At 42.7% G+C, this 144179-nt stretch overlaps 2 protein-coding genes across 5 annotated transcripts; one reads left to right on the forward strand and one right to left on the reverse strand.

Moving 5' to 3' along the window:
• Window positions 1-10089: 10089 nt before the first annotated feature.
• On the reverse strand, window positions 10090-60695 carry LOC117267131 (nardilysin-like). Its single transcript, XM_078175166.1, has 32 exons — window positions 60648-60695; window positions 59798-60041; window positions 57047-57293; window positions 55174-55255; window positions 54143-54296; window positions 51232-51305; window positions 50952-51047; window positions 50633-50755; window positions 44292-44349; window positions 43463-43536; window positions 41711-41780; window positions 41337-41414; window positions 36323-36443; window positions 27421-27479; window positions 27042-27096; window positions 26830-26934; window positions 26265-26388; window positions 25818-25904; window positions 23053-23172; window positions 22882-22933; window positions 22306-22456; window positions 18596-18723; window positions 18251-18413; window positions 18012-18043; window positions 17601-17739; window positions 16799-16846; window positions 16666-16718; window positions 14038-14121; window positions 13704-13794; window positions 13332-13448; window positions 11036-11125; window positions 10090-10946 (listed from the first exon to the last, which is right to left on the reverse strand). The coding sequence occupies exons 2-32, from the start codon at window positions 60004-60006 to the stop codon at window positions 10725-10727; spliced, it is 3306 nt and encodes a 1101-aa protein (XP_078031292.1). The 5' UTR covers window positions 60007-60041; window positions 60648-60695; the 3' UTR covers window positions 10090-10724.
• A 104-nt stretch (window positions 60696-60799) lies between these two features.
• Window positions 60800-93950, forward strand: LOC117267615 (SLIT and NTRK-like protein 3). 4 transcript variants are annotated; one of them, XM_033643627.2, is made up of 8 exons: window positions 60822-60944; window positions 66389-66429; window positions 72350-72630; window positions 72811-73062; window positions 73319-73434; window positions 73717-74646; window positions 77315-77534; window positions 91338-93950. In XM_033643627.2, the coding sequence occupies exons 3-8, from the start codon at window positions 72415-72417 to the stop codon at window positions 92466-92468; spliced, it is 2865 nt and encodes a 954-aa protein (XP_033499518.2). In that variant the 5' UTR covers window positions 60822-60944; window positions 66389-66429; window positions 72350-72414; the 3' UTR covers window positions 92469-93950. The 4 variants fall into 4 exon arrangements, with proteins under 4 accessions (XP_033499519.2, XP_033499518.2, XP_033499517.2 ...); XM_033643628.2 differs by lacking the exon at window positions 66389-66429 and having other exon boundaries at window positions 60800-60944; XM_033643626.2 differs by lacking the exons at window positions 60822-60944; window positions 66389-66429 and adding an exon at window positions 69337-69452.
• The last annotated feature ends 50229 nt before the right edge of the window (window positions 93951-144179 follow it).

Raw genomic sequence — 144179 nt, forward strand, 5'->3', positions numbered from 1 at the left:
CTGTGGCACCGCCAAGAACGATTGTGATTGGTTGAAAGAAATAAAAAAAGCCGGGGCATTTTTTCCTCCAATCTTAAATTGAGAGTCGGCGCAGCCAGACCCTTCTTTTCTTGAGAAAGGTCTGGTGAGCGAGACTAATTTCACAATCAATCAGAGAGTAAACTACGTAAGAATGACACTGAAAAGATGTCAGGGTCTCTCAAAGATACGCAAAAAGGTTACACAAAGTTCGTGCTACAGAGCTGCTAGGAAGTCCCTCCTTTATATCACCTTTGCATTATTACACAGGATAGGGTTGTGGCAACATACCGGCTTCAAGGTATACCATGATATGAAAACTGACAGTTATCATACAGTGTACATTTGCTTAACTACAATATACAAAAGGGAGATTTTTCACACACACACACACACACACACACATATACTTCCATTAAAAAAATTATTTCAAGTTTCAATAAAAGTAATACCAATTTTGTTCAACCATGAATAATCCTTCCTTTTCAGGATCATTCTTACTGATAATAATATTTCTGTAATACCGTGACACCACGAAACCGCAATATTTCCTGAGACAATTATGGTACCCTGAAAATCTCACACCGTTGCAACCCTACCTGTAACACAACAGCGTTGGCCTCTAGTGTGACATATAACATATGCATCGGCACCACTTTATAATAAAATAATGATGATATAACATGGCAATAACGATAATTTACCATCCCTGTTGTATGGCGGCTGATCTGGTCCTCTTCTCAGAGGGTAAGGAGCTCCCAGGCCTCATTGCTTTTCCATTTGCGGACATTTTCGGCCGCTGTTCTTTTTCTTTTGAGTTAGCTGCTAACAGCTACTTTTTAAAACTCCCTCACACATAACAGGTCATTATGCTCACACCTGTGCTGCCCATGATCCCGTCCTACTGGCTGTCCCTTTCACACAGAAGTTGTTTTGGCACTGTTCCTACCTCCAATGCCAGCCTGAAGTTGAGACCACTCTGTCCCCCTAATCTGCGATTGTACCTATTATACAGAATGGCGAGGTGGCTTAACAGTGTGAAGTTCCCTCCTTGAAGAGGCAGAATAAAAGGGGCTAAAGTCAAACAGTCTGGTTGAGTGCAAGCTGCTGTCCATGGTGCTGAAGTTCACAATGAGAGAAGGGCAAACACAAGGGCACTCATCACCTCTCATACATGTAACCAAAGGCTTACTTTACAAATCTGGGTTACACTGTCTCCCTCTTTCTAATTCCTTAAAGCAGCTGGAGCCAACCATCTTACTGCTCCCGCAAACAAGATCCATCTTGACCATAATGCCCATATAATGAGGAGATTTATCCTGGCTACATTTGTTTAAGTATAATCTTGATCCAGAAAAAAAAGGGCTCATCTGTTTAGCATTTCTCTACCTCCACGTGTCTCTGGCTAAGTTAAGCTAGCTTTATAGTGGGGGGCTGATGAAGGCAGGCCAGTGGGGAGTTCTAAGATTACTGCTCAAATTGAATAAAGGAGTCGACACATTACAGCGGCTTAGATGATACACCCCACTGCACTGGTTAATTTAAAACCAGCACAATGTTATACACGGCACACAGAAACACACACACACACACACACAAACAACACGCGTAAACCTGGCCAGCCCCTCTCTTTAACACCGTCTTTTCCTCCATTTACCTTCCCTCTCATTTTCTCCCTGCTACACACAAACACGCACACATGCACGCACACACAAAACAACTCACAACCACTCAGCATGGACCCTGCCTCATGACTTGAGTTCATTATTGCCTTGGCAGGGTTCCTCAGATGAAATTAGAATGACAACAGGAATGACACAGAGTGTAGCAGTGGAAAGTTTACACAGGGTGAAGTTGAGAGCGTGTGTGTCTATGTGTGTACGCTGAACAAATCTAATCTTCTCTGATTCATGGGCAAGCTTGTCTGCATGCATTTGTGATACACTTCCTCTTTGCATATGTACTCAGTGTAAGAGATGGAGACAGAGAGCGAATGAGAAAGAATGGCTTCTGACAGTAGGACACAGCATGAGCACAACTCTCCGGGACAAAGTCACAAAGCCTTTCTTAGCGGGACCACCAGTTAGTGTTGACAGCGCAGGCTGAGTTCATTTGCTGGCAATACTACTTGTGACACAGTTACATACCCCAAAGACTGAATTATGACTTCCCGGTCCAAAGAGTGCTGAGACACTGCTGCTCTTTGCTGCACAGGCAGTCAATGGGGAGAGGCAAATTCTCATTTTCCTCAAAAGCACAGTTAACAGCGGGGAATGGATGGATGAGCTCCCTCAGCTTTTTGTATTTATTCATACTATGCATTGTTTTCCCTATTTATGGGGATTATTTAAAAAACTTAAAAAAAAATATGGTGATAAAGGAATGATACATCTTTTTTTTTAGCCAGTGTGAAATATCTCACCAAGACTTGGATGGATTGCCATGACATTTTGTACAGGCATTCATGTGTCCAAGAGGATAAATCATACTGACTGACTGTGACATTTTCTTGAGCCACCATGATGTTGTTATTCATTAAAGGGGCTCTATGCAGAATTCACAGTGTATGGGCTGATTAGATACGGTTCTCAACATGGAGATGGTTGAGCTGGCGGCTAGCAGCTAATGCCATAAACAGCACTGAACAATGGTAACAGTGCTGACAGAGCTAACATTGTTTACTTGGGGAAACCTGTAATTTGGGTGCTATGCTTCCACAACGCTGCCTTCTTGATATCAGCATAACTGCTGTATAAGTACAGTGCAAAGTGGCGGCAGCGAGCCAGCCAGTAGGATACACACATGCACTAACATGCTTGCCCAGCCAGACCAACTTACCACAACAAACCACAGAGAAACTCGGATTACAACACACATACAGAGGTGGTGTGACATAATACTTTGCTCAGGACGCTGGTACTCCATTATATCTTTACATACAGTAGAAAATAGTATTTTTCTTCTATATTAATGCTCTGAATATCACATACGTAGGTTAAATTAAAATTTCAGTAGAGCATTCCTCTCTTAGGGCAACTTTAAAAAATCATAAATTTAAGACTTTTTTAATGCCACTCAGAATGAAATTTAAGACCAATTTTACAATAATCCAATATGAAAAATTAAATAAATATTATCATGAACCAAAATTTGTTACTCAGGGTTAGGGAACCAAAGACATTTAGGAAATTATTTTAAAAAAGATTATATGTTATCAATTATTTTGAGATTTTACAATATGTAAGGGAAAAAAAATAAAATAAAATCCTACTTTCCACTTCTTAGCATTTTTAAGACTTTTGAAAGATTGGTTTCAGACATTTTAATACCAAATAAGGCCGTACTTTAGATTAATAAATTCAGTGCCTAGTGTTAATGATCCAAGGAAACCCTGTCAATTTCTCTTTGTTTTTGATCAACTACATGCATATCTATTGATCATTCATCCACCACTGTACTTTGCCCATCCATCCATCCATCTTCAACCACTTATCCAAAGAAGGGTCGCAGATGCAGCAGGCTGAGCAAAGTATTCCAGATGTCCCTCTCCCCAGCAAACTTTCCAGCTCCTCCTGGGGAATCCCAAGACGTTCCCAGGACCAACAAGATATGTAGTCCCTCGTACGTGTTCTGGGTCTGACACGAGGCCACCTACCAGTTGGAGGACCCTGGAGCACCTCTAACAGGAACAAGAACCTCCAAGAATCTTCAACTTAACATGGTGGAGGGGTTTGGGTGTCACTGTGATCCTGGGAGCTGTGTTGTCCGTGGCTAAGAGCCCCTGGTAGGGTCAAAGTGGTCCCAAGGAAGGGGCCAGACTAAGAGCGGTTCAAGAAGACCATAATGACATGGTACATTGGTATGGGGACACCTGGACCCCCCTCTGGAGCTAGATTTGGGAGGGACGGAGCTTGCCAGAAAGCGCCTGGTGTCGGGCTCAGCGCAAATGAATAACATGGAGCCGCCTATCTGTGGGCCCACCACCTGCAGGGACTGGCATCAGGGCTGGTTGCATTGTTTGCCAGGGGGCAGGCAGGTGGGGAACCAGGCGTGCTGAGCCCTAGTATCGCAGACTGTATTTTGTGGTAATTAAACTAGCTACTGATGCTAAACATCGGCGTGTTAGCATTGTCATTGTGAGCATTGTGAGCAACAGCAACACTGTTATCCCAAAGTACAGCCACACAGAGATGTTAGCATGGCCACCAATGACTTTTGTTTCTTTGCAAATGTAGAAAGGGTAATGAAATCTGATATGCAAGTAATAAATTATCTGTGGCTACAGTTTTACAAAGGAAACGTATTCAGTAAAAAGCTGAATGTGATGTATTCCTTAAAAGAGAAGGTGGTCAAAATGTCTCACTGAAAGCTCAAGATGAGCCATGAAATCTTTCATTGCCAGCGACAGGTAAAATTGTCTGCAGCAATCCAGTGAGGTACAGCAACGGGGAGAATATAGCTCCAGTAAATCTTGTTATACCAGTAAAAACACACGCTGATTTATTTAACAATAAACCCTTTCTTATATACAGCACCTTTACAGAAGAAGGATTAAACTAATGGAAACATCACATAAAAAAAGACTTTAACTCCAAACTACGCTGAAGATGTTAGGCTGAATGCCAGGCGGCATTACACCAAGTTTAAAGGAGCTCAACACTCACCGCTCCTTCAAAAGACCAGAGAGTACTCAAAATGTTTTCATGAAAACCTTCTATGGCCTCTGAGCTCACCAGATTGAGACATCACTACACCTTTATGGGGAATCCTAGAGTGTGAAAACATCTTCTTCAACCTTCAAATAACTGCAGGCATTTCCTCTCTTTAAGGATGTTTTTGAATGGTAGTACACACACTTCAGGTGATGTGTAGAGGCAGAGCAAGGTCTGAGGCTTTCCTGAACCTGAGACGTGTCTCTACTCCTTCATATTCTGCAGTATCTCAGTGTACTGTAGGCCGAGTGTCCAACTCTTAATATCCTGTACGCACCACAGAGGAGACAAAGGCAGCTGATCAACCAGGGAGGCACGGCTCAGATCACAATAAACTGAGCTAATTAAATCGGTTTGTCATCGCCAAGAATGCTCGGTGGGACTGTACAGAGCTGCGAATTGCTACCATATACCCAGAACTTGTCAAGTGAATTCCTCGTTGTATCATTAAGGAGTCTAACACCACCACCATCTATCCCACAGGTAGACTATTACTTTTTAACTGGGCCCCCTTAAAAGTTTCTCTTAAACTTTTTTACTCTGTTATTAAGGCCAAAAGCACATTATAAGTTCTCTTCTTTTAATTTTACAATGCACTAATAACCTACTGCTCCTTTCCTACAGAACTGTATATATGTATATATCTAAGCCAAATAACTAATAAATAATCTTTTCCTTTTTAGTGTCAATTTCATTTGACACATGATATTTGGCCAAAACATTTATTTTATTTGGTATAGAGGCTTCACATCTTTACAACTGGAGAATGTGGGAGTTTCTTTAGGCCTACAACACTGATGTTTAAAATTCAAATGTTCAAAAAAAACAACAACCATTATTTGTTTCCATATGATCTTTTGGTCAAAGCCACGAGGAGCCACTGGAGAGGGGCTAAAGAGCCACAGTGGCTCCAGAGCTTAAGGGTGCCTACCCCTGCCCTAGATTCAACCAGTTATCTCTGCTGACGTTACTCCTCAATATAACCTGATCTAAGCCCTCAGCGATACTTGCCAATCTTCAGTACTAAAAATAGGGATTTCGAAATCAAGGCCTGGGGTATGAGGGGCCTCACCCAGAAAAGTCTGAGTTTCATGCATTCTGGTGACGTTTAAATGATGAAAATAAAAAACTAAGTACACTGCATCAGCACTTTTATGTTAAATACATTTAATTTTGTTTAGTTTTTGTTTAGTTTTGGTTCCTGGTACTCCCACAGAGTGCCAAGACGAGGAGGGAGGCCAGGCTGTACGATTGGCCCACACCAAGGACCCACAGCTGGCTGTCCAACCTCGCCCAAAAACCCAGGGTTTTAGATGCCTAAGCGACAGGTAAGGTGAGACTCACATATTTTTGAAGACAGCTATGAACCGCATTGCAGCGGAGGAGGGCCCCCTGAGCCACGTGGCACCCATTGAACCTCTGCGTCCCGTTACAGAGACAAGGGCCCAATTCCAATCCGGCCCCTAAAGACTCAAGCCCTGAACCCTCACTGACTTAACTGACGTCAGCTGTAAGTGATTGAGTGTGAGAGTCTGAAAGGGCTCCGGATGCTACAAATAGGAATGGGACAGCACTTATCCCCCTCTCTACAAAATGTTGTTGACACTGGCGGCTCTGGGCGTGATCATTTATCGGTTATTGTCAGCATATATTCCACACACAAAGAATATAGGCTATATATATATATATATATATATATATAGACAGATAGATCGATAGATAGATAGATAGATAGTTTTTTTTATAACACTTCCGGTGTTCCGAGGGCAACCCCTGTATTTGACGTCACAACGCTATGAACTGTGGGTAAGTCCGCATTGATGCTGACCTACGGTAAGGGGGCATAAAGGGCTCACTCACTGACTCACTCACTTGACGATTTGACAATGGGACAGCCCTCACACACTCATGCACTTAACATGAACGCGCCTCTAAGTCAGTGAGTCTGTAAGGGATCGGATTGGAACTGGGCCAAGGTGTCCACCGGCAGAGGCGCCCGATTCATGTGGGGCCTAGGGACACTCCTCGCCATCCCTGGCGAATCAGGGAATGAAGGAGATATGAGGTAGCACCAATGGGGAGGGAATAGTATCGTTAGACTTTTAGAGTCGTGGGGATCATTTTACATATAGCGTACAGTGTCAGAAACAAGGTGTGACAACGAAAAGGGAAAAAAATATATTAAAATTTGCAGTAAACTGGGTGAAATATGGAAGCATTGTGGCTCCCTGTGGCTTAGACAAAAAATAAAATTACATGGAAATGAATAGTTTTTTTTTTTGTTTTTTACATTTTAATATTTATGTATCAGCGTTGCAGGCCTAAAGGCCTAAATTCTCACATTCTCCAATTGTAAAAATGTGAAGCCTCTATACCCAATAAAAACATGTTTTGACATTTCAACAACTAAACTATCTTCCTAGCTGGTTAGCTGTTGATGCCAAATGCAAATTAGTAAAAGTGTCAGAATAAAATAGAGAATTTAGTAGAGCATGGACAGATTTGTTTGCTTTCACAGCTCTGCAAAGATAAAGTACCAAATAACGTTAGTGCCCTGCGGAGTAGCCACATGTGGTGAAACATGAATGAATGCTCATTTAGACTATTAGTATACCTTAGGCTAATTTAGTATTAATAGGCTGTGTTACCTTCATTAAAAGCCTCAAGTATGTTTTATGGCCCCACACAGTTTTTTTGTTTTTACCATTATTTTTAGTTTTGATAGTAAAGGTTGCTGTCCACTGTGACCCCGGAAAAAATGGGGGGAGGGCATTGTAAACTTCAGTCTCCCGGAAAGATAACGAGAGGGTAGTGAAGTACGCCCTCACCCCAACCACGACGGGATACATTATTTTAACGGCAGGGAGACAGGGAACTTTGACACGGCCCCGTTATCGTTACTTGCCGTTTACTGTTGGTTCACTCTCAAGTTTTCCAAGAAAAGTCATCAAAAACTGATTATATGCTAGCTAACGATACTAGCTCAGAACCAACCGGAAGTTAGCAACTAACGCTCGTTAACATTAGCAAACACGGTTTAGCATTTGGATTAGCGTTAGCTAAAACGCCAGATATTCTCAGTAGTTGGTAGTAGAGACCAAAAACAGAGCTAAAAGATAAGTGAATATTGGACTTACATTTGCGAGGATGCCAGAAACAAGACTTAAAATGAATGCTAATGTTGCTTTGTGTCTTCTGGACTGGTTACTTCACATTATTAGCTTAATAGGTGATATCAGGGTGATATAATGGATGTCAGGTGCACAGCTTGTTTCTGCTGCCCCCACATGGCCAGAATGTGTAACTGCAGGTTTAAGGTGAGACACCCCTGGTGAAGATGAATAACATAAATATCACCATGAAACTTCCTCAGTTGCTTACTTACATTAGAAAGTATTTTTTTGTATTTAAAGTTTTTTGAAAAGTTATGTATTTATTTGCAAATAATGCATTAGCTTATTAAATATGCGGGGAGACTTCCAGATGCCATCAAGGATTATTATGTAGCCAGCAAGTTAAATTAAAACGGTGAACACTCGGTTTCACATGAACTACGTAGTAGGTGTACATTATCAGCTGTTAACGGACACCCTGCAGCCAATCAGGATCAAATATTCACCCAGACCATGGAGTAAATATAAATAAACCCCTCTGTAAAAACCTTCAGAGTAAAGACAGCACTAAAACTGGAACGTTTGGTGTGTGTGGGTGCTTCTGATGTAGAGATTTCTGGCTCAGAGTATAGGAAAAAACTCATTTTGAGAAAATGGCCTTTAAAGATATATATTGTAAAATTACATACATTCTCAAGCAAAAAATAAGACCCTACAGATGAATAGGGTAAAACTTTAACTAATAGATATCACCATGAAACGTCACCAGTTGATTACTTACACTGGACAATTTTTTTTTGTTACAAGTTTTCTGAAATTCTATGTTAAAATATGCAAGTGGAACACTGTCAATTAAATTTGCACTTTTTTTGTACATTTCTAGAACAGAAATCTGATCTACATCAAACACCTAAATGTATATTTTGGATGTTTCTTTACACTAGTCTAAAAGAATGATGATGTTATGGAGGCAAAATTGCCAAAAATATCAAAATGTTTCACCTGTAGTGTCTCGCCTTAAGGGAAATATTATTGCTGCTGCTGGTTACAGTGATATTTTAGGCCAGGGGTCAGCAACCTTTACTATCATAAGAGCCATTTGTTGACCAAAAATAATTGTAAGAAATCTGTGTGGAGCTACAAAACATATTTGAGGCTTTTAATGAGGGTAAAACAGCCTATGAAGACTAAATTAGCCTACACTAATCGTCTAAATGATCGTTCATGCGTTACCACAAGGTAGCGACTCTACAGGGCATTATTTATGATTATTTGGTATTTTATCTTTGCAGAGCTGGTGGTGAAAGCAAACAAATCTGTCCAAACACTACTTAATTCTCTGTTTTATTCTGACACCTTTACTTTTGTGGATTTGGCATCCATAGCTAACCAGCTAGGAGGACTCAAGACGAGCCTCTGCTGTGGAGGTTTGGCAAAATTTCAAGGCAAAGGTTCCAGGCAGTAGATGTGTTAGTTATTTTCCTTTGGTTTGGAGGCTTCACAGTTTTACAACTGGAGAATGCAGGAGTTTCTTTAGGCCTACAACACTGATATATAAAAAATAAAATGTTAAAAAACATAACCATTATTCATTTCCATGTAATTTTTTTGTTGTCAAGGAGCCACTGGAGAGGTGCTAAAGAGCCACATGTGGCTCCGGAGCATCAGGTTACCTACCCCTGCCCTGTTTTAGACAACAGTGAGCTTCCATTTTTGCCCTTTCTTTCCAGATTCAATTCTACTGTGCACAAAGTGAGGGAATTGTATAACAAACAAATGGTTTGCCACCCATCACACAGGTTGCACAGGTATCATAATACGTGAGGCAACTGCAGGTGAAGACTTTGCTACAGTATGACGCTTCCCTGTGGGCATATTAGTCAATTCTGTTAACACACTCTGCTGTGCTGGGCTCAGGATTAGTTTTTAATTACATTCAACAGTGCAGAGTGTCACCAGCCACAAGCCCGACACAATATCGCCCGGAACAACCTTTCCCTCTGGGAGGAGGAGGCTGAGAGTCTGTGAGTAATGTACGATTTGCACATAAATTAAACCTGTGTAAATTAAACAGCTGACGCCACACTGAGTCACCAGCATGCAAACACTTCTGACTTTAAAAAGACCTTGCTGTTTATCACGCGCTGGATTCAATAACAGTCTCAACATTTCACAGGGTTGAGTGTACCTTTTTTTCTGCTTAATAGATTCAAGTGTTTTCTGAAGTGAGCACATTGCTTCATTCATTCACTCATTGATTTATTCTCTTTGCAGTTTCATACCAGAGCATGATCCAGGTCAGCTAATAACAGTAGTACACAGCAGAGCTCGAAATCCAGCACACGATCACCCAAACACACACATCTGGAGTTCAAAGCGTTCGGCATTTCTGCAGTTTCCACAGTTGATTAGTGTTTTTAAACGGTATTAAACTGAGCCTGGACTCCAACACAAACAGTGGAGAAGACAGGGATTTGGGGTTGTAATAGCAGCAGAGCTCAGAGAACCAAATAAATTAAAATTTGATTCAAAAGATTTTCAGTCAGTGTGGGATAGAGGAAAAGATAGAGTGCTCCCACACTACCGGTGTCTGAGGATATAAAATAATTGAGTGTGAGAAAGCTGAATAGATTATCACTTAGCTAAAAGAAAAACTCTATCATCACTTCCAGGCTTTCTGCCGATGCACACAGTATGGGTAAAAACTACAGCTGGGCCCCCGGAGGCACAAACCAGGTCCAGAGAGGAGCTGAAGCTGTTTCAACCTTCCCTCACCTCCACATATTAAGTGCCTGCATCCCTAATGAGGCAGAGTCCCTGAACGTGGCTCAGTGAGAGGCAAAGCACAGCCATCTGTCTATCTCGCAGTCTGAGCAGCGGATTATTCGAGGATCTTGTGGTAGGGGAAGAGAGGCAGCTCTTTGGTGAAAGCAGGGATGTCCATGACGGCTACGACGCCCGCCATCTTGGGCGAGGGCGGCAGGAAGGTAAGCTTAGACACCTCTCCGTAGGTAGAGCCACACAGATCCTCCTCTTTGCCCTCTTCTCCTTCTTTCTTCCCGCCACCCTCCTCGTCGTTCTCCTCAGCACCAAATCCCACCACCTTCAGGAGACAGGGATGATTAGTGTGTTGCTACATGTGCACTCTTTCTCCGTCAAACATGCACTAACACATACAAACATGAAGCTTACATGAACGCTGAGTTTGCGGCTGCTCTGTCCTCTGTGTTCTTTGAACCAGGAGACCAGCTCAGCCCGGGTCATCTGCTTCAGAGCTTCGATCTAAACACACAAGCACAGATGAGGGCTGAATGAGAGGTTCCCTTCATTGTGAGTTTAGCCTCTTTTAGATTATTGTTACAGCTTTATAGCTCATTTAGTGGATGTTCAGTCTCACTACTTCTGTCAAAGCCCATCTGCAGCAGCAGCAGCAGCAGCAGCAGCAGCAGCAGCGGCAGCAGCAGCTCAGATAAACCCACTGTGCAGCAGAGACAGACACAATTTGTCACTGGTGGGGAAAGTAGAGCATCTAGCAGATAAAGAGTCACATATTTCCCTCAGGAGCTGGTGGAGTTCACTCCAAAGGTAAAGGGTGAGAAAATATTGGACTCACATTCGTAGGGTGGCGATGCTGCTTTGTGTGCTGCATGTGTGTGAATTAGCAGCACCACAGTGACAGTACATGTTAAAAACATGCTATGTTCATGTTGCCTGTGTGCTCTTTTGCCCCCTAGTGGGCAAATTAAAATTAATGGCGCTTCACTCAGTCTAGCAGTGTTAGGAGTGAGATTTGGTGTGAAATGTGGCATGTGCAGTTTGCATTTGTACAACTCTATGTGGTAGGGTTCAGGGTTGTTTTGTGTGTGATATGAAAAAGGGACGAACTGTAAAGAACAAGACACATGTGGCCAACAAATAGTGGATTAAGTTGTCAGAGAATGCAGTGATAATTTAACAGTAATAGAATATCCCCACATGTAAACGTTCCTGTTAATTTAAACGTGGTAAAGATCAGTGGTAAAGACTGCGGACAGGATTGGAGGTAAGGGAATTAATTAAAGGGTCACTCTATTATTCTTTAAAGTTTTTATATCATTCTGTAGCTTCCCAGTAGTCTTCCTTGTGTATTCAAATTTTGGTCAAAGTATGTATAATTTAGAGTCCAAATGTTTTTTTCCAAAGCCGTCCTAAAAACTGTTTCCCATGTGATCTGACGTAGGTCTCTGCATGACACTGCGACTAATGAATCCACGTATAAATAAATATATAAACTCACATACTGCCCATATAAACCCATGATGCCACATTAGTTCAGTCCTGAAAGTCACATTGACACAAACAATCTCAACAACCGAGGCAGCGGAAGTGAAGCAACTCCTGTGTGCTGTGAGGTAAAATTACTGTTTCTGTTAATTGAGTCTGGTGTCTTTGAAGAGGGCAATGTAACAGCATCACTTCCCTTTCAGAAAAGGCTGTCTGACGGCAAAGTAAAGCCGTGAAAATAATCTAAATATAGCAGACACTTCAACTGATGCTGTTTTTTTTTGGGGGTGGTCTTTGTTTTTTGGAGGCTAAAATATGATTTGCTGCTGCCCCCGTCCGTAGCCACCAAACTCCTTTGACAGAAACAGTCATTTTAACTTGCAGAATACGAGGAGTTGTTGGTCTACTGCTGCCTCGTGTTATTGTGTGACTTTCAGAACAAACAAATGTTATGACAGTAACTTCTGTTCCCTGACGGAGAGGAACAAGATACAACACTGCATTGCCCTGCTGTGCAGCTGGGTTCAGTGACAAGCGGCCATCAAACTGAGGGATGACTGTGGTGATGGGTGTATATGTACATATGTGTCACCACAGGTCATCTGCCTTAAAAGGCGTGAACAGACGTGTCTTCTGGTAGGCCATGAAGGGCGTGATGTCTGATAGTATATGTGCTGTACCGAGTGAATCAACTGAAAGAGAACTAATGTGGTGTCCTTAGCTGTATGCTGATAAGCTTCTGTGCCCTAGTACTCGTATTTGCCTCTCCAAACGTGGATCATGCTGAAATCCATCTACTGTAGGTGATATATTGACTATGAATCTATCAGTGTGTTTTAAAGGTACAAATGTAGCATCACTGAATCTTAGTGTGTTTTCACCTGGTTAAATAAAGGCACCATGTTCTACCTAAAAGCTCATATCTTCCAAGCTAACATTATCTTCATTTTCCATGTTTTCACTGTTGGTGAACGGTGTGTGGGGGGTTGAGGGAGGGGAAGGCATCAGCTGTATTATACGTCACCACTTTTGCTAACAGCTGAGTGGAGTTTCCGTTTGAAAAGCACGGAAAAGAATACAGATGGACCCGCCCTTTTAGAGTCAATACATAGTCCCCAAAAGCATGAAGAGGATGTAACCATTCATTTATCTATTTGGCTGACGATGTGTGTGTGTGTGTGTGTGTGTGTGTGTGTGTGTGTTTGTGTGTGTGTGTTGTCCTCACCTCTCTGTGGAGCCTGTCAAACACATACTGCTGTGTAACCACCTCGGCCCAGTTCCTATCCACCTCCTCCCCGAGGTGCGTGTCCTCACACTCCTTCAGCTTCACTAACGCAGTCACCTGTGCAAAACACACACACATACACACACGCGGTTTTGATATCCATGAGTACTTGAAAGAGCGACAGCAGACCTGACTGCGCAGCTGGGTTTTACATGGTTAGGAGATGTGTTATAATCCACCAGAGTAACTTGAAAAGAAACTTCTGACTCTTCTAAAACTTCTTGTATCATTTGCTGTAACTTTCCTGCTCTTGCATAACAATGAGGGGGAACTCACAAATACACAAAATATTACACACACACAGACACAAACCTGAGTATTAAAGGCCTCTTCAGTCAGCGAATCGAGCGTCTCCCCAAATGAAGCCAAAAACTCTTCAATCTTTAACTCCACCAGCTCGGTACTGAGAGAAGAAAAAGTTGGTGAGAGGTAAGAGATGTATTATGGGCTATAGGGTGTATTTGATTCCTTCAGTCATTTATCAGTTCCACTCGCTCCTCTCTTTGCAGGGCCGGATAGATAAATCGTAGCTTGGGTTTGGGTGAACAGTAAGATAAATGGTACCTTGGTTTTGGGAAAAGTGGTTAAGATAAATCGGATCTTGCTTTTGGGCAAATGAAAGGTTACAATTGTGTTGCAGACTCACTTGAACTTCGTGGCTTGTGTTTCCACAGTGACAGAGAAGCCTAGAACGCCTGAGGTGTTTCTGCAGGTGGGGTAGACGTGGTACCTGCAGAAGGGGACATGAAACGACAGCTTGGATGACAGATGAGCACATGAACAGAGACAGATCAAAATGACTTCATGAGAGAGTGCGTTATATTTGCCATAAGTTAATGCCCCACTTGTCCTGACGTTCTTCACTTTGCACTCTATTCTTTACCTGTATTTGTTCAGCATTGTTGTCCTTGTTTATAACTGCTTTGTCTATTTCTGAGTTCAGTTCATTGATAGCAATGCAAAAAAACTAAGTCCTTGTATGTCTATGATTCATGGTAATAGTCTGAAAATCAGGAAACTGGAATTTAAATACGTAGTAATTAATAGGATTCAAAGGCCAGATGAATATGAAAAACATTGTCCCAATTAAACTAGAGCAGTTTAAAGGGACAGTTCACCCCAAAATGAAAAATACATATTTTTTCTCTTACCTGTAGAGCTATTCATCAGTCTAGATGGTTTTGGTGTGAGTTGCAGAGTGTTGGAGATATCGGCTGTAGAGATGTCTGCCTTCTCTCGATTATAGTGGAACTAGATGGCACTCGGCTTGTGGTGCTCAAAGCAGCAAAAAAATACATTTGAAAAACTCAACAGCAATGTCTCTTTCCAGAAATCATGACCTGGTTACACAAGATAATCCACAGACCTTGTTGTGAGCAGTTTCATGTAGGAACTATTTTCTTTCTACCGAGCTACACCCACCAACTGTATCACTGCGAAGAAGGAAGCGTTAATCTACTGCTAGCTCACCTAGCCATACTGAAGCATGAGCCTCTTGTCCATGAGCATATGCACACAAAAAGAGGAGTACCTTGGCAGATAGCACCCACCCTCTCTTCAGCTACTTTGAGGTCTTGAGCTCCGGGAGGCGCTACAGAGTCCCTCTGGCGATCAAAAATGTAGTTAAGAAATCCTTCATCCCAAGTGCCTCAGTATTCTTAACTCAACAACGTGACTGATGAATTTTAAACTACAGACAGACAATGACATGATTTAATGATTTAATGTGTTAAGTGTTTTGTAATGACTTTGTATGTTTGTTGTACTGACTGTTCGTCTGCTTTTTACAATGTTGTCTTTTGTGTTTTGGTGAGCCGAAGACAAAGTTCCACCCATGGTGGACAATAAAAATATATTCTATTCTGTTCTTCCCTCTGCGTGGTGAAACATTCGGTTGATGTAGTTCGATATAGAGAAAATAGCTCCTACATGAAACTGCTCACAACAAGGTCTGTGGATTATCTTGGGTCATGATTTCTGGAAAGAGACATTGCTGTTGAGTGTTTTTTAGCACCAGTGTTCAGTGTTTTTGAGCACCACAAGCTGAGTGCCATCTAGTTCCATTATATTTGAGAGAAAGTAGACAACTCTACGGCTGACATCTCCATCAATCTCACACCAAAATAATCTATGCAAATAACCAGCACTACAGGTAAGAGGAAAAATACATATTTAAGATTTTGGGGTGAACTGTCCCTTTAAGTACAGGCTTCAACATTACTACAGTTTCTGAACATGATAAGTACGTTTGTTCTTCTGGGAAGCACAAAAATAGCAATCCAAATTAGAGACAGAGACAGAGACATCGAAACAGAAGAAAAGAAATACATTTCCATTCCTGTCTTCAATTTGCACATAAAATAACTTAGAAAGAACTAAAAACAAGTTTCAGAAAATGCTTTAATAAAGAAGGAAAGCTATCACACTAACAAGCAACCATGAAATGGCACCTGTATCAGAGCTGCTAGTGCTTTATTAATTAAATGTATCCTTGGGTTGAATTTGCCTAAAAGAAATTAGTCACTGTGAAAACACAAGGTGCTTTACAAAATATAATACATAAATAAATATTCAAGAAATACTAATATTTAAAACATGGCAAAGGGATATTTTTTAAAAAGACAAATAAAAGTGATTCATCAAACAAAATGAACAGTAGAGAAATGACTCTTAACTACAGTAGAACAACAGGGCAGACTCCTTAGAGGAGGACTCGCTCTGCATGTAGATATACAGTTACAAAAACAACAATTCTTTTTTTCAGGTGATTATGAACTAATGAAAATGTAGTTATGAATGTTATATCCTCCTGAGACCCTGTGTCCTCATATGAGGACATCACATTTTGGGTGAACATGACCTTGTACTTCATCCTACTTAACTCAGACCTGTTGTCCTCGTTCATGGGCACTTTTTTGTGCCATCTAGTGGCAGTAAGAGCACAGTACAGTAATCCATGTAAAAACAAGATGGCAGCCATCTCGGCCAAGTCAGTCTGCAGCCAACCCTGACACAAAAGTGGACAAGGTCCAAAACCTGATCACATTTTATGGTTGAAACTTGTTTATTTATCATCAATAATGTTTGTAGTTTGATGTGGCAACAAATTTGACCAATATAAGCAACAGGGTCTCAGGAGGATATTCCATGTCTGTCAATCCTATACATTCAACCTTTTAAAGGAAGACACTAGTTCATGTTCTATTTTGCCTAAATTTAATAAAATTCCTTTTTAAAAAGTAAATATTTTTATTGAAAACATAACTACACTCACCCGAGAGTCTCTTTGGTGCGGAGGAAGTCAAAGCAGGGTTCCTCCATGTGCATCTGAAAGAAGACAACAATTTAGTCCAGCGTGGAGGGATGACACAATAAAAATGCAAACTGATACAGAAAAATAAACGTACCACCAACAGTTCCATCAGTGTGTGTTCCCTCAAGAGCTTGGGGCCAGACTACATTAAACAAAGAGAGAAAGAAAACAGTGTGCACTAAATAAAAAGAATTATATTGGAATATATTTGAATAAGAATATTATAGATATCCTCCTGAGACCTCAGCTTCTGTTCGGTATACATTTTTAATGTCTCCGAGCTGTCTGGGATCAGTAGAACTTGATAAGTATAACTTAACGTTGTCTTTGGACAGGAAGTACTTTTAGAAATGAAAGATGTCTGAACGTTGTTGTGCAAAAATAAATTACAAATAATGCAACAAATGTAAAAGTCTTGTGATTTGCTCATTTTGTAAATCTGGATGCATTGTCCTTATTTCTTTCTCAAAGCAAGGAATGTCCTTTTGTCTGTATAGACAGAGTGTCACACCTAATTGGTCCAAACATCCTCAAACGAGACGACAATAAAGTCCCGATGTCCTAAGACGAGTACCTCCTAATTAACAGTGTCATAGCTTGTTACTGATGCTAAAATTGGTCAAATTTGTTGCCATATCAAACTACAAACACTATTAATCATACATAAACTTAATTTCAACCATAAAATGTGATCAAGTTTTGGATCTTGGCCACTTTTGCGTCGGGATCGGCTGCAGACTGACTTGGCAGAGATGGCTGCCATCTTGTTTTGATGAGGACAACAGGTCTAAGTTAAGCAGAGTGAAGTATAAGGTGCAGGACACCCAAAATGTGATGTCCTCATATGAGAACAAAGGGTCTCAGGAGGATATGAAAGATGCTGATGTTGGTTGTACCTGGTAGTAAACAGTGACCTCAGAGTTGGCGTCTCCCTTATTGAGTGATTTGACCTTACAGATGTGGTGCTTAAGAGGGAGCTCAACGACTCTGAACATCACCGGCACCTCTGCTGGCAGCTTGGAGAACTGCAACTTTCTGCCAGAGGAAAAACAAAAGAGGACAAAACAGGAGGATTAAAAAAAAAGAGAACAAAATAGGTAAATAGGTGAGGAAAGGAAGCAAGGAGGAAGGCAGTTTGAAAGGAGGGCATAAAGGAAAAAGCACCAGTGAAGAAGATGAAAGGGGAATCATGGAGTCAACAACTACAGCTAATGCAAATTATTGTGCACGGCGGCAAACAAATCCATTTGATTGTATAGTATTGGTGTTCTCATTAGAGAGTGCATTCAGTGTAATAGCTGACTTACTCTATGACATACTGCAGGAACTGCTTTGACTCCTGTGGAGAAAACACAATAAAGGATAATGAACAGGTAGAAGCAAGAGAGTGAGAAGAAGAGAGCAGCAGAGACACGAGAACGTCAAGTACACTGAGAATCAATTGATGCAAGTGCAGACATGAACATTAACCCATCCATTAGATATAATCAGTTAATTTTATTGTTAATTAAACGTCATGTCTGCATGCCGCCTGCCGTCGACTCACAGAGCTGCTGAAGTTGCCCTGCACCAGTCCCTCTGCGTACAGCTCAGCCCTGAATTTACGGCTGAAGTCCATGAGTTCATCGCTGGTCAGACCGGCTGTCAGAGCCTGACACTTCTCCACCATGGACCAGCGGGAGTGCTCCAAGATCAGCAAACGCACATCCCTGAGAAAGAGGAGAGGGAGGAGGGAGGGAGATACACAGAGAGGTGAAAGGAGGACAACAAGAGCAGGAGGTTTTTCCCTTTCAGGGCTGTCACACATTTCACCACTAGAAGGCATCATAGACTTGAAGATGAGTCCGACAGCGAGCTGGAAATGTCAGGAGACAGAAGGTAAACAACTCACTTGCCGAGTTTCTCGGGTTTAATGAGGATGTTGAAGTACGTTTTCTTGAGCTGCTCTGTGAACATGCTGAAGACATCAGGGGAGGCAGAGAAATCAGCCAGGTGGTCAATGATCAGGTGGAACAGCAGCTGAGGAGAGACACGGAGAGACAGACAGACAGACAGGATGAAGAATCGCTATCATTAACATGCATGATGACAAACACATTTATGTGTGCATGCCGTCTGTCTGTTAAAAAGTAGCTTCAAAATTAAGCCGCAGGAGTAATTGTGTATAAATCATTTCAGGAGTAGTTTGACATTTTTGGAAATATGCTCAGAGCTTTCCTGCCAAGACTTAAATGAGGAGACTGATGCGGGTCTGAAGACACAGAGTGGTATCAATCTTCTCATTGAACTCTCAGAAAGGAAGTAAATAAGTGTATTTCCAAAAATGTGGAACCCTACCTTTAATGATTTATTGATCCCTGTAAAGCCAATAATAAGACCAACTATTTGGTTGCCAGGGTGTGACAAATATCACCCAAAATGTCCAATATTTCTTATTAAGGGCAAATTATGATGGTCTGTGTCTATTATGATGATTTATAAAGCTTTAAAGCTACAGTAGGTAACTTCTATAACTTTGTCATATGTAATGAAGCTCTCACTACATCCTGACAGTAGGACATGAGACTAATAATCTGTGAAAAGAATCATATTCCTCCTCGTCATGCGGCCTGTAATGGAATTTGCAAAATCCACCACTGCTAAAGAAAAACAACCAATCAGAGCTGAGGAGTCTCTAACACAGCTGTCAATCATGTCAATCACTGGTCGTGCACCAACTGTCAAACTAGACAGCGCTGATCAAATATGAATCAAGATTTCGTTACTACGTTGCCTATTTGTCACCTTAAATGTTTTCAGAAACATATTTTAGTGTACCGTTTAGCTATAAAATGAGAAAGTTAGTCTGGCTGGTAGGCGGTACTTCGTTTCAGCACAACTTTTTCCAATATGATGATCAGGTCACAAAGTTATTGATGCTGGCTCTGTTCTGTTCCCAGGGGTCTTTGCTCTCTCTGTCTCACGCTTTCCTCATTTACACGTGGAAGGACAGAGAGGCATGCTCTCTCTCTTCTGCCTTAAGGCTTTCCACATACGTGCATGGAAGGACAGGGAGGTTTGCTCTCTCTGCCTCAGGCTTTCCTCATTTGCACGTGGAAGGGCAGAGAGGTGTGCTCTCTCTCTTCTGCCTTAAGGCTTTCCACATAAGTGCATGGAAGGACAGGGAGGTTTGCTCTCTCTGCCTCAGGCTTTCCTCATTTACATGTGGAAGGGTAGAGAGGTGTGCTTTCTCTCTCTTCTGCCTTAAGGCTTTCCACGTAAGTGCATGGTAGGGCAGGGAGGTGTGCTCTCTCTCTGCCTCAGGCTTTCCTCTTTTACACGTGGAAGGGTAGAGAGGTGTGCTTTCTCTCTTCTGCCTTAAGGCTTTCCACATAAGTGCATGGTAGGGCAGGGAGGTGTGCTCTCTCTCTGCCTCAGGCTTTCCTCATTTACACGTGGAAGGGCAGGGAGGTGTGCTCTCTCTCTGCCTCAGGCTTTCCTCATTTACATGTGGAAGGGTACAGAGGTGTGCTCTCTCTCTCTTCTGTCTTAAGGCTTTCCACATAAGTGCATGGAAGGGCAGGGAGGTGTGCTCTCTCTCTGCCTCAGGCTTTCCTCTTTTACACGTGGAAGGGCAGAGGTGTGCTCTCTCTCTTCTGCCTTAAGGCTTTCCACATAAGTGCATGGAAGAGCAGGGAGGAGTGCTCTCTCTGCCATAAGGCTTTTCACGAGGCGCATGGAAGGGCAGGGAGGTGTACCCTATCTGCCGTAGGCTTTCCATGTAGACACGTGGAAGAGGCTTTCTGCGTAGACCAAGGAAAAGCAGAGAGATCCCAGAACAGAGCCATACCGCCAAATATAATACTGCAAATGGAAATAAAGTTTTCTTTGACTTAACTGGTCCTGACAGAAATGAAAAAGTCAGTCTTGCTGGTGGGCTGTGCTTTGTTTCATTTTGGCTGTTTCCAACGTGGTGGCCCGGTTACAAACTTTCTCATTTTACAGCTTAACAGTACACTAAAATTTGTCTCTGAAAACATCTGAGGTGACAAATGGGCAATGCAGACACAGAAAATTGATTCATATTTGATCAGCACTACCTAGTTTGATAGTTTGACCCACAGACTGTATATAGATGGGCGACATGTCAGCTCCACAAAAGTGAAGCCGAAACATCTCCCCCTGGTGGCTGGTTGCAGTATAAGTCATAAATCCTACCCCCTCCATGTGGGCAGACTGGACATGGGGCAAACTAAAAGATCAAAGTACATGTCAAATAATTTTCCCTCCCGAAATGGTTTCTGTCACTTTAGGTAGTACTTCTAATGCCGCTGTTTGTTTTTCTGATCAGGTGTAGTTGGTTATTTAATGTAAAAAAATGGGGTTTGACATCATAAATAACAGCTGTGTGAACAATGGTGCTGCTCACGATTGGTCAGATGGCGGGAACTTGATACTGCAGCGATCCACGTATCCAGGATATTGTGGCTTTTTTCAACACATTCTCACTCCAACCTCGTCACATATTGGCATTTGGTCATGGACTTTTCACATTCAAATAGGACGTGCAAGGTACCCTGGGTGTGTTGGTTGTTGACGCTCTGCGTTATGTCAAGTTCTGCCAGTTACATGCACTGTCTTCTTTCTAGGTACACTTCTGTTTTCACAGGAAATTTACTGTTTACATACATTCTCTTTCAAAATAAACATACTACGGCAGTACAACAACTCGAATTGACGTTTTTTTCCTTCAACAACAAAAACACGTGGTTAGGTTTAGGAAAAAAGGACAGGGTTTGGCTTTAGAATCTTACGGGACATGAACACCGCTCTCCCGGGTGAAATCGTTGTTTGTTGGACTCATCTACCACCACTTGGACTTTCGCTGCTTTGACTTTCTTTCTTGTCTTGCCACATTTCCCCCTGACGCCACCGGGCGCCATTAAACTATAATGGCGATTGACCGTGTATCATGCTGACGCTGAAGGACAGCTTTTTTCATCTGTGCCTGATGCCGCAAGTCACTTCCGAGCGAGACTGTGTTGCTTTTTGACCACCTTTATATATGATTGACAGCTGCTTTAGAGACTCCTTGGCTCTCATTGGTTGCTTTCTTTTAACTGCAATGGATTCCTAAAAATGCCCTGAGGAGCACTACGAGGAATGTGCTTTCGTACATAGATTATCTGTCTCCTGTACTGATGTCAGATGACAAAACTTTTTAATAATTTAGTAAAAGTTTCCAACTGTAGCTTTAATGAATGATTTATTACCATTGATAAAGGTGTTATTACCACTTACAGACAAATAGTGCTCATACCTCATTAGGAAATGGTATCAAACACCTACTTTAGCTATCTGAAATAAATTATATACATGTAACCAACAATCACACAGGAAGAAGAGTCTGTATGGGCTGTGGAGCAAATGAGAAAATAAGGATTTATATTATACATAGTGAGTCATCTGGTGCATACAAGAATATGTACAACTGTGAAACAGTATATTTATCGCATAATGTAAAGTGAAACTGAGACTGTTATTAATCAGTGTGTGGTTTAATGCATGTAATCGTATCTGTTTCTGTTTGTGTGCGGGGGTTCTCGAGAGGCATTCACTCACAGGCAGTTTGTGGTTAAATCCTTTAACCTTGATGACCAGGCCGTGTTCACCGGCCACCAGTTTATACTCCAGCTGGGCCACTTCGGCTTCATAGGCCGGCTCAGCGAGGTTGTGGCCAAGGATGTTGACCAGCAGGTCAAACAAGACAATGCTGGAGGAAAGGGCAGACGGGGGTAAAGGTGGACAGAGTGAGAAAAGATGGAGAGGAAGGTAGGGAATAAGAAGTAAAGAAAAAAGAGAGGGCAGAGAAATAAAGCAAGGAAGGGAAAGGTAGAGGAGAGGAGGTAAGAAGGTTGAGATGCAGGGGAAGGAGGGGGATGGGAGTGAGAGGTAGGGATGGAGGAAGGAGTGAAAAAGGATTAAAGCAAGGTAAAAGAAGCAGCAGAAGAAGGGAAGGACAGGAGATGAGGTAATAGGGAAGTATAAAGGAGGATTGAAGCAATGAAAAGGCCAAGAAGATATATTTGGAGGAGGAGAGAGAACAAACGATGGCAGAAAAGAAAGAGATGTTAATTAGTGCTACAGCTAACAAAACAAACACTATTTTCACAGGGCCATATTTGAGCCTGAACTTACTTCTTAGCAGATTGCTGGATTACAGGAGAGATTAGATGAAATCTGATGTAGGCTGCAGCAGGAAAAAAGGACAAACGAGTGTCAACACCTCTCTAATGATATCAAAAGTCTTTGTGGAAACATCTCTGGGTGCTAAATGATGCACAAGGCACAGGCAAACACACATTTTACCTTTAGGGATTTTGAATTTGTTGTCCATCCTGTACCACAGGCAGCCCCTGTCGCTGTCGGCTATCCGGACAGGAAACTCAGTGTCTGGGCAGTCAGACGGCTTCAGGGTGAAGTCAGTGGCTGAACAAATGCACATAAAGAATAAAACATCATAATTCCACTTGGTGCAATCTCATAAATAATGTGTGAGTTTCAGCAAATCAATATGTCCAGTTTGGGACAAACATGCAGCTGGTTGTCAAAAAACTCCCCCCCCTCCCAATAAATGATTCAGTAACCCTTGGGCCAATAAGTGAAGATGCATCATTCTTCCACATTTTTATCAGAATTGGCAATGTGCTGCTGTGGCCGTCCAAAATGTATAAGCACAATGCCAAAAACGCGTCGCCCCTGAAAGCTTGGTCAGGACTGGACCAGAGGTGTCTTGTTGGGAGTTAAAATCTTGACCTTTAATTAATGTACTCCATTTATCCCAATCAATGCCATCTGCAGAGGCTGCTGGATTTGCATGACATGTCAGAGTGATGGTGAAGGATTTGTGGCGTTTTAAAGTTGGACATGGTGAACCTTGACTCCTGCACATCAATTTATTGAGCACGAAAATGCATCCTTATCAAGGTTTGAACACAGTGTTGTCTAAGCCCCATTCAGACAGGATTAATATAATACAGGTTTTGTTCCGGACGGGATTTTAGCCACTGGCACATTACAGGAGCTGGTTCTGTGATAAGCAATGATACACTACACAGCAGGAAAACCATGTCACCTTCATCTCTGGTGATTATTATTTCAAAAGGGGGTGTGTGCCAATTTTACACATCAAAGTCTGTTTACAGGTCTTGGGGAGTACTACTGCATACGTGGAAAGAAGTTGTATAAAGCCTTGTGTGGCTCCTGAGGGAGCTGCGTTAAGTCTGATAAACTGCCTCAAGAGATGACGAGTTCAAAATGGAAAAAAACCTAAATGTGTCTGGTAAGAATATTGATGCTCAAAGCGCGGCCCATGGGCCAGTGGCGGCCCTCAGAAACATTTTGTGCGGCCCCTGAACATGACATGAAATGCATGTTTATATTTTAATCATTTCATTCAAATACTGTCATTTTCAATAGCTTGCATTTAATACACTACCAGGAGACTGCATCGCACTGCGCCACCTCAAGACCGTGCCCTAACAGCAATTGCATGACTATCTCGCTGCATCACGTTACATTGGACGCTCTCTGTCCACACTGAATCCATTACGTATGAAACTCTACTACATCATGTTAATAAACCACTCACCTATCAGCTTTGTGCGACATAATCACCAGGGCTTTAAGTGTTAAAGCATTCATTGGGATGTGATTAAGGTCTGAACATAACACGTTAATAATCACGTTAATTATGTGCTGCTACTCTCGCCACCACCGGGCTTCAGACACTATAGACGGCTAAGGTTTAAAGCCAGAGTAACGATACTGCTATCATATGAAACTAAAAGATCTAAGGAATCCATGTTATGCTAGCTTCTCAGGAAGGACGCTAAATAACACTCCAAATTTGGGACAAAATTTGATGAGGAAAAAGAGCATGGCCATTTTCACAGAGTCCCTTGACCTCTCAACTCAAGATATCTGAATAAAAATGGGTTCTGTGGGTATTCATGAGTCTCCCCTTTACCGACATGTCCACTTTATGTTAGTCCCAGACAGTTTTGGGCACAAATTCTGCACGTTTTTGCTGGCAACGTTTGTTATGGATTATGACTAGAAAATAAATCACGGTGCTGAGCTGCATCTTAAATTATTCCTCAGGTTTCCAGCTTTCAAGTAATAGAAACCACTTCTACGTGGCATATACTGTTCACCTGCTATCTCCCCAAAAAGATCCCTTCTCCCCCCCAAAAAAGGACAAAAATGGGTCTACAGTAAATCGGTCTCAGTGTGTTAATTGCGTGCTGCTGTTCTGTCTCTTGGAACAGCACTGTTGTACTAGTGCAGCACTGATTTTAAAGGAATCAATCTAAAAGTCATGACAGTAAAGGACACTTCTTTTCTTCATTTGATTCCCAATCAAAACACTCTGGTAAGAATCGCTTCACCTTGTCAATATAGATTTCAAAACACACCTTAGAAATGCAAATTTATGACATTTTAAACCTGTGATAAAAAAAGCGCAATCAATTGCGATAGGAATAAGGAATAAGTCTTGTTCATGATCATCTTACTGAACTCATTTCAGATTTGACTTATCAATTGGAAACCCCTCAGTCGACTGAGATTCTTCAAGTCAAGCAGTCTTTTTTTTTTTTTTGTCAGTGTAGTTCTGGGGACATTGCTCCCGAGATGTGACTGCAGAGTGAGCGCTCCCCACTTTCACGCTGCCTTTCTGTACAGGCAGCTGCAGACCCAGAGCCAGGTGGGTCTAAGTGAAATGGAGGCAGCTGGGGGAAGAGAGGCTTTGCCTGGTCAGGCTCCAAGATAACGTTATCCTCTGCCTTTTGCAGAGAAGTCATCGTGAATTTACAGCTCACAGCAACTTAGTACGATACAGTATCTGGCTTTTGTTTGATATCTAAGTTGTCGTTAGCATAGGTGGCCCACACTAACTTGTAGCGTATAAACCGTGAATGTCTCCGCCACACTAAACATCCCGTCGAACCCTGTCAAACTCAAACTTCCGGGGGGGAAAAAGGAACAAACAGTCGAAAATTCAAGCTGAACGGCCAAATCCAATTCGACTGACATAATTCTGAGACAGTTACAGTACTTGTTTATTCACCCACCAATGAACTTGTTTTCAGCAGGAAGTGTGAGCTCACTGTTGAGCTCCAGGTTTCCTGTCCACTGCTCCATCCACTCCTGCCGAATGTCTGTGTGAAGAGCATACATCTATCAGCTCACAAGAAATATCTGCAGTTCAGATTCATGTTTGGAATAGAGTGACCTGAAGACGTCATTCCGACGAAAATGAAATATTGGTTTTGTACTTTTTTTCCTTATTTTTTTTTTTTTTTTAATGCTATTCCAACACTATTGTTCGCCTGCTAAAAGACAGAGATAAATGCTGACATTTCTGCTGCCGGCTGGCTGCATTGTATATCAGGCTGAATATCACCACACAAGGGGAAAAAGACAATGTATTCACTGAATGCCTGTATTGTGGGAAGGAGCTGTTACACTGACAGTAAACAAACACACGCACACACACGCACACACACACAGAAACACACCTTCCATGCTGTATTGAGTGCCAAACCACTTCTCCCTGAGGGGACACTGGCCCTCATGTTCTGGTGACAACAGCATCAGGTTGGCTTTCTCAGGGGTGAGGAGGGACAAAGCTCCGCTGATCACCTACACACACACACACACACACACACACGCAAGAAAATAAAGTTTCAGCAAAGGGGGAGAGTTGTTGTTTTTTTGCTGGGTCTCAATTACTTGTTTATGTGAAAACAACTTTGGCTGTCAATCACAATAAGAGGCAGCAAAACAGAACATAAGTTACTGTCATCACAGAAAATATGCAAAGACACAATTAGACTGTAACGTTTGATGCAAAACAACACCCACCAATCAAAGACAGCACTAACAACTCTAGAAAAATATATTTCTGGCACATAAAAGGTGCTGGCTATAAAAATCATTAACATATCAGACGGGAGAAAATGTCTATATTTTCCCACTTTTGAGTGACCCGTTTCATTAACATCTTTCTCTAAAAAAAGGAAATATAGGATTTTAGAATAAAACGTTGAACTGGTTCACTCCCCGAACTACTGAACTACTTACTTCTGGGCTGAACTCAAACATCAACTGATCTCCTGTCAGGAAGTCTTCTTTAGGGAACAGCTGCATGTTCTCACAAATGTCCTCCACGTACTCTATAGGGTCAATCTGACAAAGAGGAAATCATTCTCACTGGTGGAAAAAACAACACCACACAAAACAAAAAAAAAGAAGAAGCATCAAATACAGCAGCACATAAATATCTGAATTCTTACTTGCTCCTGATAGTGAAACTCGTTGGCTTCAATCTTCTGAATCTCTTCATATATTCTGAATGCACGAACAAACAGACTGAAATATTACCTTTATGCATCGCAGACGGGAGCTCAGATGTCACAACATCAGAGCTCCTTAAAACAGATTAGGGAACATAACAAAAACAAAAAATGCTATAAATTTATAAATGAGAAAACAAACAAATGCACCCAGCACATAAACCTGTCCAGTATAATGCAGTATTAACTAGCTCCTGCGCTACAACACACCCAAAAGACAAAATATTGAAGTTTTCTTTGAGTATAAGGGTTGTTTTCTTTTTACAAGTACGTCTCTGTTGTGTTTAATGAGACTGTGTGTGTGTGTGTGAGAGAGTGCCTTTGCTGGGGTCCGAGCGTCTGCAGCATCTTCAGGTACTGGAACACCAGGTGGGTCACCTGTGAAAGACACACACAAATTAGATGTCATAACTTTAAAGGGGACCTATCGCTTTTCCTTATCTTCTGTCGTGGCCAATAGGGCTGCCCTCTAATGGTCGACCAGAAGGGTCATTAGTCGGCAGATTTCATTGGTCGCTTAGTCTCAGAAAAAAAAAGTGAAACTCTATTAGGAGCTGCACCATGTCAAAATAAATCAAAACCTATATGACTGGAGCATTTTGGAATTTAATTTGAAAGGACAGACACAGGAAGTGGCCACGCTCAGCAGTCAGACAGGAGTCACGTTACAAACCAATCACAGCCGACAAATATCTTTCCCTTCTTCTGTAAATATTCAGTCTGATAAATACGGAAAAGTTGATCATGTTAGTGCAGGGCTACCCAGAGCTTTACATCTGGCCCACAGACGACAGGCCTACATGCCTACACAACGCCATGCTCTTGAAAGCTGGCACAAAAAAGGCACAAGAGTAGCACCCAGCGCCCGACCTCATGTTTTCCAGGCGGTTAAAGATGCTGCATGTGTTCGGCCCCTAATTTCCAGGGCTGGTACCTGCGGTTATTCCACAGGCTAGTTAATAACATGTCGGGCAGGAAATCCAAAGTGTGGGATCATTTTGAGAAGGTGAAGGACGAACCCAAGGTGATATGTAAACTCATCTTCATTGGTCGACTACAAACATGACGTATCATCTGAAACATGGAAGTAGCTACATGCCCATTAGGCCACAGCGTCATTAACAGGCGGCTCGCTCAGTGTGTGACGTGCACTTGTAGATAAAATATAGGCCTATATTAATGAAGGTTCATTAGTACGGTTTTGTATTTCTCTGTAATGTAGCACAGTGTTAACAATGTTACTGATACTATTCTTTCTCACACCTTCAACTCAAACCATTGCGTTGCCCCGCCCAAAATATATCATTTAATACTGAAATTAATATCATAAACATGTGGGCAACTAATGGCCCTGAATGACGACCACTGGTCGACGAGGAAAAGTCTTAGTCAGGGGGCAGCTCTAGAGGCTAAAGTTTCAAATAAGGAGTTTAATATATGTAAAAATAATCCCTGTGAGGCTTCAGAGCGTTCTAAATATACTGTTTATATTTTTTTCTACCTTTGCAACAAGACGACATTTGCTCGTGACCTATTTCTTTATATGGTCATCTGCTCCAGGCGCACTACTGCAAATGTTTACATCCTATATGCTGCAACATGTAGCTACACGCAAATGTCAGGGAAACATGTAATGTTGGTTGCTGATGTTTATTTCTCCATGATATTGGATTATTTTCCTGCTGGAACATGTCCGGTTGTGTTTGCAAGCTTATATTGGTGATTTTTCATGGTACAAAGTGCCGTTACTCTCTGTTACAGTCACTCCTCGGCTGTAGTGACAATGCAGGGAGCACATGTGAGACGTCTGCCTTCAGTGTCGTTGCATCCTGCGTCCCTGATGCATTCAAATCTGAAAGGTAAATGTACTCTCAGTGCATACTCTATTATTTTCCCAGATAATGTGACATTGTGAAGCACATATCTATTTAAAAACAGTGGCTTCACATGACTTTACTTATTTCAAAAGTATTTCTCATGTCACAGAAACCACTGAGCATGAAACGGGTGTTTGGGATGTTATTGTCACACTGTCAGTGATGTGTCGGTGTTTTTGTTCCGGTGCTCTGCACAGACACCTGCCCGCCCGTCACATTTGCCATCACACAGAAGATTTAGAGTCCCACAGGCTCGATTGAACAGGTTGAGGAACTCATTTGTTCTTCAGTCTGTCAACCTACTAAATCAGAGTGTGGCTTCTAAGAAGCCTGGGTCAAACACTGAGTGTAATAGGTAACGGGTGAAATGCTGCACTGCAGCCTTTTTGTGTTATGTCTGTGGTGATTAGCAGCTTTTGTGTATGATTTTGTTGTTTGGTTAAATGCTCTTTGTATTTTTGTATTTATGTGAAACAACTGACATCCTGGGACACTTTTTTTTGACAATAAAGCGAAATTAGTCAATCAGTCAATCAATCACCCGCCTGCCTGCTCGTATTCCCGGCTGTCTGAAGCTCCGTGTGCTGCCATTTCCTGGAAAAGGTAACAGGGCAGCACAGAAGTCACCGAGAATCGCAAGCAGACCATTACCTTTTATTTTTAGGTTCGTAAAATATACCTGAACTAGTCCATACCCATTGAGTGCACAGTTGCCCACGTACAGTTTCACATGGTGTGTGTTTGGGATACAGGTCATAGGAAATTGCAGATTAAATAGTCAACTGAACCCATTAAGAAGAGCAATGTATTCAGACAGAGTTTTTGTGAATTTGATAGTACGATTGCTTTATTGAAAGTACAGTAGTACCATTGCCAATAGTGGGATAGTTAGTGGGCTAAAACTGTACATTAGTAGTTGAGGTAGCACATTGAAAGACAGATAGTTAAAGTCATTGCCTTATAGAAGCTCAGTTTTAGTAAGTTTTCCAACTTTTGCCAAGAGGGAACTTCAGATATTGGTCCCTAGATTATTTTCACCCAGTTTCATGCAGATCGGTCAAACTTCCTAGGAAGAGATCGATTTGAAGTGTTTTTCAAAACAATTCAAAATGGCGGAAAATCTATATAACCGGAAGTTATGGGTTGTTCAGGCAAATTTGTTCCTCATGAGGACAGGCATCTCTGTGCAAAGTTTCATGTCTCTACGACATACGGGGCATGAGATATGCACATTCAAAGTTTGCAATTTCAATCGGTTGCTATAGCGCCCCCCTTTGGCCAATTGATGTAGTATTGCTTCATTCGCATCCTCCCATGACCCTCTACCACTGTGCCAAATTTCACATGGATTGACCAAGTCAGTGAGGAGAAAAATGTGGAACACACAGACAGAGTTTTCGTCATTATATAGTAAGATTCACCAATGTAGGATCTTACTACGGATGATGAAAGTAAATTTTGCATTTCATTTAGAAATTAAAGCCCCAGAGTCTGGAGGGCGAGTGGAGAGGCACAGAATCCAACTTGCTTAAAGTCCAGTGTAAAGTTTCCACAGTCAGTGATGATTTGTGGTGCCATGTCATCTGCTAGTTGGTCCACCGTGTTTTATCAAGTCCAAAGTCAACGCAGCCGTCTACCAGGAGCTCTTAGAGCACTTCATGCTTCTGTCTGCTGACAAGCTTTATGGAGATGCTGATTTCCTTTTCCAGCAGGACTTGGCACCTGCCTACAGTGCCAAAACTACCAGTAACTGGTTTGCTGGCCATGGTATTACTGCACTTGATTGGCCAGCCAACTCGCCTGACCTGAACCCCATAGAGAATCTATGGCGTATTGTCAAGAGGAAGATGAGAGGCACCAGACCCAACAATACAGACAAGCTGAAGGTCGCTAGTGAAGCAACCTGGGCTTCCATAACACCTCAGCAATGCCACAGGCTGATGGCCTCCATGCCACGCCACATTGATGCAGCAATTCGTGCAAAAGGAGCCTCGACCAAGTATTGAGTGCATTAATGAACATACTTTTCAGAAGGTCGACATTTCTGTATTATAAATTATTTTTTTGACTGGTCTTATGTCATATTCTAATATTTTGAGATACTGGATTTTCTATTTTCATGAGCTGTAAGCCGTAATCATTGAAATTGGAAAAAAAAAAGACTAGAAATATTTCACTTTCTATTTAATGAATCTAGAATGTAAAAAAGTTTCACTTTTTTAATAAAAAATAATGGGAAAAATATACTTTTCCATGATATTCTAATGTTTTGAGATGCACCTGTATATTCAGATACATATACACAACCATAATTACAACCACAAGTTTAACACTACAGTTTGTCAGTTAACACACATTTTATTGGGAATCCACTCAAATGACCACCTGTGGGTCCCGGGGACTCGCTGCACTAAACCTGTCAACATCACTGTGCTTTATTCTGGTAGAGAGCTATTCATTTTAACCCAAACCATGATTTATTTTTTTCCTAAACCTAACCGAGAGAAGGCTTTTTAGCAGATAGCCCTGAAGGCAAACTTCTTCCAACAGCGTGCAGAGACACCGAGATCAAGGAGGTTAAAAAGAGAAGTCACAGCGTCGTATCGTTGGGGTACAACACATGCACAGTAAAATCTGTTCTGCACATGCCGAAAGCCTCAATAGCTGCTGCACTATCATAGAGCATGGGATGTTTGATTCGCTTCACTGAGGCGTCCACAGTCGGCCTTGAGTCTGAATATATTTTATATAGAAAGGTAAAGATATGGGTGAGAATTACATTCTGCAATAACTGAAAGATTCTTAGCAGCACACCCAAAGAGCACCCGAGGGGACACCATCCCTTCATTTCTAGCGCCGTCCAACATCACAGCTCCAGTTACACTGCACATCTGTAAGGCCCCATATCTCCACTGGGGTCAGAGAGCATGTGTCAGTGTTCATTTTATAGCCTTGAACGGACATCATCGATAAACCCAGACGGCTCACTTGAGATTCATTTCCTGAATCTGTTAATGTTGGTTTCACCACTGCCCCGCCCCTTTAGGAGACTGGCAGTGGTCCTTGGTCTAATTCCTTTGGCCCAATGAATTATTTTTCTACAGCTACAGCTGCTGCTGGAGGCAGCAAAACATCTTTCATTTTTTAGTTACAGTATATTAATATATATGTAAACCTCTCCACTATATGAACAGAGGTTACATGAGCCTCAAAACCAGCCACAACTCAGCCCTGAGCAGAGTGACCGTCCTCTATTGACCAATCAGACTATAGTGTTCACAGCTCCACGTTTTAGTACCAGATGTGTGTGCTAGGTACCCCAACAGAGGGGGGACCAAAAATGGGGACTGTACAGAACAGTTCCATTGGTACCATCCACAACTTTTCACAGTGGAAACGGAAAAAATGTGTATTCGAAATGAACTGAACCATACTGCTCGGTGGAAACAGGGCTATAGTCACCAAAGTTAATACTGGACCCAGATAACACAAGCCAAATATTTTCAGAATAGTTAACACTAAAATGACATTTTTCAGAGAGACGAATCAGGAGACAAATTATTTTGTTCGAGACATGTCTCTGTCTCAGCAACACGCTCTCCCGAGATCTGGCAACAAAGTCTCTTATTAGTACTGAACCATTGGTCTAATTTCACTACAGTGCTGCTGATGTAGCCTTTTAACTGGATAAACAGAAATTTAAATAGACTAACACGTGAAAACTACAAGTTAAAAGTTAAAACATAAAATAAAACTGTGTTTTGTTGTGTTATTATAGTATTATTGTTATTATTTAACTGTTTTTGGAGGAGGAAAAGAGAATGCTATTAGACTGATATGATCTTGTACTCGGGTTGATATCAGATATTAGGATAAAAACAAGCGACAAAACAAGAAGCAAAGATTAAATCTGTACTGTACATATTGTTGTATTATATATTGGTTAGCATTGTCGCCTCACAGCAGGAGGGTTCCTGGTGCGAACCCAGGGTGGGGGAGCCCTTCTTTGCAGAGTTTGCATGTTCTCCCTGTGTCAGTGTGGGTTTTCTCTGGGTACTCCAGCTTCCTCCCACAGTCCAAAGACATGTACAGTACAGGCCAAAAGTTTGGACACACCTTCTCATTCAATGCGTTTTCTTTATTTTCATGACTATTTACATTGTAGATTCTCACTGAAGGCATCAAAACTATGAATGAACACATGTGGAGTTATGTACTTAACAAAAAAAGGTGAAATAACTGAAAACATGTTTTATATTCTAGTTTCTTCAAAATAGCCACCCTTTGCTCTGATTACTGCTTTGCACACTCTTGGCATTCTCTCCATAAGCTTCAAGAGGTAGTCACCTGAAATGGTTTTCCAACAGTCTTGAAGGAGTTCCCAGAGGTGTTTAGCACTTGTTGGCCCCTTTGCCTTCACTCTGCGGTCCAGCTCACCCCAAACCATCTCGACTGGGTTCAGGTCCGGTGACTGTGGAGGCCAGGTCATCTGCCGCAGCGCTCCATCACTCTCCTTCTTGGTCAAATAGCCCTTACACAGCCTGGAGGTGTGTTTGGGGTCATTGTCCTGTTGAAAAATAAATGATTGTCCAACTAAACACAAACCGGATGGGATGGCATGTCGCTGCAGGATGCTGTGGTAGCCATGCTGGTTCAGTGTGCCTTCAATTTTGAATAAATCCCCAACAGTGTCACCAGCAAAACACCCCCACACCATCACACCTCCTCCTCCATGCTTCACAGTGGGAACCAGGCATGTGGAATCCATCCGTTCACCTTTTCTGCGTCTCACAAAGACACGGCGGTTGGAACCAAAGATCTCAAATTTGGACTCATCAGACCAAAGCACAGATTTCCACTGGTCTAATGTCCATTCCTTGTGTTTCTTGGCCCAAACAAATCTCTTCTGCTTGTTGCCTCTCCTTAGCAGTGGTTTCCTAGCAGCTATTTGACCATGAAGGCCTGATTGGCGCAGTCTCCTCTTAACAGTTGTTCTAGAGATGGGTCTGCTGCTAGAACTCTGTGTGGCATTCATCTGGTCTCTGATCTGAGCTGCTGTTAACTTGCGATTTCTGAGGCTGGTGACTCGGATGAACTTATCCTCAGAAGCAGAGGTGACTCTTGGTCTTCCTTTCCTGGGTCGGTCCTCATGTGTGCCAGTTTCGTTGTAGCGCTTGATGGTTTTTGCGACTCCACTTGGGGACACATTTAAAGTTTTTGCAATTTTCCGGACTGACTGACCTTCATTTCTTAAAGTTATGATGGCCACTCGTTTTTCTTTAGTTAGCTGATTGGTTCTTGCCATAATATGAATTTTAACAGTTGTCCAATAGGGCTGTCGGCTGTGTATTAACCTGACTTCTGCACAACACAACTGATGGTCCCAACCCCATTGATAAAGCAAGAAATTCCACTAATTAACCCTGATAAGGCACACCTGTGAAGTGAAAACCATTTCAGGTGACTACCTCTTGAAGCTCATGGAGAGAATGCCAAGAGTGTGCAAAGCAGTAATCAGAGCAAAGGGTGGCTATTTTGAAGAAACTAGAATATAAAACATGTTTTCAGTTATTTCACCTTTTTTTGTTAAGTACATAACTCCACATGTGTTCATTCATAGTTTTGATGCCTTCAGTGAGAATCTACAATGTAAATAGTCATGAAAATAAAGAAAACGCATTGAATGAGAAGGTGTGTCCAAACTTTTGGCCTGTACTGTAGGTTAACTGGTGACTCTAAATTGTCCGTAGGTGTGAATGTGAGTGAATGGTTGTCTGTCTATATGTGTCAGCCCTGTGATAGTCTGGTGACCTGTCCAGGGTGTACCCTGCCTCTCGCCCAGTGTCAGCTGGGATAGGCTCCAGCCCCCCCTACTTTCCTTCATCCACACAACATTTACAACACTTCAAAATGAAGTGGGGGGATGTGAGGGAAGAGGAGACCACACCCACTAAGGAGACCAGCAGTGTATACCATTTCATACCACTGGCGCAGCTTGTAATGTGTTATCTTTTGTTATATAGCACCTTTGCCTTGACCCAGATGCGTAAGAACCCGACACGCAGACCAATCAGAGCTGATTAGGCTTTTCCAGAGAGGGCTTAAAGAGACAGGCGCTAAAACAGAGCGTTTCAGGCAGAGGGTGAACACAGGTATCGCAGCACAGACAGTATGAGGAATATGTTTTTATGAACACTGAAGCATGTAAACATGTTCTAGTAGAATCCCTAAATACAAGCATGACCCTGAAAATGAGCATAATAGGTCCCCTTCAATGTCCTTCCACTTTAATGAATCATAACCACATTCAATTTGTCGGTATAATTACTATAAAATTCCTCTTTTCCTCCATTAATGATGAAGGTTAAGTGAAAGCTACTGTTAAGCTTTATAAACGTGAACATTCAAGCCGAGGCTGCCAGTTTTGATTTGATTACAGTCATTAGAACAAGCTACGACAATCATTTCAAAAAGGTGTCTTCATTTAAATAGTAAATGTGAAAGTAATGTGTGTCTTTATTCACCTTTATTCCCCTTTTAGAGATTCTAACATGTAAGTGAAAATGTCACCTCCACCTTTGTGAATTAAGAGTAATAATTACTGACTGTGTACAACACTTCTCAGTCAGTCAGAGGAGAATACAGGAAGACATGCATGCTGTAATAATTGCTACAGATGCAATGGGTGCATGTCACAGAGTGTGCAGTAGGAACTGTAATTGTAAAGACATGTGAGTGGTGTCAACGTTCTCCTCCAACTCTTGGCAGGAAAGCAAATCAAAACTATTCCTTTGGAGTGCTTCAGAAAAAACTACTCAGAAATATTATTCAGTAAAGTAGCTCGCTGTGACCCAGACAACTGCAGGTTCATCCTCTCTGAATGAAAGAGTGGGTGATGAAGAGCTCTTGATCACAATAAACAGCATCCTCAAGGCTGCTGTAGCATTTATACAGTTATCAATGCAAGTTTGTTGATGGAAATGTTTGTTTTTTTTCATTAATTATTAGAAAACAGTACTCCTGTTGAACAATCGCCAACTGCCTCCCTGTTTTACGCATTGTCATAGCAACTGATAACACTGCTTCCTTGAAGTCCATGACAAACAAGACAAACGGGCCAGCTGGGTCCGTGCAGGGCACATCTAACGCACACGTCCACCAGTCTCTGCTGAATGGATGATGAATGATTCTCTGTGATCTGACAACAAATGACTTGGATGGTGCTTGTTTTTGCCCGACTTCCTCTGCTCAGGCCAGAGTCACAGAGTCTCCATGTATGCAGAGGATGAAAGAATAATGACCAGAAGAAGAGTTGGAAACAAAAAAGCGAAAGATTTTCTTTACCTCGTAGAAGTTTTGGAAACCTTCATCAGTGAGGGTGATGGAGATGGAGAAGATAGAGTAGGTGGTGTTTTGGTCAAAGCCGGTCTCACTGTTTCCTCCAAACAAAGCCAGGGCCCAGCACCTACACACACACACACACACACACACACACACACACACACACACACACACAAAAACACACATACGCCCTCTTAGTGACTTAATTTCTAAAAAGCAAATAGCAACAAAATTAGCGGCTTAATCAGACCATCACGGAGAAAGAGAGAAATATTTTTAGAGCTGCCCCCTAATAGTCGACCAAACGTTAGCCAACCAGAAAGGTCATTAGTTGGCACGCTTTCATTGGTCGCTTAGTCACAGAAAAAAACAAACAATCAAATGTGAAACTCTATTAGCATTAACATGTCGGGCAGGAAATCCAAAGTGTGGGATCATTTTGAGAAGGTGAAGGACGAACCCAAGGTGATATGTAAACTCATCTTCATTGGTCGACTACAAACGTGACGTATCATCTGAAACATGGAAGTAGCTACATGCCCATTAGCCCACAGCGTCATTAACAGGCGGCTCGCTCAGTGTGTGACGTGCACTTGTAGATAAAATATAGCCCTATATTAATGAAGGTTCATTAGTACGGTTTTGTATTTCTCTGTAATGTAGCACAGTGTTAACAATGTTACTGATACTATTCTTTCTCACACCTTCAACTCAAACCATTGTGTTGCCCCGCCCAAAATATATCATTTAATAATTAGATTAAATATCATAAACATGCGGGCGACTAGTCGACTAATGGCCCTGAATGATGACTATTGGTCGACTAGGAAGATTTGGGGGCAGCCCTAAATATTTTGTAATTCATTCCCATGCATGCTGCTCAGAGTAATGGCAGTCCACAGCTCTCCCCCTGTCTCCTCTTACACAGTGCAGTAGGTGTTGGACAGGCAGGAGGAGAGGAGACACAGCACGCCATGGGAGTAGTGACAGTCTAAGGACGCTGTCTGGATTGGAAGCATGAGAATGTGGTGCACTATAGAATAAGCAGCCATAGCTCTCATGCCATTCAAATGTTTAGTTGAGGGTTTTTCGATTGGATGTAATTCAGCAAAGTTTTAATGTTACATTAATGCGCGATGATGTCACCATGGACTATGCAAATAAGCCTAAGACATCATCTGGCTACTTTTAGTGACTTTTGGAGCTAGTGCTTGCTACTTTAATTGGCAACACTGCTAGCGGCTAACAGAGCTAACTGTTTTTAACTCACTCATGTGTATGGGTGGGTGATATGGCCCATAGTTAATGTCACAATATTTCAGGGTATTTTTGCGATAACAATATTCTTGACGATGTGACAAATGAGTAAAACAAAAGTATTATAAAGATAAGAACATAGAATTGCAGCAAAATAATATCACAAATTACACATTCAAACAGCTCCCAAATACAAAAAATGTCCCCTGGGATCTATATATATATATATACAGTACAGGCCAAAAGTTTGGACACACCTTCTCATTCAATGCGTTTTCTTTATTTTCATGACTATTTACATTGTAGATTCTCACTGAAGGCATCAAAACTATGAATGAACACATGTGGAGTTATGTACTTAACAAAAAAAGGTGAAATAACTGAAAACATGTTTTATATTCTAGTTTCTTCAAAATAGCCACCCTTTGCTCTGATTACTGCTTTGCACACTCTTGGCATTCTCTCCATGAGCTTCAAGAGGTAGTCACCTGAAATGGTTTTCCAACAGTCTTGAAGGAGTTCCCAGAGGTGTTTAGCACTTGTTGGCCCCTTTGCCTTCACTCTGCGGTCCAGCTCACCCCAAACCATCTCGATTGGGTTCAGGTCCGGTGACTGTGGAGGCCAGGTCATCTGCCGCAGCACTCCATCACTCTCCTTCTTGGTCAAATAGCCCTTACACAGCCTGGAGGTGTTGTTGAAAAATAAATGATCGTCCAACTAAACGCAAACCGGATGGGATGGCATGTCGCTGCAGGATGCTGTGGTAGCCATGCTGGTTCAGTGTGCCTTCAATTTTGAATAAATCCCCAACAGTGTCACCAGCAAAACACCCCCACACCATCACACCTCCTCCTCCATGCTTCACAGTGGGAACCAGGCATGTGGAATCCATCCGTTCACCTTTTCTGCGTCTCACAAAGACACGGCGGTTGGAACCAAAGATCTCAAATTTGGACTCATCAGACCAAAGCACAGATTTCCACTGGTCTGATGTCCATTCCTTGTGTTTCTTGGCCCAAACAAATCTCTTCTGCTTGTTGCCTCTCCTTAGCAGTGGTTTCCTAGCAGCTATTTGACCATGAAGGCCTGATTCGCGCAGTCTCCTCTTAACAGTTGTTCTAGAGATGGGTCTGCTGCTAGAACTCTGTGTGGCATTCATCTGGTCTCTGATCTGAGCTGCTGTTAACTTGCGATTTCTGAGGCTGGTGACTCGGATGAACTTATCCTCAGAAGCAGAGGTGACTCTTGGTCTTCCTTTCCTGGGTCGGTTCTCATGTGTGCCAGTTTCGTTGTAGCGCTTGATGGTTTTTGCGACTCCACTTGGGGACACATTTAAAGTTTTTGCAATTTTCCGGACTGACTGACCTTCATTTCTTAAAGTAATGATGGCCACTCGTTTTTCTTTAGTTAGCTGATTGGTTCTTGCCATAATATGAATTTTAACAGTTGTCCAATAGGGCTGTCGGCTGTGTATTAACCTGACTTCTGCACAACACAACTGATGGTCCCAACCCCATTGATAAAGCAAGAAATTCCACTAATTAACCCTGATAAGGCACACCTGTGAAGTGGAAACCATTTCAGGTGACTACCTCTTGAAGCTCATGGAGAGAATGCCAAGAGTGTGCAAAGCAGTAATCAGAGCAAAGGGTGGCTATTTTGAAGAAACTAGAATATAAAACATGTTTTCAGTTATTTCACCTTTTTTTGTTAAGTACATAACTCCACGTGTTCATTCATAGTTTTGATGCCTTCAGTGAGAATCTACAATGTAAATAGTCATGAAAATAAAGAAAACGCATTGAATGAGAAGGTGTGTCCAAACTTTTGGCCTGTACTGTATATATAAATCAAAAGGTGATTTCCTTCTTTTAGTAAAATCCTAAATGATTGAGTTGTTTTTTTCCCACCTGGACCTTTATGCTCTGCCATTTCTCCTCTAATCATCACGCTGTAACTTGTGACAGGCTGTTATGATACCACAACTATCACACATTCACATATATGTCGTTCTTTTTGTCGACGTAGGTTTACATTACCAAAGGTTGATGACAAAATCACTTGACGACACCGACTCCTGTGTGCGTACAGCGAGAGAGGAGAGGGAGAGACGCTGTGCTGTTGCCAGAGGAGCCGCTGAATGAGTTCCCTCTGAGCGGTAAGCTGCTTAAAGAGTCTGAGACGTCCGGGGCTGTTCATAAAACATTCAGGACGCCATAGTTTATTCCACACTACTGAAGCTGCTCCTCTTTTTGGAACCACTGCAGAGTCGGTAATAATTTCCACATGAATTTTTCACCTGTATTATCCTGAACGAGATGATATAGCACACCTCTACTCACGTGCACCAACACGCACACACTGCCAAACTGTCCTCCACAGCAACTATCAGTGAAGCTTGCATTACAGCACACACACGGGGAGCCTGACTTCCTTCTCTGCTCAGGACGCCATACCGCCACTATATCTGTATACAGCTGATCGTTGTTTGCTGCTATATTAATGCTTTGAATGTCGGTTTTAGGTCCTTTAATTAACACTGGTTTTAAAAATGGTTCCACCGGTAAAGATTGACTCACTGTTATAAAGTTTAGACAGAATGCACATTGAGTGTTGAAATAAGTGAAGGAGAGTAAGCAGAAAATATGTCACTTTACGCCTCTTTATTGCAGACGATTTACAGACGCATTTGTTGTCCCTTTGGGGCAGTCAGCGCTGCTTTAAAAATCCCAGAATAAAGAAACAACACACCATATCGTTCTAAAATGCATCATGCAGGGGCAGCCTCTCATTCATTTAAAAACATAAAAAACAACTTTAAGAGATGTGAAATTTATTAGTGCTGGGTGATTCATCCCATCATGTCTGCTTTTATCTGCATGAAGACATGTTCTATCTAGTGGTATGATGATGCACTTAACAGCAAAGGTTGGTTTGAAAAGTCTGCACTGCATTGCCAAACAAGTAGGAATGATGTTGGCGAGTTTTTATATCTGAAAGTTCTCAAACTGCACTGAAATGAAGTGACACCAGTGGAGGGAAAGATGCATGAGAAACACTGTGTATAGTGTGCTTTTTAAAATGGCCTGCAGTAATGTGGAGTACACATCTTTATTCTACAACCTCCGAAAACTCTGGCACAGCCCTTTAAACTTTAAGGCATCTGATCAGTGGTGTTCCCGACAGTGTGCGTGATGGACACACATATAGACAGACCATTCCCCAGTTTCACTGCGGGGGACAGCGATGGCGCGATTTCAAACCAGCCTCTCGGCCCTTGACGTTGTGATTGTCTGAACTCAATAAAAACAACCACTCCACTGCCTCGGCAGTTTGGTTCGGCTGGGAATTGAGACCGAGTACACTCAAATTTCACTGTTGTCATTTATCAACAATTGAAAACAGCACACACAGTAAATAGGAATATTCTATCAAACGCTCCGAGTGTTGCTGATGGGAGAGGGACTATTGGATGGGCTCTTGGTATTGTGGGACTACAGAGGGTTTGTCGCATCACTTTGCCACTTAGCAACAAGAGGCTGAAATGCTCTTGTACAACCACATCCAGGGATGAGAATGTATGAATCACATCGTCAAGTGGGCTGGCAAAGTGTATAGTTTGAAGATTGGGCTCCGACACTCGGGCCACGCTCGGAGCTGGAAAAAGCTCATGTATACCCAGTAAATTGAAGACCTTTTAATTGGGTTTTGGAGGGCCCTCAAATCAGAAAAACAAACAGACAGAGGCAATAACACTCACTTCTTCCTGAGCACTGAGAGGATGCTTCCTGTGCCTTCATGGCCAATCAGCCATGAGATGTAGTGGAGAGGCTTCACTCTGAAAAGAGGAGGGAAGAACATGAAAAGGAGAAACAAAAAACATTGATGCAATCCCTCTACAATCAGGGAAAAGGCATGGCATCTTTTGGCTGGTCTAATTCTATGTTTATATGAAGAGGCGCCACTCTGGAGGAAGGAGACAGGGACATGAGGAAAAAAAAACAGAGAAACAAACACTGTTGATGCAACTTATTCCAAGTCAGGGGAAAGTGTGGTCTGTTGTTGGTCGTCTAGCTCTGCATGTATGCGCCCTGTACCATGAACTGTACATCTACTGCAATGTAAGTAGCTCACCTGTAGTGTTTCTCCTGAGGGGGGAGGGCCCAGGTGATATTCAAAGCATGAACTTTCCTCACAGGGACAACTGCAAACACACACACAGTTACAGAAAACACCATGACAGAACGATAACTTCTGCCTACATATATAGGCTAAATGTGTTTGTAGCCACCTGGGTTCAATTCCATGCTGTGGCCCTTTGCTGCGTCATTCCCCCTCCCTTTACCCACTTTCCTGCACTATTATAGCTGCACTACAATAAAGTCAAAAAGCCCAAAAAATAATCTTTAAAAACGTGAGCACACATTTGCAGGTGCTGGGCAAACTGCCTGTCTCCAACAAGCCGAACAGCATCAGAGAAACACTGACTCTTCTATTCAGTGTTTTAACCAGTTTAAATCACTGGGTCCACTTGTTTTGGAGAGGCAGAGACCTCTGCGGATAATTTGGCTCCCAGTAAAAACCTCTAAATGTTGGATCAAAAATAAGGTCAGCTCACATCAGAGAGAAAATGTGAGCACACATTAGCGGGTGCTGGGCTAGCAGCCTGTCTGCAATGGGCCGAACAGTGTAGAAATAACACCAAGTTGTAACATGAAACTGCTTTAGTCAATGTTTTTACCAGTTTTAATCACCGTGTTGGTTTGTTTTGGATACAAAGAGACATCTGTGGATAATTCAGCTCCCTGTATTAACCTCCTGAGCAATGAACACTGAGGGAATGCTAACCGGGAACAGTTTCAGCTAGTTTCAATCTGCAATCTACACTGCTGGATACCACTAAATCCCCCAAAATCTCACACACTGTTCATCTAAGAACAGGTTAAAATAAAAAGGTTTTGAGATGATAGCCTTTCTTGTTTCTCCATTATTATTATTATATTATTGTTATTATTACTAATGTTATTTTTCATTCTGTGAAACTGGTTTTGCTAGGATCATTTTTCTAACTTGCTTCTTATTAATGGGAGATTAGCACAGATTAAAATACATTTTCTAGCCAGAAGGACATAACAGTAGTGTAAGATAACTTGACGCTGAGACACTGCTTTGAGTCCTGGATTAGTGGTGCACTCCAGCCTGTTGTGGCCAAAATGAGTTTTACAACAACAAAAACTCAGAATTTTTTTGTTTTCACCAGCTCAAAGGCTGGTTTTTTTTGCCTGTTTTTGAAGGTGAGAAAAGTTACTTAGAAACTTGGCAAAACTTTTGTTCCAACTGTTTCTCAGATGAAAAATAAGGAACTGATGAAGTCAGTCCTTGCAGAACTTGCAGAAAAGTCTTCTGAGGTCATAAAAACAGGAGAGAAAACAACTTAGATCAGACATTTTTTTTCTCACTTCCCAATCAAGGCTTCCGTACATGAACCATCTCCTGGCTGAACACATGTATTAAGAGCAGTGGTTCCCAACTGGTGCAGCCATAGAGTCCAGATCTCTCCTTAGTCATTAGTTCAAGGTCCACACAGTTGAATACATTCAGCATCATACTTGCGTTTGGTCATGCCATCGAGCTAGTTCGCTGTCTCTGCCAATTAGATGTCCATTAGTTATTCACTCTACAGTAGGAAACAGCACTTCAAAATAAAACATCTGTGCCGGAAATTGACTATACTTCAAAATAAAGCATGTTTTCTTTCAACCTTGAGATGTTTGCTAGCCATTCAGAACTGACCCAGTTTTGGACCAGGACCCACCAGTTGGGAACCACTGCTCTACAGAACCAGAGCTCACCAGCTGTCATCAGTATTTACTGAGTGATCAGTACCTCTGTAGAGCTGGTTAAAGGCTGGTGTGTCAAAGGGATCCAGCATCTCGGAAAAATCTGGTTTGGACAGACCACTGTGGACACAAAAAAATGATTATCGGAAGCAACAGGTGACTGTGCTGTATCACTTACCATCAATTAAACAATGTTGATATGTCACTAAACAGGTCTTAAACACACTGTAATGCTTTTCCTAATTGTAAAAATCTAATGTCTTATTTAAAAAAACAACAGAGAGAACACTTGTTCTAGTATAATTTCTTTACAAGCGATTAAATATGCTGATTGAAGACGTTTGAAGATGTCAGAGATCACAAAAATAGCATCTTGTTTCTGCCAAATTCCAAAAAAATGTTAATTTTCCATATGTTTTCAGCAAATGAATTTAGTTGATCTGAGGGAGATCAGGCTTGAGAATGTTTTATGAGCTCAATAACAAGAGATATTTCATCAGCCCATACAGGAGCATGAAATCCTTTAATTGAAATCAAAGCATTAAAAACTGGAGGTTATGCGGTTTCACATCAGTGATATGTACGACGATTCTCTGAGAAAAACCTGCCGCGGTGACTCACAAAGCAAACAGAAGCGAAGGTCTTTAAGAAAAACATAAATTCAGTTTGACTTTAGGGAGAAATTATCCCTTTCAGCATGTACGATGACAAAAATAAAAAAAACCCGAGGTGAAGCGATGTAAAGAGAGCCGAGAAAGAGACGGAGGGAGGCTTGACATTTACATTTGAGAAAAGTCTCAAAGGATGTTCTGACTCAATCTATATCACACCAGCACCTCATCACAGTGACTGAGAGCCTCTTCTCCAATACTCACTTGTTAGGCACCTTGCTGAAGATCTCTCTCACCCACTCCTCCAGAGTGTCCAGCTTCTCTAAAGGACAGGCCAAGTGAAGGAGGATAAATTAGAGTTCGAGTGTGTCTCAATAATTCTGGCTGAAAAAAAAAACCCCTCATAATTCTAGGTTTGGGAGTTTGGGAGTGTTGAGTGCAATACAGTTTGCTTCAAAGCAACTGCAGAGTTGACTACATTTAACCCATAAAAGGCTCGTTTAAATGCATTACTTACTAAACATCACAGCTCTAAGCACATGGATACTGAGGTCACCTGTTTCTAACCTAGTGATACTTGATATCAGGGTGTCTACAGGCATCAGACAGTTAAATTTAATGGTTTTCACGACACGTTCAAGACACCTTTTAACCAAATTTAGGACCGATTTTTGGACAAATCATCAATCAATCAATCACCAGAACTGGCCCACCAAAGGATCCAGTCCGGCCCACTAGACAACTAGACTGTTCAATTATTTTGTTAAAGGATGAACATCTACAGAATGTACCTGTAATTCTTAAAACAAAAAAGGTAAACTATTGAAGCTCATGATACTTATAGGTTATTGGACGAAGGTTTTACTGGTCCGGCCCATCTGGGCTGTATGAGGCTCATGAACTAAAATGCGTTTGACACCCCTGATCTACATTTTGCCAACAGGTCAGTGCAAGTTTGAAGTAAAACGACAGTATTATAGTTTTTTAAAGATTTGTAACATTAGAATTGTGGACTTTTAGAAAGACAGGCTTCACTCATTTTCACAAAGATAAATTAAAAATGGATAAATGAAATTAGATCAAATGTTTTTAGCAGTTAGGAGCTCACAAATTCAAATTTAAGACTATTAAATGACTTTTAAGGACCTGTAGACACCCTGGATATACACCTGCTTTATTGTTGTTTTCACATTACATATGAAAAAAGTAGTAACATTTTTTAAGAACCAATAAAAGTGTAATTTAGTGTTTTATAAACATCCATCCATTTTCAGCCACTTATTCGGGGCCAGGTCGCTCGGGCAGCAGGCCAAGCAAAGCACCCCAAATGCCCCTCTCCCCAGCAATGCTTTCCAGCTCCTCCTGTGGGACCCCAAGGCGTTCCCAGACCAGATGAGATATGTAATCCCTCCAGCAGGTTCTGGGTCTACCCTGGGGTCTCCTACCAGTGGGATGTGCCCGGAACACCACTACCTGGAGGCGCCCAGGAGGCATCCTGATCAGATGCCCGAACCACCTCAACTGACCCCTTTCGCTGTGAAGGAGCAGCGGCTCTACTCCGAGCTCCGTCTGGATGTCTGAGTTCCTCGCTATCTCTAAGCCTGAGCCCAGCCACACCACAGAGGAAACTAATTTTTGCCACCTCTTTCCGCGATCTTTTTCTTTTGGTCACTACCCAGAGCTCATGACCATTGGTCAGCTGCAGGGACAGGAAACAGGGTTTGGTGCATTGTGTACCGGGCGGCAGGCAAGGGCGGGGCCCTGGCTCTGGGGACATTATACAAACACTGAACAAAAATATAGATGCTTTTGTTTATTCTCCCATTTTTCATGAATTTAAGTTAAAGATCTAAGACTATTTCTGTGGACACAAACTTGTTCAAATCTATGTCAGTGAGTTCTTTCCCTTCTCCAAGATAATCCATCCACCTGACACGTGTGGCATATCAAGATGCTGATTAAACAGCGTAATTACTACACATTGGCCTCGGGCTGGTCTCAGTAAAAGGCCACACTAAAGTGTGCAGTTTTATCTTGGAAAAAAAGACATTTATTAGACACTCTGGAGTATTGATTTCACATAACTAGGGCTACAGATATTCGTTTTTGGTCACACGGGACTCATCTGTAAAGAGAACACTTCTCCAAAGTGCCAGACGCCGTCGGAGGTGAGCAGTTGGCCACTCAAGTGTGTGACGACGACAGACTGCAGTCAGGTCAAGACCCCTTCTGAAGATGACGAGCATGCAGATGAGCTTCCCGCAGACAGTTTTCTGACAGTTGGTGCAGGAATTCTTTGGTTGCGGATCAGCTGTCCAAGTGGCTGGTGTCAGACACTGGACGTGGAGGTCCTGACCTGGTGCGGTTACATGCAGTCTGTGGTTGTGAGGATGGTTGGACGTGTTGCCAAACTCACAGCAACAACAGTGGAGACTTGGAGATTGGCGGTGAGATTAACATTCATTTCAGAGGCAGCAGCTCTGGTGGACGTTCCTGCAGTCAGCATGCCGATGGCACGCTCCCTCAAAACTTGTGACATCTGTGGTGTTGTGTTGTGTGATCAAAATGCACATTTTAGAGTGACCATCCCAAGGCTTTTTAATCAGTATCTTGACGTGCCACACCTGACAGGTGGATGGATTATCTTGGAAAAGAAAAGTGCTCACTGACACATTCATTCATTTCTGTAACCGCTTATTATCCTGTTGGGAGTTGCGGGGGGGCTGGAGCCTTTCCCAGCTGACATTGGGCAAGAGGCAGGGTACAACCTGGACAGGTCACCAGACTATCACAGGGCTGACACATAGAGACAGACAACCATTCACACTCACATTCACCTACGGACAATTAAGAGTCACCAATTAACTTGCATGTCTTTGGACTGTGAGAGGAAGCTGGAGTAGCCAGAGAAAACAGCCCCCCACCCTGGGGTGCAAACCCGGGGGGTTGCATTTATATTTTTGTTTATCATATAAATAAACTTTTTGGGGAGTAATAGGAGTCCAGTTCCAGTCCCGTTTTTATTGTGGTGGTGGAAGAACCCTTTTTATTAACACTAATTTGAATAGTATTTATGGCCAGCATTTTTTCTGCCACAACCAATTAATCCATTACTGTACATTACATTCTGTAATTTTGTTTAGTAGTTTCACTGTAACTGGCAAAGTCCCTTTTTGCTGTGTGGGATTCATATCACACACACCAGAGATTCACAGAAAAATAAGCATTCACGTTTTTCTCATTGACAAAACCCTCCCTGTTTACCGAGCGCTCTCCTCCAGTAGGGATATCCACAGTATCAATATGGAGTTAGGATCCGCCTCATGTAAGGTCACGATTTGAACACATGAACACTCTTCTTTGTGTAAGCATTCTTTGCTTGAGAAAACAATCCCGCCCTGCACACAGCGTGAGCTCAGATCGTGATCGAATGCTCACAGCGTGATGGAAAAAGACCAGTTATTGGCTTTATTCTTTAATAAAACAATGCAACACCATGAATCGTGTCAGTCTGGTTTATTTGGCTGTGCTGTAAATGGAAGTTGCTTCTCTTCAGCATCTCTGACACAGAGGCTGCTCAAGCAGAGATTCTCTGCGTACGCTAACAGATACTCAGCTCATTCGGATGGAACAACTTGGACTGAAACCTTAAAGATAACTTAAAGCTGCTGTAATCAGTTTTTCTGTATCTTATATACTACATGATTATAGAGGAGCATTTAGCAGCTAAAGAGCCAGATTTTTATCTCAGGAGTTGCTGGAGACCAAAGTTAAGCTAGAGGTAGAGTGGTCTTTCATAGCCAGACCTATCCCCACACTTTGTTTTAGTGCTGGAGAAAAGTCTGGCTGAACCCATCATAATCCTGCATCATAAAAAAAAAGCCCTGTCTTGTTTGTATTTCTTTAAACCAATCACAATCTCACAATCAATGGGGTGGCACCCAGGATGCAGCAAGATGTGCTAAATAAACCCTTTTGTGTGGAGTTTGCATGTTCTCCCCGTGTCAGCATGGGTTTTCTCTGGCTACTCCAGCTTCCTCCCACAGTCCAAAGACATGCAGGTTAACTGGTGACTCTAAATTGTCCGTAGATGTGAATGTGAGTGTGAATGGTTGTCTGTCTCTATGTGTCAGCCCTGTGATAGTCTGGTGACCTGTCCAGGGTGTACCCCATCTCTCGCCCAATGTCAGCTGGGAAAGGCTCCAGCTCCCCCACGACAGGATAAGTGGTTACAGAAAATGAATGATGAATTAATTATTTTACAGGACATTTGCACCTAGTGATAGCTTTATGACTCTGTCACGCTCTGATCTGATGTCAGTGACCAGCAGTCCAGCACTACTGAAACTGGGACAGTTTGACCAAACATGAAGGGCTTACAGATGTGCCAGCAAGGTATCTGAAAAAGTCAAGTGTCCGGAATAGTTTCAGAATTTATGAAGATGACACCCAAATGTTAAGCACCAGATATGCCAAAGGAAACTTCGACGAGCTCACCTTGAAACTTTGAGTAACAGCTGACTTGTAAAGTATTCTTGTTTCTAGCGATTATGGCTAATGTGTGACCTGCATGCTAAAAAAGAAGCTAAATGCCACGTTATTTTAGCTGCAGCCGCTGATGTCCTCGTCTCTCAATTAACACCCCATAAAAGACACGCATCGAAGCTTCATGAATATTTATCACTGGTATTGGGGGCAGCCCTATAAATCAGCAACAGTTTGCCAACAACTTCATGAAATTAAAGCAGCTGTGCAGAACTTCACGTTTTCGTTGATTATAGTGCCCCCTTTGGTCGAAGCAGTATGACACCCACAGCCTGGTGTTGTAAAATTCCGACTGCAGCCGGCATTCGGCTTCATTTGTAAAATCTTGACTGCAACCGGCAATTACCGCATGCATTTGTTTTGGAGAGCGAGAGGAAAATCATAAATGTTCTGGTGTCTCTCTGAATTTCTTATAAACTGAGGACAACTGCCTGCTGTATATTTGTGTTCACGGTCACAGTCACAGATAATTTTGTGGCGTTTGTTGTAACGTTACTAGACACAAGCAGTTCACATCGGCTAACGTTACATTTAGCTTGCTTATAACTTCCATGTCATCATATATTGACCGAGGTTTACACGTGTTTGGGCTCGAGGCCTATCACTGTCCCGTTTAGCCTTCTTCTGTTCTTTTTCTTTCAGATGACATCGAAAGGACAACCAAGCCCTTATAGATAAATCTGGTAAAACTGTTATGTGTTCAGCAATGCCCATTGCGTACCGCTTACTCGAAGAACACTCTCTGTAAACACGGCTCCTTCTTCTTCTGTGGTTTAATGGCTGCGGGCCACTGCGGGCGTGCAGACTTACTTCTGCCTCTGGGTGCCGTATTCTGGTTTGCTGACTCTAAATAGCCATATAGAGAAAGGCTTTTTTGTCGCTGTTGGGTTCAAATAAATATGCGGCTTTTCGGGGGGGGGGGGGGGTGATACGAACTAGGGACAGCTTTATTAATGGTAAAAAGTTCCGCACAGCTGCTTTAAATTTATAAAGTGGTAATATGTGTGTGTGTTTACAGCTCCATGCACTGGCTGAACGTAACCAAAATTAATGATTGCTGTTTTCATGTGGCATTTCCTTTAATATTTAGTAGGGGTGGGAATCACGATATGGGTCAATGATACAATATTATCACGACACTTAAGTCACAATACAATTTTATTGAGATTTTTAATATGCAATGTAATGCTGAGTAATGCGATAAAATAACTCGTGATTTGTTAGCTTTTTTAAACAGTAAATTATGTCCAGAGAGGAAAACTTTGTCAACATCTGTTTCAGGTTCAGTCTGTTCATCTCACCGCAGCCATTTTTTTGCAGCAGTAAAATGTATCTACTGGACTGAAAAAGCAACTGATTATATTACTCTAGTTTGTATTTGTCACATATGTCATTAATTTAATTAAAAAAGTCAATACTTGGCACTGTGTTATTGCCACACTGTTATTGCTAACCCTAACCCAGCCCTAATATTTAGACGATCGTAGTTAAATCTCATGTCGGGAGGCAAATTTAAACTTTATCAGTCTTCATATGACCTCATTAATAGTTAAATGCCATATTATTTTCCCAGTGAAATGCTGGTTGTATATAAACTTCGTCTTTTTAGTATCCAGAAATCATCCTGACACCTTTGCATCACTTTACAGTAGCTGTTTTTCTCAGTGAAGACAGTTTTTAAATAGCACTGGAGGATTTAACAAGAATACAGAAGGCAAACAGTTCAGCAGTTTTTATGGGAGATGATTTTTTTTTTCTCAGCACAAATGTCAACACTCGTCATCATTTTACTTTCATGCAGTGAGTTAATTAGCCGTGCGATATTTTCTGTGAAACCCTGAAAACACGTGTAAGATATTCTGTATCTGACTCCAGTCGGCTGAACATGGATGAATCCTTATGAGAGCTGCGGCTAATTATTGTTCTAATTGTCCATTTATCTCTACAGATTGCTTTTTCAATTACTTCATTTGTTGTATGAAATTACTGAAAACAATCCTGTCAATCTCCTAATAAGGACAGCTCTTGATGTATATTAAACGGGAATAGATTTTCCTGACCTTTTGACTGCACAGCCAGAGTCATGTAGTGGGCAGAGTAGTGCTTCTTCCAGAAGGCGCGCAGCCGCTTATAGACATTGATCTTCTTCTTCTTTGGCTCCTGCTTCAGCGTCTGGGCATTCCCTGGTGTTGTCACAAGTGAGCAATCAATTCAGCACAACTATAAAACACTGTAGAAAAACGGTTTATAAATGCAGGGATATCAGCAAGAAAGAAAAACTTGGTGTCTGTCTCAGCACTCCTGTTTGTTATTCCTGAACATACCCCAAGGAGGCCCTGTGTGTATTACGTGTCCCAGCGGTTGTGTTTACCAACTCACCCCAGCAGAACTTGCCCATAGGGTGTCCAGGTTTGGCCAAACTGCCAAACAGCATTTCCTTCCTGTGGGAGTCCGACGGCTTAGCCAGCTGGTACTCTGACAGACAGAAGGAGAGACAGAAAAACTTGAGACGACAGAGAAAGACGGTGATCAATGGTGTGCAAGAGCTGCCTGAGGAGAACTCAGCAATGCGGCTGATGAAAAGCTTAAGTCCAAGTAAGACAGCTGAAATTTAACTTCTCAGCACGGAGGGGCGATGCACAGAGGCACCTTGACTCACCGCTGTCGACGGCCTCCACCTCCCTGTCAATGGCGTCTCGGATCATCAGGGGGCAGATGAAGAACTGGGCCCACCTGAGAGGGTGACGGGACAGAGAGGCTATAATCAGAGGCCACGTACCAGCCAGGGAGAGCGCACACAGGTCAGACAGAGACAATCAGATGTAGACAGATGCACACAACAGACAACAGCAGGACAGCGGGCGGCTGATTGAGCCTGTAATGTTTGTCCGACTCTGTTAGTTCAAATCAAGAGCTGGTGTTGCATCATATCCTGTGTGACTCATCAGATTCTGGGACATGAAGAAGAGTTTCAGCTGTTTTACCAAAGTTAACATTTTTTTGTTATCATACTTCTATCTGTCTATCAAATACTTTATTTTGGTTTAACAACTCCTTTTCGAAACTCATGTCATGGATTTTCTCCATAAATAAATACATAAATAAATAATATAAACACTTCTATCAAATTCATGGGACCTTGCAAAATTCTACAGCTCGACTCCCACGACTGAATACTTTTTTTAGTTATGAATTTTTGAAGTTTGGCCCTTGGAGCTAAATTTCGTCATTCTTGCGGACATAATCTGAGCCTCATCGAGTGCTTATTTTTCATTGGATTGGGTTGAAATTTGTATCCAACATCCAAGAAACCAGAAGGATAATTTGCAACATGTTTTCTTGTAAATAGTTGCTGCTGAATGTTTTACATAAATCAAATAAAAACACATCACCTGTCGAAAAATCTTCGACAAAGTATACCCAATATATTCAGAACATTCTCCTGGGTGCTCTCAGTATCATCTAGAGCAGGGGTGTCAAATTCATTTTAGTTCATGGGCCACATACAGCCCAATTTGATCTCAAGTGGGCCAGACCAGTAAAACCACTACATAATACCCTATAAATAAACCCCCCCTCAAAATGTTCCTTTTTTTAGTGTAAAGAAATACGTTCTGAAAATGTTCATCCATTTACAAATCAAAATGATGAACAGACTGCGATATCCTAAGAAAAATATGTGCAAATTCAACAGTATATTTCAGTCTCACTTTCATTACATGGGCATTTTTGTCATCATTTTCAACTCCTACTAAAGTGGAAGCCGATGAAGAAGCAGGTTAAGTCGTCCCCTGCCTTACAAACCATGTACAATCTGAAGTTTTGTCAGTTTTGTCATCAATATCAGGTGTGCAAAGTCATCTAGTGGGCTGGATTGGACCTTTTGGTGGGCCGGTTCTTGCCCCTGGGATGTATGTTTGACGCCCCTGATCTAGAGTGGTTCCCAACTGGTGTGTCACGGTCCAAAAGTTGGTTGCAGGTCCATTCTGAATGAACTGCAAGTGGCTCATGAACATGTCAAGTTTGTGAAAAACAGACTTTATTTCAGATTACACAGAATATTATTCTTAATTGTGTGTGTAATTCTGAAATGGTAACATCTAATCACAACACTACTCAGGTTAAATGGAACATATGGCTTCTGAATCATCTATAGGGTAAAATATGAAGCTATGGTTAGCAGTTGGTTAGCTTAGTTTAGCTACGGCTAGCAGTTGGTAAGCTTTGTAAAGCTACGGCTAGCAGTGGGTTAGTTTAGTTTAGCTATGGCTAGCAGTTGGTAAGCTTTGTTCAGCCATGGCTAGCAGTGGGTTAGTTTAGTTTAGCTATGGCTAGCAGTGGGTTAGTTTAGTTTAGCTATGGCTAGCAGTTGGTAAGCTTTGTTTAGCCATGGCTAGCAGTGGGTTAGTTTAGTTTAGCTATGGCTAGCAGTTGGTAAGCTTTGTTCAGCCATGGCTAGCAGTGGGTTAGTTTAGTTTAGCTATGGCTAGCAATTGGTTAGCTTTGTTTAGCCATGGCTAGCAGTGGGTTAGTTTAGTTTAGCTATGGCTAGCAATTGGTTAGCATTGTTTAGCTATGGCTAGCAGTGGGTTAGTTTAGTTTAGCTATGGCTAGCAATTGGTTAGCTTTGTTTAGCATAAAGACTTGAAACAGCTTGCCTGGCTGTGTCCAAAAGTAAAAAAAACAAATTTCAAAAAAATCTGCCAACTCGAATATCTAAAGCTCACTCATAAGATTTTATTTTGAAGTGCCATTTCCACTGTAGAGTGAGTGACTAACGGACAGCTACTTGACAGAGACAGCAAACTAGCCTGAAGACATGGCCAAATGCAAGTATGATGCTGAACATATTAAACAGTGTGGACTTTGAACTGATGACAAAGAGAAATCTGGAACCCGTGGCTGGACCAGTTGCTGAAGCAGCTCCTGAGCCCCAGACTTTATATCCTGTGACCTCAATTTCTACAATGGTAAAAATATGGGTCCCTCAAGAAAAAGGTTGGGAACCACTGCTTTACGTTACTCCAGCAACCAACTCAACCACATTAAAACATTTATTCAGTTTTATTGTTGCAACTTTTACGTTACATGTCACATTCACCCATTCATACACTCACACACTCACACACTGATGGAACAGCTAGCGGGAGCAATTTGGGTTCAGTATCTTGCCCAAGGATACTTCGTCATGCCGCCAATCTTCTGATTAGTGGATGACCCGCTCTACCTCTGAGCCACAGCTTTATTAAGAACATCAGAAGCATTTTACACACAAACTTATTTTTGGATTTATAAAAAGCTGTTGCAACTGGAACCTGACCCCACCTGTCCGTGTCCTACAGAGTGAAAGTTATGTACAGCAACACCAGAAAGAGTCTTGCCTCAAAGTTTTGAAGGAGCTATCATCTTCTAGTTGGTATGTAATAACATGTCTTAAGTGTTTTTTCGAGTTTACTTTCTCCTTCTCTTAGTCCTGTGTTTATCATGTGATGGTTTTCAAGGAGTCCACTTCTTAAGAGCGACTGATCTAAAAACAAAAACAAAAAAAGCCTCCTCTGATCCTCCCTCACCTGTCAAGAGCTTCTTTGAAGCTTTTCCTCTGGACGTCAAACTGGAAGATGGTCCTCTCGCAGTCGGTGGAGGCATTGTCGCTCCCACCATGCTTCTTCAGGAAAGCATCAAAGCCATTTTCTGAGGGGTACTTCTCGCTGCCCATGAACACCACTGGGACACAACGGAAAAACAGTAGGGAAGAGAGAAGAGTTATAAATAAAAAAATAAAGGAGTTTAAAAGGGAAGGAAAAAAATCCACCACCGCTACTTGGTGTGCCTTGCATTTGTGGTTTTCTTATTTATGTGGAGAGCTGGCCAAACAGACAGCGTGGCATTATATCTCCTGCTGAGCCACAATAGAATTGATAGCTTTTTTAACATTTGGTGACAGGTTTGATGACAGACTATAAGAATGAGCGAGGCTTTCATTTCAGAAAAGAACATTTAGGAACAATGTTCGACAATCACAACGGTGGAGGAGACAGATACAACAATTTCTCCACTGACAGGAGCATCAGTAGACTCGAATGCAATTCAGAAGATATGTTGCGTTTCAAAAAAAAAGAAATAAAGAAAGCGAGCACCTCTTGCTTTTTTGGACCGGAATAAAAACTTAATGCAACAAGTTTCTTAACCACTCTTTGTTGCTTGATGGAGGGTATTCTGGGAGATGTCAGAAATTATTAACTGAAGTAGAAGTAGACAAAACAGGTTAAGGAAAAGAGGGTACACTGAATAATTTAAAATAACAAAACAACTCCTGGAATGCATTAAATATGGTTGCTCTTCCTGAGGTTTCTCCTTTTTCCCCCCACATTAAAGTGCAGTTTTTCTTTGTCCAAATCCAGAGAGTGTAAGGATATGGGGTGCTGCACGTTGTACAGACTCAGAGGGAAATTTTTGATTTGCGATTTCGAGCTATATAAACAACACTGACATGACTTGACTTGATAGATGATACCGTACATAAGGGCGAATTAACCCTCGACCGAGGAGAGATGAGAAATGACTCGACCCTCTCTGGTTCCCTCTCTGGTTGATTACTCACTGTGTTCCAGAAAGTGAGCGAGGCCGGGGAGGTCACTGGGGTCGCTGAAGCTGCCCACTCCAACACACAGAGCTGCTGCGGACTGACACACACAAACACACAGACACAGAGGACGTCTATGAGTCAGGTTTGAGTCTGGCAATGCACTTGAACAATAAGTTTGTTATTCTTCTGGTCCACAAATCCCCCAGCTATAGCCTAATATATTCTTCTGTTTCATTTGCCTTGTTTAACAATGAAACCAGATATTCCTGAGTGGTTTTTAAAGGTTTATGTCTTCTAGAGGAATGATTGAGAGGTGAGCTAAGGGCAGCAGACAGGGCAGGGGAGTCAGAAGAGTAGTGAGATGCAAGCTAATAAATTATTGGTTTGTTCTTTTTGTGGTATTTGTTAACACTGAGTGGCTCAAGCCCTGTATGCGTCGACGTTTTAGGCACAGGTGTGATTTACAAGTGTGTGTATTTAACAGCAGAGGTGTGGACTCAAGTCACATGCCTCAGACTATAGTCACAAAATTGCTAACTTTTGATTCAACTTGACAAAATCAAAAAAGACTTGCAATTTGATTTGGAATTTCACACCAATGACTCGACACTTCACTTGGACTTGAGTCTCTCCAAGCCCAAGGACGCATAATTCCCCAGATCTGTTCTTGGTTTTCGAATGTCTCTTTTGTTTAATCTGAACGACTGTGTTGAAATTATGATCGAAAATTACCGATGTGCATCGTAATATCTTCCTTTATGCTCAGCACCAAAATTTCAAGACTGTTTTCAGCCTTCGTCTCCATCCTTGCCATTGTGTTTGTAATTTGCTTGTTGCACTCATCCCTTGATATTTGTAGGTTTCAGCTCTTGAGTGACTGCTCTCAAGGGCATGTTCATGCTCTGTTTATCCAAAATGAATCCAGCTAATTAAAAATCTATGTATTTTGGACTTGCTGTCTAAAACTGATGTCTAGAATAGAGCATGAGATGGATCAGTGGCGTTGCACCGGACTGTCGTGGTGAAGAGGGAGCTGAGCCGGAAGGCAAAGCTTTCGATTTACTGGTCCGTCTATGTCCCAACCCTCACCTATGGTCATGAGCTTTGGGTAGTGACCGAAAGAATGAGATCGCAGATACAAGCGGCCAAAATGAGTTTCCTCTGTGGGGTAGCTGGGCTCAGCCTTAGAGACAGGGTAAGGAGCTTGGACATGCGGAGTGAGCTCGGAGTAGAGCCGCTGCTCCTTCGCATCAAAAAGGTTCAATTGAGGTGATTCGGGCATCTGATCAGGATGCCTCCTGGGCGCCTCCTGTTAGAGGTGTTTCGGGCACATCCCACTGGTAGGAGGCCCCGGGGCAGACCCAGAACACACTGGAGGGATTCCATATCTCATCTGGCCTGGGAACACCTCAGGATGCCCGAGGAGGAGCAAGAAAAGTGTTGCTGGAAAGCGGGATGTCTGGGGTGCTTTGCTTGGCCTGCTGCCCCCAAGACCCGGCCCCGAATAAGCGGATGAAAATGAATGGATGGATGGATGTCTAAAATTACATGTTTAGGGGGTACTTTGGAGAACAACTCAGTGTCTCCTGCATCACTTCAACCAGACATGGTACTTGCCTGTCTTGACTTGGGACATGAGTGGGAAAACTTGAGACTTACTTGTGACTTGCCAAACAATAGCTCGGTCCCACCTCTGTTTAACGGCACTATAAATAGCTTACAGTTTGTGCTGACAACTCTTTTGCATAAATCTGCATATCTGATTTCAACACATATTTCTTTGGTTTCAGCATGACTCATGTTTTTCCTCCTCCTCTGAGTCATTTAACATATGTCTAGTCTGCTAAAAAATTAATGTGGCTCTCCATTTAACACTTCCCAGTGGTACCTGTTTCTCTGCGTTTCCTTTCTTCTTTTTCCCCTCGTTGTCATCTTCTTCATCATCACTGCCCCTCTCATCATCGTCATCACCTTCCTCCTCCTCAGAATCATCCCCCGTTTCATCTCCAGATTCCTCCTCCTCCTCCTCCTCCTCCTCTTCCTCTTCTCCATCTGAGTCCTCATCGTCGGACGCCGCTGGGCCGCTGTAGTCTGAGATGAGCAGAGCTCGCAGGCCGTTGTCCAGCACAATGTATCTGCAGGGAGTGAAGTCAAAGGTGAAACAGCACAGAGAGTTTTTGTGTGGGGAAAGTGTTGTTTTGTTGAGTTTTGCAGCATTCATTGTTTTTTTCTTCTTATTTTGAGCTGGTTGTTAAATCAAATGTCTCTTTGCAGACTGCATCTCATACCCTCTGAGACTCTCTCTTCCTCTAAGCTTTTTTCACAGCAAATTTCTCTGTGTATGCCCTACAGAGGCCCGAGGCACTGGCGTGTGCTCATAGCATGAAATCGTCCCATCAAACTACAATAATACTGTACTGATCCAGCTGGAAGAGAGGCGCGATATCATTTTTGGATCTGGGTTAGTGGATCTGGGTCATTTTACCCAGCACTTTCATGTTCATGAATATGACAAAATAGTAACTTCATATGTGTATCATTGCACCTAAAATCATTTCGATAACAGTTACTTGGAGTAAAGTACAAAATAGAGGTGATACATCATGTAACAGGGCTGCAGTACCAGAGGTGTAATGAAACAAAGTAATAGTACTTTGTTACAGTACTTATATGGTACAGATACTTGATTTTATATTTCTGCCATCTTTAGCTGTTACTCCACTATATTTCCCCCAGGAATCTTCCTTCCTTACTGCTCCAGACTGAAAACAAAAGGTGATCGTGCCTTTAAAGCAGTGGCTCCAACACTATGTAAATCTCCTCCATTAGGTTTACGGTCTGCGGTCTCTTTAGACATTTTTAAAAACAACTTAAGACCTTAAAAATGGCCTTTGTCCCACCCTAAATCTTCTAGCGCTTGTTCCACATTCGTACATAAAACCTTCCTCCGCATGGGATCACATACGGTGCTTACTTATCTTTATGCTTGTTTGCAATGCTTGAATGAGACAAAGATGATTTGTCTAAAAATTTAGTCTTAAATTTGGTAAAAGATGATCTTCAAACAGTCTTCAAAGTCGTGATTAGTGTCTGATACCAGTAGACAGCTGGTTAAGCTGCTCTACTGGGACATCAAGGTAAGACAGGTGCAAAATAAGACCAAAAGAAAGCTGTAGTTTGACAAAAATCGAGCAAAAGCAGAGAAATAAATGGCTAAACCTCATGTGAGTAAACAAAAAAAAGTAAAGCAGGGAATTGCTTAATTAGACAATGGGGCACTATGGGACTCTCTTCCATTAAGTTTACGGCCTGTGGTTTCTTTAGACATTTCTAAAAACAACTCAAGACCCATTTCTTCAAAATGGCCTTTGTCCCACCCTAAATTGTCCAGTGCTTGTTCCCTGGTATGTTTCTGTTAGAGGCCTCAGCAGCCTGTATTTGCTCTGTGTTTTACTTTCTTTTGTTGCATTGTTTTATTTGTTATATTCATTTTCTGTAACCGCTTATCCTGTTAGGGGTCACGGGCAGGCTGGAGCCTATCCCAGCTGACATTGTGCAAGAGGCAGGGTACACCCTGGACAGGTTGCCAGACTATCACAGGGCTGACACATAGAGACAGACAACCATTCACACTCACATTCACACCTACGGACAATTTAGAGTCACCAGTTAACCTGCATGTCTTTGGACTGTGGGAGGAAGCCGGAGTACCCGGAGAAAACCCACGGTGACACAGGGAGAACATACAAACTCCGCACAGAAGGGCTCTCCCACCCTGGGTTCAAACCCTCTTGCTGTGAGGCGGCAGTGTTAACCACTTTACCACATTGACTGCATGTTTAATTGTTTGATTGCTTACCTGTATTTTGTGAAGCAAATACATTTTATTATAATTATTATTATTATTACAAAATAAGGAAGGGATGGACGAACGAGTGAAGGAATGGGACTGAAGAAAAAAATGGATTTTCGAGTTGTGAACAAGGCCGCATTCTTGTTGCAGGCTCCATTTTTAAGGTGCTGTACATGTTACAAAGAAATAAACTTTACAATTCTCAAAATTCTGACCACATTTACTTGTAATTTTACTTCCAATACTTAATTGTATTTAATATCAGACTTTAGTACAGTAAATATCTGATACTTCAAGACTTTTAACTTCTACTAAAGTCATTTTCTGGTCAGATACCTGTACTTTAACCCAAGTGTGGCGTTCAGGTACTTCATCCACCACTGTGCATTGCAGTGTATGATTGAAATAGAAGAAGTGCCACGTGTATGACAGCTTGAATCTGGGTGTAACTTCCTTTAACAGTACTCTTTGGGGTCACTGGATGACTTGACGATCTCGCTGTCTCCAATTCTCAAAATTCTGACTGCTTGCTTAATTATTAACAACAGCTACTTGTACTTTTACTTTCTATACTATATTTCATTTAATATCACACTTGAGTACATTAAATATCAGATACTTAAAGACTTTTACTCAAGTAAAAGGTGACTTTAACTTCTACCAAAGTCATTTTCTGGTCAGATATCTGTATTTGTACTCAAGTGAGGCGTTCAGGTGCTTCATCCACCTCTGTACAGTACAGTGACACATATATGAAAGCTTGAATCTGGGTTTAACCTCCTTTACCTGTACTCTTTGGGGTCACTAGGAGACTTGATGATCTCTCTGTCTCCCACATTGTCCTCTCCTCCTCCTCCTCCTCCTCCTGCGTCCCCTGCAGCCTGGCACTCCTCCCGGGACACCGGCTCTGCATCCTCTGCTGAGGCTCCACCTTGGACGGAGCTTGAGGAGTCAGAAGAAACTGGGGCGTTCCTGAACTTGTTTGTCTGCGGCATCTTCGGCAGAGATGATGAAAGTTTGGCACTGCGGGCTGACAGCAAGGCGCGACCATAAACAACAGGACAGGTCGCTGTCACCGGTAATTTACTCCTCAGCACGGCGACACACCGTGTCAGCCTGAACACAGCTATGATGATGAAAGCCCTGCCTTACAGACGAGTATCGCCAAATGAAAGCTCAGACACCAATAGGTCCGCAACAACACACACTAACAAGACCCTCCTCTGTGGAAGAGGCCTATAGGTCTGAACCTGAACTGTCACACACACCAGCCAGCGCCCACAATACAGCTATTCACACAGGCTGTCTGGTGGTTTCGCCCTATTCAGCGAGGTGTCAGCTAAAATACAACCCCGGCAGACCACCCTTAACTAAACCTGAACCTCTCATATGCTCTGTAAGACTCAAAACAGCGACAACAGCCACATTGAAACTGCCAAGAAGTCTCTTTTACACACGCAGGAATATAAACATAAATGAATGCTACCGGCTAACACAAGAATTTAGTGTTTAAAATGTACAAATATTACTTAAAATAAGCTTTAACGGCTTCCGTTAACAGTCTGTTTCAAAGCAGAGCCGAAGAGAAACTTTAAAAGTACTTCATGCAGCCGGTGCGACAGAAATACATCCGTACCTTCCTCCCTGTTGACAGAAGGGCCTCTGTATGAGTGAATAAGAGCCTCTCCTCAACAAGACGCGCTCTGATTCGCTGAGAAGAATCAGCGCTTCACTACGCCGCCGTCTGATTGGCTCTGGCGGAAAGGAGGCGCGGCTAGAATGCTAACACGTGCAGTCAGGAGTGGTTATGATAGCTGCGGGGAGAAGGGGACAGCGGCAGCGACAAGTAGCCACCTGGATGTAACTGGCAGCTGGCAGCCATCTGGTTATGATTATGGCTGCTAGATTGAGAACCGACCACTTGTCACAGCCGGTAAATGTCATTCTTTTTAATCTCTTTAGCCAATATAGCCGACCAGGAGTGGATTGGATGTGAATTGTCTTGTCAGCTAGCCACATGACAGCCACGGTGCTCCATTGAAATTGTACCCCCCACTTCTCCTAATGCACCTGTACAAGGCTTCAAACTGGGATGATTGGTTTAGGGGGGCCGCTAGGTGGCAGGCATAGGCCACGAGGGATGCTGGGCAAATTGAACACCTGACTTTTTTTTTTCTTTTTTTTTTGTGTAAGGACGGTCTGAGATTTAGATGCCTCCAAGGCTCCTATTAAAAGGCCACCAATCTGTGTATTTCACAGAAATTCAAGGGCTTTAAAAATGCTTGTGTGCATTAATCAGAGTCTCTGCATGTTTTAAAATATCTTAAATTCAATTTTAATAAGCATTAGGCCTTAAAATTCATTATATGGTCTTAAATTTGAATTTGAGAGGTATTAATTGCCGCAAACATTGCATCCTGTCCATCTTTTAATTTCATTTTGTCAATTTGTGTAGAGCTCTTCTGCATGAAAGTCCACATGTCACACATATGTCCTCATACATCACTCTACAGGGTCACATAATCACAGTGCAAGTTCATAATCATGTAGGCCTATCCTCCATTTTGATACTCCTTAGATACTCCTTTCTCCTTTCGCCATTTATTCTACTGAGCATACGTTCATAAGATGCTATTTCCACCATTGCATTAACCCAGTTTGCACCTCTGGAACCTTTGTTGTCTTCCTGTGTCTTAGACTAACGCGACAGACAGTTATTAGACTCACAATGATAACAGAAAATGCATGCTTGGATACGTTTCGTGTTTCGTTTCCCCCCCAGTAAACACAACTTTGGACTTAAAGGGATTTCTGAAGCAAACCAGCAACTTATAATTTCTAAAACTCTAATCCAGAGTGGTCTGACCAACCTACGTTCACCTATTTAATATGTCCAACAGCGATTGTTATTTAACACCTTTAAAGGTCCTTAAAACACCTACCTCTCCATGAGACCACATACAGTATTTACTTGCCTTTATACTTGCATGCTATGCTTGAATAGGACAAGGATGATTTGTCTGAAAAATTCATCTTAAATTTGGTTGAAAATGATCTTAAAACAGTCTTAAAAGTCATGAATTTTAGTGTCTGATACCTGAAGACAGCCTGTTAATGCTCTTAAAATATTCTTAAGTGGTCTACAGGGACATCAAGATGTAAGGGAGTGAGTTTATGTTCACCAGCAGAGAGCGGTATTTATGTTTCTGTCCTTTTTGGCCCACTGTAGTTTTGAGTCTTTTTGACCCTCCGCAGCCACTGTAGTTCACAGTTTGTTTTGCGTCTCGTAAGGTAAGGAGGGTTTCCAAACACTGTACTAATGAAACCACTTTATTTAAGTCATTAACATAACTGTCTGTTATAATTGTATTAAACACGCCAGTCCCAAGAGTGGTTATGTTAAAGATGGGACAATTCCTGTAATTTTTATGTTGAAATGTGTTTATACTGATGTACTAACCGTGTGGAGCTAGTTGTGTTGTATCTGGCTAATCAGTAACTGTAACAGAGGCAGCTGAAGTTTATTTTATTCTGTATTTGATATTTAGTTTAATTCAAGTGTTAATATGTGCCTTGGAAACTGAAGACAGTTTGTTTTGTGTCTCGTAAGGCCAATAAATGAGGGAAGTTTGCTCCGCCTCAACCACCAGTTTGAGTCCTGTTTCCCTGTCTCCCCTGCCGCCCCGGTATACTTCACCTAACACAACGCAGAGACCTCGCTGGGGTTTGCTGCCTGAAAGATAGGGTTACAAAGATAAGACAGGTGCAAAAAAAAAGACACAAAATAAAACTGTAGTTTCACAAAAATCGAGCACAAGCAGAGAAAAAAATGTCTAAACCTCATGTGAGTAAACAAAAGAGATCTAAAGCAGGGATTTGCTTAATTAGACTGATTAATATCACCGCACCTCAAACCTCAAACCAGAGTCAAATGGCTAGAAAACAAAATCTTATCATGAATAAGCCACATTGACATTTGTCCAGTGCCCTTCCTCAGTCTCCCCTCTGCAGCGTGTTGGCATTTCACCCCTCCACTGTGCCAATATGTCCTCCCCCTCACTCACCAGCTCTCTCTCTGTCTGAAGCCAATCTGATTTGCCCCTGGGCCTCTGTCGGCAGAAAGAGGTGATAAACACCGCAACCATGACAACCGGCGAGCCAGACACACGCCCGAGTTCCTTTATCCTAATGGCTTTACTTGGCATCCTTTCCTCCTTTTAATTCATCAAGTCCAGTCTTCACCTGAGCTGATATTAAGACAGTTGGGACAGATGAAGGCGGTGTGCTTCTTCCACCACGGGTTTGAGCTTCCTCATCCTCGTCTTTCAAGATAAGCTGATGTTAGATCTGTCGACGTGTGAGATGAAACACTGTTAACGCTAAAAAAAAAACCTCCACGTTGCTTAAAATAGAGCTCTATTAGTCACTGAATAAATATTTACTCGGTCCGATTAATATGAAATGTTAGCATATTGATTCCTCTGACTTGCTCTAAAGCAGTCAGACAGAAAATGGAAGTACCGAGCTGATTCTCACAAATTTTATCCTATTGATCACTAATGGAGCCCTTGTGAGAACACTGTGAAATGATGTTTTCACAGCACAAGTTCTTGCCCCAGGCGTACTGTAGGGTGAAGTCAGGTAATTTGGGACACTTCTTGGGTAGATTACCAAGACAAACAACTAAAATTGTGAATACTACCTTTAGTGTTACTTTTAGAACGTGTTATACGTCTCTGCTCTGTTTCTATAAAGAAAATAAGTTGCTTCAGAAACTTTGGACCTTAAAACACATCAAGCCCTTAAGCGCCGACGGACACATCAACCCCTACCTCGCTCTGATGACATGTTCAGGTAAAATGGGACACTCCTGTTTTCTGCCATGCTTTCCCCATTCTTTTGCTGCCTTTTTCCTTGGTGCCATATTGTTCACAATGGACATACAGTATGTGCATGTAACACTGATTACGTTCACATGCACAAAATAGTGTTTTTTTGCCCTTATTCCAAAAAGACAAAATTCCTACTAAGCTGTTTACATGGCTATGAAAATTAACATTCCACGAATACTCCCATGGCGTTTATCACATGAAAATACAGCAAAGCAGGACTGCTGGAGCCGCTTGTCATTTTGCTTCTATGCATCAAAGTTTCCTACTGTTGGTGGACTTGTTGGACCGTGCAATCACAGCCTTCCTCTTTCATTCCTTCAGCCGCCATCTTGAAAAGGTTGTTGCTGCGATATTTGAGCATATCCAAGAACCTGTTGATATCCTGGTCTTTTATAATGTTTAGAAGTAGTGTGCTTCTTCTCAATATGTGGGCTTTTCTTTTGGGCATACATTGCTACACCTGTTGGCGAGTTAGTTTGTGTACGATGTATCCATGACAACACACAGAGGCAACCGTAAACGGGCGAGAGGCCATGTGTTGTAAACTGCAGTAAAAACCTCAATTGGGACACTTATTCCAAATGGGCCAAATCCCCAAATAACGCTATTAAAATCCACATAATACTGGCATAACCCACAGGTTCATTCATTCATTTTCCGTAACTGCTTATCCTGTTATGGGTCGCGGGCAGGCTGGAGCCTATCCCAGCTGACATTGTGTGAGAGGCAGGGTACACCCTGGACAGGTCGCCAGACTATCACAGGGCTGGCACATAGAGACAGACAACCATTCACACTCACATTCACACCTATGGGCAATTTAGAGTCACCAATTAACCTGCATGTCTTTGGACTGTGGGAGGAATCCGGAGCACCCAGAGAGAACCCATGCTGACATGGGGAGAACATGCAAACTACGCACAGAGGGACTCCTCCACACCAGCACCACATGTCTTAGTCTGAAAATGATAAATGCGGAAAAACAGCTAATTCGTAAGACATAGACATAGACCCACTGCGTCATCTTTAATATTACTTAAGTGATATAAATAATAAAAATGTCTATAGTATAAATAGGGTGGCATACCATAGCATAATAACTCATGTTGTCTACTGGCCTAAAAACAAGCTGGTTTTACTTCAGAAAATTGCCCCATTTTACAGCGCCCAGCAGCTTAGTGGGTAGGGCCCGTGTCCCGTGTACAAAGTCAATGTCCTTGCTGCAGCTGCCATGGTTTTGAGTCCAACCTGTGGTTCTTTGCTGCATGTCAACCCCTCTCTCGCTCCCCATTTCATGCTTATTACTGTCCTGTCTAGGAAAAGCAAAGACCATAAAAATGATCTTGAAAGAAAAATGTCTCATTTTAGCTTCATTTTTGTACCATTTCACCTCAGTGCATGAAGCATTCACTCAAAACTCTTTGCTATAAAAGGTATGAATTTTGATTATAGGTCAACCAGTTAATGAAATGTAACCTCCTGCAACTATTTTTGTTGTTTTAGCTACAACACACTTTTTAATTTTCGGTGTGCTAATCGTCTCAGACCAATTAAAATGATTGTTTCATGTAAATAACATTTGTAGCAACAATGCGATACAGTATTTGTTGTTTGTCTGCTAATATTTAAAGAGCCCAAGATGTAAAACCTTATTTGTCCCATTCTACCTGATGTCCCACATCAACCGACTTCACCCAGCTGCAGCAGCCCTGGTGTGAGTCCAGAGCCATTGCTCGGCTGAAATTGCAAGGCTGCGGTAATAGCGGAGATAAGCAGCCTATTAGAGCTGTGTGAAAGTGCCTTTACATGCCTCTCCATGTGAAAAACTTTCAGAGCAGAATGGCAGGCTTGTGTTAGGGATCGATTGGACAGGCCCCTGCAAACCGCCGGCCTCCCCTTTAATGCCAACACGCATGGCCTTTTCATGGTGAGGTACATTGTATTAGCTGCGACGCCAGCCGCCATAATTCCACATTTTTCTCCCCCCACTTTTGTGCTTGCCCCCTCGCTTCGACTGAGCCCAAATTGAAGTTCAGATCGGGCACCTCGGGCCTCCCCAGAAAAATGTGTCTGTGTGAAAACGCAATGTAGAACGCAGCCAGCTGAATCATTGTAGGTATTATGAATTTGTCCCCCTCGGTCAGCTTCCTGGAGAGACATCGGAGGCAGTCTTTACCTTAAGATTCCAAAGGGGGCAAGGTTCCCTCAGCAACTGATTCGAGTCCCTAATTAAAACAGGAGATTTGATTAATTAGCTCAACGGCGTGGATGTGTGTTGCATGGCTCTCTCTGTATGTGGCATGTGTGTGGGAGTCGGCATGTTCTCGTGAGTCACGGTGTATCTAGTGTGTAGTTATGCTAAATGAGGAGGGGGTGTTATATGCCTATAAGAGTGTGTGTGTTTGTGTGTGTTCATGAGCCTTTGGGTAATCCTGTGAATCACTGCTGTGTGTGCTCATGTGTGTGTGTGTTTCATGTCTCCCAGGAGGCTTGTCCTTGCCTGCAGTACTACTGTGTGAATCAGAGGTGAGTCCTCTAGAGTTGCCCTCTGCTTTAATCTGGAGCTAATGACAGAACCACCTGCCCTCCTGGCCATCCTCCCCCATATCTCGCCCCTCTATCTGTTGGCCCCTCTGCCTTCACCACACATCTCAGCCAGCCTTCACAAACCCCCAAATTCCCACTGCTCATTGTCTCCCTTTCACTCTCTCCCACAACTGGCCTGTTATTTTCCCTTTTTTCCCCTGCTCTCTTCCACTTGCTTTCTACTCTTTCCCACAGCATGCAGGATGCCCTTGCTTGCCTCTTTGATTGCCTCATCTCACCGAGTAACTAGAAACTAGGGGCCCCCACACACACACAAAAAAAGAACATGTGTTAAGGGACAGCGCAACAGTATGTGAACAACATGTAGCTTTAAGGAGATTTTCTGACCCATGGATCGGCAGGGGAGAGGAGTGAGCCACGTTCTCATTCTTGTGTCTGCTTGAGTCTGGAGTGTGTGTGCAATCGCGCATGCAAGCCAGTCCCGGTGGATATCTGGAGGAACAAAAGCATAATTGGAGAGAGAGCGCTGCAGGAAAAAAAAAGGGGGGGATGACCACTTCCTGCAATGTGTCTACGGTGGAAGAGAAGAAAGAATGAGCAGGGGGAAGGAAACAAAAGGGAGGAAATCAAAGAGAGAATGGCATGTAAACCAGAATTGACAAGAGCCCACAGGAGAATCAAAGTAAGGAAGTAAAGAGGGAGAGGGGAAGAAAGGGGAAGGAATCTAAGTATGATCTGACAGAAATAATTCAGATGAGAGAACAGAAAAAGGGCCTTTGGAGAAGGAGAAAAGCGGAGGAGGAAGAAAGGGAGAAGTGGCTGAAGTGAAAACAGCATGAATCCCCATCCATTTTAGCACTGGACAGCTCCACAGACAGCACTAGGCCAGTATAAATAGATCCCCTACTTTAGAGGCGCCGTCAACGCTCCCAAAAAAGTGCTTTATGTGCTCAGAGCGGCTCCTGCCCCTGGAGAACAGACGCGCAGGTATCTGATGGTGCCTGATAACCATCTTCTCTCAGTTCCTCTCCGTTTGTTTTCTTAATTTAGGGAGCCTCCACGGTTCAACGACAACACCACAGTGAGGCAAAGCGAGTGTTTTTCTCCCAGATTCTCCATCACGGGCGTCGTTACACTCACAGAGGTAGAGGATATAGCCTCAGGTCTGGGATCACATTACCCCGGCCACAGATCTGGCATCACCAATCACAGAGCCGGGGATGATATTTCAGTGTCCGGGCCTTATTTATATACAGCTGCACCCCCTGCATGTTAAAAGTGACTTAAATGTGCGTCTGTGAGCAGTCTCCACCATGTGCATGTATGGGCCTCTGCCTCTGCCGGCCTGTTTCCATTGCGAGCCAGCGTTAAGTAGCCTTGTGGGGAAGCTGTAATACAGCCTAATGCACCTGAGAGCCCCTGAAATCTATAACCATCATCTACATCTTCCTGATATTACTGGAACCGTCTCTGTTACTGTTTCAGATAGGGATCTCCAGGGAGAGCTCTCTCCTCCCCATGCCTCTCCCTACAGCAGAGGAGGGGAGGAGAGTGTGTGAGGCAGAGATGCACCTTCTCCATTTCCTCAAGGTGATTCACCTTAATGCACGCTGAAATCAATGTGAAATTGAACTGAAAATTGAACTTTCAGCTCAGTAATGTGGAAGACATGTTGTTATTAAATCTTTTCCTATAGCCATGAAACCGGCTGACTGATATTTGAACGCTTTTGAATGCTTGTTTTCCACGCCGGGGCACCACGGTGTCCTTGATGGAAGCCCTGCGCACTTCCAAAGGTGTTTGGGGACGGAGGGGAGGCGGGGTGGGGGTGGGGGGGGGGGGGGGGTCCATACCTGCTACTTAGAGGCAGTATTGATGGAGCAAGCAGCCACCCATCAGGATGTGGTAGGAAGCTACAGGAGGAAGGTGGCGGAGGAGAGGAAGTGGGGGCTCCATCGCTCTCAATCTCCGCGGCATCTGTTGCGCCCACCGCCTCCATTTGGCGGGACAGGTGTTTAGATGTAGGCCCGGGCCCTCCCTGTAATCTCCCTCATAAAAAGTCACCACAGTTTTTTTTTTTTCTTCTTCTTCTTTTCCAATCCTGACTGATGCTCGCGTGCGTGCGTGCAAGCAAGAGTGAGTGCGCGACGGAGCCAGCTGGCACGAGTCGCCATGGTAACACACACCGGTTTCACGAAATCCGTCGGCGCTTAAGGGCAAGAGGAGAGATGAATAAACTAATGAGATTATAAATTATTGTCGGTATAGCTGAACAGTCGGGGTATTTTTACCAGACTGCACACGCGGGCAACGTGAGGAGAAAGTTTATGGGGGCCCCCATTGTCTGTGACTCTGTTGTGTCTTCTGTAATCTGTTTATGACGAGGAGGTGAACTGGAGGAAACCCACCCCGCGCGCTTCACGCCTTCCCTATACACAAAACTAGCAGTTGCGCGCCGCCTTATTGCATGATTAATTCCGGCACCTCCGCCCCCCCCCCCCCCCCCCCCCCCTTCTCCACCACCACCACCAGCAGCACCCCCTGTTTCTCCTCTATGAATTACCCAGTTGTGTGTTGAGATGAAGAGAGGATTCTCCATCACCGCGCAGGCTACAACTCCGCGCATTGCACGCCTGTCCAGCAGCGGTCCAGTGCCGCAGCTCCCACGGGCTGCACTGTGGAGAAGCGGACCTGCATCCTAAAGCCAATCGTGTTTTTTCTCTCTTTCTCTCTCTCTCTCTCTCTCTCTCTCCCGGTTTTTATCCTCCACCTCATTGCAGTCTTATCACGTCCCCCCCCCCCTCTCCTCTCCTCTTGCTCTGGTCCTCCCCCCCCTCTCCTCTCCTCTCCTCTCCATCCCTCCCTCCCTCCCTCCCCATCCGCCTGTGCCGCTACAGGAGAGGAGAGAGGGAGAAGAGTGCGGCTGAATGTGAACGACATGTCGACAGTCAGCCTCTAAAGTGTTTTCTCGGTCGTTCCCTAATTCTTTGGCGGCGGACTGAGTGAGTATTACCCGCATCCCTGCTCTGCTAAGCGTCGCTGTGTGGATCAGAGAGGCTGGTGGGGAGAGACAGACAATGGGGAATGCAATTGGATTGCGTTACTCTGCCAAGGATTTTCATACATAGCCTGGTAAATGTCTTAATAGGGTCTGTTAATGACTAGGCTGTTTAATTGGTCATGCTTTAATTCTGCTAACTATTACAATTTGTGTGTGGTTAATGTTAAAGAGGGAGGGGGGGGGGCTAATTGATTTTCTTGGAGGGGCTGTGGGCTATCCAGGCTGATAGCCCCCCATGCATTTGATCTGTGATGCTGCTGCTCGCCTGATAGTGCGGGTCTGTGCTGGGGAGAGCAGGGGCCCATGTAAAAGCCAGGGCTCTGTGTCTTCTGACGGACAGAGAGGACGGCGAGGTAGACACTGGAATTATGTGACATGAATAATATGCTGAGGAATAAGCAGTGACCGTCATCTCTGGTTCGCTTGCGTCAGTGTGCAGGTCTAGAGGAGAGAGGAGAGGAGGATAGAGGGAAGAACTCAGAGAGACTCAAGAAAGACAGGGAGGGATGCCACACCTGTGTCAGGCCTGTTTTCAGATGGACAGTTTGTTAATTTATGCTGTGCTGTCAGCACTCAACACACAAGTCCTTTTGCTTCCTTGTTCCCATAATGATGCAGAGCTATGCCGACTGCTGACTAGTCCACTCGGCTGATTAAAGAAAGAGGCTTGAGTGTTGACTGTGTTGCTTCTTATTAAGCAGAGATGGCCATCCACCAAAGCAGAATCTAACAGGAGGGATCCCAGTGGTCTATCTGGACTCAGTATTGATCCCCTCCATATAGGGGGCTTCGGGCCCAGCAATAAACAATGCATTTTGTTTGACGAATGCAAAGCCCTGCTGGGACTGTGAATGGGTTGCGTTCTGTATCGTATTCCAATTTGTCAAACACTATTGAGCACGTCGGCCTAGATTGCCCTGTGTTTTCTTGTGTGAACACTTTGAGAAATGGCCTCATCTTTACCGGGGCGTTTTTCACTCCTTCTTCTTCTTCTTCTTCTTCTTCTTCTTGTGCTTTTCGGTTGCAGGGTTGTCCAACAAGTATGGCAGCATTGGTTTGTTATGAAAGCACACACACTCATCTACACGTGTCTACCTGTTTCTGTACTTGGCAGGCTCTGAAAGCACACTTTATTTTTCTTCTTTTTTTTTTTGGATATGGTTTGACCTTTCTCACATTGTTTTCAGCACACACTCACACACACACACATGTAACTTGGCTCCGGCTGCTGCTTCTCTCTCTGCGAGGCAGGCGTACATTGTGTGCAGGGCGAGAGGAGGGCTTTGATGTAATCAATATCAGATTTCAGCTGTTTCACTGTGAGCTCTCATCCTGAGTGGCAGCCTTGACTGACTTCCTACTGCTTATGCAATCCCACTCCCACCTCGCCCGTTTCCTCTTCCTTTGCACCTACTCTCTGCCCATTACTCTTCCTTTATCTGTCTGTCTCTCCTTTTTTACTCCATTCCTTCACCTTGCTCCCATTTTAACTCCTCCTCCTCCCACTCCTTCTCATTTCCACCTCTCCCTTCATCCTTTCCCCCCCCGTCATAATCATCTCTGTGATTGCTCTTCCTCTCCCGGGCGGTGATGTTTTCACTGCTGCCTCCTTGTCTAACTCGCTGATGCTAGATTATTGCTGTATGATTACAGCTACCATACCATGATCATTATTGCATTTCGCATGGCAGTGTTCAACACTGTATGAGCAGATCGAGATGCTTTATCCAATTTAGATCTCATTAAGACTTGAGAGGAAATATCCCCCCATGCGAGCCTCACATCTTCTTTTGTTTGTTGTTTTGTTTTGTTTTTTTTTGTTTCAAGGACTTCTTCTGCAACTCCCATTCTGGTGTTATAGCAGTGCCATCATCACTATCACCATCAGTTCATGTTCCTGCCTGTCACCGCGCTGCCGTCACACCAGCCCTTTTGAAAATTTCTGAAGAGTTTGGATTCGCAGCGACGCTTTCACTCCACTGTCATTACCACAATGATGATTATGACGGGACTCGATGGCTGTTGATAACCTAACATACTCCGCTGATTGATAATATGGGGTTTTTCGTGCCTCATCCTTCTGTTCTCTGATTGCCATTCATCTTATTAAATGGAGCAGTTCATTAGACAGAAGCCTTATGAATCTGATTTGCATTCGCCCATATTCATATTGCATACATTAAAACAACACATGCGTGACATTTTAGCTTCACCGGGCATTTGAGAGCACAGATGAATATATTCATCACAAGCTTTTTTTTTTATTTTTTATTTTTTTGTTTCCCCATCCCTACTTGTCCAAAAAGCCACTCTGACAATGATAAAATGTGATTCACAGGTGAACTTGCCCACGTGTTTGCCTTTGTTTTGCATTTTCAATGTCAGTATTTGAATTTTTAATTCAAAAGCGGTGTTGTAGCAGCCGAGAGCTTGTTCAGCAGGTTGTTTTAAATCAATATTTCCTGCTTTTGGGAGCCCTGTAAATCCAAAGCATTGCTCTCCTGTGCTGAATACATCTTACATATGTTTACCATGCTCATATCACTGCACACTGTGGCCTCCAGTTGCCCTATACATCATTATTCCAATGTAATGTAAATCTTTCCCCATGGCGCTCTGGTCCGTGTGATTTAACTTTTATTTTCTGACTGCTTTAGTATGCTTGTGATGTATCATCAATCTGATTCATCCTGAACTGACTTTTGCTGCTGCCTCCCTGGCTGTTTGCCCTCTTTTAATCGTGTGTGTGTGTGTGTGTCTGTGTGTGTGTGTGTGTGTGTGTGTGTGTGTGTGTGTGAATGTATGCATGTACCGTATGCACCGTGCATCTCCATGCAGTGCGGTGAAGGGCCGATGCAGGGCCGTAGCCCCAGGCCGCTAAGCTGAGAGGGAGAAGCAGGAGGATGCAGTGGGTCACTCTGGCAGTGGCCCTGGGGTGTGTGTGTCTATCCCGGGCATCACACACCCCCACCCCCACCCCCACCTCCACACACACCCCTCTAGTGGACAACTCCGAGGAGGAAGTGGACGAGCCGTGCTTCGAGCCGTGCACCTGCGAGGTCAAAGAAGGCGTGCTGCACGTGCACTGCGATGGGCGGAGCTTCACTAATGTCAGCCAGGTACATCACCACTGCTCATTTGTCTGGCCGTGCACGTGGAGCTGCAGTGTCGTTTATCTCATTAACATACCGTATCACCAAGTCTAATATCCTGCCTGTAACGTGGCTCACGGGTGTTTCTAACTGTTCAATTCATGTAATTAATAAGATAACTAATCAGACCTGTAATTAATCATTCAGGTGTCACAGTCGTGGGTCCGCCCTTTCAAACTCAACCTCCAGAGGAACTCTCTGAGGCGTCTCTATAGCAACGGGTTCCAGCACCTTGGCAACGCAGTGTCGATAAACCTTGGCAACAATGCACTCCAGGACATCAGAGTGGGAGCTTTCAATGGGTTGGCCAAACTGAGGCGCCTGTACCTCCACGAGAACAAGCTGGAGGTCTTCAGGAATGACACTTTCGCCGGGTTAGAGGCTCTGGAATACCTCCAGGTGAAAACTGAGGGGATGATACGTATTGATCATCAGTGTTTGATGGAATTATTTACAAATGTGCCCGAGATTACAATAGATAGACGTGACAGCACGGCTAGCAGGTGGCTTGATTGAAAGAATCTTAAGATCTCTGCATTTTCAAATAGAGAGTGCCTCAGCTTTTTCCTGCTCCATTCAGTCGATTTCTTTTTTTTCTTTTTTTTTTCAATTGCAGCAATTACACGTTCATCACATTTTCTCTTTTTACCTGCAGGCCGACTACAACGTGATCAAACGAATCGACAGCGGCGCTCTGAGGTTCCTCTACAAGCTCCGGGTTCTCATCCTCAACGACAACCTGATCCCCGTTTTGCCTGCTCATCTGTTCAGGTTAGATTCTGATTATTCCTCTGCAAAGCTTTTAAATTATGCCGGGACGGATCTGTAGAAATATCAGTGTCAGACACAATTAGCCAGTCTGTACTGTTGTCGAATTAATGTTTCCGTGGCGTACTATTTCATATCATAAAAGACGGATTAATCATCAGATAAAAAGCAGATTTCTCAGCAATGGAATGTGTGAACCTTTATTTTCACTTACTATCAGATTGTCCTTTCATCTAACCTAGCTAACTATCCCCCCCCCCCCCCCCCTCCTCTCTCCTGTTCCAGATCTGTGTCTCTGACTCATCTGGACCTGCGGGGAAACCGTCTGAAGAGCCTGGCATATGCTGGGACGCTGGAGTACGTTGGTCGTTCCCTAATGGAGCTACAGCTGGAGGAGAATCCCTGGAACTGTGGCTGCGAGGCAGTGCAGCTACAGCAGTGGCTGGGTCAGATCCCTTACACGGCGGTAGTCGGGGACGTTACCTGCGAGTATCCCTTCCACCTTCATGGCAAGGACTTGAGGGAGATACCACGCAAGGAGCTGTGCGCTGACCTCCCGGATAAAGAGCTGCAAGCAGAGGGGGGAGGTGCAGCAGCAGGATCACAGCCCCAACACTTGCCCCCAAACTCTAAACCCAACTCCCACCCTGGGCGAGTCAGGCCGACTAAACCCTCCTCCATGGTCCACGGCTCCCGCCAGAACACCCATACCTCCTCCACTTCATCGTCATCTTCCTCAGCAGAGCGCAGAGACAGAGAGAGGCAGCCGAGGCCGACTAAAAGGCCTCGACCCTCCAGAACATCCCCCACACCCCGCAGCCTGATGCCCAACCAGAATCCCCCCGTGGCCGGCTATCAAACGCGACCCCCCATCCCCATCATTTGTCCCCTGGGCTGCACTTGCAACCTGCACATCACAGACCTGGGCCTGACCGTCAACTGCAAAGAGAACGGTTTCCTCAATGTGTCCCAGCTCACACCTCGGCCTCTCAACGGCCGCAAGCTGTACCTGAGCGGAAACCTAATCCAGAGGATCTACCGCGCAGACTTCTGGAATTTCTCCAGCCTCGACCTGCTTCACCTGGGGAACAACCGCATCTCGTACCTCCAGGAGGGTGCCTTCTCCAGCCTCTCGAGCCTGAGGAGCCTCTACCTGAACGGGAACAACCTGGAGAGGCTCAGTCCCCACATGTTCCTGGGGCTGCAGAATCTGAGGTAGCTTTTTTTCTTGTTGTTTTTTTTTTGGATAGCTCCCAGCAGTTTCAAGCCTAAACTGCACTTCAAACAAATTCATAAACTGAAACCACATGTCAGCTTAGGTATTTAGACATTTTTAAATAAGTATGTGGAAATTAATTTCACTGTAATACTGGCATAGCGCACAGCAGAACATTTTGATTACCATTATGCTGGAATTTGATTGAAATGAATAGGTGCCCATTCTCTTCCAGGAGTGTCATTTGTTAGTCACGCTGCCTGATGGCATGCTTCACTTGAGGTGTGAGCCTGTGTATGAGTGACAACGTGAAAATTAATGTTTTTTTTGTGTTCGCATACAGAGGTGTTAATAAGGCAGTGAGACGTCTGGATGGTGCCAAGAATTTGCCTTTTGGAAAAAAGGGGGCTTATTATGAAAAGGAGTCGTCAGAGTGATGCATAAGTATCGTTGTCAGATTAAGCTTACAAAGATAATTCCTCTGCAAATAATGTATACGGCAAATATCTACAGTCAATAATTGTATTTAGTCAGCGAGCTAAACATGGCCGTGTTTGAATAAGACAACAAGTCAACTTTCATCCACTGCTGTGTAAAGACTGAGAAGGTTCGTGCCGTAAGACCTTCGTATGCAGAACATCATCCAGCCTCTCAGCTCCACTGGCTCTATATTTAAAGATAAGGTTCAGAACATCTACGGGAGCCATTAATTTGACTATTAATCAATAATAAAGATCCTCTCAGGACATTCAAAAAGTCTTCCTCTTAACCTCTCGTTAGCCTTTGTTAGTGACTCCAGGGCAAGTGAGCAGTAAGTAATTTAAACCAGATCTATTACTTATTGCAGCGATGGAACTATATTGAATCGCTAGCATGCAGGGAGAGGTCTACAGTCATACTTAATTCCCCCCTAAATTCAAATTAATTTCTGTTATTGAAAAAGAAAACATAAAAATTCAAAGTGTCTTAAATCTGACACGATGATCAGGCATGCCAAGGCGAGTGTAAGAACTCATCAGTGCAAAATGACACAATATCATTTGACAGTGATCAGCTAATCAGCTGTGAAAAGCACAGATTAAATCAAATTTCTGTTATGACTACCTTACATAAATATTCATTCATGTTATTATCATGCCGGGATGCAGGGGATGTAAATTATGCTTCAAGATAAATCGATTGAAACGTGAGAAATTCAAACTGTGCTCTAATCAAGAAAAACTTATTGAGACAAAGTTGAGACAAAGAATGTTTGATGTTTTTTATATTTCATGTGTCTTCACTGTCAGATATCACTGAGTAGGGAAGTGCAGCTTCCTTTAAAGGTACACTGTGCACGATTGTAGGTAGCTGTAAACATGGAAGTAAAAGACCTCGCTATATTTGTATTTTTAATAAAGCCCCAATCTCACCTGAGTGCTGTGGAGATACACACCCATAAATATGGAGGGCAAAAAATGACATAACTATCATAAATAAATAAATAAATGTAGAAATATTTACAGAAATTAATAAATAATTATGGAAATAATTAACTAAATTAATGCTAAAAAAAGATGTAAATAATACATAAATGCATAGAGAAATAAATGCAGAGGTTAGGACCTCTTACTGCATTAACATACAGGCAAAGAATTGCAAAAATAAATTCATATCGTCATAAAAAGTGTAGAAATAAATTAGAGATATTTATTTTTTCCTTTTCATTGACTCACAAAATACAAACCGAACAACAAAAATGCACAATTCTGCCAATTCATCAGTGAGTCCTGTGATTTCTAACCCCCTCATAACAAATATTGAAAAATCAAAACCAAAATTGAAACCAACTCTTTACCAATATACCTCTCAAACAATATCAGTCATAAACATTGCTAGTTTTTTCACAATTTTCCCAATACTTTCATTTTACGTCAATAAAGATATTTATTTATGTCCTGTTTAATTATCAACTTTTATTTATTATTTTTGTTTATTCCAGTATTTAATTTTTTTATATTTTTTTTTATCCTTGTATTAATTTATTTTGTTCCATATGTTTTATTTCAATATTTATTTATTTATATATTTATTTATTTATTCCTGTATTATTTCATTTATTTAGTTCCATATTTGCTTTTTAAGTATTTATTTATTTTCATATGTATTTCTTTTTTTCCTGTATTTTGTTCCATATTTTTTAATTCAATATTTATTTATTTATATATTTATTTTTTTATTTATTTCTGTACTATTTTATTTTTTAGTTCTGTATTTGTTTATTTCAGTATTTATTTATTTTTTCATAATTATTTCTTTATTCCTGAATTATTTTATTTATTTAGTTCCATATTTGTTTACCTCAGTATTTTTTATTTTCATATTTATTTTTTTTCCTGTATTATTTTATTTATTTAGTTCCGTATTTGTTTATTTTTTAATCAATTTATTGATACTTAAGTCATTTTTCGTCCTCTGTAAATTAAAGTCCTAAACATAGAAAATAAAAATAGAATAAGAAAAAATGGGCAAAGGACAGAGTCTCCACAGAAAATACACTGCCAAACATTTCTAGTGGGTCATTATTGATGATTGAGGATGATTATTTCTGTATGAAACTATTAATTGTTTAGGAAAATCCTTCACAGTATGTCTTTATCATAACCACTCCCCATTTATCCTTCTTAGGTACCTTTATTTTGAGTACAACGAGATCCGCGAGGTCGATCCAGGGACCTTTGACTCCATGCCATCCCTCCAGCTGTTGTTCCTAAACGCCAACCTGCTTCGGAGCCTCCCCCTCGGCGTGTTCTCTGGAGTTAATCTAGCTCGACTCAATCTGAGAAACAACCACCTCCTACAGCTTCCTATGGAGGGCGTGCTGGAGCACCTCACCGGCCTGGTGAAGGTTGGTGCAACTGTTTTCTCTGAATGATTGAGGGGAGCTTCGGTGCAGGTGGCTGCTTGAAAAAAACATGATCCTGATCTGCTAACCCGCTGGTGTGTAAATGAGTCAGATACCTGGCATGAAGCTTTTAGCAGATTTAGGCCAAATAACATGTATTTTGTTGAGTGACAGTGGCAGGGTGAAAAATGGGAGATTATTGAATTGGATCACCCCCGTTGATTTACTAAACGAAAATGTGCATAATTATACAGAGTATGTTTATTTCAAATGTCAGACGATGAGATTAAAAGAACTAATAGATTGCCAAGACACATTACATTATCACAGCTTGATGAACTAAACAAAAACAAGCCGAAATCTTGGATGAAGCTGCACCCGCTCCTGAAACTTCTGGCAGCCCCTGATCTCCTGGCCTCTGGCACAGCTGCAGTTTCCTCCGTCATCTGCATCGTCTGTTGTTCTGAGAGCTCTGCTGCGGCACGTGGGACTTCGGTTGCACCTCAGGTATTCTAATTGGAAAATTGCAATTGACTCAATTTGCATAAGTGGTCTTAATAAATCAGGAGCTAAACTGGAGAAAGCCGAACCCCTCAAGTTTTTGAGCATGGTTGTAATTAATGCACCTCTTTGTAAATCGGCTGTGTAAACTACTGTATGTGTTAAATTCAGTGTTTGTGTCAGGCCTTAGCTCGCACATTTAACTGCAGCGTTACAGTATGTGACTGGTTGCTGCACACAAAGCGCCGATAAGGACCGAACCCAAGGTATTACATTTTTTTCATCCTGCCTCCTCTCACTTCAGCAAATTTAGTGTACCAGGCTTTTCTTAGACAGCCCGAGTAGAATGAGGTAAGGTGGGTGTGGATTAGCCTGAATGTCATTGTGAATTTCCATTTTACTTTGCTCCGTGAAAAATTCCCGATCCTAGGTAGTGTGGGTGAGGCTGGCAGTTCAGAGGCTGCTTCTAAATGTTTGCTCAGGGGAAGGACGACGGTGGTTTATGAAGCTGGGGGAACCATGTAGAAGTGTATTATGTTTTTGTGCTGTTATACGTCTCTGATGTCCAAGAGCATTAAAGCATCCACCAAATGGAAGTACACTGTGTGCCATATTCATAAAGCCCAGCGGTATCACCATTGTAGCGCTCAAAAATCTGTAGCACGGTAATTGAATTCATTCATTTACCAGGGTTGTTATTACTCCGACAAAGCCACATTAGCGCTGCCCGTGGACTGCAGAAAATAATGTGACAATGATATCACCTGTTGACTTACTGCTGGCCTGTTTGAAGCTCGGGAAGCGGGATTTCTGGGCGCTGGCGTGTGTTTTCCGAGCCAGAGTTTGCAGAGTAAAATCAAAGGGTAACACAGATGGAAGCAGGGTGAAGCTCGCAGCTGCTGTAAAAAAGCAGTCCATTTTGATAATCATAAAGCAGCAGCATGTATAGCTTAGAGTCACTGTCGCCATCAAGAACAGGATTAAACAGTTACACCCACTTACACACGCTGATATTTCTGAGAAAAATACCTCCCCTGATGTCACTGTTATTCAAAAAAATAGCTATTAATGAGACATTAGAGAGAAAATGAAAATTACCACAGTGTTTTTTAAATTAGTTAATTAACAGCAACACAAGAGCAAATGAATCTTCCCTTTGAAAACCAGCGGCGAGAGTATTATAAAATCAAGGTGAATCAGAATCGGAGTGTGTGCCAGGAATGTGTACAGTTCAGGAATACATATGTCTTTCTCAGTAAATGCAAAGAGCATGCTGTGTAGCTGGGCAGCTCGCTCTCATCACTGCCAGCTGCAATGAGGAAACTTGCCTACAGCCACATCTCACCTTGTGTAAAGATGTCGGATAGACAAAAAAAACAATGCACACTGCTGAAAGATTGATGAAAACAACACAGTATTCACCAGGGGGCAGGGTAGACAGGAAACTATTTAATGTCCGACTAATATTCACTTTTATTTGAGTCTGTGTTAATACTTAGTTCATCTTAAATGGGGCAGTTTGACATTTTGGGAAACACACACTTGGCTGTATTTGCTTTCTTGCTGAGTTAGATGATCTGTGTGTTCAATATGAGGCTGCAGCCGGTGAGCTTATTACTGTAGCATGAAGAAGGGAAACAGCTAACCTGGCTTTATCCAGAGGTAACAAAATCTGCCTCTGCATTATATATCATATCTTTAAACTTTAAAGGAACAGTTCACCTCAGAATGAAAAATACATATTGTTCCTCTTACCTGTAGTGTTGTTTATCAGTGTAGATTGTTTTGGTGTGAGCTGCAGAGTGTTGGAGATATCAGCCGTAGAGATGTCGGCCTTCTCTCTAATATAATGGAAGTAGATGGCACTCCACTCGTGGTGCTCAAAGCACTAGAAAATACATTTTAAAAACTCAACAGCAATGTGTCTTTCCTCTTTCATGACTCAGTGACTCAAGATAATCCACAGACCTTGTTGTGAGCAGTTTTATGAAGGAACTATTTTCTTTCTACCAAGCTGCACCCGCTAACCGTATCACTGTGCAGAAGGAAGCATGTATTAATGGTGTCCTCCTTGGCTGAGCTGTAACATTAGCTAGCTAGGCAGTGGTGGTAGGTGCAACTAGAGCGCCCGGCGTTTTTGCCGGCGCACTCTCAACTCCACCAGTTGAAAAAACTTCAACTCAAAGCTGAAAGAAGCCCCACTTCATCTCTTTTTTCATTCCCATTGTCCAGTCGGATGATTTGAGAGGGGACGGGCCTTCTGTCATAGTCATAACAACAAGTTTACAGTTGGTAAACAATGGACAAGAAACTGGTGGTAGCGGTTGCTGGATACCCAGAGCTATCCGGCCCAATGATAGACAGCAGGTTGTCAAACTGCCCCTGAGTCATCCTAAAATATGCCTGGAAACGGCCATCATGGATGCAAAGCTCCTGGACCAACTGGTGGTGCTCCCCGTGATCCACCCTCTTTTTTAGGGTCTCATGTACCCACCCAGATCTCCGTTTCCCTGTGCCCAACAAACTCTCGCCCTCAACCAGAGCTACAACAAGTACCCTCTGCCTCAACATTTTAGGAACTAGATACTAATAACTGTCAAATAACTAAAATGAATAAACATGCAAAACGTTTCCTTGTGATTGGGACCTTAGATGCGGTACCGTTTGTGGGTGTAGTTCAGTGGAAGGAAAATAGTTCCTGCATAAAACTGCTCACAACAAGGTCTGTGGAATATCTTGAGTACTCGGGTCATGACTTCTGGAAAGAGACATTGCTGTCGAGTTGCCAATATGTCATCTGGTTCCATTGTATTTCGAAGAAGGCAGATATCTCTACGGGCGACACCACCAACATTGCTGCACTGCTCCCGAATCATTGAGCTAAACAGACTATACTGAATTATTAATATAGTGCTGCATGGACGACGAGTTTTTGTAGGATGACACAGAAGTTAGGGCTCCCTCGTCCCTCGTCAGAAAGCCTACAGGACTTTAGATTATTGCAAATAATAAGCTCTGTGATAAACAAACGTCTATAATACTTGCATTTTGAAATACAATCAGCAGGAGTAAAAAGCTAGGCTATAAACAAACTACACTACGGTCGCATGACTTGAACGTCGCCACCACTACCAGCCTGCAAAGCCGTGTTTGTTGTGATGACGTTCTGTAGTTTCATTTAGCTACTTTTTGAGTCACAAAAAAAGCTTCAAAATTCATGAGTGGGGTGTTTACTGACATATTTAATGTCGTAAAACAAAACTTTAAGTCTCGTAAGCTTGTGTTAACCTGATTCCAGCCATCTAACCCATTCAAAAAATCCATTGACTTCAAGACAAGGGAACCAGGAGTGCTAAAATGCTGACTCATTGTCAGCTTTAAGGACTCACTCCTGCAGCACTCTATACTGCTAAGTGGTTAGCAGCTAGGCAGCAGCTAGGGCAGGGGCTTAATAATATTAACTCAGTTTCCAGTCAGTTAACAGATAATTATAACCACGACTGTCTTCACCAGATCATATCTAGTAATTCTATTAAAAGATTACCTGTCAGTACAGCTCTCGCTTTTTTTTCCCAGGCCATTATTTTCACTTGGCTGCTTTACATCCTCCTGAGTACAAAACAAACCAGCGGATATGTTTATGCATTATATAATTTTTTGAAATATCAGCCAATATTTCTCTTGAAACTGCCCTGCCCAGCGCAGCACAAGCACAGCCACCACAGGTGTTTTAGACATAAATACATTAGCTCAATAAAAGCCCCCTGAAAATACTAGGCTTTTTTGGAATATGACCAGTCCTCTGGCTGGCATACCGATGTATTTTCTATTTCAGGGTGGAAGATATTCTCATTGACTAAATGCCAATAAAGCCGGTTTACAACAGAACGTTTCACTGCCCTGTATAGAAGATGATGTGTGCTGCAATATAAAGGCAGGATTTTCTCGGTAATATTAATAACCACCTTTAATCAATTGCCTGTAGGGCTGGATCATATAGAAATGATTAATATTGCAGTATTATTTGAAAATATATGTTATGATATTTACTCAGAATCAGCTGATTGCCAGGAGGGTTTTCACATACAAGGAATTTGCTCTGGTGTATAACATAAACAAAGTAAGAGAAAAAGAAATGCACAAATAAAGAAATATAAATACAGAATAGTAGAAAATAACATGAAAAATATGAAGAATACTATAGAAATGTTTACTATATTAAAGTAAACAAGCTGTGCAGTTTTGGGAAGTGGTGATTCTGGGTAGAAATGTGCGTTCACAATACAGTGTACCATGACATAATCCCACAACTAAAAGTTAAAGGCATTTTCATTTAATTGATTTAAATGGTTCTTATAGTATTATTCTGTTTTAACAGGGGAGTATCTTGTGATATTAACAAAAATATGTATTCCAAGTTATTAAGATGCTGTGCTGTGATAGATTTTGGTCAATATAAGTTGTTAGCATTTATTTAAAGATGACATTGTGAACCACAAAAAATGATGCAGTCATATGTAGTGGTAAACTATAAACTATAATACTGGATTATAGGTAAGGCCATATCATCTCATTCACAATAATACCAGTATTATTCTTAATATCATATGAGAAATTCATATCGTGATACTAACATCATACTGTTACCCAAGGCAACAACAAGCATGGCTGAAAGTGAAATTATTACCAACTCCACAGTGGTTCCAAAAAGAGGAGCAGCTTCAGTAGTGTGGAATAAACCGTGGCGTCCTGAATGTTTTATGAACAGCCCCGGACTTCTCAGACTCTTTTAGTGACTTACCGCTCAGAGGGAACTCAGTCAGTGGCTCCTCTGGCAGCAGCACAGCGTCTCTCCCTCTCCTCTCTTGACGTGTGCACACGAAGTAGGTGTTGTCAAGTGATTTTGTCATAAACCTTTGGTTATGTAAACCTATGCAATGCTCGTGGATCGACAAAAAGATACATATACGGAAATGTGCGGTAGTTATGGTATCATAGCAGCCTGTCACAGGTTACGGCGTGATGATTAAAGGAGAAATGGCAGAGCATAAAGGTCCAGGTGGGAAAACTACCCCTCATTTTCCCCCCAGGTTAACACAGTTAGGTCTGTCAGCACTGTTGCCATTGTTAGCACTGTTAGCAGTGTTGCCAACTCTATTTATTTCCAATGACAGTAGCTAGCACTAGCTCCAAAAGTCACTAGATGACGTCATAGGCTATTTGCATAGTGGTGACCTGAAATATCGTGATATTATTTTCGGGCCATATCTCCCACCTCCAGGTAGGGCTGAATTCATTGTTGATAAATCTGTTGATTGTTTTCTTGATTAACTGATTAGTTGTTTGGTCTATAAAATGTCAGAAAATGCCGAATAGCATTTTTTCCTGAAGCCCAAAATGACATCCTCAAATGTCTTGTTTAGTTCGCAACCAAAAGATGCTCAGCTTACTGTCATAGAAAAGTTTAAAAGTCTGGGAAATATTCTGGATTTTAAGATGGAATCTGAGAATTTTGACTCTTTATTCCTTAAAAATTTACTCCAATTAATCGACTATCAAATTATTTGGCAATTATTTAACAGTTGACACCTACTGCAGCTCTGATTCGCCAACCCTATATATCTGTGGCAGTCGTGAAAAGTAGATTCTTTATAGAAGATACAGAAACCTGCACTCATTTTGTTGTTCAGTATTGTATCTTTCTGCAGGTACCAGGGCAAACATACTCATCGTGTCATGTCTACATGCTTCCATAGCACTTTTCGGCACACTTCAAACACAAAAAATCCAGATATCTAATACGGCAGCATTAAAAGTCAGTGTTTGTTTTCCCTCAGAATAAAAGATCAAGGGCCTCTTTCTAGACTCACCATGTTGCACTGATGTTCAGCAATCACACCAAGGCAGAGATGCCAATTTCTCTACTGACAATAGCCTCAATGGACCAGAAACTCTTGCTCTTTGCTCTTTGCTATTACTACCGCTCTCTCTCCACCTACATGAAACACAAACTGCTGGATAGAACAAGTTCATGCCCCTTCTCAAGGGGTTGTTGAAGTCGCTCTGGGAAATATGGGAAATCACTATCTGAGGTAGAAGTCGACGAGGCAGGCAAAGGGAGCGTGAGTACACTATGAAAGTAAATTACAACACTTCAGAAACAGAGGAAAAGAAAAAAAACCTCCTGGAATGCACTCAGCATCACCGACTGATGAAATCTAACGGTGTGAGAGTGTCCATGAGTGGATTGCTTTGACGCATTTCTGGGGCTTTGTATGTATAACATCTCACATATAGTGTAGCCATGAAGACAGCTTTTCCAATTTACATACTTTTCCAGAAAGAAAAATCCTTAAATTCTTGCGTATACTGCAGATTCCCCTCCCAATGCACTCTTTTCATTTTCGCTCTGTGGATTATTCAAAAGACAATGAAACACATTCATCAGTATGGAGAAGGCTTGGCAAGCTGAAGCTCAGGGCCGTCTCGTCACCAGAGACTACAGCAGAAACCCTGCACCAGAACTTCCTAAACCTGCTTATATTGACTATATTTCTCTGAACTAACTGGTGCAATTGTGATGACTGACAGGATATCGCTGTTTGGGCAAATTGATCAATTATAAGACACACAGCTGGCTAAGAACATCCCGAATTTCTCCCCTGATGTCTAGGGTTTTTTTTTCTTTTCTTATGGCTCCCAAGTATATTTTGGGCAATTATTGCTTGATCTTTCATCTGCGTCATAATGATAAAAATCCACAAGAGTAAAATTTGCTCCTCTGCGGCTAAAGCATGGCAGCTTCCATCCAAAATTGATGGCATTATTTAAGCCGGGCTGAATAAATTCTCTGACAAACGAGAGGGGAGGTTGTGTTTTTCACAAATTTCTTCCAGTGTATGATAACAAGAAGCATCAAAATAGTGAATGTTGCACTCAAAACTGAGACATTTAATGGTTTTGTTTGTAACTTTAAGATCATCCTTGTGATTAGTGACAACACAGATACTCTATAACTGAGATAACCTATTACAAGCTGCGCCAATGGTATGCATGTAATGCTATACACTGTCTCTCCTCCTCATACCTTCCCTCGAGTGTAGTACACATCATGTAGATGGATGAAATCAGATTTGTTTGTTCCTTATTTTGCCGCTTGTTTTTATCTGCTGGCTCAGTGTTTGATATCACCTGAGTGTAGGATCAAGTCAGTTGTTGCCAGATCTCATGAGAGTGTGTTGCTAAAACAGGGACACGTCTCCAGCAAAGTTAATTTTCTCCCGAGTTGTCCATCTGAAAAAATGCCATTTCAGTGTCAGAATGCTTAGAAGGGTTGGAGCTTGTGAAAAATGGGTCCAATATTTACTCCAGTGCCTATGGGGAGAAGGAAACAGTCATAATCTGTACTCGCTTTTACTTTTCCCATAGGAATGAATGGACTCAGGCCCACTGATAGTCTCCTAAAGGGGTGGGGCATTGGCGATACCCATGTGATACAGATACAGGAAATTAATCTAAAGTGGGCCGACTCGGTTTATTGATGGTCTCTGGTGACGCCTCTCTCTTAGGACGTTAAGTGAACTGCAGTCAGCATCCTGATGCTCTTTCACCGGTGCTTGTACTCGGTAGCTGTGAGCGAGCACCAGGGCTTCAGCAAAAATACATTTCAATCATATTTTGATTAAAGTTACTATCTTTAGAGTTCCTATATTTCATTTGGACCATAAACCCTTTTACTGTCAGTAAACAGATGTCATTTCCTGGTGGGCAGGGCTTAACTGGAGGCAAAACAATTCTCCACAGACATTAGCCAGCGCTAGCTAGCTAGTTCTGTTGGCTTGTTTTAGAAGATGGAGCAAGATAATGCGAGTGGTGCATTCAGAAACCCTGGCACAAACTGCACTTTGCGTAAATTCGAAACGCTCTTTGAATGACATGGCATCTTTGGCTCCCAACAACCCAACAAGACGGCAAGTCATGTTTTGCATCCAGCTAATAAAATGATGTCAGTAGCTATGTTTCCATCCAAAACTGATTCGAATCATTGGGAAATGTGCATTAAAAGAAAAATAAATCCTGTGTGTTTCCATTAAATGTATTGACTTTGGTGAAAACTACGAACTCGCGCGAGTTTTCCGCAGAACCGAAAACAAAACAAGTCTCGCATTCTTCTTCTACGTTTTCTGGCAGTTGGCAACCAGCTTGTAAATGCATTACCGCCTTCCCGACCCGGAGTGTGGATATCACCATGGAGAGAGGCGCGCTACATCAGACTTAATTCAAACATAACATCCCTCGTTTTGCGAATCAACATTTTTTCGAATCAACCAAAACCCAGCTAAAGCGAGCGTATTTTAGCTTGTGCGAATCAGGGGATTTTAATTCGAATTTTGGCGTTTCCATCATAATTTTACGATGCGATACTTCTAAATGTGCATCTAAACAGGCTGATGGAAACATGGCTAAAAAGGTCTATTGGCTCCATGATGCTAGTAATAAGTAGCTTACCATCTTCAAATTACATTATCAGCTGATGTTACAAGCAAGAATAAGTAGAATAAGTTACAGCTAGCTGGCTAACATTAGCTCAGGATACGGTTAGCTTGTTAGCCGCTACGCATCGCTCTTGGCTAGTAGAGAGCACTTTGGACAGTTAGGGCTTTTTTTGTTTGGTTTAATTAACACCAATTGTCATAATACATAAATTAGTATCATGTATCACGTTAGCTGGGGAAGTAATTTGGCAGGTTAGCCAACTAACAAATCCGCTAAGATAGTGTTTTGCTAGCGCTAATGTTCACGAGTAAAGGGTTGTGTCCACATAAGTATTTTTTTCTAAGGCTGGTGTATTTTTGTAATGCTTCGCAATGGGAGCGCCGTGTATTTACGCTGTGCTACAAACGGCACCAGTGCAACAAATGTGAGTGTGAATTCTGAGCGCTGCTGGTTGTGCGTTTTTCTGAGCGCCAAGAAAAATGTTCAGCTTTGGGTAAAAATGCATCACTCATCATGATCACTTTACCTGTTCAGTCACAGTGGAGACAAGGCGTCACATCATGTACAACTGTGGAAGGGAAGTCTGTTAATATTCTGTAAATACATTGTTTACTGACATGAACCCACACAGACCAGCAGATTTGTCTTCTCTCCCTGCATGCCTCAGCCTTTCCTCATCCAGAGCAAGTCCTCTACCTTGTGCTGACATGTTCACTTCCACAGATTTTACGCATAATAGCAACGAGACGTGACCAAAGCGCTCTCAAACGCTCCTAGCTGGCACTGTTGCCAACTCCTCAGTAAGAAAAGTAGCTATTGGCTGTCCTAAAAGTCGCTAGCAGTCGCTAAATGACATCATCGCCTAATTTGCATAATTGTCCATATGTATGTAATTGTAATGGCTGCTGTAGGAGAGAGGAATAACGTCGTGGGAGAGACAAAAACTGAGTAAAAAAACACCCTGAATATGTTTAGAACTACAAATGAACCTTCTTTCACTGATTTATATTAGACAAAGAAAATTTAACATTTACATCCCGCCCTGACTGTAAACCAGGTCGGGATCAGCCAGCGGCGGTTCCACGCATGCGCGATTCACTTGCAGTCTGGACATGGAGGGGTTAACATCTCCTGCTCTGACTGCAGCTGGGAGGGAGGACTGGGCCGTCTATGAGTGCTTTGGGGCGAGGGAAGGGCCCACGGCAGCATCCGCTGCTCGTTGAGAAGAATAAGAATGATACATGCTCTCACAATAGAGTCTCCAGAAGTCTTCAATAACATCAGAAAAGATTTTCGCTAGATTTGTCGCTAGTCGCTTTTTTGAAAAAGAGTCGCTAGAGGGGTCTGAAAAGTTGCTAAATATAGCAACAAAGTCGCTAAGTTGGCAACACTGCTAGCTGGTCGTCTCCTCAGGAGTGCCCGGCGTTTTCAGCTGGAAAAAAAAATGCTTTGGTGGACATGGGGCCTATAAGCAAGCTATGGTAGCCAGCTATCTGTAACTAAGCTATGCTGCACTGATCTGATCTGGTGTTGGTTGCTTCATAACATTAGCTGCCAAAGTAATTTGCAAATGGCAAGACGACTAACGAATTAAAGGTCCCACATTATGCTAATATTTGGGTTCATACTTGTATTTTGGGTTTCTATTAGAACATGTTAACATACTTTAATGTTCAGAAACACATTTTTTTTTCCTATACCGTCTCCCTGAATACACCTGTAATCACCCTCCGTCTGAAACACACCGTTTTTCATTGGTTTCACTGGAATTACTTTGCTAGGCAACAGCTTGGCTTCATGTTTATGTCCTGTCAACTGAGGTCATTCACATACACTGCAAAACTTTCCAACAGGAAATACCAAAGGACCCATTTATAATATTTGTTTCAAACAGTCTATATAGTATAGTTGTGACATCACAACTTTACGAAAGTCCTGACGGCTCATTTCGAGGCACACTTTCTGAATTCGGACTGTGTGCGTGTCTCCGTGGATTAACCATTTTGTTACTCACACAGTGATTATAGCACCTATACCTACTTTATTTTTAAAAATACATGATCAAAATACATGAAATACAAATCTGACATTTCAAAATATAGGACCTTTAACTAGCCAGATCAGCCCCAGAGTCCTTACAAATTAAATTATGTTAACTATGCAAGATGGTATTTTGCTATTTAAGCTTGTAAGCAATCTTATATTACACATATTTTACAATATGTTTAACATGTCAGCACTTCCTCTAATGTTAGGATTTACTTTCAGCACCGGGGCGAACTGAAATTATGGCATCAGGCACTTAATTTGATAAATTTATTACACCACAAATAAGACAAGAATAAGCTTGCTAGCACAGCCTGCAGACCAGTGGCGAAGTGGTAGTTGATGAGGTGGGTGTGCTACTAGGTAGATGGGTAGGTTACCAAAGAGGAAGTGGGTGCACTTACCTGTATATTCCAATGGCTTTTTGGCTGATACTGTAGGTGGGTGTACTGTAAACGGCCAGAAGAGAGGTGGGTATACCCCATATTAACTGACATGGACCCTCCGCCTCTCTCCCTGCCACAAGGACACTACTTCCTTGGAGTCGAGAGGGCGGCCTGGGATCAAACCCCTGGTGCTCAGCATGGTCTTGCTCTAGCTGAAATTGACTTGCTAAGTGAACACTAAGTGAAGGTCTGTCTCCACCGAGCCACTGCTTTAAAATGCAAATAACACAAACAGCAAGTGTGGACTCTCGTGGTGGTGGGTGTTGTTTTTTTATTGACGTTAGTGGACTGCATTTCCTAGCTAAAGTTTGCTAATGTTGCACACTTTAAGCGCTGTAGCAAAGCTGAAGAGAGGCAAGGCACTCGGGAACATGCACAAAGTTACATCCTTTGGATTTTGTGGGATAAATTTAGCCCGAGTCCCTTACATAGTAGTCTGTCCACAGGCTGCTAGAGGCAAGTTACGTTACAACCTGTTTACCCGCAATAAAAAACACTGGTAAGAAGTTAATACACAACCTTTAAACAAGACACCGATGGCTGGTTTTGCCACCAGAGTGTTATTGAAATTCCTGTATGGTAATGATACAGTATCATTACATCCTGTTTGTGACTCTGTAAGTGGAATGACTTTGCTAAAAGGCTTCATGTTCCCCAAAAAAGTGTTTTCATGCACTTGCAATTTCTCTAGCACCAGCACCTGTCAGGCTAACTGAGGGTCTATAATTTCCCTTCAAAACAGAGCTTTGATTGACATGTTGACAGCAAATCACACACTAGGTGACCAGGCGTATAAATTGTAAACGGTGTTGGACATGTTGGGCAGATGCTTGCAAAAGAGAAGGGGATAGAGCCCCTGGGATCCGTGCGGAGGCAAACAATACCTAGAATAAAATGCTTCGAGAATTTCAACCAGATGGAGGATCGCAGTTATAAAAGTTATGAAACTGCAAAAACAAGCTGACATTTCTGTCATACAGTGTTCATTTAAAATGTCACCTTGTTTTTTAATGTACGTTCACGCTGAATTACAGCTCAGTTGTGTCACAATGATGCTGAAATATGGAAAACTGCACTTTTCAGCGGACCTTTAATATAGCGAAAGTGTTCAAGCTGAGTTAAAACTGCGGCAGAGTGTTGTTTCTACTCACCCTCCAGTCGCAATTATGTCATTATCAAAGCCACACAAAAGCCCACAGTGGGCTAACTCCAATAAAGTGAAGGAGTATCCTGTTGTTCAGCGCGAGGCACAGGGAAGCAGTCGTTCCATGGCTCCCACAACAGCAATGCTGAATCATCTCGAAAAGCATCCATCTATTTCTGCGAGCCAGGGAGCTGGCCTAACCAAATTAGCATGACAACATTTGTGCAAGCTCCTTGGAAGTGTGACAGAGAGAATATCAGCTTCCATTGCCAATGTCATTGCTAAAGATATGGAAGAGATCAGTTCTGCAGACAATGCAGCGTGATGTGAGTGATTCCCTTTGTGCATAATCTGCTTTACCCTTTTCAAAATGTGGCAAAGTGAATATTTGAGTTTGTTTTTAGGACGCGCAATCAATAGCTGGCAATGAGAAAATGGATTTACGCACACACCTATTGGATTATAGCACAGGGGAGAGTTGCATCACATCCCGTCTATTGTTAAAAAACAAAGTGCCGTGATACTCTCACACGCCCGTCACACAAAACCCGCCGCTGAGTTTTGTCAATAACCACTTATGTAAACTCTGAGTGGTCTTTATTGTAAACTGAAATATTCCTATAACCTGCTGTAGTACATGTGTGAACAAGTTTTAAAGTGAGCACTTGTGGGTGGTACAAGTTGAATTGGTCACTGCTTAGTTGTTCTCCATTATTGAGAGTGTATCGCGCCCATGTGCAGCCATTCAGGAAATGTAAGCACTCCAGTGTGTGGATGACCCTATAATGGCATTATTTACATTAATCAATGCTTTACATCACCTGCATATTTTAGAAAATCATTTAGCTGGACATCGTGGAGAGCTGCTTTGTATTATGCAAATGCAGAGAAAGTCATTTTTTATATATTCTAGCTGGTGAGAGGCAAAGGTAAGAGGGAAAACATCGTTTTTCTTGTTGTCATCTTATTAGAGTGCCAGCTACCGACTTATTCTTCAACTCATGAGACAGTTAGGAAGTTACGAGCATATATCACGAGGGTGTCAGCAGATTTATCCATTTTTTTGTTTGCTTTCCACAAAATGATTCATGAATTTGCATTGCACGGCAGACCAGTAATTAGTGTGCTGTTGCACGGTGACAAAACGCTGTGGTGTTGTGTGTGTTTCTCCAGGTGGACCTGCAGCAGAACCCGTGGGAGTGCAACTGTGAAGCAGCTCCACTGAAGCGTTGGCTGGAGGGGCTCAGCGCCGTGGTGGTGATGGGAGAGGTGGTCTGCCACTCCCCGGAAAAGACCAAAGGAGTAGACCTCCGCTCCCTCTCCATGGAGCTGCTGTGCCCTGAGCTGGAGCCCCAGGAGGACCAGGAGCAGGAGGAGCAGACAGCCACCTCCACAGCCTCAGACAGCGGTGTGTCGGTTGGATACCCCGGCGCAGGGCTGGGCCCCCTGATCCCTCCGGGGAAGGATTCAATCCCTCTGTCGGTGTTAGTGCTCAGCCTGCTGGTGTTGTTTGTGTCGGCATTCTTCGCGGCAGCGGCACTAATCGCCTACGCCCTAAGGAGGAGGGACAAGCTGCCATTCCGTCGCCAGGGAGAGGTAGACTTGGCGGGCATCCAGATGGAGTGTGGGATCTTCACGGAGCAGACGCACCACCACCACCATCACCATCACCACGGCCTCCCAGAGACGCCACCCCTACCTCCGCCCGAACACAACCACGTGTACGACACCATCTTGCCCCCGGAGGCTGCATCGAAAGGTCCCAACCCTGCTGCAGCCCCACATATGTGTAGCAACCCCATCTATAAGGAGGAGCAGGATGCAGCCGTGAAACAGCGGCCGCCGCCGCAGCAGCAGCAGACGTTTGCAGCTTCCAAAGAGACAGAGGGAGGATACTGCTCTGCGGCGGAGAAGGAGAGGGAGTGGACACTGGAGGTGTCCTCATCGCCCATCAACACCGTCACAGGAGCAATGGGACCGCTCCCCGGCCTCCACGGGAACGGTATCCTCTGCCCCACGGTGATCGACAGCCAGGGCCCCACCCCTAAGGTGGAACTGGTGGACTGCCTCTTCAGACTTCCTGCCCCTGAGTTCAGAGACCTGCCAGACAGGTACGCGAGGCCGCCGCCCCGCTACCCTCACCCACAAGACTCCAAACAGGACGCCAGACCCGACCAAACGCTCGTGGTCACCACCGCCAGCTCCACAGCAGGTGGTGGTAACAGCAGCCAGAGCGAGCAGGGAGCCAGACTGAGGACCACGCCAGACTACATGGAGGTTCTGGACAGGTCTTACCAGTTTTAACCCCCCTTCCCACCCCCTTCCTCCTCCTCCTCCTCCTCCTCCTCTTCCCGCTACCCCTCTTCTCTTGTCTCCTCATCATCTCCCTCTCTGGTGATGAATCATTCAGTAACAATGACTCCTGTACAGAGGCTGGCGTGGCTTTGAGAGGAGCCTGTGGGGGAGCAGGACTACACTACACATGTTTATTCCTGGATAACGAGCTGAGGTCAGTTTTTGTATTTTCCCCACTACTGGCGTATAGGTTGGTATTTGGCAAGGATTATCTGATCCCAGATCTCTGCCTGGAGGCGAAACTTCAGCTGCAGCTACTACAGAATTTTTTCCTCTATTTCGCCTCGCAATCGTAAAACTACTGAGGCTCCGTTTTTTTCTACTCAGCGCCACAACGAGCAGGAGACAGCACCGCGGTGGGCGTCAGTGTTCATATTATCAATCTCGCAAAAAGACCTGCGTGGAGGTGAAACCCGCCGGCTCCTCGCAACATCAAACACAGAGTCATAAACTGTGACGGGCAGAAGGTGTGGAGCAAACTGGGTGGACGATGGAGAACCGACGGAGACCAAACGAGAGGGAGAGGGACGACTGAAAACAGCCAAGTGCCTTAGCAATGAACAGCCAGCAGTGTGGTCAATGCTTATTTTTCTATGAATACAGATCTATTTATCTAAACAAAGAGGTTTGACTACCAACGGATGGGACGCTGATGGACGACTGAGACTGAAACCAATCAAAAAGCCGCCGAATGATTGCATTCCCTGGATGAGCCAAAAATAATACTATACCCAGTCAATATTGGAGTTGTTTGTATGCAGTTCAGTTCATTTTCATCTCATCCGGTTAACTTAATTTGCTTATCCAGTTGAATTTTTTTACAGGGCTAGACGAGGGACATTTCCAGGAATAGTTTGGTTGCTGTGTGAAATTATGAAAAGGTTTTATGGATGAAAGGATACAGAGATTATGATTATTTTTTTTCCTCTAAGCGCAAGGCGAAACAAAGGAAGGCCGACACACAGAAGGACACTGTTGCAATGGATGCATTTTGGATTTCTTAATCAGCCAGACTTAATGAGGCCACAAGGACCTCTGCTCCCCCCGTTTTCTTTCATCGGACAAAGGCACAGAGGTTATTGTATTGATTTTTACGTATTTCTCAGAGGAAAATTGAACGGCAAAAAAAGAAACAATGGACTAAAAAAAAAACAACACACACACAGGACGTAAACGCATTTTTTTTGTCAGAAAAAAAAAGACAGACACTTCTATCAACTATCGATTATTATCTTTTACGGAGGTACCTTTTTATGCTTTCATCTCCTACCAATAGTAGAGGCAGTTGTGAATATATTTATTCTTAGTTTTTGCGTGTTGAAGCTCTCCTGTAAGGGATCATGTTATATTAATGTATAGGATGATTCTGCATCTGGTTCAGCCTTCTTACCGCCGACCCACGAAATACAATAAAGGGTGCTACGTAAAAACCTTTGGCGATGGCAGCTACTGTGTGACAGATTAACACACACTTACACACACACACATGCCCTGACCCCCACGAATACTCACTCTCTCCGTATCCGTTGCCTTAATAGTGCATGAAAGGAACAGCTCAAGGTGTGCTAAGCCTGTGAGCTTGTCCACGCAGCGTGCTGGGGAGATCAGATGAGAGTGGAGCCCGCAGGGTTCCTCACACACTAAAGGACGCAGATAGAAGTTAATAGTGTGAAATCTACCACATTAATGGTATAAAATCAATACAATCTATTTGTGAAATAAGGACATGTAAGGCCGGTGGCCCCCAGGAGCCAAGGTCGCGAATTGCTCCATCTCTCTCCGGCTTCTGTCTTAATGATTTTCTCCATCTTCCTCCTCCTCTCCTCTACTTCTCATCTCTCCGTTTGATTCTTCTTCTTCCTCTCTTTTCTCCTCTACGTCCCCTTCCTCCTCTTTCTCTCTCACCGCTCTGGCTGTCAGCTCAGCCTCGCAGGACAGACAGGGAGAGACGCTGTTCTATATGCTGCTCGACACACAGGTAGCTCGCACTGAAGTGTGTCTATGTGTGTGTGTGTGTTTTTTTTGTTTCTTTCTGCTGTGCTCTCTCCATCCTTCGGTGATGAGTGCAATTCTTCAGACGCCTCCTCACTCTCAGTGTTCAGAACTCTGTTGCACAGATAATCCCCCTGTGGGTGTGTGTGTGTGCACGCAGGACGGTGTTGGTGTGTATTCAGAGGGGGTATGCCTTTGTTTGTAGGTGTGTGTGTTTAAGGAAGTGTGTTTGCGCAGCTAGTTGAGTGTCTGTTTGCGTGTGCGTGACGGAGGAGAGCCAGTGCGACGCCACAGCCTCAGTCCAGCCTTAATCCTCTAAGCTGTGTAGTTCACTCATGCCACATCAGCCCCATTGTGTCTACAGACAAAGAAGCCCAGTTAAAACTAAATGTCAGTTAAAGGAACAAACGACTAATTATAGCATCATTCTCTGCGTCCTATTTCTCACTTTTTAACGCTTCCTTCTCGCTTCCTCCGCCTGATTCTTCTCCTTTTTCTTTTTTTCTGCAACACTTTTCAGCCCTGGACTCGTTCCAGCTGTGTGTGCGTCTGCATTTTGCACTTGTGTTTCCCTGTATGTGCGCGTGTATGTGTGTTTGACTATCTGACAGCTTTGCCATGGTTCATGTGTTTGGGTCCTGTCAGAGCTGTCCTGTCACTGTGTGAAAAAAATCATTCATTTCCCAGAGTCGAGGATGAAAGAGTCTTTAGACTTCAAACGCCTGTGGGCCTCTGTGGCTTAGATTGCCTCTCGCTCTTCCTCCACCGCCGTGTCATTTATTCCTTTAAAAAAAAAAAAAAGAAGAAGAAGAAAAAACAGTGCGGCTGTGGCATCGGTTAAGTAGAGATGGCAGAGACATGGCGAGGAGCTGGACAATTAGCCTGATTAAAACACTGTCATTTCGCATAATAGATTTAGCCTGAGCTGCGATAGGCGGATCCCTTCTGAGTGTGTGTGTGTGTGTGTGTGTGTGTGTGTGTGTGTGTGTGTGTGTGTATGTATGTGAGGGCATGAAACCATATTCTTCTCTGCATAAACATGCAGGGTATTAAAAATGCACAGTTGGGCATAGTTTGATGTCAGTGAAAAGAGATCTATTTAAAAGTCATGGTGCATAGCTGCAGAAGCTTTGGTGTTTGGGCATGACAAATAGTTGTGGTCATCGCTCTCTCACACACACACACACACACACACACACACATAAACACTTGCATCATTGTATCAGTGCTGCAAATGCGCGTTCTTTATACAAACACAGATGCAGGAGTAAACAGAGCCCACTTAGATATGTACACAAACTGCACATACAAGCACACGCACATGCAAACATCCCCGGCGTGTGCTGCAGCGCCGAACAGCGATGTTGTTTGGTTGCTCTGCATTGCAGTAATCGGCTCCACTCTCCTGCTCTGCTCTCACCCACAGACAATCACTGGCTCTCAATGGACAACATCAGCAAGGGAAATACCTACAAAGAGAGCAGGAGACAGAGGGAGAGAGCCAGCGAGAGCGCGAGATGGGGAGGGCGAGGAGGATGCTGGAAGGGAGAGGATGATGAGAAGGTATAGGGAGGGAAAGAGGGACTAAAGGGGACAGAGGGAGATTTGAAGAAGGATGGGAGGAGATGAAAAGACGGGGGAGAAAGATCAGCCAGAGCGGGTGTTTCCAGGCTTAAGGCTGCTGGAGGACTTGTTAATTTGCGTGCGAGAGGAGAGTTACAGTAGGTAGTGAGACGCAGCAGAGGAAGAAAAAGAAAGTACTCCCAGTGTGTGTGTGTGTGTGTGTGTGTGTGTGTGTGTGTGCGCGCGGAGCAGGCACCAGATATTTGCCGTTGTGAATCCACACATTTCCGTCCGCCTTTGCTTTGTGTCTGCTCTCCGGCACGCGACGCCACCCACATGATCTCTGTTAAGACTTGGAGCTCAATTATACGTGTCTGCCAAACAGTTACGGTCAGAAGAGGGAAGATTTCCTTGGCTCTCAGTGTAACATGACAATACTTATTTACTGTGTTGTGAAGCAAAATGGCGGATTATTCGGCGTGTTGGCTAGGTGTTATTATAGTAAGCTGATATGTGTCTGTTACTGTGTCATTCTGCTGTTGCGGTAAGCTGGTGTGGAGACACTAAGATGGCAGGGACCAGGCCCGGTTTGACGTTGAAAGCATCACATGAGCTTTATAGGCCTTGTGCTGCAGTTTTAAAGTGTGTATGTGTGTGTGGGTGTGGTTTTATATCTTTGTGCACATTTAAGGTTTGTGTGTGAAAGATCAGTAACAGACAGGAAAAAGGAGAATATGGATGAGAGGGCGGAGGAATCAGGGAGTTTTTTTGTCTTATTTTTTCCCCCTGATTTTCACAGAGAAATACTCTTTGAAAGAAGCAGATTGCTTTTCACACGGATTTTTACGTCCCCACATATCCAAGAAAGTGTTGAGTTTCCTGCTGCAGGAAGACACTGTCACCTCAGGTTTTCTCGCAACACTCAGAAGACAAGAAAAATAGAGCGTAATGTAGACGACCTGCTGATCATGCATCCGTGAAAGTTACATAAAAAAACAATAAATGATTAAACTACAGGTGGGTTTTTTTTGCTACAAATGTGTTTTCAAAATCAGATTTTCACTCAGATATTGCTGCTATTGATTTTTTTTATCCAATTTTCCGCTTTTTTAATATTCGCTCTATAAGAATTATTCGCTGGATTGAGAGCTACAGCAAACATCAGAAAGCCTCAGGATCAGTGTCTCTCTGAAACAACTATGAGGCGGTGTTGATCGCACCATAAATTCTGATTTGTGATCGTGTCTCCCTGCTGTTTCGACTTGTTTCCTCCCCTGTCAGGAGCGAGCCAGGAGCAGAGGATTAGAGCCTACCTCAGCACTGGAATGCCTGGTGGCTGCTATTGCGCAGCTCCCATCACCTCCTAAATACCCCAGCTGGTGGTTTTAGTATTGAGAGGCAGTGGGCCACACAACTGTCGACTTTGCACTTCATTTATGATAAACTTAAGTCGGCCTTAATCTCCGCCCGTCGCCGTGTGTTGAACCAGTGTTTGGAACAACATGTTTATCTGGCGCGGAAGGCAAGTGGAGTGGGAGCCAGGGGAAGGCACCCGTTCACAGAGATAACCCAGAATATCTTCTCTCCCTCCAAGTGCCGCTCTGAAACTGGGAGTGTGATTGTGTTTATGTGTCTGGGTGCAGGGGCGTTACAGTGATTTATGGGTCCAGCACACAGAGGGGAAATCTGGGACCTCGTTTTGCTTTTTCATCAGCAGAGCGATGGCATCAAACATCTGAATCCACCCAGCCGCAACGCAAAGTCCACACATAGTGGTTTTCTAATCAGTTTTATAAATATCTTACATTTCGGGTGCTACACTGATGGCGCTGTGCTGGCTAAAAACAATAACATTAATGGCAGAGCTATAAGTAATTTTATCAGCTTTAAGAATCTAAAATGTGAAGCTTACACAGTAAAAATCCAGCTCTATCGTCAGGAAAAGATGTACGTTTATGCAAACTACACTTGCATGTTATTATGTAGCAGATATGTTGAAACTTTGGTGGTTAGGTTTAGGCACAAAAACCACTTAATTATGGTTAGGTAAAAGGTCATTTTATGTCCTAAAATACTTGGTTTTGGGGCACAATCCCAGCTCAAAACACAGTGATGTCTCTGTAAAAAGCAACAACTTTTCTCTCTCTCTAAGCTTATATTTTTGGCTTTTTGCCTTTATTAAATAGGACAGTCTAAACGACCACAAGCTGGAATCAAGCCCATGGCCGCCGTGGCAAGGACATTGTCTTTGTATATGGGATGCCTGCTCTACCCACTAAGCCACTGGGTGCCCCAGAAGGAACAACTTTTCATGGCATTATCCCAGCAGGAAAGACAACAAGGTCTTGGTAAAATACAATCGATTTTTGTGGCACTATGCCCAGTGGAAAAACAGCGACTGGGTGCTAAAAAACACCCATGATTGGTGGTCAAAAAGCTGCTGGAAATGCTGCAGATGTCTGGATAAAAAACAACCAGTTTTGTTGTTTGTTGGTCTCGAACAATGGTCTGCAGCTTAGCAGGTATCTCACCTAGGTGACACGCCATCCACCATCCCCTCTAATTCCTGATAACAGGGTCAGCTCATATACGTCACTTTAGAAATGTTGGTTAATACGTATGAATTGTGCAAATGTAACATATTTGTGGTCCGCAGAAACACTGGTGACGGGGATGTGGAAACCACTTGTAGTGATGATGGTCACAGTGATCAATGTGGATATCGATCAAAAAGCTTGAGACAGCCTCATTCCTAGACAACTGATGTTTAAATGATTCACTTCTAGTAATCAAGTGGTGTTCATTTGGGGTCTTTTCATACATGACAACATATAGAAAAAGAAATAGAAACTATTTTTACTTTACTGCCATGATACTGTCTCGCTGTAACCCACCTGCTTCCAACTGGCTACCTGAGGACAGTGCTGCATGCACACTGAAATCATGACCGGAAAAAGAAAGTCATTTTCTCTCAATGAAAAATGCCTCAAAGGTTGTGGCTGCTTGTGATGTAGACAGAGAACAAATGCACACAGGGAAAGCACCTGTGGTTGAAGCTGCCCTCGTGAAGTGGACTGACGACGCCTGGTTTTGTTATGCACATGTAATGAAACAGCTGCACTGTATTTTAAAACAGTCAGTTGTACAGGGCAATAGCTCCTTGTTGGGTCTGCCAAAGCAAAGTGGTCCCGGTGAGGGTCCAGACAAAGAGCGATTCAATAGACCTGAATGAATCAGCAAAAAAAAAAAAAAAAAAAAAGCTGGAGCACCTTATCTGAAAAAGGGTAACCGGGGCTCTCCTCTGGAGCAGAGCAGATCTGGGAGGGGGGCTGGGCACAAAGCGTCTGGTGGCCGGTTGGGCATAGCTCGCAAGATCAACATAAAGCCACTGCTCACCACCCACAGGGATAGGAATCAAGGACATGTGCATTGTGAGCTGGGCAGCAGGCAAGGGTTTGGACCTTGGCATGCTGACCTCTGGCATTGCAGACTGGCTCTGGGGGCGTGAACGGTCACTTGTCTGCTGGGGAAGAAACTGGACCTAGAACAAACTAGATATTGTTGGGCTCACTTCTTTGCATAGCTCTTGTTCTGAAACCAAACTCCTGGAGAAGGGCTGGACTCCCGCCTCTGGAGTTGCCCAAGGTGAGAGGCACTGGGCAGGTGTAGGAATACTCACAAGCCCCTGGCTGAGCTCAACCATGTTGGAGATTTCCCCAACAATAGGAAGGCTTTGACTGTTGTTTATGCCTACGCACCAAACAGCAGCTCAGAGTAACCTGATTTCTTGGAGTCTCCCTAGAAGGGACACCGACTGGGCACTCTATACTTTTGCTAGAGGACCTCAACGCTCACGTTGGCAACGATGGAGAAACCTGTAGGGGGGTGATTGGGGGGAATGGCTTGCCTGATCTGATCAAGAGTGGTGTTTTGTAATTGGGCGTCTGTGCTAGTTATTGATTGGCCATAGCGACCACCATGTAGCGTAGGGTTGTTCAGTAAATAGTGAAGCTGTCTATTTCATTACTTTATATTAATGTGACAAAGATACAAAAGTCAAAAGTCAATCAAAGTCAAAAGTCAAGATACAAAGTCAGTCTCGAACTGATGTGATCACTATAAGCGGTTTACACTTTCATGTGAAATATCTGCCTTTCATGTGAAATATCTCAAAGTACATTTTTTCAAGGTTTCTTTGCGGGGTGTTTTGCCTTTATTTTTATAGAACATGTTAGAGTTCGAGAGGCAAACAGGAAATTCAGCCAGAGACACAGGAAGACAACATGCACCAAAGGATCCCAACGCAGCCAGATTCAAACCAACATCTAAGCCCCTGTGCTGACCTAAAGTCAATACTTTCAAAAACTGTCTTAGTCTCTTTCTTATATAAACACACAGAGACGCAGGGTAGACTGATGACAGGCTTATAATGCATTCAGAGCAATGAGAATATTGTCTAGTCTGCCGCTGTGGTACCAGCCTATCCATCATAATGTAGTAACAAGTGAATCGACTGAGAATATTGACATCAGCTGGAGTTATGTACAGTAGGTCTCACCAGACATTAGTTAGCAAACCATCACACACACAAACAAAATCTTTAAAGCTGCACCAGTCAATATGTTTGCATTAACATGCTGGTGAAATGACTTCATGTAATGTGAAAGGAGTTGCTGGCAGTAATGACCCCACAGAATTATCACCTGACTCTGTTTTCCTCAGCTCTGCAGAGCTTCTTAGTGTCTTTCAGCTCTTTGTTTAGTGGAAAAAAGCTCTGATAAATCCACTGTACACTACCTACCTAGCATTAAAATGCAGATAGACAATGTTCAGCCTGGTCTCACTCCCAGGGCGTCAAAAAACGTAGCTGGTTTGTGGCCCTTGGTGTCAGAAATGGACGCACAATGTAGCCCTTAGCGTCAGTATGAGCATATCAGGCTTTCAACTCCAATGTTAACCCATCCGCATCATTATTTCAATCAGGAGAGAGTTGTTTTTATAGTGAAAAGAATATCTGTTAACACGTGCACGTAACAATGGAAAATGTGAAAAGTCTTTGGCGATTACACCCCATAGAGATGGTATGATTTAAGGAAGGTGATGAACCCATAGTCGTATTGGGAACTCCCCGGGGGTCTAGACGATGGTGGAATAGATGAGGAGTAGATGGAGAGGGGCTGATGATCTGGATGAGCAGAGGAATGAGCCTTTGTTGAGCTCATCCTGGATTCAGGACACGATGGCTGGAGGTGAATGGGGTGGAGGAGGATGCGACAATTCAGCCTAAAATGACAGCTGACAGCAGCAGAGGAGAGAGCAGATTTAAATTTTTGCAGTAGTGCCCTGATTGGCTGAGAGAGATCGTGGCGAAGTTTGACTGGATAACTAGACCAGTGAACACTCATAGTCGGCTGATTAGAGGAAGGAGTGGGAGGGAGAGAATTGTGAGTGGATGAGCTTCACTAGTCAGAGCGGACGTAACACTGTGTCCTAACTGGATGCGAACTATTGCTAACTATCCCACTGCATCACGTTGCTTTGGACACTCTCTGTCCACACTGGATGGGACTCTGTCACGCCATGAAAATAACCACTTACCCTAGCAGCTGTGGTGTCAGAGTAACCACTGATACGATGGGTCACTAGGTACTTCCTTATTATTCACATTCACAACAATACTATCACAGGTTACTACTACTATAGATATCGTCGTTGTAACTACCATACTATATGTACATCTAGCTTGCCAGCATCCCACACAGTTCTTACCATAAATGTTCATCCTGACGATCTCCCTCTAGACACATGCCAACTTATTTAGGTTTCTGTAGTGAAATAAGGAGGTATCCTGTTGGTAATTCCACTTTTAAACCTTGTGAATCAGCCGTTCCTTGTCCATTGCGGCACTTCCAATGTGAGCAACAGAATAGTGTGTCAGTAAACCCGGAACTCCGTTAGCGCTTTTAGCACTTCCGGTTCTCTTGTCTAAAAGTCAATACGTTTTTTGAATGGGATTTTGGTAAAATGCCTCAAATAAGGTCTGTGGTTAACAAAAGCTTAAGCGAGTTTCTGGTTTTGTTCTACGACATAAAACACGTCAGTAAATACCCTACTTGTGAATTTTGAAGCTTTTACGTGTCGTAAAAAAGGCGGTTGCTAACAAGTTGCTCAAGACGACTACAAACCCTGTTGGGGACATTAAACATCATCACCCCCGAACAGGCGAGAGTGCTGGCAGTCCGCCATTACAGCTTCTTATTTAGCTTAAACAGTCCGATTTCCCCATTATACAATGTTTTTAAAATAAAGCAGCCGAAATCAGTTGAAAGCTTAGTGGCAGTGACGTCAAGAGTCATGCGACCGTGGAGTAGTCATGTAGTCCATTAAAGCCTAACGTTAGCTTTTTACTTCTGGCGATCGCATTTAAGCTTCAAATGTGGTATGAAAGGTGTTCATATGTTAAGATTATCTCGCTGAACAAAACCTGTAAGTATCATAAACTTGTGTTAGCCACAGAGCTTATTTTCTGACATAATCCCAAAAATCACATTCACTTTCTCTTCCGGGAACCAGCGCGATGCTAAACTTCCGGGTTTTGACATCAGCCCTGGCACACTCTATAAAAGTAGAAATAAGGTGTCCAACTTTTTGTCAGCTCAAAACTGTGCACCGCTTCACACTGTTTGCGGGCGGTTAGTCCAGACAGTCCGATAGAAAACAATGCAATCAAACTGATTTAGTCGCTGATGCTCGCTTGCATCACTTCCAGTTAGGACACGGTTTTAGAACAGCTGGGAGGTGGATTGGTCCAACAAGCACAGGACTGTGACTCAGGAGACTGGTTTTTGTGTCCCATGTGAAACCAAAGGTCAGCGTTGAGTTCTATTGACACATGAGTCGACTGACCTGAGTAACGGCAGCCACAATCTTTCTAACTATAATGCGGATGCATACTACAAAAGAATCAAGATGATTTTGGGCCTGATTCTTCCCTCCTGACAATCTTCAGCAAAACCCTGATTTTTCTTGCCAGATTATCCTGTAGTATGAGATTTGTTAAGAGTGTTTTTTACATCTCTCAATCTCCTTGGAAGTCCAACCTGGCCGCACTGAAGTCAAATTGCAAGTATTACTTATGATCTGATATCCTGTTGTGAGGGCGCAACCCCACAGCTTGCCAGTGATCTTGCCGGTCTCGGAGTGTTTTAATGCGGTATGAAATGGGATTCAACTCAGAATTTACTCACCTCCAGCTCGCACTGTAACATGTACAGGCCACGGTCCCTGACTTCATCCATTTTTTTTTCTTCATTAATTTCCTATAATAAGTAGCGCAAAAACTAACAGCTACTTCTTCCTGTTTGTTGTCCGCCATGTTTGTTTACTTGCAAGTCATGTTTGATTGTGTTAAGATTTCAAGTTTTGAGAGTCGAAACTCTGTTGTTTGTGTGTGGAGTCTGTGTGATCTGCTGTTTTGGCCAAATTGTTGCACTCAGCACACTATAGGAACAGAACTGTTATATTTATCATTACACATTGTTATCTTTGGTTTCTCCCACATTTCAAAATTGGAAATCTGAAAATCTTTTGTTGTGTGTCACGTTTAACCAAGTACTTTTGTTGCTTAAAGTGATAGTTCAGGTTTTTGGACATGAAGTTGTGTGAAACGCTGACCATCTGTAGCTCTGATGTGACGGTGTCACTACTGTCAACGAGCCTCCTGCTCTGAGAAATGGCCCGTGGCTTACCGGAGAAAAAGTAGTTCTGAAGATATACGGGGGACACGTAACCGAAAGGTTTTAAGCTACAAAAAAGTATGCATGTGCTTTGTTAGACTATTTCAATAATTTTAAAACATCCCCGCATTACGTCAGACCTTGCTATCAATTGGGACTATTTTCTGGCCAGTATCACTCCGCCGTGCAGGCCCGCAAGACAGCATGCGAACAGAAATCAATTGGACAGTTCATCACCACGCCGTGCAGGTGCGCAGGATAGCAACGGCTAACGAAAACTTCATCAGCTGTTTCCAACAGAGAACCAGTAGGCTATTATTAGTGAGGAAAAAGATGTACTAGCCCTATATATACCTACTACTACAGCGCGAACACCGGCTCAGGCTCACGCCACACCCTCATCAGCTGCTGTAGGTAAACAAAGGAATACCAAAATGGTGCGAACTTGTGATTTCCCCAGCTGTGGGAATAAAAACATTGCCGGCTCCCAATTCCATCGGTTTTCTGTTACAGGAACAAGTACAGTCTAACAAAACACATGCATACTTTTTTGTAGCTTAAAACCTTTTGGTTAGGTGTCCCCCTTATATCTTCAGAACTACTTTTTCTCCGGTAAGCTGCGGGCCATTTCTCAGAGCAGGAGGCTCGTTGACAGTAGTGACACCGTCACATCAGAGCTACAGATGGTCAGTGTTTCACACAACTTCACGTCCAAAAACCTGAACTATCACTTCAACCTCAACCACCAACCCCCTGGGTCAAGATACAAAGCAATAGGCTGCACCCAGCGTCATTTTCATACACGCCAGGGGCTTTTCCCAAACCATCAGAATGTAATGAGTAGTCATGAGATCACATTCACAAAGTTCGTGACTAACAAATGACTAATGATAAATATAGTGAAGCATTTATCAGCTGAGGAACCAGATATTTCTTTGTAGGCTGTAGACGTTCATCTGGTGGTCAGAAACACTGTCTACTGGATGTGTGAATAAGTAACTGTTCACCATATAAACTATTAATATCAACGTATAAAGTGATATTATGTGAAAATGGACAAAAGAAAACATTATTACTGCTTTGAGTGATGGAGCAAACCTTAAAAAAATCAGAACGATTGGTGAAAGGTTCTTTAATAAATCAAAATCAACTCATTAGTTTCCTTTGACTTGAGAAGAATATGATGAAAAATGCAATGTTACAGGCATCATCCAAGCAAGTTGTCTCTTATCTATTGTACTTTGCAGAGTAGTGTGTGTGTGTGTGTGTGTGTGTGTGTGTGTCTGTGTATGTGTGTGTGCAGTGAAGCAAGACAGGAACAAAATCATCAGTATGCATTGCACAAACTGTAACATTGCAATTTTAATACAATCTGAAGAAATAATTAACAGTTACATTTAATGTTTAATAGTAATATTTATATGCTGCAGCTGTACCTGATCCTAACCTGCAGTTAATTATTTTCTGCATTCATTTTTAAAGCAATAGTTTGTGATGTTGTTGCTCCGGATTGCATGAAATTGTACATCATTGTGTTCACCCTTTGTACTTTCAGCAGTTAGTCTTCAAAATCTGTCTGAGGGGAGACAAATTTTAAGGCTGTTTACAAAGAAGTCTTGACTGATGTTATTCCTTTTGGCTTACTTTGTAACAGGAATGCCGCATTTCTACGGTTAACCTTGCAATCGGCGTGACGAAAGATAAAATAGCTGCCGCTGTGACAACTTTCCAGAGTTTTAAAATCCTGTCTGCGAGTATTACAAACAGTTGTGCAGTGATTTTGGCACATTGTGCTTTTTATTTGTTTGTCGTTTTGATGATTTCCACCAATCCACGTTTCCAAAAACCAGAGCAGTGTGAAATAGAAGTGTAAAATCTTCATAAATATACACTTGGGGATGACAAAAGGCATTTCAGTTCAGACCGTTTAGGAGCCATGGCTCATCCCGGGGAGCTGCTGTTTACAGGAATATAAGAAAAGCCATCCGTGTGTGTGTGTGTGCATGTGAGGTTTTTTTTAACTGAATGCGAGCCGGTTGGTACGTGCATGTGCCAGTTCTCCAGCCGTGGAATGAATCAGATCTGCTCTCAAGACTGCGTACCTCTCTCCAACGGGGGACTCGTAAAAGAAAGCCCTACATGAAATCCATTATGCTTAATTCCCCAAATCCATAATACCCTCAGAGGTCTTAATCTCCATCCCATTCTTATATAAATTAGCTTCCTCGTCTCTGGCAGACAGAGCTTTCTGAGTCGACACCAAATGCCCAGACCTCTCTGCTCTGAGTTGGGTGAAATCACTGCGACTACAAGGAACAGCCATGATCTTTTCTTCAGCTGCAGCACTTTAAAGGAATAGTTCGATATTCTGGCATATTGGCTCATTCGCCGTCTGGTGGAGAGGTAGCTGAGAAGATTGATACCTCTCAGTGGATGTAAGGTTTGCTTGGCACAAAGACTGAAAACAGAAAGAAAATGGTGGTTGTTGTTAGCTGCTATGGTTACAACGCTCATCAGTGGGGATGCACAGTGTACTGTACACATTAAAGCTGGACATATACCGTACCATTTGAGCCTGTTAGCATGTTTTCAAAATGCTGCTGTTTAATTCCAGCCTGCATTGTACGAGTAATGCTGCATTCACATGTAATCAGGGAGACGGCAAACCAGGTATTTTAGAGGACGAGAGCAGGACGGTAAAATTGGGTGAGGCCAGCAAAGAAAATACCAGTAACCATGGACAGTAAACGACATTATTGTTCAGAGTTAAAATATTATAATTTTTTGCCGTCCTCCAAAAATGGAATTTACAACCAGATGTTTGGTAGCTCCCTCAAACAAGGCGATTACATAAAATGGTAAACATGAAAACATTACAGCATCAGAATCATAACATATCGTCAAGCACGTTTTTTTACTGCTCTGTCACTTAATCTGTTTGTTTTTGCCATACCTTCCAGAATGAATTGTTGGTCTACCATCTGCCTGATATTATATGAACGCAGCATAAATCGTTGTCTTTACACTGGTATGCCAAACCTGGTTCTTGACACCGCATCAAGTAAGACTAGCAAGCCCGTAACTTAGTGCCTCTCTCTACGTGTTGCATTAGATGTGAGAAATTTGCCTCGACTTCCCAGAGTGAGTGTGACCTCTCCTATCTGGAAGGTGTGTGTGGTTGACTCAAGGCCAGGCCACCGCTCTTGCTCCTTGCGGTCAGCTTGCTGGGACAACTCCACTCAGGTGCCGTTCCGTCAGACCAGTTGGCCCGGCCAGCTCTCTCTTCTTTGTGGTTGTTCAGAGTGAATGTGTATTTACATGGATAATTCGTGGTGGTTAGCAAATGCTTTCTCAATTGCTTTTGTCTTCAGAATGTCTTGTCTCCGGCGTGTCCCTTGCGACGTGCCCGTTAAGGCCAAGCTCTCCCTCCAGGTGCGGCTAATATCAGCTAATGAGTCAATACCACCAACCCCCAAGTGTGATGTCAGTGCTGACCCTGCCTCCTACTACCTGCCTAAAGCACACCCACATCCACAAGACATTTATTAAACTACCAATAAAGCTATCATAACAGTCTGTATATACCAAAGCTCACGAATTTATGTGCTCACACTGTGCAGTCCGATTGCCCAGTCACGACCTGAGTGCTCACACTGTACGTGTATGACAGACAATTAAACAGTCTATTGTCCCCTGTAGACTGTTCTGGCTATTGACAATTGTCAATAAAGATTCGTTGGAAAGCTTCAGGGTTGTGGGCAGGTAGAAGTTTGTTTGCAAGCGGAGGTACGGTTCACAATAATGTAGAGTTGGGTAATCAACTTGTGGCTCTGCTACACCTGAGCAAGAGCCTGACGACAGCCTACAAGAGTTTGACATGTCAGAAAGTCGTCTGTGTCAAGTATCTGACGGCCAGTCGGGAGCAGTTGTTTGGTCCACGATCAGTCCTCACTCCCCCACGTACACCGCTGACAAATTATGCCCATCAAAGCCGTAATTCAGTCGGACTCTAAAATGAGTTTGGGTCAGATCGGGGTCAAATCATACACTGTTTGCCCAGCATGAGTCAGCGTTTTTCTTTCATCTGTCTCTTGTTGCAACACATTCTTGCTCTGACCTTGTCACATATTGATGTTTTGGTCATGGACTTTCCACGTCCGCATACGACATGCAAGGTACCCTGGGTGCATTGGTTGTCGACGTTCTGGGACGCCGTGTCAAGTTTTGCCTGTTACATGCATTGTCTTCTTTCAAAATACACTTCTGTTTTTCACAGGAAATTTAACATTTATAAAGTCTCTTTCAAAATAAATGCACCACGTTGGTACAACACTGCAAATTGACTTTTTTTCCTTCAACAACAAACACACATGGTTAGGTTTAGGAAAACGAACAGGGTTTGGCTTTAGAATCTTACAGGATGTGAACATTGCTCTCTCAGATGAAAGTAGGTGTTTGTTGGACCCATCCACTGCCCCTTCCACCCGCCCCACTCAGACTTTCGCTGCTTTAACTTTCGTCCTTGTCCTGCCGTGCTTCCTCCTGATGCCGCAGGGCACAGTTAAAGTATAACAGCAACCAGGCACGTATCATGCCGACGTTAAAAGATTCCTTGTTTCGTTGGTTTCTGACGCCGCAAGCCACTGTCCAAGCGTCGGATTTTGACAACTTTGGAGTGAGACTGAGCTCCTTGTTGATGCTCATCACGTAGCCTGGGCCTATAATCAACACAGATAGTGCACAAAAGATGCTCCTCCATGCTGCTCGTTTAGTCATTACTGCAAAACCTCACCTTAGTGAGTTGACATCTTATCACATTTCAGTTTACACAGAAGTTAGCTTGCTACAGTGGTCACAGTTCTTTGAAATGGCAACAGTAGACATTAAAATGGCCACCGCTCTGGCCATCCTGCTATGTTGATTCGCTTGGGAATGTCCATATCCTACTCTCATTCTTTTTCTGTGGTTAACACCAATGTCTCTAAAGTTCAGATTTCAGCATGATTAAAAGTATGTTGAATTAGCAATCAGCAGTTGTTGTTTACAATCTACTGAATGTACAGACAACAATGACTGGATTACTGTGATGCTGAAGAAGGCAAAGTTCTAGAGTTATATAAAGAGCATGTTTTTCCCGTGACCTTTAAGCTGATTTATGGACATTTATTTGAACAACTGAGATAATGATATCGTCTGGAAGTGTAAGTCTTACTGAATCTATAAACATGAGCATCACGTCTGAGTGTTGAGATTTGACTGAGTTATGACTGGGTGCTATTTTTGACACAAATTGCAGCAATCAGGCGCTAAGGGGGGGGGGTTTAAAGTACCTTAATTGCCTCCATGAGCTGTGTGTTAGACCCTCTGCTGCAGCTCCAACTGTTGGCAGTGTTGATAAGCGGGCCAAATCAGCAGGCCAAACTACATTAACTAACTTCCCGTTGTTTTTTGAGAATACCTGCATGCACCTGTCCCTTTCAACTCATGCAGTATCTTTGCCTCAGCCTCACATCTCTCCCTCGGCCCCCGCCTTTAACTGTCTCACGTCCCTCTGTGGAGGCATTCGTCACAGTTTGAAAACCTTAAAGTCACAGTTTACCCCAAAATCAAAAGTACATTTTCCTCTTACCTGTAGTGCTGTTTATCAGTCTGGATTGTTTGGTGTGAGTTGCAGGGTGTTGGAGATATCGGCTGTAGAGATGTCTGCCTTCTCTTGAATATAATGGAACTAGATGGCACTTGGTTCAGGCTGTTCTCATGCACTGTTTGTACGTATACCTACTAAAAGTATTCACCACAGTTCGACAGGTAGTGGTGGAGGATGGGTGCTACCTCACAAGATTTTCACCCAGGAGAGTGGTGTTCTGGACTGTGTGAAACCAAATGAACATTGAGTTATTTTAAGGTACGTTGTCACCATGTTTCTTTTCCTATACCTAACCTATGTAACTTTACGTCAAGTAAGTGATGTGACAACGCCATTTATGGGGCGCTAATTCATTAGATATTATACAAATGAGGATACATTGCTCATCTTGTGGTGCTCAAAAAGCCAAAAGAAAATCTCAACAGCAATGTCTCTTTCAAGAAATCATGACCTGGTCCCTCGAGAAATCCACAGACCTTGTCGTGAGCAGTTTCACGTAGGAACTATTTTCTTTCTGCCCAACTACACCCACTGGCGATATTACCACACAGAAGGAAGTGTGCATCTATTCATGGACGAGAGGTTTGTGGTCATGAGAGCACAAGATTTAAAAATTCATGACATCCTCCTCTGAGCTTTAACCTTAGCTAAGTCAGTGGCGTTAGTGTTACCTGCTCAACCTTTTGCCCCTTTTAGAGAGGTGGCCTTGTGGGTAACCTGTGATGGTGTGACATGTGCTTCAGTGTTTATGGAGGGAAGCAGCTCTCTCGGGTGGTGAAGACGGCAGGCAGCAAAGAGTGATGATAGCAGCAGAATTAAGTGTCTAGATAAGCTTCGGGCTACTGCTAAACCTCATGAGAAGGCCATGTTTGTTGTTTTGTGGTGAAGACTGCAATAAAGCCATTGTTGGTGAATGACACCCGAAAGCCTCGCCATCCTCCCTGCTGCAGAGTGTTCCAGACCACTAGTGTTCCCAACTATAGTTGTGTTGTTTTGTTTTGTTGTTGATTGCTAAATACGATGTGCTGTTAAAAGGGTAGGTGTTGTAAGATGTAGCTTCAGCCCACACCTTTTTCGGACCGCAGAAGTGTCTAAGTTATGTTAGATTACTTAATTGTAATGTTTTGCACTGTGCTGTTTAAGTATCTGACATTTTCTGTGAAAGGCTGTGACTTTATTTACATGAATTTGTAGATTGATACATGATGTTCTTGTTCTATTTGTAGACTGAACTTAATTAATGGTCCAGAGCTGGCAAGCTGTTGCTGAAAGAGGTAACATTAGGTGAGGTATAGGTAATGCTATCTTCTGCGTGGTGATATGGCTGGCAGGTGTCCAGGTCCTACAAGAAACTGCTCACATAGAGGTCTGTGGATCATCTTGAGTAACCAGGTCATGATTTCTGCAAAGAGACATTGCTGTTGAGTTTTTCAGATGTATTTTTTGGCGCTTTGAGCACCGCAGGCAGAGTACCATCTAGTTTCATTATGTTGGAGAGAAGCCAGACATCTGTATGGCTGATATCTCCAAAACTCACAGCAACTCACACCAAAATAATCTAGATTGATAAACAGCTCTACAGGTGTGAGGAAAAATATGTATTTCTGATTTGAAGGTGAACTGTCCCTTTAGCAAACAGCTTGTTTTGCTGTGGAGGTGCTGGTACACAGACAGGACAGAACCAGGCTAACTGTTTCCCCTTGTTTCCAGTCTTTGTGCTAAGCTAACTGGCTTCTGTCTATACCGTATCACCACGCAGAAGATAGCGTGCGTGTACTTCTACCTCACCTAGTACCACTGACCTAGCTAACGTTAAAGCTCAGAGGAGGACGCCATAAATGTTTACATCATGTGCTGTCATAACCACAAGCCTCTCATCCATGAGTAGATGCACGCTTCCTTCTGCATGCATCTACTCACAGGTCTGTGGATTATCTCGAGTAACTGGATCATGATTTCTGGAAAGAGACATTGTCGTTGAGAGTTTCAAATGTACTTTTTGGGTGCTTTGAGCACCACGAGGTGAGCAGTGTATCCTCATTGGTATATCTAATGAATCAGCACCCCACGAATGGAGTTGTTTCATTACTATCTTGACGTACAGTTACATAGGTTTGGTTTAGGAAAAGAAACATGGTGATAACATACCTTAAAATAACTGACTTGGTCCTGAACACCAGTCTCCTGGGGGAAGGACTTGTGGTTTGTGACCCATCCACCACCACAACCTGCCTCCTTACGCAGACTTTCGGCCTTAATACTTACTTACTCAGTTTATTGGTCACTTGATTGTAGCCTTCCTGATTACGTGGGTTATATAGTTTCATTATATCCAAGAGAAGGCAGACATCTCTATGGCCGATATCTCCAACACTCTGCAACTCACACTAAAATAATCTAGATTGATAAATAACACCACAGGTAAGAGGAAAAATATGTGTTTTTGATTTTGGAGTATTACAAGTTCACTGTTTATTTGTGGGGGTCCTGGTGCATGGATTTTGTTGCTGTAGGACAGAACCAGGCTAACTGTTTCCCCTTGATTCCAGTCTTTGTGCTAAGCTAACTGGCTTCTGGCTATAGCTTCATGTTTACCACTCAGACACCAGAGTGGTGCTATCAATCTTTCTCATCTAACTCTCTGCCAGGCAGCACATAAACATATTTCCCAAAATGTCTAACTTTTGCTTTAAAAGCAGAGGGACGTCGACATCTCATGGGGGCCGCTGTCCACCAGGCAACAGAATGAACTTGTTATTTTCGAGGGCACGCACAGTGAGGGAGAGAAAGCAACGCCTTTTTTTTTTTTTGTCAGTCAGGCTCAGATGTTTTTTTGGCCTCCAGTTTCCTTTTTGTTTGGGGCATCTGTCAGAGGCTGTTTTCTCGAAAGTGGTTCTGGGACGAGGATGAGTGAAGTGCTCCAATGTGTATGTGTGTGTGTGTGTGTGTGTGTGTGTGTATGTATGTGAGATGCCGGATAACCGGGGGCGATGCACCACAGTTTCGAACCAGGAAATAAAAACAACATTCCAAAGAGAATAATGCAGCAGGAGGAGGAACCTAGTTCTACCGAGGTCCCCTGGCATTGCTTGCTAGCTGGTGTGCGTTTGTGTGCACGTGTGTGTCTATGTGCCTCCACCAGCTTTTGTGCATCTCTGTGTGTGCTGGTTATGTACACATGCTTGTCCTCCAGCGCAAGAATGAATCACACACACATGCACACACACACATACAGAGTCACATAATTAGTGCTGGGTCCCCACAGCGGCATATTCCAAAGATTCTTCTCCACATTTCCAAAGAACACAATGTTTTGCTTCTCTCTTGCGCGACATTAATCAGGGGGAAAGACTTTTACTGTTTTTCAGCACATTTTTTTACCCCCTCCCCTTCTCCCTCTTTACTTATTCTCCCTTACTGTATTACCCCTCCCTCTACTCTTAATCGCTCCTGCTTTCAAACACCTCCCTCTGTAATTATTCCCTTCCTCTCCCCTCGTCTCCCTCCCCCTCTTTTTATTATTTCTGCCTCCCTCGCTGTCCTTCCCCCTTCGTTACTTCTTATTTAATCTCAATTCGTTTTTATTATGCCCCCCCAACCACCACCACCACCACCACCGCCACCACCACCTCCTCACTCCATCCCTTCCAGTTTCCCTTTCTCTCTCCTCTGTCTGTCTCTGTTAAATGGGAGCAGTGACCCCATTACAGAGCGTTGGTGCGGAGGAGCGGCGGAGGAAGAGGAGAAGAGGGAAGGAGGAGCAGGAGGAGGAGAGGATGGGAGGATGGATTGCGTTTCTGCGTGTTTGAATGGGATGATTAATGAGCGTCGCCTCCAGAGGGTGTTATCCCTGCTCCGGACCAGCAGGGACACCACTGGGTCACCTCTGGTCACACACACACATGCACACACTCTGCTCTGATACAAACTGCTCTGATACGCAGCGACACACTGCACACAAAGGCTTTTACGCTCTGCAAACACACACACACACACACACACACACGCACACACCAGTCACTGCTGACATTATCATTAACAGTGGTGGGACAATGGGATCGGGGGCCACAATAGCAAACACAACCCAGAGGCTGGGAGTGTTCACAGTTCATGAGCTGAGTGTTACGCGACCCACTGTTGCTGCTGCTGATGCTGCTGCTGCTCAGATACAGTTCCTCCTCAGGCAACTCCTTCCTGCCACTTCACTCACAAATATGTGATTGATTGATTCATTTGATGTGATTGGAACCTGAATCTGAATATTGAGATCTTGATATTGAATGTCTCTTTGTCAGGTCCGTAATGATCGAGCGTAGAGCTGCAAGAAAACTATTATTTTCAGTATTGATTAATTTGTTAATTATTCTTCGATTAATAGAGTCATTATTTAGTCCAGTGGCCCTGTCGGTCTTCTCTTTGGAAGCTAAAGAGATCTAATTTTTGTGGCCAATTGGCTTAGTTTGGGTGTAATGTCTCTAGAGTTGAATTGATTACTCATTTGTTGTCAGGAACAGGTTAATTTTTAAAGTGGAAATAGAGACGTTTTGCTTTAACTTATCATTATGAAGTAAATGTTTATGGCACAATGTAATGGCTATAGAATAATGACACCATCTGCATTTAGATTGGTTTCCACTGGCCTCGCTTGCACTATGCAGTTCTGTCTGCCACTGGGTACGAACTCCTGGAAAAAAAGGAGATATGTAAAGCTGCAGACACACTGCATTTGTAGCATTGACTGTATGTCAAGATGAACGACATGACAGCTGTCCAAAAGTGAAGCTGAAACATCTCGACCGGCCCCTGTGGCTGGCTGCAGTATAGGTCATATAGCCCGCCCCCTCCATGTTAGTGGATGGAACATGAGCCAAACTAAAAACTCAAAGTAGGCCTACAAGTAAATCTTCCCATTATTTCTGTCATTTTAGGTAGTTTTTATCATGCTGCTGTATGTTCAAGGGTTAGTTTTTCTGATGTTTGGTTTTAATTGGTTATTTAATGCTATACAACAGAGATTTTACAACATGATTGACAACTGTGTGAGCCCGTTGTTGGGCTTGCATTCAGTAGCACTGCTCGCAATCGCAGAGGTTGCTACTGTGCAGAATGACCAGTGTATACCAGAGCAAGATGGCAGCAGCCGTTATCTGGGGTATTTTAGCTTTACTTCTGTACAGTAGGGGTAAGTGGAGACGCGTTGTCCATCTTTAAATACTATCTGTGGTTTGTAGAGTACATGGCAACGTCCCTACAACCCACGTCCACCACTAAGACAAGACAAGACAAACCCACCAACGCGAAGGCTATCTGAACCCGCTACAACGCTACACTGCAGTGTATAAATGAGACCAAATGTAGCAATAATCCACTTTATAATTCATAATACATGAAGACATAGTCACTTTATAAATAATGAGATGGAACGCTTCCCGTCACCCTTATGCTACCCCTAACCGCCTCGCTTTTAATGTAATACTTCATAGATAACATTAGCTAATAGTTAACTTAGCATTAGCATAAGTAACAAGATGTAGCCTTCCTATAACCCTTCCCGTAACCTGAACCACCTCTCTTTTAACGCAACATTTCAGAGCTAACATTAGCCAATCACTAACTTAGCATAAACATCAGTAAAGAGATGTGCCCTTTCCACTACCCTTATGCTAACCCTGCCTCACTTTTAATGTAATACTTAATAGCTAACATTAGCTAATATCTAACTTTGCATTAGCATAAGTAACAAGATGTAGCCTTTTCAATCCCCTTGCCCTAACCTTAACAGCCTCTCTTTTAAGGTAATATTTCATAGCAAGCTAATTGCTAATTTAGCAATTTCGTCAAGACTTCCACTTCCCAGCCAAGGAGTAAAGCGGGCTGATAATATAGGTATGGTGGGCGAGTCATGTAGCTAGAGGGCGGGTCATGTAGGTGCTCCAGCAGCAGTTATGCCTTCTCAGAATAATGAAGGCTCAATTTATGGCGCAAAGGAAGTGCGACAACCACAGTGCGACCAAAACAGGAAGAGGATAGGGCTTTTGTTTTCCTTGGTGGTTATCACAAGTTTCTGCACCAAAGAGTATCAATGTAAGTTCTTTGCAGTAACTTTCCCCAGTAGCCGTAATGGTGGACTGTAAAACTACCAAAGTATCCCAGCTGATGGGTTGTTACAAAACAGCCACATTTGGAGCCTAAAAAACAGCAATGACTCACTAAAACACAACTGGTTTGTTGGTGTTGTACAGTGGTCTGCAGCCATCTTGCCAAGGTGACAAACCACCCATCATCTCCTCCATCCCCCATGACAAAGTCAGCTCATACACTATGACACTTTAAGGGTGCTTTCACACCTGCCCTGTTTGGTTTGGTCTAATCAAACTCAAGTTCATTTGAGTGTGGTTCGTTTGGGCAGGTGTGAACACAGCAATCGCACTCGGGTGTGCACCAAAAAAAACGGACCGAGACCTTCTTGAATAGGTGGTCTGGGTCCGGTTACAAACGAACTCTGGTGCGGTTCATTTGTGGTGAGAACGTGTTCCGACCTGGATCTGAACCAACTGCAGTCACATGACACATTGTTTGGGTTAAACATGAGCATGTTACAGTCCTGGAGGATTATTAATGTGCACCTCCTCCTGTGCTGCCTTAATATGCACATTCAGCACATCCAATGCATCAAAACATTGTTTTCTAGTTGGAGCCGCGCCTCGTTTTCAAACTGTATGGTTTGACTAAAATGAACAATGACAGCAATATAGTCCACGATGAGCAGCGCTAAAATCAATCTGCGTAGTTGTCCCTCCATTGTGACATTAGAAAGTGTCACATTTATCTTGCAAGTGTACTCTTCTTCAGCGTGTTGTTTAATTCCTGGATTTTTCCCGCATGGAAATTCTGACCAATCAAGACCAGCTTTCTCACGCAAGGCATTTAATCTGGTCCGCTTGTAAATGCTGCCGTGAGAACACGAACCAACTCTAGGCAATTATGCAACTTTTTAACAAAATTAGTCCCTGATTCAGACCAAAGCAAGACAACTCTAGGTCTGAAAGCACCCTAAAGATGTTGATATATGTATGAAACATGCAAATGTAACTTATTCATGGCTTTTCTTCTGGCAACGGGGCTGTACAAGCTAATCCAACAGGAATGTGCGCTTGCATATATTTAATTGGCCAATGCAGCCTTGCCAAATGGCATTGCAACACAAATTGAGCCAGGTTCAACTCTTCTCTTAGACAGCCATACACATTTTTGCTGGGCCCAAACAAAGCCTAAATGTCTTTGTGTCGTCCTCATTGTTGAGTTGTGTGCTGCCTCAAAGCTCTCCTGTTACACTGACAGCAAACCTGTGAGCAACACGGGCTTCCTTTGGTTTATTTTCCCGACTTCGGTTTGGATTGATTACCATCGTTCGATGTCTCTATTTGATGAGCGTGCTCTGTTTTTCTTTTCTTCCCGGTTTAAAAATCTGTCCATTTTGTACTTTATTTTTCTGTCTGAATGACACTTTCTACCCTGAATACTGATTGCCTTGCTGGCGTGGAAGCACTCTGTTTGTTTATTGACGTGACAGAACAGATTCATCCAACTTAAGTTCCACTTTGGGACTTAAGGAGGTTTGAAAACCACGGGTTTAGTCTATAAAATGTCAGAAAATAGTGTTACAATTCCCCATAGCCTATAGTGACATCTTTAAATCACTTGTTTTGTCCAAAAGATATTTCATTTTCAATCATTTAGAGAAAAATCATAAAGAATTCACACCTGAGCGGCTGGAACCAGCTAGCATTTAGCATTTTTACATAGTAAATGACTTATAAGATTAGCTATTAATGTTCTGTTGATTAACTAATTATTTAATGAACTTGTTTCTGGCATCTAAAAATGTAATTATATAAGTAAAATGATATAAGTCCTCATTACAGTGTCGTTTCAATGAGAAAAGAGGAATTAGAGTGACGCCGTAGGTGTTTCTGGAAGGTGTAAAACCTCTGTTTGAGAATGCTATTTGGAGTCTGCTGTGTTTGCCCTCATTTTTATTTTCCTCTTTCATTCCGTCACTCCGCAGGACGTTCTTCTTCTGCCTCTCCCCCACTGTTTCTGCCTCTATAGAAACAGCTCTCGTATACTTCAGCCACATGTGGACAGTTGATGGCAAAATGAATTTCACTCATTCCCACGATGATGAGAGACGATGGGAGACCGGGGGCACTGCTGATGTTGACTGCAGCAGTTGAAGATGCTGCGGTAAATCATTTCAAAGTATATTAAGCCACCAAGATCCGAACCAAATGCTGCACCGGTCTCTATTCTGCATTTGTCAAGCTCGACAAAACTTCCTATGACAGTGAATTTGCAATTATAAGTGAGATTACCCTGCGACTTCGCACGAGGTTAGACAGCTGCAGATACCCAATTGTTGAATCTAATAAATACGCAGCAAACTACCCGAAACAGCTGAGCAGACACAGCAGAGCAGAATGTGCTGCCCTGTTCAACTCCAACCCAGAAGGGCTTTTCAAATGTTGCAATGTAAATGCAGCATTAGCGCGTGCACAGCTCTGCCGAGGCTGTGACTGCTGTTATTTAAATAATGGGCTGGTTATGAGACAACACACACACACACACACACACACACACACACATACACAGTTTTACCAGTTGTCATGTGAGAGCTGATACTTTCAGAAGCCTTTTTTTGCTCTGCTTCCAACATCTCCTAGTGTTACCTGTTCAACCTCTATTTCTCTTCACTCGATTATTGCTGCATTACAGCTGACTGCCTTCCAGCTCTCTTTCTCCGTCTCTCATTCCAGCCTCGCAGACACACTGAACCGTGCACTCTTTCTCCCTCTTCCCATCTGCCTCCCTCTCCTTTAAAGGCGTGCACTTGAAGTCGTTTCTCTTTCGCTCAAGATCAAACAGTGAATAAAAAAAAAATAAAATAAAAAAAAAATAGAATTGGACACCGAGCACCTGTTTACACTTGATCTTGCAGGGTGCAGCTCGGTCCACCCCCACAACCGGACTGGACTTTCATTTTCTTTATCTGAGCGTGACAATCCACTTAGCAGCGCAACTTCTGGTTTCCTTCAGTGTCCTTGGCTCAGTTTCCAGAAAGCATCTTAGCATTAAATATCATCTCCCGCTCCACTGTCTGTATGTTTTACACACACAAGTGCAGCCAATATGCCGTTTGGGAGCTCTGAGTGAGGAGAAGAGATGATGTGACATTTCAGTTCAAGTTACAATTTCATCTCACAGTCTGCCCTGTTTTGGCAGGACTCCATACATTTTTCACCTGTTGCCTTACAATATAGAGGCTGACTTATTAGACAGTTGTGTTGAAATACAGGCTACATTTGCTTCTTACAGTCATGATCCTGGGTTTTTGTTTATATTCTGTTATCCTATGGACTTTGTTTTGGAGGTTTCTGTTTGTGTTCCTTGTTTCATGTTCATCATTCATGTTTAATCTGCTTCCTGTTTTATTTTGTAGATTCTCTCATGTGTCGTGTCTGCTTTTACTTCCTGTCTCTGTGTGTTTTCCCGCCTGTTTTCTGTCACACCTGTCTCGTTAGTCCTTCCCTGTTCCAACAGTTTTCCCTTCACACTTGTTAGTCTTGTTTGCTCCACCCTAGTGTTCCCCTCCACACCCTTGTTGTTAGCCAATCCCCATTTCCCTCCTTCTGCCCGTGTCCTCCTCCTCCAGCTGTGTCTCCTTCTTGTCATTAGTTTTCTGTGTATATATACCTGTGTGTTTCCCTTTGTTCCCTGTCAGAGGCCGTTTACACGTTGCCGGCTATTTTCATAAACGGACATTTCACCGTCTCCGTTTTCAAAAAGATCTTCGTTTACACTTACCCGTGTATATATACACAAGAGCATGCCAAACCTGTAGGTGGCAGTGTAACGAGAAGCTCAAGCCTTCCATGTATCCATTGTCACCATAGCAACATAGGTTGCACTTTTTACACAGGCGCAAGTTCCGGCGCATACTGTGACGTCGGCTGCCTATAACTCCGTTTATCTCCGTTTATCTCAGTTTACATGCAAACGCGCAACCGGAGTTTTCCAAAATCTCCACTCTGGCCGGAGTTTTTAGAAAGACTCGTTTCAGAGGAGAACTCTCCGTTTGCGTGTAAACGAAGGGCACAAACGAAGGAAGATGTCTCCGTTTATCAAAATCACCGTGTACGTGTAAACGGCCTCTCAGTTTGTCCTGTGCTCATCCCTGTGTTCTTGGTGTCGTTTCTTCCAGTGTGCCTCCCAGTTTATTTTTGGGTCTTCTGTCATTCTTCCCTATTCATTCTTTTGGTAACCAGCCTGTTCTGGGGGTTTTTTATCAGCTGCATTGAAGCTTGCTTTTTGTTAAAACTTCAACCTGCCTCTTACTGTTGGATCCTCCCTGAACTGATTTATGACACCTACATCTTGGTGTCATTAAGCAACGATATAATCTAATTTACCTAAGTCTGCAGAACTGTTTCAGTCAGGGCTGGACTAGGACAAAAAAATTGTGGCCCACCACAATCAATCACACAAATGTAAGGTACCCCCATCCCAAGAAATGTTGAGCGCCAATACTTCATTTTCAGTGTGAACCATTACATTATATAGGCTATCTTCTTAAAGTGATTTCAGACCAAACACATGGCAATGAGTAGACATGAAGTAGGCCAGGCAGAAAATCGCTGAAAGGGTCTGAAAAGTCACTGGTCTTTTTTTGGCTCCAATTTATCCAGGCCTTCAATTTGTCTTATCCATTTAGACACTTTTTTTGTTTGTTCGGTGAAGGCACTGATCCCAAAGGAAAAAGGACTTAAATTTGTGATTGGGCCAGCCCAGTATCAATTAAGAAAATCAAAGCAATTGGCCAATCCACCAGTTTTATGGTTGGGGCCGGGGTTAAATTAAAAAGACGATTAAGTTGTGTCTGCCCAGGAGGAACTTCGGACCTTTGGGAATGTGCCTAGTATGTCAGATGGCCAGTCCAGCCCTGGTCTCAGTACAATAATGCAAGCGAAGCTGTTTTATAACCTGTCTGTGTGACGGCTCAGTAGAGAAACATGTCTGAATGCAGAGGTAAAAATTCACATTTATTCATGGTCCAAAAACATCAGAAGTCAAAACCAGGCCGGCAAACCAAAACAGACAAAACAGGGTCAGGCTGAGTCCAATGGTCAGGTAGGGGTTCATACAGGCAAGGTCAGGCAGGCAGGACAGAAGGCTGGAAAGCTGAGACGGAAATTTAACAGCCAATCTGGCAAGGAATGAGTGGAAAGGGGTTGGTGTATGTATACTGCAGGGTGGATGAGGGGAGAGTGGGAACAGGTGTGCAGGTAGGCGGGGGAGGTCAGGTGATGCTTGGATGGCGGGAAAGAGGTTACAGCAGGGCAGTGTCTGGATCTGAAGAGTGAATGTGTGGCAGGGAAACCAGAGCAGACGAGAGAATGTGTGACGTGGAGATAGCTGGAGCTGTGACAACTTAACTAGTCAGCATTTGAACAAAATTAACCAGCAGCTGAGATATGTGATATGTCAGGAAGAACCACTTAGCTCAAGGCTGAGTTAGCCCCAACAACTGAAAGCACCAATGTGTCTGAACAACCCAATCACCAGACTAAATGTTGGCACTGTATCAGTGGCATAAGGAAGTTATGACAGGCCCCAGTGCACACTGTTATGATGAGCCCTAGTGCTCACTATCATGCAGTTGAGATTGGACAACATAAACAGACATATTACCCAGCAAGAAAGGCATATAATTTGTTTTAGATAACTACTGACTATTTAAAAAGGACATAACGCAAATGGCACCATTTTTTAAATTCATAATATCTCTTTTTTCATCATTTAACTTTGAACACAGGTATATTTCCAAGGTGGCGATCTGAATCACTTGCAAAGGCCCGCTCTCTCCAGGGGCCCCAGTGCCATTGCACCACCTGCATTGTCACCGATACATTACATTTGTAAATGTGTAACTTTACGTACCAACAACACTGTAGTTAACATGTGGTTGGGTTATGGTTCGGTTTTGGTTTAAAATACACAGTTTTTGGGGTATAATCTGGGAAGACTGATTTAAAAAAAAAGGAAACTCCAGCTATAAATGCAGCAAAATCTCAGTTAAAGAAAACCTGCTTTTTGTGGCACTATCACGGCTGGAAACAGTGACGCCTCAGCAAAAAACAAGCACTTTTAATGGCACTCCCACTGTTCACCTCCAGCCATCATATCCTCCAGAGTCCAGGACGAGCTCTACAAAGGTTCATTCCTCTACTCATCCAGAAAATCAGCACTTCTTCTCATCTCGTCTTCACCACCTCTACCACCACCAGCGTCTAGACCCCGGGGGGGGGTTCCTTATTCGACTATGGATTCATCACCCTCCTTCAGTCACACCATCTCTATGGGGTCTAATCACCAAAGGCTTTCCACATTTTTCATTCTTATGTGCACATTTTAATTAATATTCTTATTACTATAACAACAAGTCTCTCCTGATTGAAATAACAACCAGGCTTGGTGACTAAAGAGCCACTGGAAACACTGAGACAACTCGCTAAAATTAGCCATTTTTGTTGTTTGTTGGTCTTGAACAGTGTTTTGCGGCTTGGCAGGCATCTCACCTTGGTATCACGCCATCCACCATGCCCTTAACCTCCCAATGACAAAGGCAGCTTATGTACTACACGTCACTGTAAAAATGTCCACACAATACATATGCCAACATTTTCTCCTGGCAACTGGGCTGCTGTGAATGTGTTTTTTCCAGAGGCCCTGTAAAGTTGAATGAAGTGTCTCTTTTTCCAACCTTCTGTACATGACACTTTTGTCTGTACTGTTTTAGGAGTTGAAGTCCCCGAATCTAAAGGTTATAACTTCGGAATCCAGCAGAAGCCGTTCTGAAGCCGATAAAGCTTATTGGGGTTTTGGTTCAGCACCTGTGGCTCACCGCCGTAAACAGTGATGCATTACAGGGTTGGAGAAGCTTGTAAAGAAGCAAACATCACTCTGGTGGAAGCCAAACTAGTCTTTGAAAGATTATTAATAACGAGTCAGATTTGTTTTTATGCTATTCGTGTCCGTGTCTTGTGCAACATTTTTGAAAACTGTAATTCCAAATTGAGACCAAAAAAAACTGAGCTCTCATACATACTTAATTATCACTGCAGTATCATGGGTTACTGTGAAGTTATGACTCAGCTGAAGACCTTTGCTGATTTTTTAATAGAATCATCTAATTGTTGCCTCCATCAAGGTTGGATATCTTTAAAAATAAAAGCATTTCCATCAAGTTTGGAGGACAGCCTTGGGTAAAGAAGCAACCAATTGGATTTCCACAATGAAAACGTTTATCATTTTTTAAAACTAAAAAAAGATTAGACTGGAGATGAGACTTGAATTCTGAGGTGAGTATGGCAGGATAAGTATATACTGTGCCTCACTAGTTTTATAGATTAGCAGTGAAGCTTTAGGGACGCCAATGTCGATCCAACACTTTGGTCGATGATGATGACTCAACAACTAATGGATGGATCGTCATGGATTTTTGGAAGGATATTCTTGGTCCCCAGATGATGAAGCCTACTGACCTATGATTTGCTAATACGGATGCCCCCCCAAAACCTGGGTATTGACTGGTACTTTGGGGAGTTAGATTTCCATAGCGGAAAATAAGGTTATCAAGCAAATAATGTCAGCTTGCAAACCCTCTCTCTTTCAGTGTGTTTACAAGGTCTTTAGTATCCCGGTTTTGATTGGGTTTTTTAAGTACCCCGTTTTTGTGTTTGTGCATGTAAACACCATATCCTGAATTCAGAAACCGGGTTATGCCCTTTTCCCGGTTTCAAGAAACCCGGTTTTGCCACCTGGAGTACTCCGACAGAAGCCAGGATACTGGAGCATGTATACGCCTTATCCCTGTCTCTGATGGCTGCCCGCCGTGTGTGCAGGTGCCAGAATGACGCACCAGATATACAAGCAACATGGCGGCAACGAGAGCTTCCCATTTTTGGAGCAACGAAAATGATGAAAGAACTCAACATAACTACGTGTTTAGACGGTAGAAGACACAGAAATGCCGACCTATTCAAGTCTGTTGCGGACAAGCTACGTTACGCTGGTTTTCCACCTCGCACCGTTGAACAAGTTAGGTCGCGGTGGAAAATACTTAAGAAGCACTACTACTTAGCCAAGCGTTAGAACCAGAAAAGTGGCTCTGATCCAGCAACCTTCAAATTTTTCAAAACACTGGACGAGATGTTAGGTCACCGTCCTCTGGCAACAGCAGCCAGCAGTGGTGTTGACATCAGCTTCTCGAATGCAGCAGAGCCTCCACTCATTTTTGTCTTACTTCTAGATATAATAAATATATCACATTTATCACTCAATCTGTTGTAAACAAAAGACGTAAAAGACATTAACACACACCTGCGCAGATAGGATGCAGTGATCAGAAAACGGGTTACTGGTATTTATCATGTATACAGGGATATGAAGAACCAGGTTTCTCTGTGTTCCATGTAAACATCATATCCCAGATATGCTCAAAGCCGGGATAAGCCTCAAAACCGGGATACTAGAGACCTTGTAAACACAGTCTTTGTGTCTCTCAGTCTCACCCTTCCATGGTCTTGGTCTTAACTTCATCTTAGAGTGCTCATAGGCTTAGTGGGTAGAATAGGCGTCCCATATATGAAGGCAAAGGCTGAATCCAAATGTCCACCCTCTGGACTTGCGTTCTGAGCCCTCGTGGACTTCAGTTGTACGTAGTGTGACGTATTTACCGTTATCACATGAAGCCTGTGAGGCTGATAGACAGCCCTTGAGACAGTTTTAATCATTGCCGTGGAAGTGTTCAACTATCGCTGCTGTCGTATCCATGTCTGATGAACAGTGCCGACTCATCTGTCCCTGCAGATAACAAGATATAAATCCCATGTTTAGCTTTTTTTGTGCCTGACCAAAATGTATTAATAGATCTCTACTTACAGCCTACACACGTTCAAAAACAAATGTTTGTAAATAAGGACAGGACTATAACTCAATAAATTGGGCATTACGGACATTAGAAGACCTTCTTTTGTGTTTTTTGGCCAATTTTAAACCTATTTTACTGAGCAACCGCAATAATAAAATCCATTTTCAGTCCTTCTACAGCCTATACAAAAACATATCTCTGTATCATGATGGTGTTTGGATATTATTTCTGGCCTACACAATTCAGATAGCATTTTAATAGACCTAACTATCAATAACTATGTTACATATTCATAATGTATTTTTTCAGCAATTGAAAAAAACACAACACCACGTCCGTATTGCAGTGAAATGTGGGTTATTTGATCATTGAAGTCTGCTGAAGTCTGCACCCCAAGCAGACACTCTGGAAGTCTGCAGAAAGTCTGCTTGAGGCCCCTTGTGGACTGGATGGCTTGTAGCTTTGGACAGCCTTAAGCACTCCCAGCCTTCCCGGGAAGGCGCCTGCAAAGTCCGCAAGTCTGCAAATGCAGTGGAATCCAGACATTTGGATTCAGCCGGTGTCCTTGCTGTAGCGGCTGCGGGCTCGATTCCATGCTCTCTCCCCCTTTCACACTTACCACTCCTGTCTAATCAAGGCAAAAAAGATGGCAAAAAAAACAAAAATAATAAAATTAAAAAAAAATCTTAACTTGGTCTTAACCCATCAAAGTCTTGGTCCTGTCTTGGGCTCCACTGTGGTCTTTGTCATGTTTTTGCATTGTTTTAGATGGTCTTGTCTACAACACTGCATGAGACACTCATCATGGCAGAGAGAATGGAATTATCAAAACTGTGTCCGCATTTTACTCCAGTACATGTTGATTGTTGTCACAAATGCTATAAATGAGGTGATTATACCAAAAATTTAACAAAACATTTCAAGTGTAAATCAGAAATCAGTTAAGCTAGCAGCCCTTCATCCTCGTCCACTGCAGATAACGTTAGCTGTACCATACAAAGTTTGCTAGGCTAATAAGTTATGCTGCGTTCCATTTACCTTCACAGATCAGAATTGTGAATGACTCCAGACCCAAGTTGACCGCGTTCAGTACAACAAATTGGACAACAATGATGTTAGCAAAACCAGTTCTAGCAAGGTTACCCAATATTACCCAATACCAGTTGATAACAACGCACTATGCTGTATTTTATGCACACAAACACCTTAGCAACATGTCCACAGACAGCACTGTGTGTACGATATAGTGTACATATCCTGACAAACTTATTACCCTGATGTGACTTCAGCTAAATGATCTGGTGTGGATTCGGGCCAAATTTAAATTATGTGAGGAGACGCAATTATTCTCGGAGCTGGTTGTCTGAGGACACTTGGAAAGTACCTACTGTACCCACAATGCCTGTTTGTCACACACTATAAATTGTCGTGATGTACCTACTCTTTGGCTTTCTCGCAAGTTAACCCTCAACTGTGGAACTCAATGTCTGAGCCTCTCCTATTTTGAGTCTTGTTTATGCTACAATGACTGATTCAATGAGACACAAGTGTTAAACGGTATATTACTGCGGTTTGTGCTACTGTTGATCAGTGTTGGGTAAGGGTTACTTTAAAAGTAATCGAACTACGTTACTGCGTTACTTTTTGAAAAAGTAACCAGTTACTTTACTGTGTTACTCCCTGAGTAAAGTAACTCAAGCACTTTTAAAGTACTTTTGAGTATTCTACATTTCCTATTGGGCAATGGACCACAGGGCGCTAAGCCTACATTTTTTTGTCTCCAAAATTAAAGTTATGGACAACTTGCCCTTCACTGAGATCCAGTTCTCCCATCACAGCCGTCACTTTGACCAGTAGAAGCACAGAACGATCTGCTGCCATAGACAACTGTATGACAACAACACCCCAGCGTTTTTAATATTTCCTCTAGGGATGTTACCGCACAGAGTAAAAGAGGGAAATGATGGTGTGAAACAGCAGAGGCACTTTGTCAACCCACTGAGTTAACGTTACTGTCATTAGCATCAAGCTAGCAAACAATGGTACATCCTCATGGTCTCACATAAAGTAATAACATTAACAAATAGCGGCGGGGCTTTTACTCACCACAACTGCAGACTCCCAGCTTCATTTGAAACAAACTACATTATAGACAGTCTGTGATTTATTAATCCCTCTGTGTGTTTATATATTTACTTTTTATCCGCTCCGTTGTCTTTGTAAAGTTAACATATCGCACCGTCATTTCAAACTCAACACTTGTTTCAAATTAAAAGCCCCTTATAACCTCGGCTGAGAGAATCTCTCCATTTTCTAAATAGGCTTTTATTCTGAAACATTTGTCAGAACTTCCTGTGGAAGATACAGTAACTTGATAGTTTACATATGACGCTTCAAATGTAGCTCCTGCCATCTGCTGACGCTTTTAGGTGACTACAACAACATGTCGGCTGGCACATGAACAGACACAAAATAGGACAAGAATAACCCGATGACATCACACACGCCGTGAAAGACGACCGGGGATAATTGGTGAGTACCAGCGTGTAGCGTGTACCAGGCATAATGCAAGTCCTGAGTCTGAAATGTGTCTGTCAGCGAGTCCTACTCCACCTATTTAGACTCCACCGTAGGCAACGGCAGCATTTCTCCGACCACTTAGCGAGCCACAAGCTCCGTGGCTTCTTTCAGACTGATAGGTTTAACGTTATCTCCGTTATTAGAACCAAACGACAGCTGTTGCTGTTTCGGAGCTGAAGGACCAGCGATCTAAAAGTAACGGAAGTAACTGATGTCTTGTTTGAAAATGTACTTAAGTATTTGATTACTCAAACAGCAAACTAACGCGTTAGGTTACTCGTTACTGCAAAAAGTAATAAAAGTACTTTGTAACGCGTTATACCCAACTCTGCTGTTGATGCCCAGAGCGGCCATATTGGATTTTGAGGTTGGAGTTGGTGAGCTTTTTGAGTCGGAAAGTCATCTTCGGGACGTGTTTCACTTGTCATTTCCAAATGGGACAGTGCCAATGGAACTATAACAAAGAATAGGCAAATAAATGAAAGCTAAATGCTAAGCTAACTGTTTAGCTACAAAGGTATTTCAAAGGTTTTGTAACTTTAGCACCCCCCTACCCCCAAATCAGTGGTTCCCAACTGGTGGGTCGTGGTCCAAAGGTGGGATGTAGGTCCATTATGAATGGACCGCAAGTGACTCGCAAGCAAAAACGCTTTATTTTTAGGCACAGTAAACTTCCAGCACAGAGCTATTATTTTGAAGTGCTGTGAGTGACTGATCAATAGCTATTTGACAGAGACAGGAAACTAGCTTGACTACAATAGAATAATAAGAATAATAAAGCAATGTTGATTCTTTTCTTAATTAATTCCTTTTTTCTCACAAAATAATCAAAAGGAAAGAATAAGAGTGTTGATGAAAATCATGGGATTGATAAAATTCTAACGATGGCCATCTGTACTCACTTAACTTATGCTTGCATTTAGCGCAGAGCACCGCTGGGCCAAAGCGCAGCCTTACAGAGCTGCTAAAGTGGCTGCAGCTGTGGCATCAAATCTTTAATAAGATTGAAACCTTGAAGTAAAAATATTCACAATGCGTCTGGTAAACAGCATCTCAAGCCAAAGTAAACTGCATGGAACTAAATTTGACAAAAACATATCCAAAGGCTAAAGTAAACGGACAAAGGCTAAAAGTAGTATCTTTAGAGGCCGCGACTTTATAAAATGTTACACCAACTTTTTCCGCAGCAGTGATACTTTTGTTTGAGGCAGGCGAGAAATATTGAGGTCTGTTCTTTCTTTTGTTTCTCTGCACAAACTCGCTGCTCTCTGGTGTTTCGGGCAGTTTGAACTCTAGTTGGCGTTGAGGTGGATGCAGCAGGCGGGGGCGGCTTGGAGCTGTGGCTGGGAGGTGGGAAAAGATGAGGAGCGGCACCTGAACCTTATTAACCCTCTGTTTCTTTTTTTTTTTATATTCACTCGGTCAGTTGTTGGCAGTTAGAGGAGTCTGGTAAGAGGAAATATTATGAGCTGTGGGAACAACACCTACTGGAAAGGAAAAAAAGCGTCTGTTTATACTACAGCCAAAGTGTCTGTTTGTATTATATCTTACAAGTCGGCATGGCTCCCAAAAGGCGGAGAGAGAAGTCTGTCCCTCGACTGCACTCTGCATCGCTAAAGAGAACAAGCTGCATTGTGATAACTGTAAATATTATGTTATCATACCTTTCAGAATACTATGAGTTCATGTTTTATTGAAGGCGTGAAATGCTTGCAGCTTACATGTGGCTGATCTTTATTAAGGTGTGTTGTAAAAATTCATAAATATCATAAATATTTGTAACCAAATAAATGAAATTTAGAGAGTATAACTTTATTTTTATGTGACTTGCCTCATTACAAAACTTTTTATAACAGCGTAGCATGAATTCATACCATAAAAATCTACTTTAAAAGCCTGTTATTCCTCCTTCCTGAGGATATTTTTAACCCCTTAACATCCACTTTTTCCCTTTTCTTTCCGCTTCTGTAGCTTCAAGGTTGTTAAAGTCATATTATTCCACACTTCCTAACAATATTACACATCCAGTGTTCTGCATTAGGTTGTTCCATCTCCTGAATATATTCAAATCCGAGTGTTATTTTTGATCAGTTAATCTTTTTATACACATCTCCCCAGACTGCAGCCTGACATCTTTGGTTTCTTTCGAAACTTTGGAATCCCCTCCAGATTTCAAGATAAAATTCCATTGAGAGTTTGAGCAATATTTGGCTGCACAGCAGATTGTCAGTACGACTGGCTCGCCAGCATGCAGCCTGTTAATGCCAAATGCAGAGGATACAATATTGGTTCGATATTGGCCAAATCAGACAGATGAAAGGGGTTGGTTGGGTACAAAATCTCGTGTAGTGTTGCAGCAGCCGCTAACAAGTCTCCTCTTGCAAAACATGATTTAAAAATAAATGATGCCTGTCCATGGCATTGCTTTCCCTGATCTGGGACGCACCATGTTTGTTGACAAGTCTGCAATGCCCGGCCAACTCATTTGCACATAAGGCTCGGCTCACAATGCAAGCAAGTACCAAGACAACCTGTATGCTAATTAATACCAGTTGTTAAAGGAGCAGTATGTGGGATTTAGTGGCACCTAGCAGTGAAGACTGCAGATTGCAACCAGCTGAACTTACTTGTACAGAATTATCAACAGAGGTGTCTTCCTCCCCAAAACAAACAGACCATGGTGATTAAAAACAGTGAAAATACTGAATAAAGCCGTTACACATTACATGTCAGTGCTTCTCAGACGCTGTTCGGCTCGTTGGAGACAGGCCGTTAGCACAGCACCTGCTAATGTGTGCTCACTGTTTTTCTCTGAACTTCACTTAAGATCCAGAGGTTAAGAAGTGTTTTTTACGGGGAGCAAAATTATCAGCAGAGGTCTCTTCCTCTCCAAAACAAATGGACCAGGCGATTTAAACCAGTAACAATACGGAATAAAGCAGTTTCACGATAAAGATCAGATGATGCCTGGCACAGTTTGACTCATCGGGAACTGCCCATTGGTCCGACAGCCCATTGGTCCGACATCCCATTGTTCTGACCATATTAAACCCATTGTTCCGAAATCATCATGATGCCCTGTGGTTAAGGTCTGGTTAGGTTTAGGCACAAAAACCACTTGGTTAGGGTCAGGAAAAGATCATGGTGTGGGTTAAAATGAAAAAGAAAGTGGCAAACACATAAGCAGGAAGCACGCCATGAGCCTGCTCCGCCTCAAGCCTTTCCCAGCTGACCCAGAGCCGGTTGCGGCACACCATCCAGGTAGAAATACGTCCGCTGGGAGCCGTTCAGCACCGCGGACCGTCGGACTAATGGGATGTTGGACCAATGAGTGGTGGTGAGTGAGTGGTGCATTCAGAAATACTCAGTCCAATGTCGGAGTGCACTCTGGCACAGACCGAACCGTTGGTAAATTCGGAGTGCTGGCAGAATGTACTGTTTGGTTATCCAGAGCACCGTACTCTTGGAGCGGCAGAGCCCCAAGTGGAGTGACCCTTCATTAATTTATATAGCCATTTAATGTTTCTTTTCTTCGACCAACAGGGCTCTCATTTTATTGTAGAGTGTGTGACTGAATTTACGAAACTCACTCTCGCTCAGACCAGACTGGCCGACCCGTATGCTCTCACTATGTGGATGGATGATGTCACAGGAAGCTTTGTGGTTGATTACTATGTCAATCTTACAAAGGAGGACGACACTTGAACAGTTTCCACAAGTTTTTTTTCTATCGGAGCTAAGGTTAGCTAATGTGCTATAAAGTTAGCGTTACAGAGAAATCCAATATTCCTCTTCATATGAGACGTGATAACCCTTAATACACATAACATTATTCATCCCTACAACAGGAAATACTTTTTCCCTAACTTGATATGAAGTGTGCGCCGCACATGAGCATTTTTGATGATGGCCTCCGTCCAGTCCTTTGATCTTATCACATTTAACCATAATCTTTGTTTTTGTTGATGGGCAGTGGCGGCTGTTACATGATAAAATTAAAGTTTGACAATGACTCTTTCTATTCTGGCTCCCAATACCACAACAAGATGACATTTTAAGACTCCTATGTAGCCTACAGCCCTGTGGTGGCGAGTCGTGTTTTGCCTCCAGCTAACAGACTGACCTCATTGTGACGTCGGCCCTGAAACGGCCCGTAGAGATATAGTATAGTATCCAGTTATGGATCATCAGGTGTTAATAGCCTGTGACTACCAAATACGACGCAGTAGCAATTTCAAAAGTCTAAAATATTGCAGTCATGTCCCCACATAAGGGGTTAAATATTTAAAAATATCTTGTCCTCATGCCTCCCTGGTTTTAAGTGCCATCAGAATAAAAATTTATAGTTATTATTACTATTGCAAACTCAGTTTAAGTGCATCACTGACTGCAGGATGCTTCAGGATGAGCTCGTCAATAACTTAACAGCCTCACAGGAGTTCCCACCCCTGCATTACCAGCTCTAATTTAATAGCACTAGGATCTCCTCCATCCAGCTCCTTCATAAAATATTAGGCATTTTAATGACGGTCAGACACATGAATGTATGCGTGTGTACACATACACACACAATCCCCAACACACACACACACACACACACACATAACTGTACGTACACTTTTAATGACAGCCAAGCACTAGCATGCCTTTTAATATTCATGCCTTTTACGTAACCTTTACGTAACTATGGGACATGTGTACACAGTTCTACGTGCGTGTGCGTGCTCCATGCACGTGTGTGTGTGTGCATGCTTCTGTGTGTGTGTGTGTGTGTGTAGTTTAGGTCTTTTCTCTGTAGTTTCCCTCATTATGAGAAAGCTCTTTAATGTTTGTCTCCCAGTGGAGAGGGGAAGGGAGTGTGAAACTGTTATTGCAGAGAGAGAGTGAGAGAAAAATCTAAGGGAGGCAGCCAGACAGACACTCCTGCTCATGCGGTATGATCTCTCAGATGATGACACCCATATTTGCCTCGCCAGCATCCGCGCGGGCACCTACACTCATGCATGCGCTCATGGGGCTCGTCTGTCTGTCTGTGTGACCTCAGCGGTATAGTTGCCGGTGACGGGGGAAGAATGATTGGGGTGTTTTACTTAAGAGGATAATATGGATCAGAGGGGTGGGGGAGGAGGAGGTGAAAGGGGGGGTGAGATAAGAGGTAGATGTGTGGATGACGAGAGAGTGGAGGGGGCAAGGAGGTACAAGACGGTGAATAAAAGAGGCTGAGGAGGGATGATGGCAGGCAAGGAAAAGGCAAAGTCTGCTCCCATCAGACTCTGACTGTACATAACAGTGACTAGAGAGCCCTCAGGATTGTGTGTGTGTGTGTGTGTGTGTGTGTGTGTGTGTGTGTGTGTGTCTGGGCATGCTCTGTTGGTCACTGATAACCCCACAGCAGAACTGTCACAGTCACGCTTTCACTCATAGCTGTGTGGGTCTGTCTGTGTGTGTATGTGTGTGTGTGTGTGTGAGAGAGTGTGTTTGTTTGTCTGCGTGTCCATCTGCCTCTCCCTGTCTGCCTGCCTCAGCGTCAATCTGCTACTATATTCCCTGATACCTCTCCAGTATCAGAGGCCATGATTTAAAAACGGTTCAGTGGCCGCGCGGGGAGTCCACAGATCGGGGGAGAAACCTGGAGTATATCGCGCAGCTAACAGGAACCTCGTGGCCATTACTCCTGCACAATAGCTGAGCAGCCAGCTGGAGTGCCAGGAGGCGTCTTGGTGGGCTGTCACTGGACCAAAACAGAAAACAAAAAAGAGAAGTTGGGAGTTGCTGTAGTGCTCGCTCAGAGCTGCTAACAGTGGGTCCCAAACAAACCTGGGCTCTGATTTCACCCGTTAGACGATATCACAGACATATCTCCGCTTACATGTTTACATTTTTAGACCGTAAGAATCCTCCGCTGTGTTTCCAACAAGTCTGGTAACTCAAGGCAAATGTAAACTGTGTAAATGACATCATTTAAAAAAAGAAAAAACCCTCCACCAGCTGTCAGAGGTCCTCGTTAAAATCATTTTTCTCTTTCCAGCCTGAGGGCAGATTCGACACAGTCTGCAATTTCACATTCACAAATATTAATGGCAATAAATATAGTATAGATAGTTTTGACAGCTCCTCAGTTTTTCATGATTTATGGGCTGCCATTTCAGCTGATGATTTTTATTGTATTGTGATGATATGATGGCATCCTGTTACCATTCTATAAATTAGTGACTCTGAGCAACCTGTAATTAAAGAAATATTATTAAGTCTTGAGCTAATGTGATGCATAATTGTGATACAATCGATTTAAGTGAGGTTTAGTTGACATTTTGAGGAGGATGTTAAAGCAAAAATGACACGATTAATTTCTGTTTATTGGTTTTCCATTTAGCCTTCATTTATCCAGGAAGTCTCTTTGAATACACAGTCTCATCAGAGGATAGTTAACACAAAGACACATAAAACAAGACCTGAGGTCTTTGCACACCAAGTCTGTATTTTTGGTTTAAAAATGGACACAACCTAGGGCACCCAGTAGCTCAGTGGTTAGAGCAGGCATCCCATGCACAAAAGCACTGTCCTTACTGAATCTGTTCGCATCCGTCAAAAGCCTTTATAGAGTTTTTTGCCCAAGAGGCAGTGAAGAAAATGTGCTGTAACCTGCAGGAATCATAGCTACATCTGTGTGCGTAACAATTTTTATCAGACGTCAGATTAATAGGCTACGTACTTGATATGTGCAGGATTTAAGAGTCTACAGCGGCTCTGAGGCTGTACTTTGAGCTAAATGCTAACATCAGCATGCTAATGTCAAGCAGATGTAATAATTACCATATTCACCATCTTACTTCAGCATGTTAGCATGCTAACATGTGCTAATTAGCACTAAACATGAATTGAATTTGAGGCTGATGGAAGTTTGACAGGTGTATTTTCAATAAACAAAATTCATTGGCCACTTAATTAGGTACACCTTGCCAGTACCAGGTTGGACCCCTTTTGCCTTCAGAACTGCCTTAAATCTTGGTGTCATAGATTCAACAAGGTGCTGGAAACATTCCTCAGAGATTTTGGTCCATATTGACATGATAGCATCACACAGTTGCTGCAAATTTGTCAGCTGCACATCCATGATGTGAATCTCCCGTTCCACCACATCCCAAAGGTGCTCTACTGGACTAAGATCTGGTGACTGTGGAGGCCATTGGAGTACAGTGAACTCATTGTCATGTTCAAGAAACCAGTTTGAGATGATTTGAGCTTTGTGACATGGTGTGTTATCCTGCTGGAAGTAGCCATCAGAAGATGGGTACACTGTGGTCATAAAGGGATGGACACAGTCAGCAACAATACTCAGGTAGGCTGTGGTGTTTAAACCATGCTCAGTTTGAACTTCAGCAGGTCGTCTTGACCATGTCTGCATGCCTAAATGCATTGAGTTGCTGCCACATCATTGGCTGATTAGCTGTTTGCGTTAACAAGCAGTTGAACATGTGTACCTACGATACGATACGATACGATACGATACGCTATACTTTATTGTCCCACTAAGGGAAATTTGTCTTGGACCTAATAAAGTGGCTGGTGAATGTAAGTGTAACCCATTTGCATGGCAATCCATCCAATAGTTCTTGAGATATTTCACTCAACACTGCAAATTTTAACCTCATGGTGGCACTAGAGGAAAAGTCAGAGAATCGCCAAAGTCAGTAGGGTTCATCCACTGAGGATTGTGAATGTCTGTACAAAATTTCATGGTGATCCATCAGACAGTTTTTGAGTTATTTACGTCTGGATCATAGTGGGGCACCATTAGACACTGCTGTCCCCAGAGCCACACTGCTAGCGTAGCTAGGTAGGTATACTCATTCTGAGTATACCTATTGCTGCTGTGTCTCGAGCTCAGCCTGCTACTACATTCTTGATAACAATCTGTTTATCCATTTGCAATACTGTTTACACAACTTATATTACTTAAATTTTATTTCTGTTTAGATTTTAGCCCTATGTTTTAACTTGCAGTATTTAAGCCTGATATTCAGACCTGCCTGATTTTCTTTTTTACAGATATCTAATGAGTATTGTTGGAGGGATGCCTGAGGCCAAAGATTTCCATTGCCAACAACTGCTTCTATGTAACTGTTGCGCACATGATAAGAGTAAAGAACTTGACTTTGATATGGTGATATATATATGTATATATATATATATATATTGGATATCAGCTAAATAAGGTCCTGATAATGACTTCAACCCTTTCACCCAGTCCCGTTTTAAAGTATTTCAGAAGTGTTTCTCTCTTTCAGCCTTTAAATGCTTCAGATCAATTGAAGCGAGCAGACAGGCCTAAGCATGCTGATAATTCACTGGACAAACACTGAGATTTCATGTGGAGTGAACAACAATAAATGTTGCTAGACCTTCACAGCACCAGCAGTCAGGTTCCTCTGCAGAGCCGAGGAAACCGACTTTTAGTCAGTTCTGGATGTATTGGATCAGCTTGTAGTATCGATCCTCTTCATTTAGGCGACGTATTGATTAGTCGTGTTAGCTGCACTCATTTTTCATTTTGTAAAACTGGGGTTACATGTATTGTAATCACTTTCCACAACAGTAACATGCAGAGTGAGGTTTTTATCCGTGTTAGTGGGGTGACTCTGGGGAGACTCGTTCGTTCAGACAGCTTGGACTGAAATATCTCAGCAACTACTTGATGGATCACCATGAAATTTTGTACAGCCATTCATGATCTCTAGTAGATATATCTGACAGACTTTGGGAGCCCGGTCTCACTCTGAAGTTGTCGAAATCCGACGCTTGGGCAGTGACTTCTGGCATCAGAAACAAAAGAAGGCGTCCTTAAACATCGGCATGATACGCATCCAGTTACTGTTATAGTTTAACGGTGCCCTTCCTTATTTCTGCACCCACAGTTTGTCATAAACAGATGTTAACAGCCGTTAGCATATCAATACTTGTGCCCCTCCACTCTTCATCAGACCTGACAATGAGAAATATGGTAAAGAAAGTGCAGTTTCACCAACTTCGTTCCATCGACGGTGTTCTCCAACAGTTGAAGAACTGCTGTCATTATGCACGGCTGTGGCTATTTGTACCACTAATTCATCACATTTCTGCAAACCATTGTCGCGGTAAAACCTCAATCATCATTATTATAAAACGTCAGAAGGGTGATCAATGTATCATCCCTGGTGCTCATGTTGAAACTGACTTTACAAAGTGTTTCATAGGATAACAAATGACCGTTAATGGGGGGATGAATGGAAATTAAAGTTAATTAAAGTTCATCACTCAAATAATTTAAAATGAACTTTATAAATGTGCCTCTGAGTGACATTTTATAGAACTCCTTGTACCCTGCAAATAAAAGAAAGGAAAGTGTACACATGGTTTTTGTGTGTATACATTGTTTATACATCTGGCCCCAGGATTTACCTCCGTCATGGTCCCTGATGTTCTAGAGTGGTCCATCTGCATTGTGTAGAGTTACAAATGGCTGTGCGCATCATATCTGGGGGATAATGTCAGTAAATTTGAATAAAATACACACTTAACTTATCCTGTGTGAATGAGCAGCACAAAACACAGACGTGAGGGGGTAATTTCTACAACACATGAGGTCCCCTGGTAAAACTAGTCCCATGTGAATAGGGCTTAAAGGGATGGTTCTATTTTTTTTAAGTGGGTATGTACGGAGTACTTATCCATGGACATATTACATACAGTAAATAGTAAAAGTGTTAGTTTGGATTCACTGAAGTAACACATTAAGACAAACTAATTAACTGATTGAGGCAGCAGTAGACCAGCAGCTCCTGTTTTCAGTGTGCTAAAATTACTGTTTTTGTTAATGGAGTCCTGTGGCTTTAACGAGAGCATAGATGGGGAACTGAACTCTTTAACGGCTTTCCCTTCAGAACAGGCTATCTGACTGAAAGGTAAACCACTGAAAATACTCTCAATATCGCTTAGAATTAAAATGATATTGATTTTTTTTAGGTGGCTAAAATTCATTTTGTTGCAACCCCCGTCCACAGCAGTACATTGTTTAGCTTCTGTGGTACTCCTGCCTGCTTCTCCGAATTGGGGGCGTGTTGACCATCATCCACTGTATGAAATACTCTAACTACTGGTAAGCACCTCATACAGCCTGTAATGGAAATTTCTACATACTGTCTTATTATGCCCATGACAATGGAAACCACAAGAACAGAAGTGCCTGTATGACTGTTACTTTAGCAACAGTGTCTTGTCCTTGGTCGAATCACAATAAGTCTTTATTCAGTCTCCTCATAAAACACATTCTTTTTCTATAACAAACCCCACTCCACAAAAACTAAACTGTCCCTTTAAGAAAGTGAGCATGGCAAACATTACACCTGCTAAACATCAGCACGTTAGCATTTGTCATTGTGAGCCAATCCAGTATCACTACGAAGTCGTCAACATTCCGCGTTTGGGCAGTGACTTGTGGCATCAGACACTGATGAAAAAAGCCATCCTTTAACATCAGCATGATATGCGGGCGGCTCGGCAGTGTCGGGGAAATGCGGCAGGAGAAGAATGAAAATTAAAGCGCCTGAAGTCCGAGAAGGGCCAACAAACACCGACCTCAACCTGGGACACTGGTGTGCACGTTCCGTAAGATTCTAAACCCAACCACATGTTTTTGTTGCCTAAACCTAACTAGGTGTATTTGTTGCCTAAACCCCACCATTTGTTTTTATTGCCTAAACCCAACCATGTATTTTTGTTGCCTAAACCCAACCATTTGTTTTTGTTGCCTAAACCAAACCACATGTTTTTGTTGCCTAAACCCAACCACGTTTTTGTTGCCTAGACCTAACTAGGTGTTTTTGTTGCCTAAAGCTAACCACGTTTTTGTTGCCTAAACCCAACCCTGTGTTTTGTTGCCTAAACCTAACCAGGTGTATTTGTTGCCTAAACCTAACCAGGTGTATTTGTTGCCTAAACCCAACCATTTGTTTTTGTTGCCTAAACCCAGCCTCATGTTTTTGTTGCCTAAACCTAACTAGGTGTATTTGTTGCCTAAACCCAACCATTTGTTTTTGTTGCCTAAACCCAACCACATGTATTTGTTGCCTAAACCCAACCACATGTTTTTGTTGCCTAAACCTAACCAGGTGTTTTTGTTGCATAAACCTTATCATATTTTTGTTGCCTAAACCCAACCACATGTTTTTGTTGCCTAAAGCTAACTAAGTGTTTTTGTTGCCTAAACCTAACCACATGTTTTTGTTGCCTAAACCCAACCATGTGTTTTTGTTGCCTAAACCCAACCACGTTTTTGTTGCCTAATCCCAACCACATGTTTATGTTGCCTAAACCTAACTAGGTGTTTTTGTTGCCTAAACCCAACCATGAGTTTTTGTTGCCTAAACCTAACCAGGCGTTTTTGTTGCCTAAACCTAACCACATGTTTTTGTTGCCTAAATCTAACCATGTGGTATCTGGATGTGGAAGGTCCATGACCATGTGATGAGGTCGGTGTGAGAGTGCGTTGCATGAGCATGTTAGCATCCTGATGATAGCATTTAGCTGGCTAGTCCAGCTTCTAAGAGCCACTGGCATGCCTGTAGACTCATAGTCTTGTTTAAATCATGTAATGGAGGGCAGGGGCGAAAATCCCATTTCATAGTTGGGGGGGACAATAAACAGTAAAATTTAATTTAATAATTCTAGAGGGGGACAAGGAAAAAAAAGTTGTAGCCTGTCTTTTATACAGCATCTTTTACCGCAATTTGACGCTTTAATCTTCTCTCTATCTCTCCAACAAGCAGAATGAATGTCTACTTATGAGAAATGGCTTAACAACTAAACATTTCCTGCAATTAAACTGGTAAACTGGTTTATAAACAGTGTGCTGTGAGATCTGCCGCTGTGCACCTCACAAACGTGCGTAATAGTCGCACGTAATCTCTCTCTTCTTTCTCTTCTGTCCTCTCTGACTATCACTAAACTCTGAGCTTAATCATAAGCTTTTAGCTTAGCAGCACTCGTAATTGAATAGGCTTTTGATCAATGCAGGAGAAATGTTGCAGACAGTTTATATTATCAGCCTGGGCCTGGGGCTTGTTGTAACAGTAAATAGGATGCGTTGTAACTTGTGTAAGTTAAACTGTGTCTGTGTGAGTGTACATCTTACCCTGCGATGCGCGATGTGGGCAGCGGGTCCAGCCACACACTGCTACTGCTGCCAAGCAGCCCCGCCCGTTGGAAAGAGTGTAGGATATACCACTACCAAGAATGGGAGGGGGGGCTAAATCTTTTAAGATTTAAATAGCACATTATTGCGCAATTATAATGAGCACCGCTTACATTGTGCTTTCAATAAATACTACTGCATTGTTCAAAAATTATTAATTGTGTCTCAAATTATTCTAGGGGGGGACAGCTTTACTGAAGGGGGAGTCATGTCCCCCCTGTCCCCCCCGGGATTTCCGCCCCTGATGGAGGGACATTTTAATATAATGTGGGTTAGCCATTGGTCTGTGGCCCCATCACAGTGAATTACCTCATGTCCTCCTCTGCACTGCAGCAAATCATGTCTGTCCTCCAGTGTTTCTGTCTGTGTGTATTTTCTTCTCTATAATATGTAAATGTCATGTCACATTGCTGGATATACTATAGCTGAAGATGCCTCCTGCCCCGTCTGTTTAAGATGCATGTTTTTCTTTCTATTCAAAAGTAACGTGGACATCATTAGAGATGGAGTGGATGGGAGTTGACTTGAAGCGGTTTTGCTTTCTCTCCAAACAGCTACAGTGATAATGGAGATTCAGCCCCTGAAACTAATGATGGGGATCATTTTGGATAACTTAACGTAACAAAACATGTGGTCGCCTGAGGATAGCACATTTTAGAGCAGTTGCACAGTCGAATCTCTTATTTCTTTTCTTTTGCCTGACTAGTTAGAGGATATTAGATATTAATTGCTATCTTTAATATCCTCTCTTCCAGACATGAAGCGCCCCTTGTGAGAAAAAACAAGGTCTGCAGTTCTCACTTGATAAACACAGATTGAGTTTAATGTTTTCGTTTTATGACCTATGTCTGTGTGTAACATTTCAAATGGAAGACAAAGCCTGGTTGAGAATGCGTCATCCCAAAGTTCGGTATGACAGAAGTAGTGTTTTTTTTTTTTTTTTGTATGGTGAAATAGTCTTTTCTCATTTTAAGTAGTCACTCATCAACCAAATTTGTCAATATAAAGACAGCATAATGAAGCATTTTGTCAGCTCGAGAATAAAATCATTTTAATGCGCTGTCAGGTTTACAATAAAAATATAATTACGGTTTTGACAACACACAAAAGGAGTGAGGCTGGAGAATCAGACTGCTTGGTAAGATTCACACTTCAATTCTCTGTTTTCTATTACCTTTCTGATTAGTCGGTGATTAATGGGTTTTTATTTTAGACTTGCATGTTTAAATTACTTCCAGTGTGCTGAGGAAACTTTACATGCTTCACAGTCCCCAACTGCAGGTACTTAGAGTAGATTTGAGACATGTTCATGAAAGCTATTTAAATGTTCCAGTTCATTTTCCTGGAGATTAAGCACCAGCAGTAGGAAAAAAAAGCAAAAAAAAAAAAAAAAAAGCGAAGCTCCCTAATAAGTCTCTCTCTCTGTCAGCTGAGTGTTGTTTTTGTGTTTTAATGAATCTGTAGTTCAGGGGGAAAATGTTTGTCTGATTTATTTGTCTTTTCAGCACCAATATGGTCTCATTCTGTACTTTTAGTGTTCTGCTGACAGTCCTCATTGTGTTTCCTGCTTTAGTGACACTGCTCTCCTCATGTATTATAAATCATCTTCATTTCCCGTGTTCACAGGCCAGTCGACAAAGCATCCTAATGTTTGCAACACTTCACTGATTACCAAACAGCCTGACAGCCCCGGTGACGGCAGCACAGCCGGAAGAGCCCATCGTGCCGCTCTGCTTCTGGTCAGAGCTCTGCGGGGCTGATTGTCGGCGAGCAGTGAGACATTTTTCAGCCTCGATGGCTGCCAACTTACAAATAGCTCCCTGTAGTCCAAAACTGATGGAAGGTCAATTTGTTGGATCAAAAGGGCTCAACAGGAGCGCGCCTTGTGCCCCTATAATTTTGTGGGTTTGAATCTATTTCCTGACCTTTGCTGCATGTTATCCTCCCTCAACCTCTACCTTCACTGCCTCTGCTCACACCTATTTGGCCTCTGTCTGCTGCACGCCACATGTAACGATACAGAGGGACCGTGAAAAACCACTGAAGCATCGCCCTTTAACTCGCACTGCTTAGAAATAAAAAAAGAGGTTTGTATTTTTAACCTAAAGCTCGACTTGTCAAGGCTTCCTTTTCTTTTTCTTCTCCACTGTTTTCAATGTCTGAGGCGCCCAAAAATATACTTTAGTCCATTTGTCAATTTTAAGTGACGTGATTGGAGGGAAGTGTATTTTGGAGAGCGTAGGCAGCAGGGAGTCAGGAGTCAAAACTAACAGAGAGTAAAATGTTTTTAGAAGTCCCATTTTTATCTCAGCTGCACAGTTTGTAATTCTTCTTCCTCTTCTGCTTCATCGCTTTGTACAAGCGCTGGAAGATGTACTGTATCAATATAGTATTGACGGCAGGACCTGAGGCAGATATCGTGTTTGATTTTGGTTATATAAGTCATGTAGCTTAAATTATGTCTTGTCTTAGGCTTTAGAGCTACAGTGTGAGTAAATGATGCAGTTCTTTCTGCTCTTCCTGAGCTGCTTAGCATTATATTTATATATATGCTGCATTGTAACCACATTTTCTCTTAGAGACATGACGTGAGTCCAAATCCAGCCCGTTTCTTTTTCAATATGACAGCCACACGCACAGAGTGAGGTCTGTAAATAATGGTTTTCCCAGTTTGGTGTAAAGAACTTGACTGGCCTGCAAAGAGCTGCGACCTCAACCCCATCTAACACCTCGGGGATAAATTGGAAGACTGGCTGCCAGCCACACCTGATCACCCAAAATCAGTGGCCATCCTCACTGAGCTTTTGTAGCTGAATGACAGAAAAGCCTGGCAGGCAGAATCCAAAATATGGTGGAAAGCTTTACCCGAGGAGAGGAATTTGTTGTGGAAGCATAATGATGTTCGCAGTTTTGTCATTAAAGGTCCAGTGTGCAGGATTTAGGGGCCATTTAGGAATGGTGTATAATACTATGTTTTCAGTGGTTTATCATTACCTACAAATAAGAGTAGTTGTATTTTTGTTACCTTAAGGCCCCGACACATAAAACCAACTTCAGAGAACTAGCGGTGACGAGAGCCCCCCTGCTGTGTTGCCTCACTTCGCCATGTCTCAGGTAAAGCGTTGCACATGAACACACCAAATCGACAGCCAAAAAGTATGTCTGTTCTGGGCCTGCGTGAGAAGACATTCCTGTTCATACCAGCAGACGGCAGTTGTCTGTAATCCTCATTCAAAAAGGGAAACTGGAAGAAGTCTTGACGCGAGTTAGCCAGTTAGCTAGTTAGCGCGTTAACAAAACAATCCAGTGTTGAAAGACCAAAGAACATTTACAGTGCTCCATGTTTCTGCTAAAGAGCTCAATAGCTTGAGAAAAATAATCTTACCTCATATAGCAAGCTTGTTTCGACCTCACCCCCTCTTGACTTTAGATCGTTTTTTACATTCCTCACTTCCGCTTCTCTTCTTGTGTGAGTAGCTGAACTGCCAATCAGAGTGATGTCATTAAGTGATGGGCTCCAATTTCGCCAACACCAATTCAACATGCTGAATCGACAGAAAAAAAGCCAACTAGTACTGATGAAGGCCAATGGTGCAGGACACCGATGAGGGTGGCAGACGCTAACCAACAGCCCAACTTTGACCAATGGCTGACTGTGGGCTTTGTGCGTCAGGGCCTATAGAATGAGCCGTTTATATCTACATATCTCTTCCACAGGGTCTGTCATGTTGTTTCAACAGTAGCCCAGAATGGACAAACTGAACACTGGCTATAGATAGGGTGATTTGCTTTTTTGAGTTAGCCACCATAGTTCCCGTACACTTTGGCACACTGGAGAAGTTTCAGTCCTGCAAACTCACCGCTACATCCCACTACATCCTACACACTGGACCTTTAAATGTTCAGCTATCACACACAAGGGAGATATATTGGCAGAAATACAAAAGAATATAATAAGTATGTTTTCTTAAGCGAAAATAAGAATTGACCTATGGCTAAGCCCCGCCCTCAAACGCGATGAGCCAATCACAGTACGTATAGCTATTCCCATACACATTCTCTGCCTGGACGTCCATTGAAATGCATTACAGAAAGTCAGTTTTGTTCAGTTTTATGAGCTTTTTCTGAGATTTGAAGTTTAAAAATGGTCAAATGGTGTGCATGGAGTACATGCAACTCTGACACAAGGTATCCTGAGAGGCTGGGCGACAAGGTGTATTTTTACACTTTAAACCACATCTCAACCGAGAAAAGTGTCTCCTTTGGATAAAGTTGTGCGGTAATGTTAGACCACAACATCAACTCAACATGAATAAGATTAACAAGGATGTCTACATCTGTTCTAAGGTAACGTTAAGTCAACATCGTGTTTTAGGCAACATATTGTCACTTTGCTGGAAAGAAATATAAAGTTATCTTTAACATCTCTAGCTAACGTTAGCTAAAGTTAGCCTAACGTTAGCTCCTAGCTGCATTGTTCATCATGTCACTTTGTTTGCTGGGAGTTCATTAGCCTATTTTGTTCTAGTTTTGTACTTTGGTGGTCGTACATCATTGTTAGCTGTTGTCCAAAGGGCTCTAGTTAAGCTAACGTTAACTTCTGGAGCTTAGCTTCATTAATTTATCTGTAATCGCAGAGATAACAAAGGTTGGCAAACGTTATGCTGAATGATTCAGTGTAAATACTGTAGCACCAAACTAACGGAGAGACACTCTTGGTAAAGATGGTAAAAAGGCCGTTATCCTTTTCTCATATTCTGAGCCAAAAACCTTAACTTCAGTGGAACAATTTTGATCCTCTATCTTGTTGTCTTTGATGGTGACGGCAACGAGATGCGGTTTATCACGCTTACACTGGGACCTGTAAATTTTGGCTTGTAATTTAAGCTTTTCATCGACCTTCTCAACAATAAAATGATGAATA

The sequence above is a fragment of the Epinephelus lanceolatus genome, chromosome 15, assembly GCF_041903045.1.
Source record: "Epinephelus lanceolatus isolate andai-2023 chromosome 15, ASM4190304v1, whole genome shotgun sequence".
NCBI classification, from domain to species: Eukaryota; Metazoa; Chordata; class Actinopteri; order Perciformes; family Serranidae; genus Epinephelus; species Epinephelus lanceolatus.

Excerpts from the sequence above, each read along its gene's own strand:
- LOC117267131 (XM_078175166.1), bottom strand. The coding sequence starts at position 60,006 with ATGCCGCAGACAAACAAGTTCAGGAACGCCCCAGTTTCTTCTGACTCC. Across the intron at positions 22,457-22,881 it reads ATCCAGCAATCTGCTAAGAA|CATTGTCTTGTTTGACCTGC; the intron begins GTAAGTTCAGGC and ends CCTTTCCTCCAG. Across the intron at positions 13,449-13,703 it reads AAGAGGCCTTTAATACTCAG|GTGACTGCGTTAGTGAAGCT; the intron begins GTTTGTGTCTGT and ends TGTTTTGCACAG.
- LOC117267615 (XM_033643628.2), top strand. The coding sequence starts at position 72,415 with ATGCAGTGGGTCACTCTGGCAGTGGCCCTGGGGTGTGTGTGTCTATCC. Across the intron at positions 73,435-73,716 it reads TTGCCTGCTCATCTGTTCAG|ATCTGTGTCTCTGACTCATC; the intron begins GTTAGATTCTGA and ends CTCCTGTTCCAG. Across the intron at positions 74,647-77,314 it reads CTGGGGCTGCAGAATCTGAG|GTACCTTTATTTTGAGTACA; the intron begins GTAGCTTTTTTT and ends TATCCTTCTTAG.